The sequence below is a fragment of the Myodes glareolus genome, chromosome 23 (assembly GCF_982192425.1).
Source record: "Myodes glareolus chromosome 23, mMyoGla1.1, whole genome shotgun sequence".
Lineage (NCBI taxonomy): Eukaryota > Metazoa > Chordata > Mammalia > Rodentia > Cricetidae > Myodes > Myodes glareolus.
In genome coordinates this window covers 33138465-33256584 of record NC_142048.1, presented here as the reverse complement: position 1 = coordinate 33256584, position 118120 = coordinate 33138465, and the positions used below count along the sequence as shown (strand labels likewise).

At 41.8% G+C, this 118120-nt stretch overlaps 2 protein-coding genes across 3 annotated transcripts; both read left to right on the top strand.

Annotated features, from left to right (window-relative positions):
* Nucleotides 1–26964: 26964 nt before the first annotated feature.
* Nucleotides 26965–84154, top strand: Zdhhc2 (zDHHC palmitoyltransferase 2). Of its 2 annotated transcripts, XM_087900742.1 has the most exons (13): nt 26965–27161; nt 48935–48961; nt 50207–50301; nt 56976–57096; nt 59503–59572; nt 60269–60301; nt 65836–65956; nt 68051–68183; nt 70590–70716; nt 70907–70999; nt 76316–76428; nt 78766–78839; nt 82282–84154. In XM_087900742.1, the coding sequence occupies exons 1-12, from the start codon at nt 27035–27037 to the stop codon at nt 78804–78806; spliced, it is 1101 nt and encodes a 366-aa protein (XP_087756868.1). In that variant the 5' UTR covers nt 26965–27034; the 3' UTR covers nt 78807–78839; nt 82282–84154. The 2 variants fall into 2 exon arrangements, with proteins under 2 accessions (XP_087756868.1, XP_087756869.1); XM_087900743.1 differs by lacking the exon at nt 26965–27161 and having other exon boundaries at nt 56995–57096.
* A 7440-nt stretch (nt 84155–91594) lies between these two features.
* On the top strand, nt 91595–98991 carry LOC148118336 (glucokinase regulatory protein-like). Its single transcript, XM_087900958.1, has 8 exons — nt 91595–91631; nt 91984–92060; nt 92422–92518; nt 93100–93370; nt 93813–93816; nt 96614–96763; nt 97701–97835; nt 98815–98991. Exons 1-8 carry the CDS (start codon nt 91595–91597, stop codon nt 98989–98991), a joined length of 948 nt encoding a protein of 315 aa, XP_087757084.1.
* The last annotated feature ends 19129 nt before the right edge of the window (nt 98992–118120 follow it).

Sequence of the window (118120 nt, the reverse complement as noted above, 5' to 3'; positions counted from 1 at the left end):
AGCACCAGCTTTGAAGTATTTTGAGAATGTCCTCCCCTCTCGTCTTCTCTGCCTGTTTTTTCCTGAAATACCTGTTATTCAGACACCGCGCCTTCTGTACTCACCCTGTCACCTTCTCTTCCCTACTAGCCGTCTGTCTCCTTGTGATAACTTGTCTTTATCCATTCTTTAATTCTACCATTTAAGATCTAAATTTTTTGTCTTCTGTCTTTGTTTCATATAGTACATTACTTATTTCTAATTGTCTAATTTTACTTTCTTTGACTTTTTCTTCTACATTTATTGCCTCTTTTTTGTGCATCTGTGTGTTAGGCCTCTCATATTACAGGTTTTTGTTCGGTATCTAATAGATCTTCGCTGTATTCTTGTATTTTACAACACATTGGAATCTGTGTGTGGATAGGATGAGGTTTTAACGGATGGGTTTGCCTTTCTGTTCTTCTGGCCAGCCTGTGTGCCTATGAAGCCCTTTACCATCAACTCTGACAGGTCTTTTTTCTGGCAAGGATTCTGCCAGCTAGTTCAAAGCTTCGCGTTGATTTTGTTAGAACTGAATAGAGAGAGAGAGAGAGAGAGAGAGAGAGAGAGAGAGAGAGAGATCTTGAACCCCCCTTTATTCCTTGGAACTTTTCCATCTGTGTACAGAATCCTGAGGGGTTATCTTCTGCTGTATGTTAGGGAGGAGGAGGAAGGAAAAGGAGGACTCTGAAATCTGAATGGTTCCTAAACAGCATTTCAGCCAACCATGTATTTATAAGACAAGCTTTGATGATACCAAGATCCTTCATCTCAAGCTTCGGGGAACAGAACTATGGGAATCTACTCTCTCTGAGTTTGCTGCTGTTATAATAGTGGCATTCTTTTTATCTAATAGTCACTGTCCATTCCTGAAATTAAAATTTACAAAATCCTTTCCCTGTATTACCATTACCATGGACAAGAAAACATTACTTTTAAAAAATCAGTTTTTATTCTGTTATTTTAGTATCATTTCAAGGAATGGCAGAAATGTGTGTCCAAAAGGACATAGACAATTTAAGCTCCATGTTCTGAATGTATCTGGAAATATGCATAAGAAACTTAAAAATCGTTGCCTTTGAAGATTTGAACTTTTGTTTTTATAATTATTGAGTTGCTGCTATTTTTGAATTTTCATTTGTTTTTTTGTTTTTCAAAACAGGATTTCTCTGCAGCTTTGGAGCCTGTGCTGGAACTTGCTCTGTAGACCAGGCTGGCCTCGAACTCACAGAGATCCGCCTGTCTCTGCCACCTGAGTGCTGGGATTAAAGACGTGCGCCACCACCACCCTGCTTCTATTTTTGAATATTTTTAACATGACCACATTTACTTTTTTAAAGATCTATTATTTTTTATTGTGTATGTATGATTGTTTACCTATAAGTATGTATGTCACCGCATGTGTGTCTGGTGCCCTGGAAGTCCAAGAACTGGAATCAGATTCCATGGAACTAGAGGTCCACTTAGTTGTGCGTCACCACGTGGATGCCGAGAGCCAAACCCGGGTCCTCTGCAACAGCACCAACGGCTTGAAAACACTGAGCTCTACCACTCCAGCCTTGTGTTTACTTCACGGGAAGTGAAGGTTTATTTTATGTGTGATTACTACTGAATGTGGGGGAGTACCCACAGGTTCCAGGAAAGGGTAGCAGATCCCCTAAAGCTGGAGCTACGGGTAATTGTGAGCCATCCAACATGAGTGCTGAGAACCGACCCTCAGCCCTCTGGAAGAGCAGTCCATGTGCTCACTCACGTGTGTACATCAAGACAAGCATAGTCTTCAAAGCTTAGCATCTCAACTTGATGAACAGTTTTAATCACATTTATTTGCAAGACACTTACTGGTGACTGTACTTCACGATGGCCCTTCTCTAAGACTATCGCCAGACGAGCAGCTTGAAGCACGCACGTAGACGAAGCAGGTAAAGGTAAACAGATTAATATGAGAGCGGGTTTTAGACCAGGTAAAATGAGAGTCGGGGCAGAGTGGAAGACAATGAAACTAGCCACTCGGTGCTGTATATCGCTCTGGGTGTACTATGCCAGTTAAAAGTTCAAGCTGAAAACCGAAAAATAAGTGCCATGAAATCTATACTTTTTTATGTCATTGCTCTTTGGTCCTGAGAAGTTCTCAAGAAAGCAGGTATCTTATGTACCGTTTGTGCCGTAATATTTAATTACAGCGAGTGTACAGAAGATTAGCTGTCTCAAAGATCCTTTTGAAATCAGATTGCACATCAAAACTGCATTGTGCCTGCTAAGCAAGTGAATTTCAGAAAGAGGAGAAGGTGATGTCAGGGCTTAGTGCAAAAGGAACAAATAAAAGAATAGGATTTGCTAGTTGTTCAGCCTATTAAAGCATAGCCAAATGTCAGCCCCCATTTGTCACGTGTGTGTTTCTAAAATATACAGCCGCTCAGTCCATGCAGCCTGTTCAGCTTGTATTTGGACTGAGAAATAAATTAGGAAACAAACAAATGCTAAATTGCTTATGCTAACAACTCAGTTTCTGCTTCTGATACTCACTCTGCTAGGCAGAAAATGAACGCATGTGTTTTTGCTCCCAAACACATGCAGTTTCAGAAGCGAAGCTGAATTCCTATCCATAGTATGTGGACTCCAAATGCATCATATGTTCTAATAGTTATAGTACACAGGGATATTTTCTCCATAAAAAAAGAAAAAGAAAAAGAAAAATTTTAAAACTCTTGGGAGGTGAGCTTCAGGTAGTCACTGGTGGGAACCAGATAGCTCAAAATTCAACTTTCTATAAGCAAGCAGGAACCAGAATGTACAGAAGAGGGGCCTCAGCCCGAGCAAAGGCATTCAGTGGCAGTTGGAACTTGAACAGTAGTGAGTGAGCCTGCAATCTGGGAAGGGGGGACAATTTGCTTGAACCCACAGTTTTCTACTAATTGTATGGATATAATGTGCTTGAAACAGCAATGAGATTTCTTCAGTGAGTTCGAAACCTTAAGGGATCCTGAGATAAGTATGAACAAGCATGTGTGTGCCTCATGCACAAACACAAGTGACTGAAGCAGAAAATGGGAGTTTCTTATAGATTACAGATGCAACATGTGCATGTACGTGTGTGTGTGTGTGTGTGTGTATGTGTGTTGCTGGGTGTTAAACCTAAGACTTCATGCTTGCTAGGCAAGTACACCTGGGCTACACTCATAGCCACAGCATAACTTCTTTCAAAAAGATTTTATGTTTATTTTATGTATATGAGTATATTGCCTATGCAGCAAGTATATGCAGTTCCTGTAAAAGCTAGAAAGGGGCATAAAAAAAACCTTGGCCCTCTGGAAAAGCAACAAGAACTCTTACTGTTGAGGCACCTCTCCAGCTGCAAGAATAATCTTTTTTAAGAAGATTGACAAATACAAAACAGGTGAGCAACTGTGGATCAGAATTAACAGCAGCCCAGGCCGTGGTGACACACGCCTTTAATCCCAGCACTTGGAAGGCAGAGGCAGGCGGATCTCTGTGAGTTCAAGCCCAGCCTGGTCACAGAGTGAGTTCCAGCACAGGCTCCAAAGCTACACAGAGAAACCTTGTCTTGAAAAAAAAAATTAACAGCACAACAGCATTGAATTTAGACACTGAGAATATAGATGTTAGAACAGAGTACAAAATACAAAAGAGATACATGTAAATGGGGATTGCTTGTTCATTTCCTGGCCATTCCGACCTGAATAATTACACAGAGACTATATTAATTACAACACTGCTTGGCCAATGATTCAGGCACATTCCTAGATAACTCTTACATCTTAAATTAACCCATTTCTGTTAATCTATGTGTAGCCATGAGGCTGTGGCTCACTGCAAAAAGTTCCAGCTGTGTCTCTCTCCTTTAGCAGCTATATGGCATCTCTTTGACTCAGCCTTCTCTCTACCTATATCTTTGTCTGGATTTCCTGCCTTGCTTTATTCTGCCCTGCCATAGGCCGAAGCAGCTTCTCTATTAACCAATAAAAGCAACCCATATGCAGAAGGACATCCCACATCAGATATATGTGAAATAAACCATGTAAATGCAGAGAGTATTTTTTAAAAAATACTAGGAATTACGTAAGTACAGTTAGTAGGTAGAATTTCTAGAAAATAAAAATAGAGCAGAAATTGAAATCACACAGGTGAGTATGCCAAGTAACGGGTATCAAATGGATCTTCCACCGCACATCACTGCAACATCGCACAATACCTAGCTTGGGGTTTTGTTTCTCACTTGAGAGAAAGAAGAACTATATCCACCTCTAGGTTCATTATGGATTTATGCTCTTCTGTACATTGTAGGTAGTAAGAACTCAAAGGAGGAAAAAATGCTGGGGTGGCAGAAAAATGAGGCCAGAATTCAAAGTTACTTAGTAGTTGTGCATGTGGAAGAGCATGAAAAAAATAACCCTACATAGGAAAGCCCCAACACCTTCCGGGTACCAAGTCCTTGGATGGAATGCTAAGATGGAAATCAGCAGGGCAGAATGTGGGGAGCAAGGTAGAAAACAGCTACTGGCAGTCGCGGTGCTCAGAGCTTTCTGACTTCAATTCGGGATGTCCAGGTCTCAGTAAGTATCCCAAATATTAAAGACAAAAACTCCCTACCTTTGGTAAAGTAGTATCAGTCTTAGCTGTGATTTCTATTTCTGTGATAAAAAATACCTTGGTCAAGAGCAACTTGGGAGGAAAGGGATTATTTCAGCTTGTAGCTTGTCAGTCCATCATTCAGGGAGGTCAAGGCAAGAACTTAAGACGGGAACCTGCAGGCAGGAGCTGATGTAGAGGCCATGGAGGAACAGTGCTTACTGACTTGCTTGGCCTGCTTTTGTATACACTCCAGGCCCAACTGCCCAGAAGTGGCCCTGCCCACAGTGGGATGGGCGCTTCTACATCAATCCATAATTAAAATTTCCAACAAACTGGTCTACTGACCAATCATATGGAGGCATTTTCTCAATAGTGTTTTCCTCGTCTTGGGATTGTGTCAAGTTGAAAAATCCCAACCAGCACCATGTCCATTGCACCTACTATGAAGTAAATAGGTATTGTACCTACTAAGAAAAAAAATGACCATAAAGTACAATGAAAATTCAATCCAAAGAAGTACCTTGTATTTGACCCCAGTATTTGAATTAGTAGATAAAAACCTTGCTTGCTACGGTAAACTCTGTTCAAGTGAAAAAATTGAACATAATAGATGAAATGTGAATTATATACTGAAAAATGAAACTGTAAAAGCCAAAGAAAATTATAGGACTAAATAATATTTTTGGCTGGTTGAGGATTATGGAACCCTTTAGAGATAGTGTCTAGTGGGAAGCTCTTACTTAGTTCTCTGTGGGCCCTGCTCTCAGGGGAAGACTGGTATCTTGGAGTGAGTTTTTACAAGAATGTTTAAGAAGGTACTAAACACTGAACCATGTTTTTGCCCCCATCTGATGATGTGGCCTTTTCCTCCCACATATGCTCCTGCTATTAATAACCCCACCAACTCTGAGACCTTACCACCAAGCTGATATTAACACCATGTTTTCTAAAATCCAGAACTGGGAGCCACATAAATCTTTATAGTTACAGAAATTGGGGGCAGAAAATATAGCTCGCTCAGCATGCACGAAGCACTGAGCTTGGTCTTCATTTCAGCACCATATAAACCAGGCAGGACACACACTTGTAATCCCAGTGGAAGTAAGAGATAAGGAGTTCAAGGTCATCCTCAACTATGTAGCAAGTTCAAGGCCAGCCTGGAATGTGTAAGGTCTTGTCTCAAAAGAAATAAATAAAAGCAAAAAGTAAAAGTCACTCAGTTTCAGGTATTTAGCTGTAGCAATGACAGATTAATACATTAACTAGAAGTTGACTCCACATTTCAATAAAATAATGTATTTTTAAAATGGTCTCTTTGTTTATTTTATTTATCTGCATATCTTGTCTGCATACATGTCTGTACATGTTTGAAGAAAAGATCTTCTGGAACTTGACTTACAGATGGTTGTGAGCCACCATATGAGTGCTGGGAATTGTACACAGGTCCTCTGCAAGAGCATCCAGTGCTATTGACTACTGAGTCATCTCTCTAGTCCACTAAACACTGAATTTTAAATAAGTATTATTTACTATCTAGTGGCGAAATTCTTATATGAAGATATGAGTAGTGTATATATAAGATGATAGAGAAAAATAAGAAGAAACTGAAATGGTTATAGTGGCCTCAGACAAAGTAGACATCCAGGCAAGGAACGCCACCAGATACATTTGTTGGGGGTCTTAGGAGGCAGATGTCATGCAACAATTTAAATCGGGAAATGATTTAAACTCTTAGACATGGTAAAAGAGTACGGGAACAATAGAAAGTTGACTAGTGAATGTGGAAGAGAATTCTAACAAAGTAATGAACACCCCACCAAGAACAACTTAATTGCCTACTCTTCTCATCAATGTGACAGATGCCTGACAAAAGCATTTATTCCGGCTCACAATTTAAAGGTACAGTTCCTTAAGGCATGGTGTTGGGAGCAGGGAAGGCCTCTGGGAGCGTGGAGGGAACAAGGCTCAGCTGAAACATTGGCAGTGAGGAGCAACAAGAGATGAATGCTTCCCCCTCCCCCCGCCCATTTTTAAAATTGTATTTTTCCATTTAGTCTTTCCTTTTTTCCCCCATTTATTCAGTCTGGCGCCCCAGTCCTTAGACTGGTGCCACCCACATTCTTGGTGTGTCTTCCCACCTCACTTAATCCTCCCTGGAATCACCATCAGTGCCAATGAGAGGAGTCCAGATCTAGTCCACATGGTAATGAAAACAACCACCGCTGCTAGTATTGAGACGGTAACACACTCCCACTCTCGCAGCTGAGACCCAGAACACTCGCAGCTGAGACCCAGACTTGTTCCCAGGCGTCAGAGAAGTCACGTAGGTGTCTCCTAAATTGGAGCATAGTTGGGATTTTCTGAGCGTCTCCAGGATGCCAGAGAGGCTTTCTATACGAAACAGATTTTGAACCGTCAGAGGCCCAGGCTGTTGGCTCAACTCTTTAAGGCAGCTGCTGGTAGCTAGGCATTGCTGGAGCTATGGAGCTCCAACCTGGAGAAGGCAGCGCTCTGCAGGAGCCTAGAACGTTCGCAGAGTAGCTTTGTCACAATAAGGCTAAAGAGCGAGTGTGGGGAACAGCGGCTTTGGTTTGGCAATTGACGGCATGGTCGTGGAATCTAAGTTACACCACCCTAGTGAAGGAAGCACAGGAGAATGTTGCAACTTGCAGGAACCTGGGCCACACAAGACACACACAGTAGTACCGGCAGTACAGAATGTGCACTCGACAAGACTCCAGAAGCACCAGAATCAAGAAGGGAAAATCCCTCTAGAATCCTGTACCTGCAAGGTTCACACGAGGTTGCACAGCAACAGATATGTTGGCAAAGCCCAGTTTTGTTACTGCAGGGGAAGAGGAAATCGATGTTCATCATACTTTACCCTTCTGACCGCTCCTCTTCCGTATGTACCCTGTACAGTGTGTCGTATTCCACACGACAGCAAAAGGTCCTTTGTTTCCCACAACAGAATGCTCACTGCCTTCTCAAAATGAAATACACGGCCCAATAAAATGCATCATAATCTCTATATTCATTGTCCCTCAAAATCCATCATATTTTCAGTAATTTTGGTCTGGTGAAGCTGATGTCTTCTCTGTAGACTTGCGGAGCTCAGGAAACCTGGTGGTTCAGCCAAAGGCAGTCTTTTAAGGAGGATTCCCTCACACTCAAAAGACCAGTCTTTATGTTCTTTTCCAGAGTTCAAATGACTGGATGTGGTTTACCCATTTAGCAACTAATGCTTTACCCAGACCACTGATTTTAACACAAATCTCATTGAAAACTACCCTCACAGAAGCATCCAGAATAATGCTTGAGCAAATATCTGGCCACCAAATGTCATAATCAAAGTGACACAACATTAAATATCAGAATACCTTTATAGTTGTATCCCATCATCTCAATTATTTATTCTGCTCTCGTAGCATGGTTTATGACTGTCACCACCCAAGACAGACTGCCTTCTCATAGAATCTGTAGTAGATCATAAATACTTACTAGGAAAGGGAATTTTGTTATTGACTTTTCAGCCTGACTATTGTGGGTATGTGGCAGAGAAATTTATATGCTCAACATTCAACCAAACTCATGGTCATTCTGAATCTTTTTTGGCTGATCCCCCCTCAGTTTTGTGGCACTATAGGCAAATGATCTCTGTACATGACATACCAGTTCCTTCACACTGTGCCTGCACAGGTTGGCTTCATGCACCGTGACTCACGCTATTGTACAAAGCCCCAACAAAAGACCAAAACATGTCCATTTTGTTTTCTGTGGCCACCCTCCTGGAATTCTTAATTATAGGTGTGTATGTATGGGGTGTTTATGTGTGGGTACATGTATGTGGTTTGCAGGAATCTGTGGAAGCCAGGGGGCATCAGATCCTTTAGAGGTCCTTTGGAAGAGCACCAAGTGCTGGGTCATTGCTCCTGCCCCCCAAAATGCTTATTAAGTTGATTCTGTGTTTTGTCTGATTCTGTGTTGTCTTTGTGAAGTCGTGGGAGAAAGGAGCTCATGGAGTGACTCACGGCCCCTTCTCCCGGCCCTTCTCACTTCCTCTGCATTTGTATAGAATTCGTCCTTTGCCACCCTCTGCCTTGCCTGACCTGACCCTACCCTTTCCAGGCAATTTATGCCACCCTACAAGCCCCTAGAAGTGCCCTAGTACAGGAGCAGGTTGGGAAGAAATTGGGCATCTAGACTAAACAAAGTCTTGAAATGGAGCCTGTTGAGGTCACCGCGCCCTTAGTTGCCCGCGTCATGTTGTATTAGCTAGTACCCAGAAAAAGACCAAACTGGTAAAGGTAAACCATCTTCATCCCTGATCAACATAACTGGAACCTTGTAGCATGAAGCTTACAGTACCCTCGAAGGTTGGGGCAGCCGGCCATGGAAAAGAGATGGCCGCCTTGACATTTCCTGGAGCATCAGTCCAGCAGCCGGCACCTGACCCGAACCGGCAACTCATCTTTCAGTGACAGTTTCCGGAGAGAACGGACCAGGGAACCTAAAAATAAAGACGATAAGATTTGGAATCACAAGAACTTGCACAAGCTTTGTCTTTTGCCAAGCAAGCATGTTAGGAAATAGAGTATTTTATATAGAATTTGTAAGGAGAGAACGGGACAGAGTCAGGGGAAAGCTGATGAAGCACTGTTGTCAAAGAGAGCATAAGGTACCTCAGACACAGTTGCCCTGATTACCATAGCCCAGGGCTAAGAGTCATGTTCCCAGAAACCACAAACTTAAGTCCCTTGAGGGCTTGGCCACAGCCCCAGACTGGACCTTGCCAAGTCTGCCCATGGGCAAAAACACAGAGCTAACATTTCCTTTGTCCTTTCATTGGGGCCTCTGAGAAAGCCTCAGATTGGCCTGACTCCCAACAGGCACCAGAGGAGAACTGAAGGCAGCCAGTCCTAAGCAGAGGCACAGACATCTTACGTCATGAGATAGAGTCCCAGCACCTGTGATGACATTCACCTTTCCAGTATCCTGTATCAAGGGACTATTTCCTCAGATAGTCACATACTGGTTAAACCTTCTCCTCTCAGTCTTCACGGGCCTGGCACATGTATGTGTTCGGAGCCATTGGATGCAACATCTGGCACTGTGTCATGAGATATGAGTTATGTGATTTCAATGAGTCTACACAGCAGTTAAATATTCTGAAATGTTTTTAAAGTGACATTTTACAATATAAACAGTAAAAGTCATACTAATTATTTAACCTTTTAAAAAGTGAGGGCCTTGTTAGATAGCAATGAGTGATTGAGAACTTAGCATATAGATCAGGCTAGACTTCAACTTGTAACAATCCTCCTGCCTCAACCTCCCAAGTATACTGCCATGCCTGGCTACAATTACTCAACATTTTACAAATTTTATTGACGTAGAATGTTAAGTAGTGAGTCAAGAACATTAAAAATTGAGAGAAACTTAGAAGGGGGAGGTTTTATATAGTAATATCATAACCACACTTTTTTTCTTTCTTTTGTTTTTTTTTAATTGGTTCTACATTTTCATTTTTCTCTGTTCTCTCAAATGTATGTTTTTTTCCTGAGATGAAGAATTGTAATGGTCTCTGTCTTCTGGGAAAAAAAAAAAGAGGCTTCCTTGATTATGGGTGAGAGCTACACTTATCTGTTAGAGGAAAAAATATTTGGGGTTCACTTAAAAAATAAACTGGTTTAGGCCCACTGGCAGTGGTATGTTGTGGGAATTCATTTAGACAATAGCCTTTCAGATACTAGCCCATTAGGACATGGTCTGAGGAACTATAAACACAGACAGGACGTCCCTCTCTTTCCTTTCGCTTGATTAGTGGTCAAAGTGTGATTTGCAACCCCAGCGACTACAGAACAGAGGAACCCAGCAGCTTCTATTGTGAGTGACCCCCAATAAACATTTGTTATCCTTTACTACGGACTCTTATGAACTTCCTTTAATTATGCAACAGTGGTAGGCTCTTCTCTAGCCTCCGTGACCTACCCAAGTCATGGATGGTTGGCAAGGCTTATAGGGCCAGGCATAAATTCCCTTACTGAGGTGATTACTTAGGTGATTGATGGGTACCCCTAAAATATAAATGCTATTATTGAAGATGTCTTGCCAGGCTAGTGTGGCAGTTCACGGACTTTACGGTTGGGCAATACTGTTGGTTGCTTTTCTCCCTTGGCAGCTTGCACAGCCCCCTCAGATACTAAGAGAGCAGTCCTCAGTGATGCTTTCGGGTCACTTCCAGCTTGATTCCGCAAAGTCCTATGTCTCCAACCACAGAGCCCTACCTTCACCTCCTGGGAGGACACCAAAGGCTACAGCAATAACTTATAGTTTGTTACTTTTGTTTTTTGTTGTTGTTGTTGTTGTTGAGTCTCTTGTACTGCCCTGAAAATAACTCAAAAGGAGGTTTCCCACGCCTGGCATTGGGGTCGGGGTGAAGGCGTAAGTCACAAACAATCCCACACCAGTTTAAAATTATGATTAACAGAATGGTTATTTATTTAAAGGGGAAACACTTACAGATCACCATCCCAGACAACAGCCCTCTGAGCGATCAGGAAAGGAGTCTAGGAGCCGGAATTGGAGCCGGAAGCAAGAGAGAGAGCAGAGGACAGCCGTTGCTTTTTTAAAGAGAGAGAGACCACGCCCCAACAGACTGGTATCTCAGTGGCTATTGGCTGAAGGAGCGGAAGAAGCTCCCGCAGCATGGGGGGGAGGTTATCGCCCTAAATGGCATAAGTTTACTCAAGATATATACCTATGTGTATATATGTATAGACATACATTTATAAAAACTATGTATGTATCTCTAAGTAAATATAAAATACTGTGATTACCTAAGGATCTTTTTAAACAATTATAAAAACTATGTATGTATCTCTAAGTAAATATAAAATACTGTGATTACCTAAGGATCTTTTTAAACAATCTTAGTGTTATGTATGCCCCCACCCCCCATGTTGCTCTGCCACCCCCTCCCTAGGTATAACCTACTGCAATCTCTCCATTTTTCTCCTCGTAGCACCTGCGTCCCACCATCCCCTCCTCTACCCTTCCTCCCCTCACCTCCCATGGTCTCTTTTTACTTTCCTGGAAACCATTAAATAAATTCAAAACTGGTCAAAACACAGAGGGCAACAAACAGATGCCCAACACCAATGGTTACGTCTACAGCTCAGGCCCTATACCTAAGGCTCAGAGAACAGAGGGGATGAAAGATTTTAAGAGCCAGAAACCAAGGGCATATGTTGGGAAATGGTGATTTCTATATAGCACGGAGAAGCTGCACCTTATGAATGTCAGACATTCGATCACTTAAGCGAGATTTTCACAGTGACAACATCTATTGCCATGCCAACGTGGACTAGGGCTCACTGGATCTTTCTGACATGAAGAGCTGGAGGCAATTATTAATGGTTGCTAAGAGAGGACGAATCAGTCTTTTACAGGTTGAGCCCTGGGTAGGGCATCCAATCACAGCACTCTGCCCTAAATGCAGGTGCATACCTGCAACACTAAATGGACTAAGCAGGCAATGTGTGTGATCTCTCTCTCTCTCTCTCTCTCTCTCTCTCTCTCTCTCTCTCTCACACACACACACACACACACACACCAATATTATGTAACGGTGAGAATTAAAGAAGAGATCATGAATTTGGGGGTAAACAGAAGTGATGTAAATAAAGTATGCGTTGTAGGAAATTCTGAAAACAAAAAAATTAAAATTAAAGAATTTTTTTTGTGTGAGTCTGAAGATATTGGGAATGCTAAGAAGGAGATAAAGGAAAGGTTCAGATTTTAGGCTTTTCAGAGGTGGATCTTGGATGTTTTGCAAGATGTAAATGTACAACTAATACATAATAGCTAGTTGCTGTGATTTTTTGAATAAGATACAGAGTATGAAAAGATGAAGCTTTCAGAAAATCTCTCTCAGCTGACAGAAGAACTGGGGCTGTCGGGGAAAGACCGTGTGCTATGAGCTGGGATAAAGTATAGGAGGAAGTGATGGGTGATGGCCGGGAGAAAAAGGAAAAGGAAGAGAAAACTGCAGGGACCGACAAATAATGATGACAGATAGGGTGTATTCAATGCCAGGAAGACGCTGGTCACCTCGCCTTGGAGTAATACATACCCACATCATCACCTTCAAGCAGAGTGGAAGAAATGTTCATTTGTTGTGGTGGCGCTTCCCACAGCCCACGCTGCGCAGAGGAAGCGCTGCCAGAGAGGAGCTCCATTCGAGATGGATTTGCAGCTAATTAACGCTTCAAGAAAATTGAGGCTTCCTGGTACCGATTTCTCATTAAGATGATTCATGAAATTTTTCAATTAGGTTCCCGGTATTTTTTAAAAAATGAATTTGGGTTTGTACCTTTCAGCTAAACGAATGAGTCAGTATATCATTTAGACAGCCGTAAGTTTGCATAATTATAAAGTTAAATGATCCTGGGAGAGAACCGAGAAAGTAGGGCAAGTCTAAAATCCGGCAGAGGTAGCTGTGTCAAAGGAGGATTATTAGAACACACGCTAACGGATCTACCTTTGGCCATCCCATCAAGAGCATGGTGAGGAAACCTGGACTTTCCCTGTCACTGTGTCTCTGTCACAAACCACCTCGGTAGGACTGGGACCCAATTCAACGGTGAGGTAAGTGCCTGCCTAGCATGCCCAAGACCTGGGAGTCTGAGTCTCAGCACCAGAAAAGTAAAACCCCGAAATAAAGACAGAAATCCCCGTTGTAACCCAAACCCCGATATTTCAGCTCTAGTGCCACAAGGAACCAATCATTTCCTTAGTGAAGCAAGGTTCTCACAGTTTGCAGCCTTGGTGTTTTCACGTGCAAAGGTGATGGTAGCAGCCATACTCAAAGATGTGAGGAGGGCATGGGAAATTCCCATAAGACAGCAACTGTAGCATAGGCTAAACACTTCATAAATGTTATTCATTATTCTGCAATAAGACAGTTAACTCATTTACAATCAGTGCTAACTTGACCTTGAGGATTACAACAAGATAAACAAGTCATGAGTTATTATAAATACAAAGTAGTACTCATTGTTGACATCGGATTGAATCAGTGAAAAGAAATTAACAATTTCATTGGCAAATATTGCTGCAACACTGTTCTGTGAAGGGAAGTTGGTGAATTTTAATGGATTTGCCACTTTTATTTATGGGAGTCTCTTGGCTTTTAGACCCTTGGGTTTATTGACAGTTTTATGCTGTGCTTGTAAAATATGTAGTTCAAGTATGCAGGACTATTTCTATTTCTGTCTACTAGTTTTCCTTGTTCCTTAAAACAGAAATGAAGAATGCCTATGGAATAAAAAAAAAACCCAAGGAGCGCGTGAGCTGTCTCCTGTCAGCTCTTTCCCATGAAATCCCTAAGGTTTCAAATTATACAGTCACACAATTTGCATTTTCCCACTCTTCGTTTAAAAAAAGAAATTAAGTAATTAAGTCAAAAACTAAACTAAATCCTTTTCATAAGATAAAGTTGATGTTACTATTCAAAGCAAACTTAAAATAAAATTTGATCAATGGAAAACATATATATAAATGTATATGTATCTATATATCATATATTTGTTAATTTGGTTCAGATCCCTCCTCCACACTTACTTTGTAAATTTAATCTCAGGGTTTTCCTTTCAGAAGCAGAAATAAGGCTTTGTTCTTTCTGAAAACCACTATTTGGTTCTGTGCTTAACAAAGCACATGGCGTTTTGAAAGAGTAAATGGATTTAATATAAGACAGAAAGGAAGGAAAGAGAGGAGGGAGTTAGGGAGAAGGAAGGAAGGAAGAAATTAAGCCTTAAGGGCAAGTACTGTTTTAGCCTGACTCTTAATCCCCTTGGCACATTATAAACGTCATCTGTGTTCGACAATATAATTATAAATGCAGTTATTATTCTTGAGATTTTTATAGTAAAAACCATGTCCTAACTCAGGTGTTCCAGCTTTAAGGAGGCAATTTTTCTTCTATGACAGTAAATATTGATATTAGCTAATATTATATCTATAATATTATATATGTATTATATACCTAAGATTCTCAATGTGTACATATATACTATTATGGTAAATATTTTGTATGCTTATTATCAATATCCCCAACAATCCAATTGAGGAGTAGATAGATTGTGTATTATATTCCTTGTATTTGAAGTTTAAGGTAGTCAATTAATCCCCCAAAGGTCATATATCAGTAAATATAAAACAAATACTCAGTCAGGTGGTAGTGGTACACGCCTTTAGTCCCAGCACTCGGGAGGCAGAGGCAGGCAGATCTCCGTGAGTTTGAGACCAGCCTGGTCTACAGAGTGAGTTCCAGGACAGCCAGAGCTGTTCAAATAAAACAACACTTGTCCCAAGTTTGCCTACCTCTCAAGACAGGCTCCTAATATTTGTGAGAGATTGCTATTGTGATGCAAGAGCATGGCCAAGTGACTTGGAGTGAAGAGGAGCTGCTAAGAGGTCATGCTTGGGGAAATTGAAGCTACTGAGCCAGACCTCTGGTGCTGGGTGAGATTTGGCAGAGTCTTAGGAAAGGTAAGGTGTTAAGGCAGAAAACTAGGTTGCACGGAGGAGACAGCTAAATCGGTAAAGTGCTTGCTTTGCAAGCATGGGGAGTTGACTTCAGTCCCCAGAACCTATATTTAAAAAGCTGGGCTGTAATCCTACCTCCAAGAAGGCGGAGAGGAGGATCCCTCCGGCTGGTTGCCCAGGCAGGTCTAACCAAGTCAGTGAGCTGCAGGTTCACCCAGAGGCCTCATCTCAAGATAATATATTGAAGAACAACTGAGGAAGATACCAATGATGACCTTAGCTTGCACACGTGTGCAGAGCCTGCATACACACATGCACACATGCCCCTGTGCCAGGGTTGGAAAAATGCCAAAGTAAAGTCCTCGCAATTTGTCATTCAGATGAAGTCACTTCTGAAAGTGAAAAGGGACACTTAAAATGATATCAGGATAATAACACAAACGAGAAGTACCGAGGGTCAACTAGAATATGGCCACCTTCCCCCATGTTCCTTTCTTGCTACTGTTTGTTTTTATTCAATTTGGTTTTTGTTTCTTTTCTCTCCTTCATTTCCCTGTGTCTCTGGCTGGCTATTCTCTAAGTATCCATCATTCACTGATTGCTTTGAGTCGGGATCTTTGCTCAGTGCCTCATGTTTGAAACCAATGCTAGAAAGTACCAGGTCCTCTGCCACAGTAGCATCCTCTAAAGCTTTTTTTAAAATACCCCAGAAGGCAGTGGAAAACAAGCATCTCCCGCAGGGACTCAGTCAGGAGCGGTTTAGCTTAGCTCTTGAGACTGCATTCAGTGGTTTCTGAAAACCAGGCCCCAAACTACTTATTCAGTGAGCTATAGGCTCATGACATGGCTTCCAGGCTCTTAGGAATCTGTCATTGAGACACAGAGAAGAAAGTCACAGTGACTTTCCCTAGTCCAAAATTACTTTCATTCCAGTGTATTCTAGTAAACAGAGGTGAGACACTGACGGCTGCAGTCTAAATGTGTCAAATGCCTGTGCTCAAATCCTAGCCCCCAGAGCATAGTGGTGGAGCCCTAAGGATGGGGTCAAGACCTTCTCAAATGAAGCCAAAGAAAGCTTGCTTGTCCTTTACACCCTTGGAGAACATGGCCAAAAGATGCCTTCAAGGACCAGAAAGCAGCCAGCACTAGACATCACCTCACTGGCATCTGGGTTCTTGCTTAGATGGTTTTTTTTTTCTTTGTTTTGTTTTGAGACAAGTTCTTGCTACATGGTTCAGAGTAGCCTGCAATTCCATCTCTTGTTCTTGGCCTTTGGGGGCTAGGATTACAAGTGTGCACAACCATGCCCAATTAGCTTCTATAAAGGACGACTGCCAAAGAATTTGTGTGCACATGTTGTCACTCAGCTCTAACAAAATAAGCAAAAGAGACCAAGAGGAAACAAAGTTAATGTGCCAATTCTTGAAATACTGAGACGTTTTTATCCTTTTTCTAAATTTTCTGCTGTATAGCTGTTATGTTTTGTTTCACAATGTAAAATTCTGTTAATTTTTTTTATTTTGGAATAAATAATTAAAGATAATACAAATTCAGTAGAACTCTAAACAAGAATTCAGTAGAAATCTATATATTTTTGTGTGGCAAAACAGACTGTTTAGATTTGCAAATGGGCTTGGTGTGTTATATTAATAATGAAAGAGTCAGAAAAGAGACGGCACAATTAGAACTAACAACTGAGAAAAACTTAATTAACGAAAGCAAGCAGAGTGTGGAGAAGTGGATTAGTGTGGTGGTGATGCTATTTAATACTGATTGTCCAGTTGCCAGGTTCAAGAATTACCTAGGAGACCAACACCTCGGCACGTCTGTGAGGGGGTTTATAGAATGCCTCGAAGAGGAAAATCACACACTAAATGTGAGCAATGCCGTTCCTGGCAGAATCGAAAGGAGAAGGGGAACTGAGCACGGCATTCATTTCTTTGCTTCCTGGCAGTGGACGAGCTGTGAGCAGCACTCATGCCTCCCCCACCATGATAGACTGGACCCTATCATCAGAAACCAAAATGAATCCTTCCCCCATTAAGTTTCCCTTTTCAGCTGTTTTATCACAACATCAAGAAATGTGATATGGGGCCCAAGAGATGATGACTCAGTGGTTAAGAGCACTGACTGCTCATGCAAAGGACCCAGGTTCAGTTCCAAACACCCACATGGTGGCTCACAGTTGTCTGTAACTCCTGTTCCAGGGGATTTGTGTTCTCTTCTGATCTCCACGAGCACCAAGGAGACATACAAGTAGGCAAAGTGTTCATACAATAAAAATAGATGACTTTTATTAAAAAATATTGAAAAGAAAAATAATACAGCAATTGACCTTTGTGCAAAGAGAGGCGGTGGTCATTATCCCCCATGAGTTATGGCTTTGTGTCAAGCTAATGGAGACAGAACCGACACCCTTAGGTTATTTTGGGCCTTCTAATCTTCCTCCTAATGAGTACGCCAACGAGAATCCAGAATGCAAAGAAGTCCATTGACGTGAATTGGAGATGAGCCTCCTATAAACCAGGGTACAGAATAGATCTGGAAGAGCAAGTAGACATACCCGACATGGAGAATTATTCAAGGGAGCTGGAGATCACTCCACTTTGATGAAAAGATTCCAGAGCTATTGCATATAATTCACACCTTTATGCTCAGAATGGACACCAGCAAGTTCTAAGAAATACATGTTGGCACCAAAATGTTCATAGAAATATGCCCAGATTTTGCATGAGTTATGGACAGTTTTATTTTCAGACACAAAATGTCTATGTTTTAGGTCAAGGCAATTCAAAATGATTCTCAAACTCGGATATGTGAATTTTATATAAAGTTTTAGCTACATTTAGAAGTACACAAAGAGGACATTTGTTAATGATAGACGCACATGTGACCATCCCTATACACTTACCTCTGTTCAAATCAATGACATAAACTGGGATGCTTCCTTTGCTGTGCTGGTCCCTTCACTACACCAAACCCCTTAGTCAATTTCCTCACAGCAATGGTTGGAGGGAAATCAAACTCTAATGCTGCTACTTTGGTTTATTTTAAATACCTAGCCTGAAATACAATGCCGCAGGGCATATAAGACAATATTTTCCCTTCTCTTCAATACCTCTAGAAACAGATTTAATGTTCTTCTAAAATGAGAACATCCCATTATATAATTGACACATTTTTTTTCTATATGAAGGAACATTATGGCAAAAAATAATCGCACACACCACTGTCTACTTAAGATGGAACTTCTGTGGCATTCTTTAGTCTACCAGCCATTATCTTGAAGTTAATACTATCTTCCAAACCCTCTGAACCTTCCATCCCTACCCCAGCTGCTACAGGGTAAGTTTGTTTGTCATAAAAACCTATGAAAGATTCAACCATTTAATGTGTGCCAGGCATTGTGAATGACCCATGGTGCTCAGCCAGGTTCAAGAAGAAAAGTAATTATCTTACTGAAAATGCTACAGAATCTTGACCCTCAGCTACTCATCTTTTTTCTTTCCTTCCTCCCTTCTTCTTTTCCTTCCTTCCTTTTGTGGGTGTACTATACACATGGGTATATACGTGTGTGTGTGTGTGTGTGTGTGTGTGTGTGAGTGCACATGCGCATGCACTTGCCCATGTGTGAATGTTGTAGAGGCCATAGGTCAAAGTCCGATATCTTCGTCCATCACTCCTCACCTTATTTTTGGAGCCTGGGTCTTCACTGAATCTTTACTATGCTATTGAACTCGAGAGAAAATCTAGGAGAATGAAAACTCACCCAAATATATTATTTTGTTCAATACATAAAATTCAAAATCTCTAAACATTTGAGTTCAACAGCTATCCTGCATATTGGAAAAAGCCTCAAACCCATGTTCTCTCATATTCCATATACAAAATGTTTTGATTGTTCACTGGCAATGTAGTATTTTATAGCATGGCCTGTTATCAAAAAGTGGATGGAATATAAACAAACAGAAAGGCTCCATCAGTCAGTAAAATAATCCAAAGATACTCAGAATATAGAGTGTCTAGGTAGTAGTTGTAAACAGTTATAGACTCAAGAACTCCCAGCTGTAGGATGTAATTTACACTGGATAAATTCTTGCTGATGGGAAACTTCCTCACAACCATATTTTTTAACTACTAATCCAAAGTAAGCATGCTTTTTTTTTTGGTTAAATGTCATCATTGAATATTTATTCTTTATTTTAACTGGCCTTTTCACAAGCTGGGGTGATGATAGAGGAAAAACTTCTGCTTCGTTTTTTCCAATTCCACAATTGTAAGTTGTATTAGGAACTTTGTCTTCAAATTCCATCTAGGTCCTTGACAATGCTTGGAACAGCCACTCAACTAAACATTATTTTCAAAGTTAAGAGAGGTAAATGTGGTTATTTTTTTTCTTTTCTTTTCTTTTTCCAGAAGAAATGTTCTGGAAGCGGGGTCCATTGGGTTTACACAGATCACTGGGTGTGACTTAGTAGTCCACAGCCTTCCACATCTGCCATAAAGAAACCTTGGTGTCACTAATCCAGCCCGCAACTCCCACTGAACTTAACCAGTATTTTTCCGATGCTTCAGTGGCGACCTCACCAAGCACCCAAACAGAAAGAATTCTGATGTCCCTGAATGAAAGAAGATCATTCTGTGCCCCAAGGCTCCTGCTAGGCAAAACTGAGACCAAGTCTTCCAGCACTGTTGTTTAGAATCGAAACCCAATGTTTACCTTTCAGAGTTTGTCTAGCTAGCTGATTCTTAAAGGTTCTTGAACACTTTCAAAGTAATCATGTGTACACAAGTTTGTTCACGACTATGTTATCTCAAGGATAATCCAACTGGTCTTCGGTCTTCAGATTCATCTTCAGGTAAAAGTCTCTAGTATGATAAACCTAAAAATGTCAACTCTCTGTTACTCTGCATTTTTCATTTTGGGGTGACAGTAGAGTTAAGATTAGATTCAGGGGGTGGGGCCCTTTTCTTTCTTACATGTAGAAGTATTAAGCCAGTCTGGTGTATATTCAGAGAAGATAAAAATGTCAAGTTCTGTCCAACTCTATTGCCTGTGATGATGGAATTGTCCTACATCTGCAGTACCCAATAGAACTGCTGGCCACGTGAGGCCATTGAACATTGGGAGATGGCTTCCCCAGTCAAAGAATTGAGAGTTTTATCTTTTTTTAAGCTTAGGTTTTTATTTTATTTGAATAAGTACATATGTCTGAAGACTGCTGAGCGGATAGCACAGGTTTAGAGACTGTAATGGGGTGGACTTGATTCCTGTATTCCTGTATCTATCTTTCTCAGAGCACCTCAGCCTCTCGGCTGAATGGATCTGAAACAACCTGTAACCATGGCATATGTATGCACACCTTCACCTTCTACTACCGTATGCAGAAGACTTTTTTACCTGCATGTCCTACCCCCCCCACACACACTCCTCGAAAAAATTGTTGTGCCTAGCAACCTCAGAACCCACTTCCAACACTGATCTGCTTTGACACTGTGTCCTTCACATGAACTTTTTGCAAGAACGTACTGTTTACTATCTTATGCCTACGCATAATGGGCCATGCATATGATTAAAATCAAATGCATTACGGGAAGAGACAGGTACATAGGAAAAGATGACATATGACCTAATCTGTCAAAATGGAGAATGACCCAAACTATGGCCTTTAGTAATCAGCCCTTCCTTCATTTACGTGATATAAAAAGACTGCAGCCCAGGGCCCTTCACTCATGTGGCCCCCTGTCAATCTTGAAAGTGTATCCCTATTTAAAAGATCTTTTAAACATATGTAGTGTGGGGGGGGGAGGGAGTGTTCACACACGTGCATATCCTACAATGTGTGTGTAGGACAGAGGACAACTCGAGGGAATCAGTTCCCTGCTCCTCCCATGTAGGTTCTGAGAACTGAACTCAGGTTTTCAGGCTTGTGGGCAAGGTTTGTTACCCAGTGAGCCATCTTACCAATCCTGGGTGCCACTTTCATCTGTACTTTGCCTTGCAAAAGTGGGTTAATGTCATCTGAATATTTTTGCGAAATGACGTGAGCCTTTGTTTTCAGTTCTTTGGATAAAAGGCCAAGAACCTAGAAAATACCCAGCCCAGACCTCAATACTGGCGACAAACCCTTTATTAAATGTAATGCAGAATGAAACTATAACTCTTACAGAGCTGTAAACATAAATAAAATATAATTGGTCACACACACACACACACACACACACACACACACACACACACACACACAAATGTTTTCCTAGATATTTAGGTACCCTGCGGAATCAACTGGAAGACTGGATAGTCCAGCTTGATCTGGAACAGAAGAAGCTGGTACATGGCCAAGATGCTGGCACCAGAAAAAGTCTGCCTAGAATACTACTGCCATCCTTGGCATTGCCGGAATACTTGCTGTCACACTGCAGGGTTCTGTTGCCTTTGGTCAGTTTGCTGGGCTTTGAATGGCCACTCACAGATGGCAAATTCTTTCATGGAACTTGTGCCATTTTTCCCCCTTTAGAAGAAAGTAGTTCTATTTTCTTTCCTATTTGGAGTCTAAATTTGCATATTCACATGCAGTTATGACAAAGGGGGGTCTACCTGGGGGGAAATGGATCATAAGTAGCGAAGAGAAGGTGCAATAGACGGTGCGAGGGGAAGCAAATGCGTGTGTGCACAAAGTACGGTATGTGTGTTGGGAAGATGCCATAGTGAAACTCACTGTCTTGAACTCCAACTACTAAATTAATTTGAGAAATTAAATTATTTATAAACTATCCATGCCAGAGATGCCAGATGAAGGGGGACATTTGCCCACCTCCGGGGTAAATGAGTTCTACCCTTCCCCAATGACAGGTAAGAGAGGGGATCAGTTTAGTCAAGATTAATTATTTAAAATGAAAAATTCTTATTTTTGGATATTACTCTCACTTCACGTTACTCGAAGTGGAAGCAGAATCCTGGTGACTTCCTGTATTAAAAGATTACTTTTGCCTTTTTAATTCCTACTTAATGTTAATATTTTTATTCATTAGTCACTAAATTATAATGTGAAATTTTATAATTATAAGCTGTTATAATTATAGGTAATTGATCATTAAGTCATAATTTATAATTGCTACAGTGAAGTTAATGTTTCGTGCTATTTAATCTATGAAGAAAATGCCAAAGAGAGCGACACTTAGGATGCTCCTGCCATCTAGTGGTCAGACACATTAACAAGTGCACAGGCATTCTAGAGTGCTTCGTAGAGAGGGTTGACCCATTTGCCCCCATTTACAGTTTTCTCAGCGTTTTCACCCAATCAGCCACACCACAAAGCATCCTTAGTGCTTGGAAGTGGTCTTCTATTCTCTGCAATCAATTCCAGAACAACTGAAAACCTAACCTTGGAAAGCCAAGGCGTTTTTTTCTGCTCAGCATCTAAGCATTGTTTCCATTCCTGTGTCCCCTACAGCAAGATCCTTCTCTAAGACACTTTCCTTTTCCATGTGTCCAGGAACATGTTTGATGCATGCATCTTCTCTTCTCACAATGAATATCTCTGTTCTTTTACATCTATGGTCTCTTCTCACAACGAATATCTCTGCCACTGTCTTAGTTAAGCTTAGTATGTCGGTAATGAGACACCATGACCGAAAGCAAGTTGGGGTTATACTTTATCACTGATGGAAGTCAGGATGGGATCTCAAACAGGATCCTGGAAGCAGGAACTGATGAGCAGGCCATGGAGGAGTGCTGCTTGCTGACCTGCTCTTCATGGCTTGCTCAACCTGTTTTCTTCTAGAACCCAGGACCAGCAGCCCTGGGATGGCACCACCTACAGTAGACTCGGCCCTCCCCCATCAGTCACTAATTAAGACAATGTCCTCCAGCCTTGTCTGCAGTCTGATCTTACGGAGGCATGTTCTTAATTGAAGTTCCCGCCTTTCGGATGACGCTAGCTTGTGTCAAGTTGACATCAAACCAGTCAACACAACCACTTATAAACAGCCACATAGCCTGGGGCTCACCAACATCATACATTGCTGGTTCAGCCTCCCACTCTCCAAACTGACACGCTTCGTTTAAGAAAACAACAAACGTGGGGGAGGGGAGGGTTGTGCGGAGCCAAGAAGCTCCTGCAGCAGGAGCGGGAGGTGACATGCACCCCCCTCTGGCGGTGCGGGACCTGGAGGGAGGGGGAGGACCTTGGACTTCCCACAGGGCAGGAAACCCTGACTGCTTTTAGGACTGGAGAGGGATGGGGAGAGGGAGTGGGGGGAGTGGGAGGGTATTGGGAGGAGGGGAGGAGGTGGAAATTTTTAATAAACAAAAAAAATAGAAAAAAAGATTTAAATAAAATATTGTCATTGTGACAAAAATTAAAGAAAAAAGAAAACAACAAACGGTAGTCTTTAAGCACCAGAAAAGTCAATATAAATGAAACTAGATTACATCCCAGCTTCATTTCTTTCGATCATCATAGGAGTTGGGACTTGTCAAGTCTCATAACTTATAGCTAACTATACAACCAAAAACCATCTTTTACACATCTGAGAATCATAAAATTCAGAATATACTTCAAAGATATTCTCCTACTGTAATGTTTATCTCCAAGAATATTTTCAAGAGGAAGTAATAACTATCAAGCAAGGTACCAGATTAAGTCAATAAAAGTGGGCGCATCGACTGGGCAGTGAGATTAGGCCATCAGGGGCATCAGTGGGGTTTGGTACTCTCTAGAGACACCAGGCTCCGTGGTTTCTGGGCTTGGCTGAAGTGTTGGTTTCTTGATACTTGCTATTCAAGAGACTCGGTGAACATTTCGGTCTGCATCTGAGAGCCGAAGCAAGATTTGGAGTCTTAACTACAAAGATGGGGGTTGAGGTTTAGAGACTGAAGGGGGGGGGGCTTGGATTCAGAGGTGATGATAATCAAGATTTTTTAATAGAACCAATGTCTGATTGCAGGAATTCTGCAATTGAAAAAAAGAATGTCTTTTGGAGTGTGTAAATTTCAGAGGCTTCTGAGTGGACGGAAGAACCAGCAGAGACCTCACTGGGATGGGGTCATGGCCATTTGAACCAGGGTGGACAGGCTCTCGATCCTTCTCACCTCCTGCCTGACTTAATTCTCCCACATCTTGTAATTTTTTAAAAAAGCTAACTAAAAATTAGCGGAAACTTACATACCTCTTTGAAGAGTAAGTTTCGGATACATTGTGTATAGGCTTCAAATTTACGTCCCCATCCAAAATGGGAATCAAAGGCGGTCTGGTCCTAAGAATAAAGGTTATCCTTCCAGGCTCATGAAAGCCTGGTGTCTAGCCCCAGCTACTGACCAAAGAGCTTGCGTTTGTACATGCGTGTTTATACCTGCCAAATTAGAGGCCAGGCAGAGATAAATGCTGTCATTGTGCAGCTTCAGACACGAATCTCCCTGTCTTCCTGTGATAGACATTTTCTGAGAGAGCAGTGAGCACTCAGCACCTCCATTAACAGCAGCAAAGGGTTGGAAGTACTTCGCAAATACAGACCTGAACAATGCATGTCCACAGCCAAACCCTAAAAGGCGGTGGAAGATGGCACAGGTGTTCCGGGGTCCCTGAAGACACACAATGGTACTTTCTCCAGGGCTTCCAGGGGGTGAGGTTGATCTCTTTTGAGTCTACAATAATGTCCACTAGGGGGCTGGAGAGATGGCTCAATGGTTAAGAGTTCGTCTGTTCATCCAGAAGTTCTAAATTCAATTCCCAGCAACCACATGGTGGCTCACTACCATCTGTAATAAGATCTGGCACCCTCTTCTGGCCTGCAGGCACACATGCAGACAGAACACTGTATACATAAAAAATTAATAAATCTTTAAATAATAATAATAATAATGTCCACTAACTGTCACCAGCACCTAGCTCATCTTCATGACATTATCTCGGTTCTGATATGGGAACGGCAATTCCTCTTGTTAGTCTCATTATTTCATTTATTGGAGACTGGTGGACCCATACTGAACCCAGGACCTCAAACACACTAGGCATGCACTCACTGTACAGGGGAGCTATACCCGCGACTCCCTTACTCTATTCTGATTGATAATATAAAGTTGATTTCTATGGGAGGCACTAAGAATAACAGGGAAGTTGTGTTTTCATTCTAGTCCACCCTACAGAATACCCAAAAGGAATCGAAACACGGTAAATAAAGTGACTCACTGGGATAGAGCATTTCAATGACTCAAAGTCCCACAGAAGCCTGGCTAGCATTCCCTATGCACTTTTGAATGTCAGTCAGATGAGATTTTGTCTGTCTATTGATACAGGAGCTGTTTCATGGGGATTGGTTATTTATTTTATATTATAATTAAAATATGTTTATGTATATTATGTTTTATTTATATATGTTACATTTAATTTATAGTATAAATAACAAATATTTGTCATTTAACCCAGTCTCAGGAAGATAGTTGCTTCATAGCAGTTCCACAAACCAGGGCCAAACCAGGCTTCATTTGGGATGAATTTCTATACTTCAGTATTCTTATCACGATTATGAAGTAATTGTATTCAATGAGGTTGTGCAGTCTAAACATAGAGTATTCACTAATGTTATCTGGTGCCTCTTACACAAACTAATCTCGTATAGAATAGGCGGGGCCCTCTCGGAAATATGTATCTTTTTCCATTAGCTAACAGTGAACTGTGGGATGTTTGTTTGAACAACTCATAGGATCCCTTCCAGTGGTTTTGGCAACCACTTTAAATCTCCTCTACGCTAAATTTAGAATTGCCACCATAAAAGAATACATTGTCGGACAGGACGGGATGAGAAAGAGTGCAGAGAAGGAGTCACCTACTCTTGGGAGGGGTAGCGGTAAACTTACTCTTACAGTCACTAAATAATTTAACCCAAAAACAGAGAGTCTTCTCCCAGCAAAAAACCATCACGCCTAACTCTACTCAGTACATTCACAGTGCAAAATGCTCACTGCTCACTCCTGCCTCACTTTCCGGCGGCTCCTTTCTGCCAGAAGGCGGCCTCTGGCAACCCTCTTTAGTGGTGTTCTGGGCACCTAGGTAGGCGTCCTTACGCCCAAACACCATTATTTCGCTGGTCTGTTCTGGGAACGGGCCGCCCTTTGGCCTCTCTCTGCCAGTTGACCCGCACCGACAAGTTGTAGTGAGAATTTTCCAGACAGGACGCCTGGGCTTTGAAGGACTTAGTGGCTCAAGTCCTTCCGGGGCCTGGCAGGTGAGGAGTGGGATTGCAGCTAGCCGGAGTCCTGGGGCTGCTCGTCCCCCATCTTGCGCGCTTCTGCACAACTGTCCCCTCTGATCCGGGTCTGCGCCCTGGGAGTGGCTTGCGGCTGGGGAGGGTGACCCAAAGCGAGTGTCGCTTCTCTTAGCAATCCCACGATCCACGGTCACGCGCAGGAGCTGGAGGGCCAAGGTGGGCACCAGGTCGCCACCTCGAGCGCGCCTACGGTGACCCGCGGCCAGGGAGCGAGGGTGGCTGAGTGTCTGGGGCACAGCGGGAGTCCGAGCTCAGAGCCCCCGCACCAACCTGAGGGCGCAGCCCGCCGCGCAGTGGGAGGCGGCAAGGCGGGGACCGGGCGGGGACCAGGCGGGGGCGGAGCGGAGCTTCCCGCCTCCTTGTCGCCTTCATCCTCCCCCTCGGAGCAGCCGCCTCGGCCCGGCTGAGCAGCGGGAGTCCGAGACGCCCGCTCGCAGCCGCGGGATGGGGAGCTAGCGCCACGGCGGCCGCAGTGGCCGCAGCGCAGCCGGCCGCCGCCCTCGGGCCTGTCCCGCCGGGTGATCCGGGAGCCCCAAGCCCGGCCCCGAGCCAGGCCCGCGGGCGGCGGCGGCGGAGGAGCTGGGCAGGTGTGTGCGGCTGGAAGATGGCGCCCTCGGGCCCGGGCGGTGTGCGGCGGCGGTGCCGGCGGGTGCTCTACTGGATCCCGGTGGTTTTCATCAGCCTGCTCCTGGGCTGGTCCTACTACGCCTACGCTATCCAGCTGTGCATAGGTGAGTGGGTGGCGGCGTCCCGAGCCCCGCACACAGCACCCCCGCTGTCCCGGGACTGATGCCCGGCTCCGCGGTTGCTTCCACTTTGCGCATCCTTCGGGCTCCCGGGTACCCTGGGCGCTGCCCACTACCAGCATGTCTGCGGTGTCCGTCCCCCCGTCCCTCCTCACACAGAGCGGAGGTCAGCCAGCTCTACAAAACCTCCTTTCACTCTGTTATTGCCCTGGCCTCCTCTGGCAGCTTTCGGGTTATCAGGTCACCTCCACCCCAGGACGCAAGGCCCTGAGCACTCCTGCTGCCTTTCGCTCCACCACCGCCACCCCAGCCACACCCCCTCGCTGGGCAGGACAGAACCTGGGAGCTCAGTGGTCTCCGCTTGTCTGCAGCCTCAGCGGAGAGCTGAAGCCAGGGAAGCTGCGCTGGAGGCCGGAGGGTTGGAAGCTGGGCCAAGGAATCAGAGCTGCGCCAGACCCACGCGGGGAAATGTTGGCCTTAGGCTCAGGTGGCAGAGCCAGAATCTTTTCTGATGGCCACAGCTCTACTTTAAAAAAAAAAAATCGTGACAGTGCTCACTAGCGTTGTTACTGCCTTTTTGCTTTGAGGGTTGATAATTAGTTTTTAAGTCAAAAAAAAAAAAAAAGGGGGGCTGAAGGGGTAAGCTACTAGAAAGTATTTTTTCGAAGACGTATGAGAAATACAGTACTGTAATTTAGATGCTGGAGTAGTAGACAGTGGAGCGGGGAACCCATCATCTGAGGTTCTTACAGAGAGCCAAGTGGCCCCTTGCCAAGATAAGGCTTCTGAATTGGTGGGTGGGGCACTCTCAACGCTGAAGATTTTTTTTTTTTAGGTTGAGTATGCATACGCAGGGAATGCAGTTATGATGCCTAATGTAAACTTTCTGCCTTCGGAGGTTTCGTAAAAGCCTGCTGTATGTTATCAGCAAGACACGGTCCAACAGGGGATGACTTTTCTGCCGGTGTCTTGTGAACGTTTTGTCTGCTGTTTACCCACTGAACTTACCGTACATTTGCCCTAACCCAGTAGGAGCCTGGAGTGGAAGCAGGAGTAATTAGGGCCCTGTTGAGCGGCTGCAAAGCTCCACGCCTGAAATGCAAAACCTGATCTGAAGCCATCTTATCTCCAAATGTTGGTCCTATGAGAAAATAGTGTCAAAATGACTCGCCAGAATAATTTTGACATAATTTTCAAGATAATTGAGACTATCTTCCCATTTCATATCGTCTTTAAATTTGCTGTTATTACTCTCTTGACTGGCTTCAGTTAAGCCCAAATTGAGTGAATTTATGATGATATTTAAAAAAAAATAAGATTGGTAAATATGACACAAAGGATATAAAATGTGATGTTTAATTATGTAGAATGTACAGGAAGAATGTTAAAGATATTAGAGTTTCTGTATTAACAGTTGATCTGTAAGTACTTTGTTTATTGATATTCAGTGTGTATGATACATAGCTATTGGGAAACTTCGTTGCATTTTATTCCTCCACTTCTGAGAAAGAGTTAACAGTGGCATTTGTAGCAAAAGAAGAATGTTCTAGAAGACCTTCACTATCAAAACAGCCAGCTTGTTGGTTATTATCACATTAAGCTAAGAAGCTTAGCCTGCCATAAAGGCTCATTCATGTCCACGAAGAGGAAGCGTTTGTAGGCACAGTGTTTCTTCCATCATGGATACCAGATGCTCTGTAGGTAGTTTCATTTTATAGAGTAAGACAGGTGATGGTCAAAGAACCTATTATATCTGAACCGTGCTGTTCGTGTGTGTGTGTGTATGTGTGTGTGTGTGTGTGTGTGTGTGTGTGTGTGTGTCGCATTTGCGTATGTGTGTATGTCAGTTCACCCACCCATTCTGGTGGGTATGGAATCCAGAAATCAATATCGAGTGTTTTCCTCGATTAGCCTCCAATTTCCCTTTGGGGACAGGGTTTCCCACTGAAACTGTGGCTCCCCTTTTCCACTAGACTGGCAGGTTAGCAAGCCCCCAGGATTGACCTGTCTCCCCTCCCAGAACTGGGATTACAGGCATGCACCCATCCTGCTGTTATTTGGGTCTGAGGGAGTCTGAACTTGGGACCTTTGGCTTGTACGGCAACCACTGAGACCTCTCCCCAGCCCCTCGGCCATCTTTTTATTTTTTTTTTTATAATTTCAAGATATAGGATCTGTAAAATCTGAGTCACCCTTTTTGTAAGTGGCAATTTGACTTCGAAGGACAATTTCCTAGGTGCCAATGGCCTCTTGTTGATATTTACCTGACAAAGTGTCCTGCCACTCCTTGTCGCTGCCCACCTGTGGTGACCTAAATGCTTCCCACGGAAAAAAAGCCATCAGAAAATGGACTAACACAAAGAAATAAATGGTGCAGAAGTATAGCCCCCCCCCCAAGTTGCTAGAAAATAGTTTTAAATATTTTGATTGTTGCAAAAACAAAGGACAGGGGCGTTGTAAAAAGTCTAGACCCTAAATGCCAGAAGGCAAAATTCAAGACGAAGGTGAGTTTTATATTGGAGACCGTGGCTGTTAATCAGTGGTAGTCTCCAAAAGCCTTGCATTGCCTAACCATGGTTGGCTGAGAAGCTGAGGTTAACTATACCATTCTTTTCTCGGCACAGGGAGAGATGGTGACCAATGTGGCTGATGCACCCAGCCAGCTATTACTGCTTTTCACAAAGAAAAACAAGAGTGTCAGCCCCCACCCCACTCTCACATTAATCAAGTCTTCCTGCCCTGCCCTCTGGGAATTTTTTTCCCCCTCTTGGAAATTGTTATTTACAGTCATTTCCCTCAAATTTCTCCTATGAATATTGGCCAGGGTTGGGACTAAAGGATAGGGGTCAAGGACTGAAAAGTGAAGTAGCTAACAAACAGAATTAAGCAAGACGGGTGACTTACCCTGGTCCTCCTTCCACATCTGCTGTCAGCCAGTGATGACCCTGAATATAAATTACTCTATGCCCTTTGCTGAATGAACCACCATTTAGGAGTAGTGCTTATCCGGGTATCCTTGGAAACAGACGATAATGATTCTCATTACAGTTAGTTTCTATATTTAACAATGTGCATGTATGTGGCTCTCTAGGCACTTCCTCAGTGAGCATAATTTTTGCTTGGTGTTTGTATTTTACAAAAATAACTCATCGCTTTTGGAATGTGTGTATATCAGAAATACATGGGATAGAGGTGTTGTGTAAGCATCAAGTATTTCGGATAAAAATGCTTTCAATTCTGTCAATAAAAGGTCAAACAGGGCTTTTACACAGGTGATCACATAGAATATGTTTATGTGGTTTGCTAGTTAATCAAACTCTTTCATCATAGTCCCCCTCCCTGCTTTCCTTTCTCTCACTTTCCTGGCCCTCATCAATCTGCTTCCCTGTTCCTCCTGCCCTTAACCCCATCCCTGGTTTGTTTGGTCTTACCCATCCTCTATCCACTCAAATATGAGCCATCTTGTTTTCTATGTGCTAACACACATTCCAAGGGTTGAGAAGTATAAGGGATTGTACTGAGGATGCAGAATTAGAGGAGTAAGCGTGTCTGCAGCCTTGGATTTGGTTTGAGGATATGCTGGACCCGGTGTGGGTTTTCTAGAATCACCATGACAATTAGTATGGAAACATCGCTTGTTGGAGGAGGCAATGAAACTTTTTCCTTCCAAGTGCTAACATTTCAAATGGATCTGCATGTTTTTAAACCTTTTGTCTTGTTATAATTCCAAATGTATTAAAAGCTCCTAAGATGATTATAAGAGATGAACACATACCTTTGCTAAGTCAGTTTGTCTTGAACACATGGCTGCCATGGTTTCGCTCTAGGCAAATGACACTGTTACCAACAGTCTGGGCCTGGGCCGGTTTTTTTCTGGGTTTGGGAGCTTTTGAATGAATTGAAAGTCCACACGGATCGTAAAGACGTGAACAAATTTTATTTCAAGAGGAGTGCTCTGCAAGACAGCAAGCAGACAGTAAGAATAAAGATGCTGAAGGACCATGGTTCTTTCCTGGGCTCTTTTCTATGAAGTGTAATGGAAGGAGGCTTTGGTTACAAAGGAGTGCAATTTGGATGGTTCTCTATTTCGATTGATTAATTAGGTTAAATAATCTGTTTTTTTCTACTGCACGTGACCTTCCCATCATGGAAATGACTAAGTTGTATTTCTGCCCTTTTATGCATAGGCAGGAAATGATAAACAGGACATAGAACATAGTCTTGCTTTAGTATTTATTTACCCCAAACCAGTTCTGCCTGAATTGGTCCTTCCAGTCTTCTACTGGGTCAAAATGGGAGAGTGATTGAACAGAGTCTGTGTAAACTAGAGAATTCTTAAGAGGAAGAAAAACTTATTCCATTTTGTAGTGCACTATGCATGCAGCTTGATGTTGCTTAAACACTGCTAAGTCTCACACCAACGAGCTTGAGGGTCTCACACTGGCCCAGGACAAATAGGGTCCCGGGTTTCTATACTACTTCTTGTATCTTCCTGGCTATCTACCAATTACTGTTAGATTTTATTTAAGTCATTTCAAACAATCAAAGCAGTCCCCAAATCTTAGAGGTAGTGTCCTCATTGTACAGGGAGAATTGAATGCTGCAGATCCTAAAAGTTCTCTGGCCTTCCTGAAGTTCCCAGTGGAGGTGTCACCTGTAGATTTCACCAATTTGATTCGGTGTCCCAACCTCTCCCTTCCCACCAAACTGCTCACCAAACATCTTATCTCTTTGCAGTTGCTTACCAAATCGGGAACATTCATGCTGCTGTTTTATGAGTTAGCAGAATTCTGGGAGTCACCCTCGGCACAAGGCTTTCAGAGTCTTAGAAGACGTTATAAGAGAAAATGCTCTGTTTTTCCAAGCCGCGTGTTCCCTGTGGCCATTGCTCAGCTCCGCTATTGTAGTGACAAAATAGTCATAGACAATGCTTGAATGGTTAGGTATGTTCTGATAAGACCTTATTAGAAAAGCACAATCGGAAGGCCAGATGCTAATCTTGTGACAGGCCAGATGCCTGACCTTTAGAGTATGTTAGACGCTAGACCATTAGAATGTTCTGGGGTTGAGGGAGACACTTAGCTGGTAAAGGATTTGCTGTGCATACATGGAGACATGAGTTTGCTCCCCCACACCCATGTAAAAACCTAAATGTGGTAGCACAGTGGTAATCCCAGTGCTGGGGAAATAGAGACAGGTAGTTCTCAGGAGGTCGCTGGCTAGCCTGCCTCGCCTAATTGGTGAACTCCAGGCCTACGAGAGAGACCCTGCCTCAAAAACAAAGTAAAGAGCTAGGGAGGAGTGACTTCTGAATTTATTCTTTGGGTTTCATACACTAGCACACACGTGTACACACATACACACCGACACTCATACACACACCCTTCAGCAATGATTGCAACCTATTATATTTCATAGCATTAATGAAGATGCTTAAGAATTTGAAGACACCAAGTACGGTGGTGCATACCTATCACCCCATCACTAGAGAGGCAGAGGCAAGAGGGCTGTGGGTTTGAGGCCAGCCTGGGATGGCCAGCTAACTCTCTAAACAATCAAGTACATGGATAAAAACAAATAAAAACAAAATTGACTCATATATAGGAATCAGTTTAGGATTATGCTGCTTTGCTTTCTGTTCCTTTAGAAACAAGCAAATATCCCCAATGATAAACTATCTCAGCCCTCATTTTAGACTCTGTAAGTTCTGGTCTTTCATGAACCCAGGACCACTGCAGTGTCAAGGAGAGAGACAGTGTGGGCTCTGAATGACCTTCCAAAATGAAAATAGTTTGAGCCATGCAAAAAAAATAAATAAATAAATTTATCCTTGTCATTGGTAAACTTTCACTTTATAAACCATTTAGGGAACCAAGTTGTCTGTCTTTTAAGATCAGAGAGACAGTTTAGTGATACAGTTGCTGCTGTCCTGAAGTATGAGAATAGATTGGAATGGAGTAGAGGACACATCTGTGGGAAACTAAGGCATAGGAAGCGTTTGATGCCGCTGTACTTTAAAATTCTTCACGTTAAAACAATGCAAGGAGTCCTTTCTTGATATTGTTAAATATTTTGAAAGTTAAAATCTTAACAAGTCTTAATCCAAAATTCAAAAGTTTAAAATAGCTTTCAGATCCTGGATCGGAGCCACCATCTGAGTTTACTATAAATGGTTCTAGGCAGAGTAAGAAAGAGAAAGAAAAGTACTGCCTTTGTCCTTGACTCCATCAATGAATCCGGTACTTCCGATTGGCAGGATAATGAGGTTAATCTTTTGCTAGAAATAGCGCAAATAGGACAGTTAACATTCGTAACATTTAGAGATGACCTGTAAGTGTTAAGTGAACTAATCTATCTGTGGTTTTTTATTTGACTTCCTGTTGTTTGATACAAGGACATCCAGCTAAAATGGCAAATAAATGTGAGAAGATGCACTAGCCATCAGAACTCAACTTTAATTAAGAATCGACTTTAACCGTTGTAGAACGGTTTGCTTCTATCCTCTTCTTGGGATTGCCATTCACATCAGAACAGTTTCACATTTCACAAGTGTGAACCCATTGCCGGTTCCCTAAATGGAGGTAATCCTCTCTGGGGAAAGTTTGCGTATGCGTATACATGTGTGTGTGTGCGTGTATGCGTGCGTGTATGTGTCCATACGCACCACATGAGTGTGAAAAGGTTAGTATAGAGTCTTCACTGTCCAAAGCTGAGGGGGGTTCAGCCGCTGGATCCTGGTTACCTGTCAAGTGTTTTCCTCCTCAGAGATGCTTTGCAGAACTTAATGGAGATATTTCCTAAAAGCGAAGACGTGGACAAACGTACTCAGATAGTCCTCTTCCAGCTTTAACATGAGGAAAGGGTGCTGCCTTTCTCTTGCCAGTCCCACAGTCAGGTGTTGGGGCGACAGAAATGGAACACCACACTGCCAGGAGGTTGTGAATTGATCATTGAACCCACATGAAAGGACAGCCAGAAAGGAGATGAGAAGCTGAGTGGAGAGCTCATCAGTCATAATGCCTCCTCATTAGGATGCTGACTACATCTGCATATCTCACAGCCAGATTATGCCCAGATGTTTTTGCTCCTGCTGTGCTCTGGGTGCTGGTTCTAGCTTCCTTGTTGCTTACCACAGGCATGGACCACTTTGACGCCAACCTCATTTTGTCTGTGAAACTGAGCATGGAGTTTAATGAATGTCATTCATCGAACCTACAGAAAGACTGAAGAAGAATACATCTTAGCAAATTCACAGAAGCCAAGAGGCTGAAGCAGAGTTAACGATATGCCAGAGGAATGTTCTTTAGAAGGAGTCACTGCCTTGGCACCCAGCTCTCACACACAGGAGATGCCATTGTGCCCAGGACACACTTACAGTAAAGATGGTCTCAACACTAAAGGCCTAAGCACAAATAGCAACCGCTGAGATTTTTGTCCCATAGTGGGGAGGGCCCAGGAAACATGGGCATTTTGATTTCCTCATTGTTGCTTTGTTTTGTTTTTTGAGTTTAGGGTTTCTCTGTGTAACAGTCCTGGCTGTCCTGGAGCTCACTAGGTAGACCAGACTGACCTTGAACTCACTGAGATCTGCATGCCTCTGCCTCCCTCCCAAGTGTTAGGATTAAAGGCGTGAACCACATTTGGTGATGGGCATTTGATTTTTTTTCCCATTTATTTTTGGGCTGAAAAATGGCACCACTAAGAGACAGACAAATTTTAAAAGCAGATGAAATTATTCAGATAAATATGTTAGGATGTGTGTGTTAGGGTGAGTTCTCAAAGAAATGTTTGTGACTGGGTTTTGTTTGTTTTATTTTTTATTTTATGGAAATCTTGTGATTTTTCTTCTCTGAAGGATAGATTGAGGGCTGGGGATGTGCTTAATGGTAGAGTATTTGCCTAGCTTGTGCAAAGCCGAATTCAGTCCCCCCCCACCCCACCCCACCTCCACACAGAGACAGAGCGATAGAGAGACAGAGAGACACACACACACACAGAGAACTAGAAGTTACATTTCATAATTTACCCTACTAATTCCATGTGTTTGGGCGGTAGTATCACTTCTCCCAACCTTCTGTGCTTTAGAAAGCGGTGAGCTCGGGGGTCTCCCGAGATTGGAGCACAGGGTTCATGGTGACTGTAGAAATAACTGTCTTCCTTATCACACCCCACTGCTTTAAGTTCTTAGGAGCCACATGATAACAACCAACCAGCTACGTTTCTCGACAATTCCCCTTTCGGAATTACAAGCACATTTTTGAGAGATATCTGCCCTTTCTTGACTTTTCATCTGATGGTAGTAACTCCTAAATTGAATTTAAAATACTAGTGCTTATAAGTGTGACAAACATCCATGTTGTTTTAACTGATTACTTGAAACTGTCACACACATATACAGTATACCTTGATCCCATACATCCCCACCCTGCCTCCCACTTCAGCCCCCAGCCAGGAGTCTCCTCATCACATCTCCCTTCCAACATCCATTTTTGCCTGAGAGACTCTCCGAGCGAGAATCAACACGGGCTGCACTTGTCATCTCTTCTCTGCACACCCGAAGGGAGTTCATGTTAGATATTCTGTTGATTACACTTAAGGATGCAAACCATGTGTCTGCGGATGTGACTGGGCTGTGCTTCTTGCTCGTGTCCTGAGATGCTTTTCCATGTGGACTGCACAATTGATGACCTGTTAATGACCACTGTGTCCTTCTTTATAGTGTCACCAAGAGAAGCAGGATGCCCTCAGGAAGTCTGTCAATAAAAGAACCCTAACCCACAGGCAAAAGCCCCTTGGTCCAAGTCTTTTAAAACAAAATGCTGAAGCATAAAATGGCTTTGAATTGGTTTTAAGTCTCCCAGATCATATCTGAATGAGGTTGAACAAACGTTTATCTTTTGTGATTCAGGGAACCTTAGAAAATGAACATGTTCTCTGTTTTATTCTCCTGTGCGCAGCTAAAATTACATTTTTGTTTCTTGTGCATTTTGTAAAAAAGAAAAAAAATGGGTTTTCATTGCATTTTTGCCGTGTGTTTTGGGAATGACATGACTTAAAACCCAGACTATGGATGAGGAGTTTAGCTTTGTGATAGTGCATGTGCTTAGCATGTCTGAGTCCTGGGGTTTTCCCCAACACTAAAACAAATGAAAATGTCCAGACTGGATTATGTCCCCAATCCCCTGGATTATGTCCCTAATTCCTTCTGGAAACCCATGGGTTATGTCAGTCTCCAAGACATGGGTAGCCTCATCTGCAGAGAGGCTTTTCACAGGATTTTCAGAGATGGTCTGCCAATGCTGTCTGTAAAGGACATAGAATTCATGTCGGCAGTACTTGAGTGGGAGAGGCAGCCTGCCGAAAACAGTTGGCTGAGCTGTAATAGGAGAGGCCTGATATCAGTAATAGAGGAGGAAAAAAAACAATTTCACTTATGAGTCTCCAACTGATAGTCACAAGCTTGCTCTGAATTACAGGGCTAATGTGTGATCCGCTTTATCACTAAGTGGCAACCCCATGTGACATGCATTAGGAAGAAAGGCTGTCAGGGATTTATGTACTTAACCCTGACTGCTAATTATCCAGGGCTTCTCCTGGGAGGCCGGGGAACAGGAAACGATGAAGGGCAGAGACCAGTGGGACTTAATCAACGCTTTCGTTATAGCACGCTCTTCATGAAATACAATTAGTTTCAGAAATGAGTACATTTTCAAAACTAAGAATCACAGAACTGTATGTTAGTCAGGGGAGAGAAAATGGTATCGACCCCACTACAGGTTCTCAGAAACGTATCCATTAATAAGCAGCTTCAAAATCCAATGACTGAATGCATTTCAAGCATCCATAAATTTTGAACAGTTTTAAGATGTCCATTCAGAAAATACCTATTGATTGGTCTTTGTCTGACTTAGGGTCTATTGCTGTTGTAGAACATGATGACCAAACACAACTCGGAGAGGAAAAGGTTTATTCCAATGTATACTTCCCAGGAGCTGTTCATCACTGGTGGAAGTGAAGGGAGGAAGCTGGAGGCAGGAAAGGAAACAGAGGGCACAGAGGGGTGTTGCTTGCTGGCTTACTCCAGTGGCTTTCTCAGCCACTACCTGCGCAGGGATGGGGCCACCCACAGAGATCTTGGCCATCAACCATCAATCATTAATCAACACCCTACCCCCACAGACTTGCGTAAGGCTGATCTAATGAAGGCATTCTCCTCTTTCTAGATATATCTAGGCTCAGTTAAGCTGACAAAAACTGAGCTCCCATTTGAGTTGGGGAGAAGACAGCAACTAAATGATTATGGAATCTGTTAGAGACTCCTAGTGTCATGACAAAACGTGAAAGGGAGAGCAGGAAGGATTGGATGCTGGGCCTATCAGCATATAGGCATATTTGCCTGTAATCCCAGGCGCTGGGATTCCAGGCAGGAAGATTGAAAGTTCAAGGCCAGGCTAGGCCATTTGGCAAGAGCCTTTCTCAAAACCACAGCAACAACACGCCCCACAGTCCCCCACCCAAAATACCTAAACAACAACAAAACCAAGAATGTCAAGAACGCGAGGAGAAAAATGATTTCAGATGAGATGGAAGGGTAAGAGAGGGGCTAACACCAGAAGATATGCATGTCAGGCAGAGGGAAAGATCTGAACCATATTCCAAAGCAGGGCTGTTTGATTCTTAATATCCAGAAATGAGATACAAAGGAACCTCGTGGCAGTGGCCACGTTCCTGCACGTGCATAGTGGTGGTCCTCATTCCTGCGAGAAAAGCTAACACACTGGAATGTTCCGTCTGTTAGCCTTCTGGAGTGAATCAATACATGGTGGGTGCCCTCTGAGCTTGTTTAATTGAGTCTAGCAAGGAAGCAGACATTTAAAGCATAAAGCATAGAGTCCTTCGTGAGACGATTAGCTTTCTATTATTTGACTATTCGTGTTCATAAACAAACTCACGCTATTATTTATTCACATATATTTATACACTTATATTTTTAGGGTAGCAAATAGATAATCTTTTCCTTCTGCACTTTGAATGTAATTATGTATAGTAAAGAATTAGGTGAATCAGTTGTAGATGTGATTTGAGAATTCAAAGGACAGTACAATATAATAATAGCATCTAGCATAATAATAACTATAATTCAGATAGGGTAAATTATTTGAACCAATAGACTTATAAAAAGTAATCACTAAAAAAAAAACAAACTGAAATGGTTTTGCAGGAAGCACTCTGGCCAAGTCAGCATTGTCCAGACACCACCACGTTCATTTTGTAGTTCTCAGACAACTACATCTTTTCTTAAAAGTACTGAAATTGTTACTTGATTTAGATTTTGAGAATGACTTTTAAAACCATGTTGCAATTCCTCCCTCTCCTTGCCCCAGCCCTTTGTAAGAATGTGCTGAACACAATTTGTTTCCTATTGACTGGAAAAGGTCACGGGGGTGGGGAGAGGGGAGCCTCTTTGCCAGGGCATTGTTTTGGTTTTCAGACCCTGAGAACCCGGGCAGACTCATGAATGAGTCTCTTCACCAGCAGAGATGCCTGGCTGTGTTTCTCTGGTTATCACTCTGGGATTATTTCCCAGGGTAAGAGAGAAAGCTGCAGTTAACATTAAATATGAACTTATTTTGTGGTTGCAAATAGACTCTGGAATAGGTGGGTTTTGTTTTTAGTGTGGTTAAGTATAAAGAACATAAAAGCCCACCGCATCAACCATTTATGTTCTCTAAGTGTATAGTTATTTTTTCTAAGTGTGCAGTTCAGCGGTATTCACTACATTCGAACTTTTGTACCCATAACCATCATCCATCTCTAGAATAAACTCCCAAGTTGAATTTCTGCACCTACTAAACAATAATAGCCCCACCCTTCCCAGTCACCATTCAGCTCTCCGGCTTTGATCTGACTGTTCTAGGTGCTTCTTCTGAGGGGAAACATGCGCTATTTGACCTTCTGTTCCTGGCTTACTTCATCAGTGTGATGTCTTCAAAGCTCGTTCATATTGGAGCATGTGGCAGAATTTCATTTTTAAAGACTGGATAATATGCCATTATGTGTAATTACCCCATTCTGTTTGTTAGTAGGCTAAGTTGTTCCCTCCTGTTTTAGCTATTTTGAGTAATGCTGCCTTCAACAGTGTGTACAAACACCTATTTGGATCCTTGGTTTAAGCTCCTTCGAGCTACCTAGGAATGGAATTCCTGAATAATATGGTCACTCTCTGCTGCTTTTTTGAGGGTCATTGTACAGGTTTTCCAAAGAAGGTAATTTTAGTGGAAAATTATTTCAGAGGTGCTTATAATAGGTGTCCAAGTGTAAAAGTCTCTAGGGGCATCCATGAAGTGTGTCCGCATTTTCTTCTCTTGCCGCTTCATAGTTCAGCAGCAGGTTCTTGGGCAGGGAACTGTGAATAGACACACCTCAACTATGGGGAAGCCTTCATGACTGGGTGTGTGCCCTCACGAGACTGCTGGCCACCAGGCTTGATCAGAAATCTTAATTGCTGCCGGCTTACTGTGACCGTGGGTGAACATGAGTTTGGGAGAAAAAAATGTGGGCATCGGTGCGCTTTGAATTAATACTGTGGACATCAGATATGACCTAGGGCCTGATCCACAGTCCAAGGATTCAACAGAAGTCATGAATGAGCGACAAACTTTCTATAGTGCTTGCAGACGGAAGATCTGGGAATGGTTCTAGAAACCCAAAGTGAAGATCTATCTATCCCAGCAGGAAAAGTGAGATGAGCTCTCACAATGAGCAGCAGAAGATTCAGTTCACATATTGCCGGCTGCAATGAAACGAAGCAGTTTCATAGCTCCCCATTTATATTAAGGAATCTATTCAGATCATCGTCTGCGAGTTGCCCGGATGATGCGAGACCTGCTCTGGCTTCAAGTGAATGTTCGTTGTTTACAGCCGTCCCTGCCAGGTAGATTGTGCCATGCTGTGGGGAAATGATTCGTAGGGGAAGGGATCTATCTGCTGTAACTAAGAAGAGACAGACATTGTGTAGTGAAAGCTAGAATAAAAGAAAGATCATATAATGCAAGCTCACACACACACACACCAAAGAAGGGTTGTGTAAGGACTTTGTGGCCATGTGACGGGGGTTTCCAAAGACAATCACTATTCCTAGTGATCCCGAACTGAAGACCAAGCTCGGCCTCAACCCGATTCCCTCAACGTTCTGCAGAAGCTGTGACTCAGTGACCACAGTGACCCAGCGCTATAACTGTGGCAGTTACTAAGGGTGCCAGTGTTGGCTCACATGTCACCGTATCTCTTCAAGTGCAGCCTTGTAAATTCTGCTCCAGTGAGAACCGTGAACACAGCAGTTAGTGTTCTAGCCTTGCATACTTCCTTTCTCTGGGGAGCTGTGAAGTGCCGCCTCGTGTCAGATAGCTTTTACGGACCTAGAAATATTGATGTAATTTTAAAGTAGGTTGTGTGCTTTCTTTGGTCATAAGATAAATGTCCCGCTTTTATTATAGTTTTAGGGAGTTGTGTGTTCCTTTAGAGAAGCATCGTTTGTTCCTCTTAATGTACAAAACGTTAATGTTTGGTAGTGAGAAAGAATAAAAATCTTTTGTCCTCTGTGATAATTGTCACCATAGCAGATAATGAAAAACTGATGTGATGATTTTAAGAAAATTTATGACAAAATTTGTTTCTGCCTGTTCATATATCTTTCAAACATGATAAAGTAATTAAAATACCAGTAGCTTGTTAACAACATAAATGTGTGGTGGTTTAAATGAGAATGGACCCCACAGGCTCATAGGTTTAACTACTTGGTCCCCAGTTGGTAGAACTGTTTAAGGAGAATTAGAGAGTGTGGCCTTTTGGAGGGGGTGTGGATTCGTTGGAGGGGGTGTGGCCTTTTGGGAGGGGGTGTAGTTTTGTTGGAGGAGGTGCATCACTGGCAGCTTTGAGGTTTCCAAAGCCCAGAACCTTTCCCAGTTTGTCTCTTTGCCTTGTGTATGTGTATCAAGATCTAAGCTCTCAGCTACTGCTCAGTCCCATGCCTGATGGCCTGCTGCCATGCTCCCCACCCTGTTGGTCACAGACTCACCCTCTGAAACTGTAAGTCCCCTATAAACTCTTTTTTCTATGAGTTGCCTGGATCATGGTATTTTCTGGCAGCAATAGAAAAGTAGCCAAGACGACATGTACGTGTAAACACGGGTAAGAAGATGATGAGAAGTTACAATGCCAGCAGCATGGTCCTTCTAGTTATAAATGTAGGTTCCAGTAAAGGAAATGTCCTAGGCTATGGATTCCTCCTGACCTCCTTTGACAGTGGACAGCTCATCACCTGGGAACTAGCTAGACCTGGAGAGACTCCAGAATCCCCCGCAGTCCATGGTTCAAAGAAATATCTCACGGCCTTGCTGGTTTTTGCTTAAGGGAAAACATTTGAAATTGAGAAGGAAGAGGGTTGGAACTGAAAAGATTCCATGATTGTTTGAACCTGGAGTTGAGTTGTAGCCGTGTGTCGAAAATGGAGAGCCCCATCAGGGTATGCAGGATGAATAAGTTGCAGTCTCACCGAAGTCTGCACAGCTTGCTGACACTGGGAATCCTGTTTTTGTATGTATTACATTATTTACTCAATGGGTTGGGTGTGCACACACATGTATGTGCATGCATCATAGTGTGTGGGTGTAGCTCACAGGTCAACTTTGGAGAGTGCCCTTCCATGATGTGGGTCCAAGGGATCAAACTTAAATGTTTAGCTCCTGATGCAAGTGCTTTCGTGTACTAAACCATTTTGCCGGCCCCTAATCTTGTCTGTTCTAAGGTACAGATTACTGGATTCCACTGAGTAGACTGAGAATACTGACATCAAGGGACTAGGCAAGCAACCAGATTTTCCCATTTATCTCCACTGCTCATTAGCCAGTAATTGGGATTCATCTTTGTCTTTTGCTAATCAAAAAGTGGCAGTGAGCCATAAGACAGTCTTTGCTTTCCTCTCAGAACAGAGAAACGAAAAGTCATAACCATGCTCAATAATTTAAGTACAATCAAGAAATGAGTTTTTAGCGTTAATTTCGATCTTAATACCATCTGTAGAATGGAGCTAGGCAGATATTTAGAGCGATCAAATGACTATCAAATTGCTGAAGCCCGCATGGTAAATCTGTTATGTGACCTGGAGAACATTGCAGGGGTGACCTGGAGAACATTACACTGAGAGAGATCAGCCAGTCACAAAAGGACCAATATTTATTCCACTGATTCTAGGGATGCAATATAGTCAAGCAGAGAAATGGAGAGCAGAATGTTTAGTAGTTTCCAGAACCTGGTAGAAGAGAGGAATACCGGACTGCACTGGGCAGGGGTGAAGCTCTTCAGGCACACTGGATGCCGAGGCTCCAGAAATCTGCTGTCTGTTATGGCGCTTGTATTTAACACTGCTGATTGTGCCATTAAAATGTTTAAAGGAGGCAGATCTCAAACTGAGTCACTGCTCTGATAAAATGGGGAGAAGTTTTCCTGTCTTTGAGGCAGGGAAGAAACAGTTATAGGTTTTAATATTTTCCCAAATGTAAGAACTGGGAATTCTAAGTCAGGGTGGCCTCCCGCTCTGTACCCCTTATTAGCAGCTATCCAAGCAAGGATGAACCCTTAAACTGTCCCAGGTGACATTACTCTTCCTCGGCATTGGTAGGACACCCCTGTTTTTTGTTTTTTGTTTTTTGTCACCACTGATCAAATCAGCTTTCCTTAACAAAATAGCTTATTCAGTTTTGAAGTGAGAAACTGGGAAGCGTAAACTCAAGCTTTGTTCTTAAATATGGCCACTGGAGTATTTTAACTGGGGCCAAAGTTCATAGTGTCTGTTCCTAGGTAGTTTAAGTAGGCTGTAAGAGGAGGGGTGGTAGAGGATTTTTTTTTAACACTTTGCCTTCCCATGCCTCCTTCAGAAGTACCCACAGCAGTGTGGGTATCAAACGTTGGCAGACTAGTTGAACAAAGGTCACTGAAGTTGGAAACAATCAAAGAAGGGATCTACCCAGGACTGGGAAGCCTAGCAGGGTGCATGGCTAGGAGGCAACAGATGTCACAGGTCCTGGGAGGCCACGGGGCATTCTTGAGAGATTTTTTGGGAGATGTCAGATGGGCCCATAGTTAGATCTCAGTTCCTTATTTTATAATTTGAATAACATTAAGAGTTATCCTATCTCTGGGAGAGAGGCTCAGATTTTGAAACTATAATGTGACCCACCTTAGTGAGCTGAGCATTTAAAGATTTCAGCACAGAATTTCTGCATATAGTAAGCATTCAGCGAATGTTCCTTATCCGGCCCTCTCTCACTAACTGAGATTCCATCTTGCCTCCATCCAGCCTTTGTTCTGCTCAAACCAACCTCAGATTTTGGAGGATATTATAAGCTATAATGTTTCCATTCAAGAGTCTCAGGTTAGCATTTCAAACTTGAGGGCATCAAAATGCGACTGTATTCGGAGATACGGTCTTTTTTTTTTTTTCTTCAAGATTTGTTTATTTATTTTGTGTCTATAGTTGCTCTGTCTCATGTTTGAAGGATGCCAGAAGACAGCATCAGATCTCACTATAGATGGTTGGGAGCCACCATGCTGTTTTGGGGAATTGAACTAAGGACCTCTGGAAGAGCGGCTGGTGCTTTTAACAAAAACACTGTGGTATTTCTCGAGCCTGGAGATATCGTCTTTAAAGAGATTAAATTAAGCTAAAATGAGGTCACTGGAGTAGGGTCTAAACCATTATGTGTGGTGTCCATATAAGAGAAGAAATTCGTGCCCAGCAGTAGTTGCACATGCCTTTAATCCCAGCACTTAGGAGGCAGAGGCAGACAGATTCTCTGAGTGCTTGAGGCCAGCCTGGTCTACAGAGTGAGTTCCAGGACAGCCAGGGCTACATAGGAAAGTTCTGTCTTGAAAAACAGACAAGCAAAAAGAAAACGAGAGAGAGAGAGAGAGAGAGAGAGAGAGAGAGAGAGAGAGAGAGAGAGAGAGGAAATTTGAAAGCAGAGTGTAACAGAGGGAAGACATTGTGAAGACATAGAGAGATGGCGGCCATTGTATCCCAAAGAGAGAAGCTTTAGTGGCCACCAACCTTGTCCAAATGTTACTTTTGATTTTCTTGCCTCCTTTGTTTAAGGACCCCATTGTTTGCTACCTTGTGAGGACATCTCTGATAAAGGAATGGAGTGTGATTGTTGCAGATAAGGAAAGGAGGGCTAGGGTAAGAAATATGGGACACCTCATCATGCTGGACATGTTGGCATCGTCCTGTGACTTCAGCTATTCCGGGAAACGAGTGAGAGGGTGGGACATAACGGGGCAGCACAGTGGGACATTCTCAGAAAAGCCCATCCTATCCCAGCTTAGCTTGTTCTGTGTTGTTGCCCAAGGTGGAGTGTGATGTGATACATTTTCTTTTCAATTTCATCTAATCCTGGGGGGATGGTTTGGATAATTGCTAAAAATCGGTTTTCTTGTAAAACACTGAAGAAACAAACAAAAAAATGACATCATAATGACAGCTAGAGACAGGAAGGAAACGTAAGTAGTGGGGTAATGAGAAACTCGACCTGGACCCCGAACTCCTAGCCTTGCAGTCTAATGGGGTCTAAGGTGCCATGGAGCACTTGGTTTCGCTCTCAGTACACAGGAACAGTTTAGTTACTATGGTGATAATGTGTTGTTTTCTCTCTGTTTCTCTTCCTGCATCCCATCCATGCCAATAAAGGGCTGTGATTCCTGTAACACAATTAGCCAGGGAAGGGTTTTAAGTCTTGGAGGCATAACAGAAGAGTGGAAGTCTCTAGAGAAAGACAGATTATTGCAGGACATGGAGCAGGAAGAAGTTCCACTTAGTTCAGATAAAGTTAGACAAATGCACTTCGAATGTAGCCCGCAGTGGTTGCTATTGCATATGTCTTGATTGTTCCCAGAAGTATAAATAGAAAACATTTTATTGTAATAATAGAAGTGCTGTTATCCCTCCCCCCAAACAAATTATATTTGTCTTATATGAGGAGAATGTAGGTATAGTTGTCTTTGTTTCACATTAAAAGCAAAATGAGTTTGTGTTCATTAGGTTAAAGTGTTAGATCCAAAATAAACCTTCTCACTTTCAAGAAAAGCATCCTCACAAGTGTCATGCTAAGTGCCCCATCAAGACTAAAGTGTGGTTTTGTCTCATTACCTGTGTTAAGGATCAGTACCATTTTGTTGTTATTGATTTCATTGTGTCAGTATCGTCTGGCCTCCACAGTTCTGCATACACACACACACACACACACACACACGCATGCATACACACACACAAGAAAAAGTAAAATAAAAACTTTAATGAATTAAATAGTTGTATTGAGCATACTTATAATACATCTTCCAGAGATAACTATTTGGTTATAATATGGCTTTTGAGTTTTAATGCAATAGTATTTAATTACATTATTAATGTTACAAAGCACAGCCCAACTATGTCCTTAACTTCTATGTGTTCTTAACTTCTATGCCATCTCTCCAGGCATACTGCTTAATTCTTTTGTTGATATAAGTAATCAAATTATACTCAATTACTACTTATATTTTCAAAAATTAATTTGTATTTCTCATATATTTGAGTTGCATAATAAATATTATTAGAAAAGTATCCAAAGTCAAAGAGTGGCTTTTCTTAAATAACTATTAAAAGTAGCTATGGTTGAAAATAACATATTTTACATATCCTTACACAGTGAGAAAAGACATTTTAAAATTTGATAGCTCTGACATTAAACCAAAATTTTCAAGATGAGGCACTAATGTAATAATTGGGAAAATATGCTGGAAAAGGCATTCATTTCTTTCATAAAAATAAATCAGTGTGTTCCTGATATGTGTGGGTAAGTTATGTCCCTAGGTTGGGTACTGGTGTTTAACCAGTGGTGTGAGTTTGTTATGTCCCTAGTCTGGGTGCTGGTGTTTAATTAGTGGTGTTTTCCCTTTGAAGCTGGTTATTCACAGCTTTGCTTGTAATATCTTAGACACATATGGGATCACTTTTCGGAGCATACGAGAGGTCTCAATAAACAAAAGATAAATAGGTCATTGACCATAAGAAAGTCACAATTCCCTACAAATAGATAAAGGAAATCCATGCTTATATTTTTAAAGCAATACTAATCCTCACCTATAATAAGGGAAACTAGTATTACCACATTTCTGTTTTGTTTCCTCGTTTTGGGTGCCGGAGATCGAACCAAGTCCTGTACACGCTAGTCACCTGCCCTATGTAGCAGTGAGCTGCCTCTCAGACAAGGTTTCACTATGCCGCCCAGACTAGCCTTGAACTGCCTAGCCTCCTGCCTCAGCCTCCCTAGAGCTGAGACCCAGTTTTAAGATAATAGTCTTTCCTTTGGCCTTTGATATTGATTAAATTTAAAAATATTCATGGCTGTAAGAAATGTGATAGCGCTATAATATTAATGTAATTGAAAACGGCCTTTGGGGGCTATTACATCTCATTGTATAAACGCTAGCAAATCTGCTCTAAGTGTGGCTCTACATATAACTTGTTTGATTACAAAAGAGTATTTGTAGGTTTTGAAGTACACTTTTTGTGAAATACAAGTCATGGATGGCGAAAAATAGCTTTTAAGAAGATATCCCTAAAACTCTATCTGAGAAGCTAACAAATAATGTAATTAGTGATATTAGATTATCCATTTAATAGACTTCTGTTCCAGGACAGAGCGATTATCGGCTCACCCAAGCTGTGCTGATTTTGCTGAATGTCTCTTTGTTTTACCATTTCCCAATCTGAGTGCAGGAGTCCCGTGCTAGCAAGTAGAACTCTTTATGGCCCCAGTACCTCTGAAATGGTCATTAAGGTCACTCAGAGGTAGACCCACGGGTGGATCCGAATCGCTTTTGTGTGGCCTTGGTCTAGTTCCAAGAGAGAACAGGAAAGGGTTACAATCAGTAGGAGCCTAAGGAAAATGTGTGGCTTCCTGTGCTGAGCAGACACAAAGAACAATCTGACCTTGAATCTTTCCTATGCTGTCAGAGAAGCTCCTCAGGCAGTCTGAGAAGATCAACAGCTGACTAGACTCTCATCTGTAAGCAAACTTAATTGGCAGGTTCGAGAACCTAGGAAACTTGTTTCCACGCATGTGTGCGTGTATTGTGTGGGATATGTATTTGTGTATGTGGCATATGTGTGTGTGTGCGTGGTGTGTGTTGTTATTGCGTAAATGGTGTTGTATGTGTGGATAGGTGTTCATTCATGTGTGTGCAGGTGCATGTGCACATGCGTGCATGGATGTGTCGAGAGGCCAGAGGATAACTTCCCGTGTTATTCTTTATGAGCTGTCTATCTTAAGTTTCCAAACCTGTCTCGGCCTCCCAGGGCTGAATTTACAAGCTCATCCTGGATTTTTTTTCTTTTTTGAATGTGAATGCTGGGTATTGAACTCAAGGGCCCATGCTTCTAAAGCAAGCACTTTCATGACTGAGCTGTGTTTTCTCATCTCCAGTATGAGCCAGACAGGCACATGATATTTGGCTTGCAAATAGCTTACAAAAAAGTCTTACTAGCTTGCCAACAACTTAGACTTTAATTAGAAACTCCACAATTCTTGGTGAAGTCCATTTCCTCACTGAATCTCCAAAGTAGGTGGTTAGATATAGTACGTTTGACCCGAGAGAAATATTTGAAAAAGTGCAATGTTAGATATGTGAGGTCTTATCATTTTGTTTTTTATTTATTATTTTACTTATCAGAAATCTAGATGCCACAGTTCAAAGCCATGCAGGAACACAATTCAGCACACTACGTGCATGAGTTTTTAAATTCTTAGAACCATTCAGTAAGTGGCAGGCTGCTCCCTAAAGCCGTGGGCTCTGCGGTTCTAAAAATACTTGGGAAAGTGGTGGGTCAGATCAGATACCCCTAAAACTCTGTCACATGATCCCAAAATTGCAGCATGTTTTAAGGCAGTGACATTTCATTCTGGAGTAAGGAAAACTGAGTTGGGGGGGGGGAAAGAATAAGAAAAAATACATCCTTCTCTTGGTGCAGCTGAGAAATACCCAAGCTCCAGAAGACATTATTACTAACCCAGGAAAATCACATGGATTTTCATCCAGGGGTAAAGAGATTGTGTGGATTACTGAATGCAGTTCCTGTTCCAGCCTGTTTCAGATTGTCAGTGGCTCGTCCTCACCCAGCTGCTATCTTCAGAGGAAGCCCCTGAGGGCTAGTGGTTGTCCAAGCCTTGCCTGGGCCTCTCAATATTGCATATGGAGCAATGAGAGCCAGGAGCTGTTAGAATGTGGAGCATATGGGCTCCATTCACAGACATTTGGTTCTTTGAAGAGAATTGGCTAGACCGGTGGCTCAGTCATAAAGACCAATAAATACCTCAGGAAACGTAATGGGCCTGGAGAACACAATTTTTGATCTGAACTCTATAGTTGAAGGTCAATAAGCCAATCTACGGAGGCCCACAAGGGTCACACTTGAGGAGCACAGCTTTGCTACTTGAGGTGCACTGTTGAAGCATGACTGACTATAGCTCCCAGCCCCACCTCTCTACCCTCTGTCCACAGCGCTCACCTCTACTCTACATAAAGTTAAACAAATATTTAAAGAATGTTGGTATGAAGGGAAGCCAAGTCATCAATCTATTTTAATGTCTGTTTTGTCTTCAGGGCCCTCGGTTTGGATGAGTTTCGCATAACCTATGACCTTTTTTTCTTTTCTTTTTTTCTAGTGTCCATGGAGAACATTGGTGAACAAGGTAAAATATTGTGATGGTTGCAGAAATAATATCTTAAGAATAGTTTGAAAAAACAAATTGTATCTATTATATTTGGTTGGGCTTAAAAAACTACTCCTTGACAATATAGTAATATGATAGTTAATGGCATAGCATTTTTTTTTAATTTCCCAAACTAAATTCTGTCACAAATACTGTGTAATGGCCATAATTGTTTTGAAGATCCTTAATGCTCCCAGATCCAAGGATATGAACAATCTCCTGTCCCAGCTTGAACTACTTCATAACTAAGCTATCTACCTGCAGAGTTTATGAAATCTTGCCTCTGCTTGTGTTATGCTGATTTAAGTTCCATTTTAGATAATCCAGATTGTAAATGAATCCACAGGTATACATATCACAATTCTTTAGGAAAAAATGAAAATTTCTAGCGAAAATAAAACATAAAACACGTCATATTCTGCTTATTTATTTGTTTAGTTTTTGTTGGGAGTAGAGGCCTGGTGTCATCCGGAAAAGAGGTCTACCTCTGCTATGCAACCTCAGCCCTCAGACATGTCTATATTCTGACTTGACACATTTTCCTGCAATTGTTTACTTCAGAACTATGCTGATGTATTATTCAGATGGAATTGTTTCCAGTAGGATGAAATTATGATTTTCAATTTGTATTAGTACTTCAAGCCTTTAAAAGAACATACAGAGTGTGTTTATATTATTAAACAAATATACTCAGGATGCTTTTCCTAACAGTTGTCCTGTGTACTAAATCAGGCATTAGAACCCCCACAGGCAGAAATCACTTCCTCCAGATGGTCCCTGTTTACACATTGTCATTATAACCAGGAGAGCCACCAGTGTCAACCAGAGCTAAGCAAACAGGCAAGCGGCTTCTCAGATGGGAGCTGCTTTCTCTGCCTCTCCGTAAGCAAAGTTCATAAAGCCTGGAAGTCTGAACATTTGGTTAATATTGGGTTTACTCTTACATAACTGCCCCACTTTTACAGCTTAGAAAAAAATCTGATTAGCCAATTTGCAAAAAGATGGGCCTATGGAGGTTCTAGTCAGTGGATATAGAGGTAATGATACATTTAGAGATGTTAAAATATCTTGACTTCAGGTGATTTATTCAAAGAGTTGCACTTATTTGAATATGATATAAATACTGTTTATAGTATATCATTGTTAGTTTGAATATTTTGTGAATACCATGATCTGAGTAAAATTTCGCACATTACAGTGATGATTCTGTTTCTCTCCTTTCAGTTGTGAGCCTCATGGTTTATCATCTACTCTTTGCAATGTTTGTCTGGTCATACTGGAAAACCATTTTTACACTGCCCATGAATCCTTCAAAAGAAGTAAGTTAAAGCAATAGCAAAGTTATCTTGAAGAAAGCAATCATTAATGCTGACTTCTGAAAATGAATTGCCTTCTTTTCATTAGTTGTTACAAACTATTGAATATGGTCATATTTTTGGATTTTAAAAAAAATCTGTATATGTTAATAAACACTTGGGATTTTCACTAAGTACTTACTTTTACATATGGTTGAGTTATTCTATCAAATTTTTTATGCATTCTTTTCTTTTATACACACTTTAGAGTTGTGTATCCAGATAGATCAATAAGAGATAGATGATATATATATATATATATACACATACATACATAGATGATAGACAATTTATTGTCATTCCATACTAATTATTATACTAAATACATATTAGTTGTCTGGCAATCACCAGGAATAGCAACAATAAACTACTTAACTCATTTTCTCTGTGTTCAAGAGATCTATAGCTAGTCCACAACTTTTACACACACAGACTCCCTCTTTCTTATTGCTCTGTCTGTTTTGATTCCATGGACCACTACTTGGCTGAAGATGTAGCTCTAATTCCAGACATTGAGAATACATTATAGCCAGCAGGCCATAGACAGTAGGACAGAGGTGCCCTCTCCCTCGGTGACATTTTCTTCAAGTTATTGATTCCATTTCCACTTGCATTTAGATGGCTTCATTATGGCACACCTCACATGGATGTCTGGGAATGTTATTCTCAACAATCACGTCAGCCGCTGAAGAGAGGAGTGGTTATTGGGGGACCACTAGCAATCTTTAATACAGAGGCTTTTAAGTAGTAGCATATGACTAAATTAAAAGTGCATTTTTGAATATATCATGTTGCTCGTTTCTGGGTCTCTCGTTTGGGTAAGAGCAAAGGCATGGTATCTTCCGCGGCCTTTGCTCTTGGCATTTGCTGCAGTATATGTTTGCTGAATTTCAATAAACATTGTTGTTCATAGCATATTTTTAGTAGGCCAAGATAAAAACAAACCACAGCACTGTAAATTGTTCCCTAAAGCAATCAGTTTGACTTGAACCTGTGACCATAGAGGCCAATAACCATACTGTCGGCCCAGAAAAGGTGTTTGCGCAGAAATAATGGTATGTGTAGACTACAGTGCTTCGTGGACCATCTTTCTTTGTCTTTCTACTTCTTTCTCCTTTTCTATGTATTTTTCCTCCCTCATAGAGTGTTCACTTCTTGCTCATAATCTCTCTCACATGTCTTGGCCTTTGTGTAGGTCTGAAAAAAAATGCTGACTTCTATCAGTCGAGTGAGTGATGTCATCCACTCAGGTGGATACCAACCACCTCTCCGTTGATAACTCTCTCATCTTTTCCCAGCTCTGATTTCTTCTGAGAGCTTAATGGATGCGTCGCTCGGTCAGACATTCCACTTTGGGCAGGCCAGTGACACTTCATATACAGAGATCACTACTTTGTCATTCCCTAAACCGTAGCATGTCTGTTTCTTAAATGTAAGCGTCGTGCAGGCCTGAAGCCTGGGGTCTGTCTGTCTATGTCTCTGTCTCTGTCTCCCACTCTGTCTATCTCTTATTCACTCTTTCTATCTCTGCATGTCTCTCTGTCTGTCTGTCTGTCTCTGCCTCTGTGTGTGTCTCTGTCTCTCTGTCTCTGCCTCTCTCTGTGTCTGTCTCTTTGTCTCTCTGTCTTTGCCTCTCTCTCTCTCTCTCTCTCTCTCTCTCTCTGTGTGTGTGTGTGTGTGTGTGTGTGTATGTGTCCTCAATTCCTCCCTACCTACTTTTCTTTCTTTATCTTTCCCTCTTACCATCTCAGTCATCTCCATCATCAGACATGCTATACATCTTCATGGTTTTAAGTCTTACTGATGCCCCCTTCCCAGAGCCCTGCAAAAGTTTATCTTCCACCTTGAAGCTAGAGTGTTCCATCTAAAGAGAAATTTAACATTTAATCCACTGCACATGTCTGTTCTGTGACTGTATATTCTCCCACATGGTGAAGTCTGGTCTCCCTTGACTGGCAACAATAATCCTTGTCTGGGTCTCTGACTTCCTGTGTTATGTTCTTGTAACTCTTAACTCATGCAGCTTCCTGAATGTACCATTTCAGTATATTTTTCTATACTATTATTTCCATTTTCTTGTTAAAAAATTATTGTTTGTATTTGTACCAGCAACAGTTATCTCTCTTGAAATTCTCAGTTTAGTTTCTGGACCTCTTTTTCTTTATATCTGCGTTGGCGATCCTGTTTAATTTTATAATTTCATATAGTCTGCCATTGGTATAACTCTCATTAATACACTAGCCCAGACCTCTCTCCAGAACTCCAGACACATCTAAAACTATCCCTCTGACATCTGACAAAAATTTCAAATTCAGCATATGTGAAAACATTTGGATCTCCTACTCACTTTTCTAATCATATTTTTAAAGCGGTCCCATCTCACAAATGGCAGTTACATCTTCCATTCTCCAGACCAAAAGCTTTAGAGTTATCCTTGACTCTTCTTCCTCCTCGATCCCAGATACAGTTAGTAACTTAGCTTCAGGCTATAACTTTAGCAGATGCCTTCAGTGTGAGCGCATGCCCTCTCCTGCTGCCACTCTGAGTCAAGACGGTATAATCTCTCATTTACATATTTGCAGTATCACGTGAAGGGTTTCTCTAACTACACCATATAAAGCAGCAAACCTCTTAGGACAAGTGTAGAAATGAACCACAGTGAATTTAAAACTGGATGGGACTTTGCTGGGCAATTGTTTTACACAAAACCATATTTGTGGGTGTATGTGTGTGTGTGTGCGCGCACATGTGTGTGCAGTTACCCTCAGAGACCAGAAGAGGGTGTCAGGAACTGGAGTTAGAGGTGCTTCTGAGCCAGTTGGCATGGGTGCTAAGAATTGAACTTGGGTCCTCCGAAAGAGCAGAAAGTGCTCTTAACCACTGAGCCATCCCTCCAGCTCATATTGCTAATTTTCACAGCAGCGTAATATTCTCCTTGAATTATGTAATGACTGTTGTAAAGATACCCCGATTTTAAATTTAAATTCTATGGCTGACCCCAATCATATATAATCATATTATATATGGTACTGATATTAGCGAGTATGTATGTAAACTTTACCTATATTTTAAATTATTCCTTAATAAAAAATTCTTTGATGTAGAATTACTAGATCAAGAAAATTTCAGTTGCTTACCAAATTGCTACCCAGAAGGGACTGAAGTAATTTTCAATACTACTAGTTGTATTAGACTCTTGGCATTTTTGTTATTATGAAAACTCTGTTAGCAACTTAGTGGACAAACTGGGGGGTGTGTGTGTGTGTGTGTGCATGTGTTACACAAATTCTAATTGATATTAGTAATAAAAACCCAGAGTCAGATAGAATCGTTAATGCTGAAGATCAGAGAAGCAGAGCGGCCAGTCACTAGAGAGACCTTTGACCTCTACTGAATCTTCCTACTGAAGGGGCAATCCTGTCTCTATGAATACTCAGACTCAACTCCAGATTGCATACTCAGCCTGTGTCCTCAGACTGACTGCTGCTCAGACTGCCTTCTCAGACTGCTTGTTCAGACTACTCCTCAGACTGCCTCAGACTGCAATGAGCTCTTGTCTCCTCCCACTTATATTTCTTTTACTCCACCCAGCCATATCACTCCTGTCTGCACAACTGTAGCTTGAATTCTAGTTGATCTTAATAATAAAAACCAGGAGTCAGATATTAGGGGGTGAAAGCTGAGAGATCAGAGAAGTAGAGCGACCAGCCACTAGAGTTCTTACCTCTACCAGTGCTCAGATCAAAGGGGCGATCCCATCCTCAGACAGCATCCTCAGACTGTGTCAGACTGCACTGAGCCCCTGTCCCCTCCTGCCTTATATTCCTCTTTCTGCCCAGGGACCATGGTGCCATTCTCCAACCTCTGGGAGCACCAGACAGACACGTGCTGCATGTGCATGCCTGCAGCGGAAACTCCCATCCATACAAAGTAAATCTTAAACAAACAAACACAAATTTATATCCTCCCTTAACTATGTGATTGGGGCCAGCTTGATAGGTCCATCGATGGCAATGTCAGTTTTCCGCCTAACGATCCATAACCCTCAGTCTTATCAGGAGACAAATATCAGAAACGTTGCAATTAAATGGCCCTCTATACAACACCAGTACTACTCACAGCTACGTGGGAATAAGAAGGAACAAGAAAAGGAAAACATGAACGATGAAGGAAAATCTGAGACACTCCCAAGGCTAAAATGAACCTGAGGGCATATGGCGATTGAAAATACTTTGGGATTTCCATAATCCCATATTATGCAGATGTATGGAGTAGAAATACCAGAGTAGGAAAAGATATTCCAAAACAGAAAATCTGAATATCTATGCTGAACTTTATGCTAGGCACTTCAGTTAATAGTGTGTCAATATTACTTTTATTAAAGTGCCTAAAGTGCCGTGCTATTGTAAGATATTAATATGGGAAACGGTGATGGGCTATATAGAAACGTTAGAAACTTTACAGTATTTTCTCAATTTGTTAAGGAAATGTACTATATTCTTTAAAAATAAGATAAAATTAGTCTAACAGAAGCAAAACCAGGATTATGAAGAACTGTGACATCTGGAGGTTGGAGAATAGATCAGGAGTTAGCGGCTCTGCTTTCCAAATTGCTCAGTACCTTCAGATACGTACAGTTAGCATCTTCTAATCTGTGGACTGGCAGGACTTTGCCTACCATAATGTTCTGGAAGAGGTAGAAATCTATTTTTGACCTCTATATTATGTGAGTAAGATTATGCATTTGATTTCTTGGAGCTGGTCCAGGGTGTTCTGATTTAATTTATTAATTTAAGCATTAAACATGCGAGGGTCTTCCATGCCTAACACACCCTAGAAGTTACCCATAAGGTGAAAAAGACCCGGAAACTCGGTGAAAAGTCATAAAATGTTGAAGATATCAATGCATGTGACAGTTCTTAAAAGTCGTTTACTAAGCCAATTCACTGAAAATTTACAGCACCTGGTTTTAAGTCAGTTTCAGGAATGGTAATAAGAGGAGCTAGGGAAATGGCTCCGATGAGGATGCTTGCTTGGGATGTAAGCACGAGGCCCTGAGTGTGAATATGAAGCATCTAAGTAGGAAGCCAGGAGTGGCTTTTACATTAATGGACCTGCAGTTTTAGGATCAAGGCAAGCAGAATATCATGCACACAAGAATATTATGCCAACGTAAAAGTTATCTACACTTGAAAGCTGAAGTTTTGTTTTGTTGTGGTTTTAGTTTATTTCTGGGAGGGCAAAGACTTAGGCCCAGTGTCATGAGCAAATTTTTATTGAATAATCTGTCATGACATAAATGACATTTGTGTCACCTTAATTTCTTTTTTAGAGACAGAAACTCTCTGGGTAGCCAAGGCTGGTCTTGAACTCACAATCCTCCTGCCTCAGCCTCTTGAGTGTTAAGATTACATGCGGAGCCATGCCCAGCCCCAGGTTGATTTTCTTTTAAAAATCTCTATTCTGTGAGAGCTTCATTAGCAGCTCCTCCTGGAATACAGCTCAAAATTGCAGCGAACTTCCCTTTCATATATGCTGGCCTAGGTTCAATCCCTGGTCCTGGCAAATAAAGTATATAATGTACAATTTAAAGAATAATCAAATGAAAATGCCCAAACATTCAGCCGATACATAGAATAGTCTTAAGTTTCCCACCTGCTATACAGTTCACAGTTGCATGCCCCTACCCTCCCCAAGAAGAAACAACTGTTCTGTGTTTTGTTTTAATTATTCCCTTCTTTATAATTTTAACACATATGACTGCCCTTATTGGTAAGATAGAGGCTCCTTAGCTTCTTGATTGTGAAACTTTGTAGAGAATGTGTTCTGTAAGATAATTTGTGGTTGCTCTTTTCAGCAAGATACTGAGATAAGGTCCTTTATTGTTCAGTCATTATAGCTCATGGTGAAGCACCAGGAATGGGTTTAGATGTGTCCTGTCCTGATTCATTTACCCACTACCCTTTGATAGGTGTTGGACTGAGCACTGTGGCTGATCTGGCACACACCTTCTGGACCTATTTATAGGAATTCATACAGTACCAACTTTGGGACTTTTGTATGTATGTGTGATTATCTTGTAGGAGCCTAAACAAATTTTTGTTTTTCTCAAATAAATATGGTCAATTGGTTGAGTCAAAATGTCAATATAAGCAACAAATGAATACTTAGATATTTGAGTACCAAATGGGATCCTGTGTGACAGTTACACTTAAGTTCAAAAATGAGAATGTATATCTAATTGTTTTTCTTCTACTTCTGTTCCTGATTATATCCAAGTGAAAAATTCATCTGCTAAGCCTTGCATTTTTACTGTGCCATCTTATCAATTACATAACTAATATTTTGACAGAATTATTCATTTTATAAACTATTTCCTACATTCTGTTCCATTTAAGCTTAAAAACATTTATGGAAATAGGTATAATTACTATTATTATCATCATATTCTTTTTCAATATTCATAAAGTAGTTATTTGAGAGGTTAAGAGACATGCCCAGATTGGGAACTCTATCAGCTTCTCTGAATATACTATATATCATTAATATTTTATAACTACCTTTGAGTGTAATAGAGCAGACAAACGGGTTGTCATTCCTTTGGAAAATACTGATTAAAATTTAAATTTATTCCTCAGTTCCATCTCTCTTATGCAGAGAAAGAACTGCTGGAGAGAGAGCCAAGAGGAGAAGCCCATCAGGAAGTTCTGAGGCGAGCAGCCAAAGACCTTCCCATCTATACCCGGACCATGTCCGGAGGTAAGTACTGGTAATCCAGAAAAGCCCGCAAATGAGTAATGGCTGTTGGAAAGCATGCTTATATTCATAAGCCGTCAAGTGCTCGTTGGAGTGTGCTGTGCTCTTTCCTGGGTTGCTATTAAGTCTTCCTATTCAGTTCCATAAAACAGAACAGAAACGTGAGTCACACTGCGGCAGCGAGAGCTCAGAACTGACTCTAATTCCATCCCTCCTACTTTGTCGTGACTTGGTGATGATGTAAGGACCGCTCCAGTCTTTATCTGTAGTAGAAAAATTTTGCTTTTAAAGTTTTAATTATAAACCTTCCTATTTGTATTTAAGGAAGCAGTGTCTACAATGGATGTAAAGCTAATAATTTTGCGAGCATTTTTTTAAAAAAATAAGACTAAAGTAGTAATTGTGTGAATTATGTAAAACATAATTAAGGTACTGCTATCTTTTTTATTTTAGATGTTATTTGATGTTATTTACTCGTCTCTCATACAATATACCCCTGACCGTAGCTTCCCCTCCATCTGTTCTTCCCAGTTCCCCCCTCCCCTCTCCTCTAGATCAACTCCTCCACCCGCTTCCCCCAGAAAAGAGCAGACCTCCCAGTGACGTCAACAGAACACTGCACAACAAAATACAATGAGATCAGGCACATGCCCTTATACCAAGAGTGGGCAAGGCAGCCCAGAGGAGAAAAATGTTCCCAAGAACATACAAAAGAGTCAAAGACACCCCCACTCCCACTGTCAGGAGTTCCCCCAAACCTATAGCCATTATATATACATACATACATACATACATAGGACCTATCACAGACCCATGAAAGCTCTGGATTGCTGCTTTGGTCTCTGTGAGGCCCCAGGAGCCTTGCGTAGTTGATTACCCAGCTGTTCTCACTCAGCATTCCCAACCCCTCTGACTTCCACAATTCATAATCCCTGTCTTCAAAGAGTTCCCCAAACTCTGAAGGGAGGGACTGATGTTGAGACCTCCAACCTGGGCTCTCTCTTTGCCTAAGGTTTGGCTGTGGATCTCTATCTGCTCCCATCAGTTGCTGGAGGAAACCTCTCTGATGATGACTGAACTAGGCACCAATCTGAGTAGAGCAGAATATCATTAGGAATCATTTCATCGACTTATTTTTTTCTTTGCCAGTCAAGTTTGGTTCTATGGAAACTGTTATATAAATAACTTAAATTAATAGGAAGCCTACTTCACTTACATTTTAAAGTAATTTAACATCTAATTAAGTCACTGTCTTAAAAAACCAACACACAGCTAGGATATGGTGACTCACGCCTTTAATTCCAGCTCTCTGGAGTCAGAGGCAGGCAGATCTTTGAGTTCAAAGCTAGCCTGGTCTACAAAGTGAGTTCTAGGAAAGTCAGAGCTGTTACATAGAGAAATCCTGTCTCAAAAAAAAAAAAAAAACAAAAAACAAAACAAAAAACACACCACCACCAACAACAACAACAAAATCCCAAAACAACAACAAAAAAAACTACATGAAGTACAGGTAATTACTGCCAAGACTTAACCCAGATATGTTTTGTGACTTTAAACTTCTGCTTACCCATTATGGCCCATTAGCCCATTTGTCTGTTGAGTACTTAAAACATGGCTAGACCAAGGTGAGAATTCTTAAATATAAGATACACAAATGCTTTCAAAGATTTAGCATACAAGAAATATAAAATGCCTCATTAATATTCCTATGCAATTTGCATTTGCTTTGAGCTCACATTAGAATCGAATTGAATCTACGTCTAACACAGTTGTCACTGTTTCCTACAATCTAGTGCATCCTGTGAGGTGTGTGTAGAGAAATAGCATCTCAAATTCAGCCTTCCAGATAGATTGTGCTCTCTGGACTATTGAAGAAAAGGTGTCATCGTTACGTGCAAGAACCAAAATCCTGTATTGAAATGCTTCTTACAGTACTTGCTTCTAACCTTGTATCAGAATCAACAGAGATGTGAGCCCTTTTCTAATTTATGGAACCTCTAGGGTGTGATTGCACATTCTAGACGACATCTTTGTGCTGTGTTCCTGCTCAGTTATGCACAGGAATAAATTGACTTAGCTGAGGAAGACTTTCTGTTGACCAGTAGAAATGATCACACCTTCCCCTTGAGAGCCATACCGCAACTACTGATGACAGAGAACGAACTCCTAGAGAGATTTTCCAGGAGGTCCAAGAGGTCTTTTGTTCTTGGACAATCTCTCCAGGGAAGCCTGTCTCTAGGCAAGTGTTTTCATTCTCTGTCGTTAAACTGAGTTGAATATCATTTCTTAAGTCAAATTTAAATTTAGTGTCCTTTTCAGAGTTTAAATCCTGAGTGAAGATAAAAAGTCATTTAGCTGTATTTTCAGTGACTTGTTAAGGTTAAGACTAAGTGAACTTTTTGTTCCTAGCAATCCGATATTGTGACAGATGCCAACTTATAAAACCCGACCGCTGCCATCACTGTTCCGTCTGTGATAAGTAAGGAAACCTTTGCTTCTCAAACGTCTACACGCTTGGGGTTGTGTTTTCAGTGTTGTGTTACTGCTTTCCCGATTGTCATACAGCCCATGTGCATACTGTTTAGGGCACTGTTTTGATACACGAGTGGAATTAGTTCTTGCATTAACTGCAGTGTAGCTTATGGCTGTACTTAATGCCGTTTCCCCCGGGCTCACGGTGACGTAACAGGCACATTTTTAGCAAGTCTTACATGGCAAGTTCAACTTTAGCAAATGTTACTTCTGTGGGTGTTTTCCGTCTTTAGAAAGACACCTTGATTGACTTCTCAGACTTAGATGTTGTTGTCTACTTAATATGTGACAGACACAGAAAGACTTGTCCTAAAGATTGATACTAAGGAGCAAATTTATATAAAGTTTGTGTAAATCTGTGAATATTTTCCACATTTTAATGCAAAGTAGTCTTGGACCAATAACAGTCTTTAAAAAGAAGTTGTATCTTAAGGAATGTACATTTTGGTATTTTATTATTCTGATACAACTAGAATCAGCTATAGTATCTGTTTTAGATGAGAATGTCTGCTCTTACTGGTTTTTATTTTTAAATAAGTAATTTTGTAATATTTTGCATATCACAACTGTTAGAAATGTTTTTGATTTTCTTTTTATAATGAACATCATAAGGTGTCGTGTTTTATTTTTTGGATATTTTTAGATGTATTTTGAAGATGGATCATCATTGCCCATGGTGAGTATGAACTTGAAGCAAGTTTGAATCAATTATTAACGTTAACTTAGCATAAACTGAATCACTTTTTCCAAATCTTTACATTGATCAGTCACCTAGTCCTAGAGACGCTTCCGGGTTTAGTTCTAGTCTTTACTGAACTTCAAGGAGCCTTCATTTGGCAGCGTTTCCATTAACTAATTTTAAAACGAGTGCATTAATAACCTGAAAGTTAATTTTACATGTTTTCCCTATACAAAGAGTATTCTTTTATGCACATATATAAACATAGATGCACTAAAATGCTTTCCAGAAATGTAAATATTTATACATTAATTATATATTACATTAATTAATAATTCCTCAATAAATGTTTATGGTAAACTTTTTAAAATTGATTTTTATTGAGCTCTACCTTTTTCCCCGCCTCTCCCCTCCCCTTCTACCCTCTCCCAAGGCCCCCATGCTCCCGATTCACTCAGGAGATCTTGTCTATTTCTACTTCCCATGTAGATTAGATCCATGTATGTCTCTCTTAGGGTCCTCATTGTTGTCTAGGTTCTCTGGGATTGTGATTTGTGGGCTGGTTTTCTTTGCTTTATGTTTAAAAACCACCTATGAGTGAGTACATGTGATAATTGTCCTTCTGTGTCTGGTTACCTCATTCAAAATGTTTTCTAGCTCCATCCATTTTTTCTGCAAAATTCAAGATGTTGTTTTTTTTTTCCTGCTGTATAGTACTTCATTGTGTAAATGTACCACATTTTCCTTACTTATTCTTTGGAATGGGGCATTTAAGTTGTTTCCAGGTTCTGGTTATGACAAACAATGACGATATGAACATAGTTGAGAGCATGTCCTTGTGGCACGATTGAGCATCATTGGGATATATATCTAGAAGTGGTATTACTGGATCTTGAGGAAGGTTGTTTCCTAATTTTCTGAGAAATCACCACACTGACATCTAAAGGGGCTGTACCAAGTTGCATTCCTACCAGCAATGCAGGAGTGTTCCCTTTAAACTTTTAACAATTTATTTTAAATGAAACGACATTGAGGGGTAGAATCGTAAGCACACAAATAAACAGATATGTTTAAACAAGATTTTCTACTTAGAACTCACTCAATTTTTTTTTTACTATTTTTAAATCATTAATGTAAGTGACTTTATAGAAGGCTGTCTGAAAGACCCACAAATGAAACTCGATTTCTCTACTCTTGTTACCATTTCTGTATACATGTTAATCATGTTGAGGTTGCTATGGCTGAATTCAAGCTTTAATCATATTTACTGCACAAGCTTTACTTCTTCCAGGGATGACACTCAGAAGAAATAGGAGTGCTCACAAGTTTACACTATACTTTTTTTTTTCTGTATGCATTGGAAATGATTTTCCTAGGAGCAGGGAGTATAGAGGAAGACTTAGGATTTATACCTTCTCATCTCTTACCATTATCCCTCTCCCTTTTCTTCAGCAATTTTTTGAAAATGTTAAGAGTAACCAACTCCTATCATAATGGTGGTCTTTTAAACATCGGTATGAATGACCCATTTTGTATTAATTTACACTTGCATTTGTGGTGTGGGAGAATTGTCTATATTCTGTCAATCATGTTTTAAATAAAACGCTGATTGGCCAGGCAGGAGGTGAAGGCCAGACAGGACATGGAAATGATGCAAAGAGAGCAGGAGAATTCTGGGGAGGAGGAAGTTGATTCCTCCCACTCCTGCCCAGATCACCAAAGCAGCAGGATGTGAGCTGCCCCACTGTAAAAGGTGCTGAGCCACATGGCTAACATAGATCAGAAAAATGGGTTAATCAAGATGTGAGAGTTAGCCAGTAAGAAGCCTGACCTAATGGACCAATCAGCATTATAACTTACAGAGTCCTCTGTGTGATTGATTTTCATTGGGGCTAAACAGCTGGGGGAGCTGGGCAGGACAAAAACACAAACAAGCAGGCCCAGCCTTTTCATGTTACACATTTGTTCTTTTGTTCCCCATTCTTTTCCCACCAAACCAATATCCTCAACTATAAGTCTTCCTAATTTTCACTCCCCCCCCTTGTCCCATTCCCCCAGTGCTCCCCACACACAGCGCCATTTAAGTTTTCTGGTAGTGAGCAGCTTCTCTGTTTGATAACATCCCTCAGTCTTAGGAACCTGTGTGTGCTTCCTTACTTCCTCATCAGGACTTCCATTTACCTGAACAAGTTTGCTCAGCTCACAACACTGTCGGTCCAGAAGGACCAGGACTTTACCACCCAAGATCCTTTCAGCCAGGGAGAGACTGACTAATAATTCCATTTCTCTCTCTCTTGCTACATCTCCAGCTCTTTTTACCTTCGTTGTGTAAAAACAAGCACGCAAACCTACCTACCGCTACCAAAGCTGTGCTTGTCTCAGAGTCTGCTTTGAGAACTCAGATCGCGCCATCTCACTCCGAATCTCTCTAGATTCCTGTGCAACCTAAGCATGATTAGCAGTGATAAAATCGTCAGGACAGAGAGTTGATGCTAATTTTTCCATCTTAATGAAAGAGCGTGGCACAAAAGCATGAAGGTGGCGATGGTGGTGGCGGGGGAGAATCCGATTTGTTCCTGGTCAGCGAATCCCACAGCTCTTGCCCTCCACTGATACAAACATAGAGAATTATGGCATCTGCTCAGGGCAGTCTTCCTAAACCAGCAGAATAAGAAACCTACTGATAAGTTTTAATGGTCTTTCGAACTTTGACAGGCTAAACAGACTAGCTGGAAGACTGCAGTATTTAACCAAGTTAAGCTCCCACAGCATAACTTCTTTGATCTCAGAAGTTTAACTGTTTCCTGCCCGGGCATTTCCCAGGCTCTACCTCTGTTCCCACCACCATCTTCCCTGCAGCCCCCTACAGAGAGCAGCAGCCTTATCAGTCCGTGAATGACTGGCTGCCAAGTGCCTCATATTTACAGGTCTGGCTGGGCATTTTAAATTACCTAATAGGATTTAGGAGATCAGACTCACCCTTGTCGTTTTAACTAGGTAAGAGCTTCTGTAGTGTTTATTTTTGGGGATTTTTCTTTTGGAGGAACGATTTGACCTTTAGTAGAAAATTTTAATTAATTATATTTATAATACTTTGGTATGCTTATCCAATATCTTCTTCAAATAAATCCAAATAATTTTAGCTTAATATGTTAAATTCTCCAAGTGTTTTAAAGACCATACGTAAAAAAAAAAAAAATAATGTTATCTTTCTATACCGGGGACAGATAAAAGTAGAAATCATTTGTCATGAAGCTCAGCAAGGTTGAAAACTGATCTAAGTCACACAGTTTTGTTTGGGGACCTGAAAATCAACTTTCTTCCCAATGTATTGCATTCCCTTTCTAGTTTAGATCCAGAAAGTAGCTTTTGTGAAACAGCCCACAGCTATGATTTGCACCAAACTAAAATGACGTAACCCAAAATGTGATGTTTCTGCATAAAGTTGATTGCTGTCCTTTCTGGCGGATGCTCGGGTGCAGTGGGATGCTGACCACAGGGAGTCTACACTAGGCGGTTACAATGTCTCAGCAAGAGCAGTTGTGAAAAGAGTACACTGTTATTGCTCAAGATGAATACTCTTCCTCTGCTTCCTCTTGAAAGACACCTTCCAGAATTTTCTATGAATATGTAGCAAATGGTGAAGTACTTGGTTTTGATTTCACATTCTGTATTCATGGTTTTTGCACAGCAAATCACCCCAGCAATCTTAAGCATGACTTTCAGTAAGCTAAATTAGGTGTAAAAAAAAAAAAAACTGATCAAAATCATCTTCTTTCTGTAAAACGTTCTTCACCGTTTCACAAAAGCCTTTTTGCATTCCTGCAGAAAGGAGCCAGGGGTGCTAGTCTCTGTGACTCAGATCACAAGGGCCCTTGTTTACACACCCTGCACGGGGTCTCCCAGCCTACCACCCCAAGTTATCTACTTTGCCTCTTGAAAACAGCACAAACAAGCAAAGGCAATGTCCTGCATTCTTTGAAGAGGGATCGCATTAGAGGAACCCTGTACAGACTGTTTCCAGTATTCTTTCTTGCCATTATTCCATCCCGGTGCCATAAAAAACAATCTCAGAGTTCTGTTCGCGTCCTCACAGGGCCCTCTGAAGCTGCAGACATAACCGTTAACAAGTAATATGCGATTTTGCTTATTTACGAATCACTTCTCATGAACAAGACCTTTAAGTTCAAGATTACTAAATCTCCTGTTGTTTCCTCTACATTCTGCTCTTTGAGGTACAGAATCATAGTTCATGACAGTATAGCTTTTTTTAAAAAAAGAAAGAAATAAAGAAAGAAAGGAAGGGAGGAAGAAAAGAAAAGAAAAGAAAGAAAAGAAAAGAAAAGAAAAGAAGAAACAGTAAAGTGTTCTGTTTCTTTACCAAGGTCAGTGGGGGTGGGGTGAGGTCAAGGAAGGAAACAAAGAAGGGCTCAAGAGGGGACAAGAGCAGGACCGAGAGGAAGCAGTAGGCTGGTCATCCCACTTAACTGCCAGTTAACTCCATCACCTGTAGCTGCCGCTTTAGCCACGGAGGATCACAGAGTCACGCCCTGATTTGTGGAAAATAGGAAAACTGAGAAAGTGACTACAAAATAATATGTACTACGTTTTGTGTCGTCGATATTGGTAGTTGTGAGTCCGCTCTCCCCCCCCCCCTCAACCCATCCTATAATGATTTTAGAAAAGGAACTTAGGATTCATGAATTTTCATATTTGGAATCGTAGAGTGTGGGGCTGGAATTCAGAAATTACTGAGCACGTATTTTGCAGTAAAGAAGATGAAATTCTAATAGGCTACTTCACACCCCCAGAATCATATAATTATATAATTGTAATTATCAAGTGATTGCTAAACTCTATCTAGCTCCCATTCCTTTTCTTAATTATTCCATTTAATACACTTGGATAATTTATTTGCCTCCATGATGGTATGCAATGAGGAGGGTCAAAGAGACTTGATCCAGTTTTGGAAAACCTAAAAGACTAATTTATTTAATCCCAGTTAGAAATGGAATTGAGAGATACCTGTTCCTCCAAATTTCTTTGACTTTGTTGGGTCTGTCACAACGTCTCTGTCTTGAGATGTGTGTTCTTTTTTAAATATTTATTTATTTATTATGTATACAATATTCTGTCTACATGCATGCCTAAAGAGGGCACCAGGCCTCATTACAGATGGTTGTGAGCCACCATGTGGTTGCTGGGAATTGAACTCAGGACCTTTGGAAGAGCAGGCAATGCTCTTAACTGCTGAGCCATCTCTCCAGCCCCAAGGTGTGTGTTCTTTATGCAATTCATTGTATATGAGGCACAGTGACATTAATTGTAATTTATTAAAGCAATATTAAATATCATATGTTGATTATTTAAGCACAAAAGTTCCTTTTAAATGTTTTAGAAAGTGTAATGCTCCTTATGAATGAAATGCTAATGAACTTTAATTGAACATAAACAAAAAACTATGCTATGCTTAAGTATATTTATCCCTAGACTGGATCTGTAACTCACTCAGACTTTTGCTTTATTGGCAGGGTGAACAATTGCGTTGGATTTTCAAATTACAAATTCTTCCTCCTTTTCCTGGCGTATTCTCTGCTGTACTGCCTTTTCATTGCTGCTACAGATTTACAGTATTTTATCAGGTTTTGGACAGTAAGTCATGACTTTAGTGCCTTTGCTATACATAAATGTTCCACAGTGAGTTATTTCAGACCCTGACTTCCCAGGGTTAGTCTGTGAACCGCCAGTCCTCATGAATTGCTTTCTGTGTTTGTGCATCCATCAGCTTCCCAGCCAATGTGCTCGGAGCTTTCTCAGTAGTCTCTAGACACATCCAGATCTGCACAGTGCACATGGATATTTTTAGTTTGTAACCAAGGCATCGCTGTGCCCTTTCCATCTCAGGGTCCGGCAAACAAGTTCTGGTCTCCCATGGTCTGTTTGCCTCCGTGCCTTGTTGTCAGTTTCTTATTTATTTGCTTTGTTTTGTTTTACTTTTTGTTGATTTTGCAGTATAAAATGATCTTTAAACACGCTGATGAAACCTACTGTGTCTCGATGAGACTGGTGTGTCTTGTGGAAAAAAATACATGCTTCATCCAGGCATTAATTATAGAACAAATAAGGGGCATTCAGGCAAAACCCCACATCTAATAAGGTTGTGACTTGGTCAGTGGATGCCAAAGGCTTTATGAGAAGAGAAAATCAACCCTGTGCTTCCTCCAGATCCAGTTCTCATGGATCCATTATTCAAGACAATCTTGTGAACCATAACTACAGTGAAGAATGCGAACCGACTACATAAGCAGATTGTTTTTTCAGTATTTAAAAATTAAAGTGTTTCCTCCTTGGGTGTTGAGTGTCTTAACAACTGTTATGTGGGCAATGTTCTGTATTTTTATTGCGCTTTCCATTGATAATCTTTAGGTAGTTCTTTTTATATATACTATATGCTCTAAAGAAAGACAAAGCAAAACTGTGGAGTGTACACACGATCCAGAAACATTCCTGGCAAACACGAAATGATAGTAAAAAAGCATTTTACTCCTTGCCAGGATTTCTTTCTCATAGGATTTTATTTGATTTTCATCAAACTATCTTTCATTATGGCAAGAATTTCTGAATTGCTAGGTAATTTGTATGAGATTGAAAGCAAATGTAATGCTAAAGAGCTCCGGAATGCTCGCTGTGTGCTAGTCTCATTGTTAAGAAGAAGAAAGACACATGTGGGCTCCTAGCATTCAAAGATACCACCACCATTTCCAGTTAATGACTGATCCCCATTGAATGTCTCCCAGACTGTAATCTCAACGCCCTCCGTTCTCATGGGTGGTTATCATTCCAAACCTCAAATATATCTAAGCAGGAAGGACCAAAGTTCCTGTTGTTCAGACTTTACTGTCAAAAGCTGCCAGTTAAGGTCTTGTCTTTTCCATCAATGGCGAGTATGGCAGGGAAGTGAAACACTGTGTTCACGTCAGAATGGGAGCTTCTGGCATCTCCAGTGCCTCTCTGAATGCCAGGCCCCCAGGCCTTCACTCTCAACCAGCCCATCTTCTTGGATGTGCAAACAGTGAGGGGCAAGCAGGTTTTGCCCTGTTGGCTGCTTTCAACCCGTGATTGAAATATTTGTTTCAGACAGGTGTTACAAATGCTATCATATCTGTGATGCTACAAACAGAGCCTGAAGCGTTATTTTCGGGCAGGTCTCCTGTGTTCTTTTAGGTTGATGCTGCTGTTTATAGCAAAATAAAGTATCAAAAAGACTAGGAACTAAATTATGCCAACTAGCCCTCATTTTTCTGACATTATAATTAAAATCATTTAAGCGTTTGTGAATATGAGGTATGCTAATAACACGTTCAGGCAGTAAATGTAAAACTCCATTTTATAGTTTCTTTTTATCTTGTTTCCTACTGGTGTAGTTTATGCTGTCATGTTTGTTTGCTGTTTGTTTCTAGGATTTGATTTGGTTTGTGAGTCTAAATAAATATTCTAACTTTAATCTTTTCTAAATATGTATTCATACTCTAGTAAGCATTTAATTTAATATGAATTGATATTTACTTTTGATATTTACATTTGAATATGATATTTACTTTTCTCCTTAAGTTTTAGTATAGAACTGAGTGTTGTCATTTTCCATTTCTAAATTATTTAAAAAAAACATGCTAACTGATTCATAAATGTAGAGGAATATTCATTCATTCCTTTGACAAAGGTTTTGTTTTCTGCCTTTCCTTGTAGAATGGTCTGCCTGATACTCAAGCCAAGTTCCATATTATGTTTTTATTCTTTGCCGCGGCTATGTTTTCTGTCAGCTTGTCTTCTCTGTTTGGTTATCATTGTTGGCTAGTCAGCAAAAATAAATCTACGTTAGGTGAGTACCCAGTCATTAGAGCAAAGAGAACTTTAAATACACATGCTGTCATTCACTAAAAGTTGCCATGTGAATAAATGTCATCAACGTGTCTTGAAATAGTCAAATAAAATCTTTCTTATTTCCCACGTGTTTTGTAATGTCATATAGACACCAGTCCATTCTCTGCGTGTATTAATTGACTGTGTGTGGTTTGAAAACAGTTTTCATGCCAGGTGGAGAGCAAAGGAAAGCAATTTCTTGAGGGACACAAAGGCAAAAATTAAACATAATAGTAATTATAAAATCAGAATACTTTGAAGGATGCAAACAAGTCATGAAGTATGAGCTGGAGATGGTGGAAGGGAAGCCATTTTGAATGAGTTGTCAGGGATCGTCTCACCACACTAAGACATACACAATCTGAAAAGTTAACTGTAGAAAGATCCAGAACATTGTAGGCACAGAACAGAGTCTGTTCAAAAGCTCTACAGACGAGAAGTGATGAATAGTGTTCATTGTTAAACAAGATCTAGAATCGCCAGGGAGATGGACCTCTGAGCATGCCTATGGGGGGGGGATAATCTTGGTTACCATCATTGAGGTGGGAAGACCCACCTACTGCAGGCTACAGCATTCCCTGGCTGGGCTCCTGAACTGTATCAATGGAGAAAGGGACTGAGAAACAGCATGCATTCATTGTTCTCTCCTCCAGTGCAATTTCCTGCCTTGATGGTCTGTAGCCAGGGGCTGGGAGCCAAACAAGCTCTTTTTCCCTTAAGTTGCTTTCATCACAATATTTATCACAGCACCAGGAAGAGAAGCTAAGACCCAAGGGATGTAGCCGTGCTCAGAGAGAAAGATGCAACTGCAGATGTTCATATTAAAAATGAATAAGGGTTTTAGCCAATAGCTGTGCAGAGTGATGAGCCAGAAAAAGGAGAGAAGAGAGAGCCCAAAGCAAGCAGAAAGGACCTAATGAATGTGGGAGCTCATAGAAAGAAGTTACAGGAGAGTAAATGAAACAGATAACTTATTTTTAATATAACAAATTTGATGAGGCTTATATGAGAAGAAAAAGTAAAAGAGTTATTACCAAAATTAGTAGCGTTATGACTGATTTCCCAGAGGTGAAGGGTTTTGCGAGGACTGGGAAATGTACGATGGGAAATGACCAGAAACAAAGCCCCAACCTGCTTGAGAAATAGCAAGGTTGCATAGGGAAGCTCTTGTCTAATAAAGAAAGGGTTTTTGTTGTTGTTGTTGTTGATGGTGTTGCTTTTTTGGGGGGAGGGTGGTCTTAAAGCTGAACATCCCAGAGCAACAAAGGTTAAAACTCTCATAACTTCCCGTTTCCCTCAGTATCTGACCCTGTCAGTTAGATTTTTGTCTCCAAAATGATGGACAGAATCTTTATGCTTCTAAATGTGTTTCTATCCTAAAATGGAGAGTTTAGAATTTGCTTTGTGGGGTTATATAAGAGGAAACCGTGGCGTTGTAAAGAATGCTGATGATCTCACTACAGCGCCACATCCATATTCACTTGCTGTGTGACTGTGGGCAACTCTAATGTCTTTTTGACCACAAAAGGGGCATAACTGGACATGACTGGGGATTAGAGTTGTGTTTCGACAAGCTGGCTACAAAGTATATTTTTAGGTCAACTCGAAAAATTATGAGGAGTTTTTTTTTTCTTGGTTTTTTCGAGGCAAGGTTTCTCTGTAGCTTTGGAGCCTGTCTTTGAACTGACTCTTGTAGACCAGGTTGGCCTTGAACTCACAGAGATCCAGCTGCCTCTGCCTCCCAGGGGCTGGGATTAGAGGCCTGTGCCACCACCACCCGGCTGATATAAAAATTTTAGTGTTCTCTCTCTCTCTCTCTCTCTCTCTCTCTCTCTCTCTCTCTCTCTCTCTTTCTCTCTCTCTCTGTCTTTGGCCAGAAGATCTAGAAGGTGGGCTAGTGGGGTATATCAGTGGTGGTGGGGAGGAGTGCCACAGAGTCTGACAATCTGAGTTCAATCCCCACATCCCACATAAAGGTGGAAGGGGACCACTCTCTCTATAAAGTTGTCCTCTGACCCCCGCGTGCACACCATGGCACATGTGTTCCCACCACACCCACCTACACACACACTAATGATAGGTAAAGCAAAGATCTGGGAGGTGTCGATTTTAATTTATTGGCTCCTTTGAACTTTCTAATTTTCTCTAGTTCACATGTGTTCTTATAATAGTGAAAAATGAAAACAGACCTACTCATTTCTTAATAGTTTAAAACCGAAAAGACAACCTGGTTGTCTCTACGTAGGGCTATGTCTAGGTCCGTGAGGACTCTCGGGAGGCTAGCGTCACGTCGCTCCTTCCAGGATTAGGGGTCGCTAGTATATACTTTCTGTACTCACGGTAACTGCTTCTCTGTTTCTTTTAGAGGCATTCAGAAATCCAGTATTTAGACACGGAACAGATAAGAATGGATTCAGCTTGGGTTTCAGTAAAAACATGCTGCAAGTGTTTGGTGATGAGAAGAAGTACTGGCTGCTACCAATATTTTCAAGGTATTTTTCTGAAAACTTTCTAGGTGAACTAATGAAAGTTAGCAAACAATGATGACCTTGAGTTAAACCTGTTGCTTTTCTGCACAGGGCTTTCTAGAGTATCATTCAGCAATTCACGGTTGGGAGTGGAAAGCCAATAGTTCACTGACCCATGTCTTCTTACTGTTTTCTCCTTGTTTTTTAATTACAGTCAAGGTGATGGCTGTTCTTTTCCAACTTGCCTTGTTAACCAGGATCCCGAACAACCGTCCACTCCCGCAGGACTAAATTCGACAGCAAAAAAGTAATGCTACATTTTTTTTTCTGATTCATTTGCAAGTGATGTTTTTTTTGTTGTGTTCTTTGGTTATGTGCTTCTTGGAGGAGAAGATGTCAGAGATGTAGGAAAAAAAAATGACCTCCACCTGCTGGGATAGAGGGAGACAGTGGGAAAGGAGCGAGGACACATAGTTTCAATTGCATTCATGCAATTCTGTTTATAAGGGTTGGAGTAAGGAAACAGGCGGGCTAGAGAGGGAGCTCGGCAATTAAGAGCACTGACTGCTATTCTAGAGGTTCTGTCAATTCCCAGCAGCCACACAGAGACTCATGTCATCTATAACTGTCATCCCAATTCTAGATCCAATGCCCTCTGTTTGTGTGCAGGTATACATGCAGACATAACACCCATGTACATAAAATACAAAATAAATAAGACTCTTTAAAAAAAAGAAAACAGGTATGTATTCTCTAAACATTTTATTTGAATGAAATATATTTTCATTTTTGACTGTGAGCCTAGCGTTTAATGGCTGAGCCAGTTCTCCAACCCAAAATATATTATGATTTTTGAAAGGTAGGATTTAAAAATACTGTAAGTCAAAAGTAGTTCCCCTCTGCTCCAACTAGATGTCAAGGTAGGATTCCTGTATCCAATCTTGGTGTCTCTCCTCCGCGGTAATGTTTATAAAGGTTAAAGAAAATTCCTTCAATTGGGCCTTTGGAGATCAAAAGGACCTCCGGGCATCTACTTGATACAGAAGGATACAACTATGTACACTGTATCCTTCTGGCTCTGAAAGGTCTCGAAGCCTTGCCCCAGTCAGTGTGCCTGTGCATGTGTGTGTGTGCGTGCTTGTGTATCTGTGTGTGTAATGTGTGTGTGTGTGTGTGTGTGTGTGTGTGTGTTATGTGTTTTCCCAAAAGAAATGGAAAGGGATTTGAAAATACACTGTAAGCAGACCTTTGCTGTAGCTTTAAATCTGTTTGAATTCTAGTCTATCTAGGATCTGAGGATTGGAACATAAAGACAGAAGTTTAATTCTGGCTTTCCACTAATTGGATAAAGGGAAAAGTACAAAACCATTAAAGTTGCTATATGAGAATTTTCTTATTTTTTTTAAGAAACAAAACCAAATTTTTCTTTTTTGGAAGACGGATGCATATGCTTTACTGTGAAAATTTTAAGAGATTTATTTCTTTCATTTGTGTGCACGGTGTTCTGTCGGCATGTGTGTGTGTGTGCACCACATGCTGCCTGGTACCTCCAAGTCCCCAAAGGAAGTCAGATCCCCTGGAATTGGAGTCACAGACAGTTGTGAGCCACCTTGTGCATGCTGGGAACTGAACTCGGGTCCACTGCAAAAGCTGAAAGTGTTTCTGAGTTCTGAGCCATCTCTCCAACTCCCTATATAAATTTCCCAGTATTGAAGAATTACTTTTTATATATTTATTTGAGTTCCAACATGCTCTAATTTTAAATGAAAGTCAGTAACAAAAGAATAAGCATGATATTATTTAAAAATTTTAGAGGTTTTCTTCATTGCTATAACTTCAGAAGCAAACAGTCACTTAACCTGTGAATATTTCTTGATTACAGGACTTTTTCCTATGATTTCTGGAGTGTTTCCAGAATTATTTTCAAGGCTGTGACTCTGGCAAACCTTCCAAAATCACATTAAGGTTTTAAGATGTATTTGTCTCTCCGTCTTTGGTGTGAGCTGTGTGCAGGCCAAACTTTACCCATTTGTGAGAAGGTTGTTCTTCTACATCTCAGTGAGACATCAGTCATTTCCTGGGTCAAATTTTAAGTGGTTTTGGCTTGAAAATTATATAGGGTTAAACGTTAATGGCTTTTTCCTATACGTCAATGTAAAATAACTGAGTTCTAATAAATTATTGAGAATATGTTTTTAAAGTTTTGCAAAATGTAATAGTAGATTACTTTAATATTATTGACCCCTGTTAAGTGGTTTTTCTACTTTAAGAATCAGCAGGTTTTAGAAGCAACATTTTTTTCTCTATCTTCTAGGTACTATAGGGTCGGGAGGGGAAATCTGACTTCTGACATATTTACTCAGCTAAGTGAATTTGAAGTAATGTGTCCTCAACATCCATTTTTTATCTTTCACTTAGAGTTGAGGTTCAATTTGAGCAACTAAGGGGGGGGGATCTTGAATTTAAGATCAGCTTGGGCTATAAAGAAAGTTCAGGACTCGACTGACCCCCAAATCAAAGAGACTGCTTCAAAATCAAAGGCCAGAGCTATAGTTCAGAGGTAGCACTGAGGTCTACTGTGTATGTGCAAGGTCCTAGGTTTGATTCTTTAACACTGCAGCAATAATATAGATTTAAATTTTTCCTCTATATATCCGTAAGTCTTTCTTACTACTTGCAGTTACATGTGCACGTGAGCGCACGCGCGCGCGCGCAAAGAAACACACACACACAGCGCGCGCGCACACACACACACACACACACACACACACACACACATCCTTACTTACCACCTCCATGGCTGTTTCCTAAGCTAGCACACTATTGATTGTCCCATAAATGACTTCAACAGGTTTCTATCTGGTCTTCCCAGGCCGTCTTTCTCTCTTTGGATTGGGTCTAGTTCTCCCGTGGTCTGTTATGTATATAGCAGCTAATGGATGTGCTTGCCTGGCCTACTAGACTGCCCTTTGATGTCATCTCTCTTTACTTCCTCATCATTACCAATCCCCAGACACACACATCTTCTTCTCTTTCTGAACTCTACCGAGCACACTTTGTATTTGGTGCCTTTGGGTTTGCCAACTCCCCTTTGCTCAAGAGCTACTGCCCTGAGAACCATTGCCTGCGGGTGAGGTAAGGGCGTCAGTTAGGGTATCGTGTTACTACATAACCGATGGTGACCTTAAACTCCTGATCCTCTTGGCGTCACTTCTCCATTGCTAGAATTATAGGTGTCTGTTACCCCTGACCTGTACATGAGAGGCCATGTTCAGTCACATTTGGACAACACAATTTCATCGCAAAGGGGAGCGCAGAAAGTCACTGAGTTTATTATCTCCTGATTATGTGTATATTATTCTTCCGTATTTAATGATAAAGTTTCCATGAATACAAAGTCTTCATTCTTTGATGTAAGGGATATATAATTATCTTAGTTTTAGGGCTTCTAACTAAGTTAGGGCTTCTTTGCTGTGACAAAATACCATGACCAAAGAGCAAGTTGGGGAGGAAAGGGTTTATTTGGCTTAAACTTCCATATTCCTGTTAATTACTGAAAAAAAAAAATCAGGACAGGAACTTAAACAGGGCAGGATCCTGGAGGCAGGCGCTAATGCAGAGGCCTTGAAGGAGCTTTCACTGGCTTGCTTCCCCTAGCATCACCCCACCCTCTTATAGGACCCAGGACCAGCAGCCTAAAGATGGCACTACCTAATGGGCTAGGTCCTCTCCCATTGATCACTAAATGAAAAAATGACTTACAGCTGGATCTCTAGGAGGTATTTCCTCGAATGAGGATCCTTCCTCTTAATGACTCTAATTTGTGTTAAGATGATGGTCAAAACCAGCCAGTACAATAAGACGTAGCATACTAATTAACTGCTGGTTGAGATTTCATTACTGCTAATATGATTATAACAAATGACAAAGATCTACTCTTGTAACAATATTTATTATTACTATAATAATATATAACATATTACATGTTGTATATACTGTATACATTATATATACTGTGTATATAATTTAAGCCATATATACAGGTGTGTATATATTGTTGTATATATAGCTGTATATGTGATATATATTGTTATATTATTATATAACCTGAATGGCCATGCTTTTTTTTAAAGATTTGCTTCTTTTTAATAAATTTGATTTATTAATTTATTTGTGTTAAAGCCACAAAAAGGAAATTAAAATACTCAGAAATTTTAGTTGTGAGGCAGTTATCACGTTGCAAAAGCTTATCCTTGTAGCCTTAAAACATAATCATTATAATCAGCTGAAATGTGGGAAATTGTTCTTGGAAAGATTTTAAGAGGTTCTTTTGAAAAACAATGTTACTATTATTTGAGGGAGTTTCTGTGCTAACACACGTCCCCAAGTTAAGTAGTATTTTATGTGCCATCAAATATGTTAATCCATAGCAGGTCTAACTAATTTTTTAAACAAAGTTCTTTTTTCAAGCTTCTATTAGTTCCTAAATTGTATACCAGGTTTCTGAGACCTGATAATATCATATGTTTGGAAAGTTCCTACAAAATATGACTCAGTTTTGCTTATCAGACAAAAGGACAGAAGTTCCTTGCTCAAGCCGACTTAAGTCACTTGCCAAACACAAAGCCAATTTTTTTCTTTAACTTTTCTTCTTACCGTGTGCTTTATATTTCCTCCACGCACACATATCACTTAATAAAGTCAATACATATTTCCTTAACTTGGTACTTAGTGTTATGTGTAGACCTGTGTGGTGGCCTTGCATATGTATGTATATGCATGTCCACATGTATGTGGATACACATATGTGGGTGTACATATTCATGAGTATGTATGCAGTAGTATGTGCAAAAGCATGTGGAGGCCCTAGTGACATCTAGAGTCTTCCTTGATCCCTTGCCATCTTATTCATCAGTACAAGGATCTATCTCAGTTGATTCCATAGCTCACCATTTTGGCTAGCCTAGCTAGCTTGTTTGCTCCAAGGAGCCCCCTTTTCAGCTGCCACATTCACCCAGCATTTACATAGTCAGTAGATCTGAACTCTGGTCCTCATGTTTTACCCACTAAGTCATATCCATGGCCTTTAATCTTACTTTACAAGCAAATTTCAGTCAGGTGGGATGCACGCCTTTAATCCCAGCACTCGGGAGTCAGAGGAAGATGGATCTCTGAGTTCGAGGCCACCCTGGTCTTGACAGGGCAGCCAGAGCTACACAGAGAAACCCTTTCTTGAAAAACCAAAGAAAAAAGAAAGTAAATTTCATTTGATTGTCATAGTGAGAAACTGGTATAATTTGGCATAAATAAAACAATAAATGGTCATCCAATAACTGCTATTACATACTAACAAAATTCCCTTACATGCTAAAGTTTGACTCTGAGAACATTTTCTGTATTCAAAGTGGAAATTTCCCAGAGTTGGGGACTGCATAATCGGGGATGTAAGAAGGGTAAACAGAATGATTCTCTCACGGAGAACCAGATTTACTCAGTCTGTCTTGCATCCCCCCCCCCCCCCCTCTGCAAACAGCCTATATTGCAAGAGGGCTGCATTTCATTTTGGGAAATATCTAACAATGTTATGAAGAGTTAATTTGTGATTGTGATTACTTCTTGTCAGTCCTGAAAACCATCAGTTTCCTGCAAAGCCATTGAGAGAGTCCCAGAGCCACCTCCTGACGGAGTCTCAGACCTGGACGGAGAGCAGCTCGAACCCTGGAAAAGGCAAAGCCGGTGAGGATGCATTTGTTTCGGTTTTGATAATCTCTGTTCTCAACGGGTAGAAGAGGTGGGAAAATCCATTGCACGGAGATTTATATTTTATTTTTGAGTCAGACTCCCACCATACACATTGGGTTATTGTCAAAGAATTTCCCTGTTTGCCACCAAATCTTTATGCGGCATATTGTAAGGATGGCAAGTGACTCACAATATAAAGCATAGAAAATGAGATAATATAACCAATTCAGAAATTTGAACAATATCTCCAGGAAAGGATCTTAAATTCTACAATCATGTCTTTTACTTTAAAGATTCCATCTAGCTTCAGAGTATTAAAGTGATTACATAATTACTGTAACTTCAGCTGCTCTCATTTTTTTTCACATCTCCCAATTTATCTCATTGCTGTTGGCTTTCTTTTTTTTATTTATAAAAGTTTATTAATTTATAAAAGTTTCCATTTCTGCCCCTCCTCCCAACACCCTCCCACTCCCCCCACTCCCTCTCCTCCTCCCTCTCCATACCCCAGAGCAGTCAGGGTTTCCTGCCCTGTGGAAAGTTCAAGTTCCTCTCCCTTCCCTCCAGGTCCAGGAAGGTGAGCATCCAAACAGACTGGATCCCAAAAATCCAGTATATGCAGAGGAAACAAGTCCCAGTGTCATTGTCAATGGCTTCTCAGAAAGTCCCCATGCCAGCCACATTCAGAGAATCCGGCCACATTCAGAGAAATGTTGGCTTTCTTTTTATTTCAAAGAATAAGCAACATTTTGAACTCAAACCTGATTACAAATCTCACTTTCATGTGATTTTTAGGTCTCCTAATGGCATTTAGATTTTGTTTCTTTATATTCATAGTGCTGGTGCTTGTAAGGGTTAAATGCAATAGTGTGGTCGTAATGCAGTGGGGTGTGTGTGTGTGTGTGTGTGTGTGTGTGTACATGTCTGCACACATGTTTGGTGTCCCAACAAATGAGTACAGAAGATCTCCAGATCAATTTTAGTCAACCTCATGTAGACCTTTACTTATTTTTACCTTACAACCCTTTCATTTTCATAATTCACATGCAGGTTCGTTGTACTTTAAAGTATTTATTTAGTGATTTATTTAGAATCTCTTTGGTATTTAGTGATAGTCCGAACAAAACTAGATGTCCTTGAGTAAAAGTTCTATTTATTATTAGCATCTAATCAGCCATATTCTCTTAATATGCAAGGTTTCATTAGTAAAACTTAGTGGGTTTTTTTTTCAAAAATACATTTGCCTCATGATTTAAGTATTATAATTTGGTCTCTCTGACTTCTAGACAGAGTATTTCACTTCTCAGGCTATGGTAAGGATGAGACTCTACCTAGACAATAGTTGATGGTACTGATTTGGCTTCTGAACACTAGTTTCCATAGAAACAAAGCAGTGATGGAGGGGCAGTTGTCAGGGAGGCTCACTAATCTTTCTTCCAGAAGGGTTTATATTTCATATTACAGTACACACTAACACACTGCTGATTTCTTCCTTTTTAATATGCAATTAATTATTTGGCAGTTAAATTGATTTTTATGTTTCTTTGGTTGCTAAATTGAGAAGCTAAAGTTTAAACATGAGAAGGATGGGATGGCAAAAGGACTCCCTCTCTTGGAGGAGAGGGAGGGAGTCAGGAAACCAGGTGGATGCGGGTGCCTGCTATAGCACATCTTTCCTTACTGTGAACCCCTGCTTCCTCCAAAGTCCTGTCTCCCTTCACTACCCCTGTGTGCCTGCGCTCTCTCTCTCTCTCTCTCCCTCTCTCTCTCTCTCTCTTTCTGTGTGTGTGTGTGTGTGTCTCCCCTCTCTGTCCCTCTCTCTCCCTTCCCCCCCCTCTCTCTATGTCTCTCTCTCCTTCTCTCTCTCTCTCTCTCTCTCTCTCTCTCTCTCTCTTTTGTGTGTGTGTGTCTCTCTCTCCCCTCTCTGACCCTCTCTCTCTCTCCCCCCTCTCTTCTTCTCTCTCTCTCTCTCTCTCTCTCTCTCTTTCTTTTTGTGTGTGTGTGTGTGTCTGTGTGTGTGTGTGTCTCTCTTTCCTCTCTGTCCCTCTCTCTCCCTCCCCCCTCTGTCTCTGTCTCTCTCTCTGTGTCTCTTTCTCTCTTTGTGTGTGTGTGTGTGTGTGTGTGTGTGTGTGTGTGTGTGTGTGTGTTTGATACTGGAGTGATTTAACTAGTGTCGTGTGGTGAGTGAATTTCTATGTGTTTCTGTGAACCAAATATCAATACAGTATACAAGACTCTTCTGTTAGTATTTTAGAGGGTGGCTTATAGGTAAATAGAGGTGTTTTGCCATTTGTTCAAATTAGTCAAAAGTCTTCATTTATGTTCTTTAAGGTATGAGCAACCCTGCACTAACTATGGAGAATGAAACTTAACTCTACAACCGAACATGAAATCACTTTTATGAAGTAAGATGTTTTGCCTTTATTGTTACGTTTTATATTTTTAACAGGTTTCCAGTTCCAAACAGTTCACAGTTTCCATGAACAATATTTATTTTGAATGACTCGGAAGCAATCTTACTTGACCTATAGAATCGCACAAATCATGATGGACGTGGAAATGGTCCTGGCTTCAGGATTAGCCCGCATACAGGTTAACTTGACAGGCTGTGGAAATCACTTGATGGAAAAGCTTCTATTATAGTAATAATTACAGTAATACATTAAGTCATGGGGATGGATCCTAAGATGAACATTATTTTATAGGATCATAGAATTAAATTTTCCTCTGGTTTAGGATTATTGTCACCATATCTTTGATCATCCATCTATCAGCAGACTCTTAACTTAGTCTAAGTATTAGATGATTAAATCTTATCAGCACAACCTCTGTATCCCCATTTTGGGTCACTCACAGTAGGACTTCATTATAGATCATCTTGAGGAGCTGTTCCCGATCATTTTTTTATATTATAATTAACACAAAAAAACCTGTGTTTCCAAATCAGTCATCTTAAAAGCTATTCTATTGTTAAGCCTGTAGTTATCACAAAGGTATAAGAAAGAATGCCTCTGATAAACAAGTCAACTATACATGCAATATTAAAATAAATGCAGTATATACCACAGATGGTATTCAGGCCTGTAATGCCAGCTCTCAACAAACAAAAGCGGGGCGGGGGGGGCTACTGCAAGGGCGAGGACAGCTTGGTCTACGTAAGGAATTCCAGGCCAACCAAGGCTGCATGGAAAGAGCCTGTCTGAAAAGCAAGTAAACTGACACCTTGAGGTCTCTCATTCTCAATTATGAGTCTGCAGTCATCGGTACCACTACAGAAGAAGCTTCCTTGCCCCTAACAGCCAGTGGAAGCATGAATCATGGTCAGGGTGCATTTTAAGAAATTCTCAAATAATCAATAAAAATACTATTTTGGAAGGGAAAAAAAGCAAGTAAATAAAAATAAGCACAATATAACCAAGTTCAACATTAATGGTTATAAACATAACTTTCTATTTTAAAATCTCCAATCTAAAATCCCCAATTGTAAGGGAGATAAGAAACTGCTATCTCAAATAAATCATTTATATTATCATGCATATTGAATTTTTAAATTTGCTTTGTTTGGTTTTGATGAATAACAATGTAATTAAGAACGAAACACAGTAGGGTACAGAGGCATGTTCATTAGATCCCCAAATTCATGAGGGAGGAAGAGAGGGAGGGAGGGAGGGAGGGAGGGAGGGAGGGAGGGAGGGAGGGAGGGAGGGAGGGAGGAAGGATAAAATATAAATTATATTATAAATTGTTAGTTGAGTAATGTTTACTATTGGGAAGCCATGTGTCACCTCTGAATACATGATGGTACAGTAGGTCAGAGTGACCGCAGTTAGGGTTAGGAAGGTAAAAATGGAATATGCTGAATTTAGTTAAATACCAAGTAGACAATTTCTGGAAGAGATCCTGAGAAAGGACCTATGAGCGCAAAACTATGAACTACATGTTAATACTGCAAATAAAATATTTTATAGAAGTTGTGTAAGACGGAAAATTCACAGGATTTGCTTTCAGTATTTCAGATCATAAGTTATCATTACCATTATCAATGAGGTTATTATTAGTATTAATAGTTCACTTATTTTATTTAGCAATACTGTGTCTAGCTCTCCTTGGCAGTCTAACGTTCTGATACTGACCAGCTTTGCATTTGTTGATAACCAACCCTGGCACCTTTTACACTGACAGCAATCATAGGCTTTCAATAAATACTTGAGATTGAAAAATATGGAAATTAACCCACAGAAGCTTGATTTTAGTACATTTGGACATGTGTAATTGGTATTCATAACCAAATGGCACTAAATAAACTACACCCAATAAAAAAATACCAAGTGATTTTCCTGAATACTTCTCATTTAAGTGACATAACCATCACCAGAAAAAAATAATTTTAAATTAAATTTCTTCTAATATAGTAGGAGAGACTATACTGTTTGTTTTGAGCCAGGTCCCATCTGGCTGGCTTGGAACTCACTGTATGGACTAGGATGGCCTGAAACTTACAGAGATCTGCCTGCCACTGCCTCCCCTGTGGTAGGATTAAAAGTGTGCATCACCATGCTGAATATCACACTTTAAAAAAAATAATTTTTTTCTTGCACTTGTGTCTCACATTTGCAAACCACTTAATATGCACTTTTATGAAACTCTGTCTAGAGGTCCTAGAGAGATGGCTCGGCAACTTAGAGCACTGATTGTTCTTCCTGAAGACCTGCCTTCAATCCCAGCACCCACATGGCAGCTCACAACTGTCTGTAATGTAACTCCAGCTCCGGGGATCTGACATCCTCACATAGACACACAAATGCAGGCCAAACAGTAATGCACATAAAATTAACAAATTTTTATGGGACCATGTCTAATGTTGCTGAATATAATTCAGATTACCGAATGGTATTTTCCGTTCTTGTCCTTCTGAACTACATTAGTAAATGTTCTGTGGCTTTGGGGGTGAGATGCTGAAGATAGAATCCAGGGCTTGTGCGTTCTAAATAAGCCCCATACCATACCATACCATACCATACCATACCATACCACCATGCCATATGATACCATACCATACCATACCATACCATACCATACCATACCATACCATACCACCATGCCATATGATACCATACCATACCATACCATACTACTATACCATATGATACCATACCATATCATCATACTACCATACTATACCACCATACCATACCATACCACCATACCAATATACCATACCATACTACTATACCATATGATACCATACCATACCATCATACCATACCATACCAGACCAGACCAGACCATACCATTGTGTTAAGTCCCATGCCTAGCCTGTGACCTTTTTACAGCTTCTCTCAGTGCAACATAATTTAAAGGTAGCTATATTTTTCCTGAAATGCATCATGATTCTAAAAAGATTAACTTTAGTGCACCCAACCTTCCTACAGTACAACAGAACCTAGAAAAGCACTGTGATATCGTGCGTCTAAGTTTTCTTAAATTTCCTTTAACACTTTAGCCATTCCTAATCTCTGACTGGTCTCGGGGGGATGAACAAACAGATGAAGGACAGCAAGCATCGCCACTCAAATTGTGGATTTAAAGTAGAAAAATGAGCATCTCCTGGGCCGAGATAGTCATGCAGACCCTTGCTCGTTATCCTAGACCTACCCAATCAGAATCTTCATTGACGGTCCATTTAGTAAGAGCATCTCTCATGGGTTACGTTAGACTTGGGGATCTGTATTCAAGATCTACCAAGCCTTGCAGCATAGGAAACAGTGTTGAATAGGGGCTGTGTGATAAATAGTGGTTAAGTTTATAGGTATGTTTAACATTTCATGGTTTTTGTTTGCTTTTAAGGTACCAAGGCTGTGGAAGGATGGAACAGGCTTCCCACAGAAAGGCACTGTTGACCAATTATCCCTATATCCCTTTGGCTAAATATGCAATTTTCTTCATCAGTGATGTGAATCCAACCCAGCGGTATGAAGAATTTTGAGGAGTCATTACCAAACTGACACTTAGAGCAGAACACAGTTTAGTCCAATATAAACAGCTATAACTAAAAAAATTTCTTTAAAAGCAACTAAAAAGAAACTACTTTCTGCTGAAAACTAAGAAAAAGTTAAAGGACCAGTTTTCATTCAGGGTTGTACAATTTAACACATAATCCCATTAGTCATTCAATACTCTCTTTCAGAAAATGTAGATTACTCTTCAAATTTTAAATTTTTCAAGTCACGGTATAATGCTAAGTTGTATTCAGAAGTGGTAAGGAGTTTCCCTCTGATGTGAATCTGGCCTCAGACGCGGCAACTGCAGTGAATATGAATTCATCACGAAGGTCAAGTAACCCACGAGTGAAGGTTTCCATCCATTTGTGGAAGGTTCAACTCTAATTCTAGACTTTGTCTCCCATTGGAAAATTGGTATGAACAATGAAGCTTGGGTTCACTGTTCAAAGCAATTGGATAAAACCTTTTGTCACAGCTAATACAGTGTTTTGACAAAGAACTTATATCAGAAATTTATTTTCATGTCTTTTAATTTGAAGTCAGAGGGAATTTCGGCTAATTATTATGAAGATCGCTTAGTAACACTATTATTGGTCTCGATGTTATAAAACTTGTTTTTTTTTAACTGCTTGCCCTATTTTATGGTGACTTTACTGAGTTCTAAGCATTTCTGATGGATCAGCAGATTATTCATCTAATGCATCTCTATCATCTCTGCGTCTTTTCATCAAAACTGTGATCATTGGGATATATTTTTCCTCAAATAACTATCAGAATTAAATTATGCAAATCATTTAAAAATCATATACTTTTGGAAGTTTAGTTTACCATAAACTAAACAGTGTGCTTTTTGGAAATGTAGCTTAAGGTAAACTAAACTGTGTTTAATGACGCCAAAATATTTGGCCTCAGTAAATAAACTCAGACGCTTTGTGCCTTGTATGCACTATTTACACAGAGAAAAAAAGTCTCATTAAATAAAAATCTTGGAAGTTTTATAAATTAGTCATTAGAATAGTGAACTGTGTGGTTTCTTTGGTACTAATTTTGAGGATTTCAAGTAGATTAGCTTTTTAAAAAACTAAGTAATTGGCGTAAGCCAGAATTCACTATAAACAAAAGCCAAGGAGGTAATAGTAAAATGAGAGATCCTTGCAATTCCTCCTCCTAGAGTTCTATGTTGAATGAGCTTACGGAAGAACGGACGTCACCCCGTTCCGTCCATTCCGTGCTTCACGTGGGTGCCGCCCTTCCATGAAGGAGGGTGATGGCTGCATTCACATAGTTCAAGCTGGAGAGTTGAATCTGACAATCCACTCTGAAAGTCTCAGAGCATAAGATACGCTTTCCCCACTGTCTTCAAGCATGTTTTGGTCATTTGTCATTACCTGAAGTGCCAGACTGGAGCACAGAGCTCCTGTAAGCAGTCTTTTGGGCAGCAGCATGTGGCGTAGTAGAACTATGCAGCAGGTTTTCCTCATAGCACAGTGCCCCCTTCTCCATTTCCCACGACAGGATTCTGTTAGGCATTTCCTTCCGTCAAACCGGAAGCTGGTGGGGATGGGTGTGGGTTTACATTTTACCCTGCTAGAATACTGTTATGTCTCCTCTCTGTAGGTCGTTTCTGTGCTTATTTAAATACCTGAGTCCGTATACCTTAGAGCCAAATTGGAAAATAATTTGAAAAATAAATTTTTTTCATTATGTTGTAATGGTTACTTCTGTTTCCACCTAGTCATTTGACCTCGGAAGTTGGTTGGTCATTTTGTTCTTACTCTCGAGATGAATGACTTGATTGCCTGCATATCTCATGAGAAGTACACTGCCATCTTGCTTGAGTGGGCAAGCTCAAATAAACACACCTATCTATATTCTGTGCAACATCTTAAGCAGTTCTGTTTAAAAGATGTAATGGCTTAAATTACATTGGTGCAGACACATGCGCCAGCGATCCTGACCACAGCTAAACTGATAATTTCCAGTTTACTTGTTGAAAGAACTCTTTCCATGTTTTAGGAAATCTTTCCAAAATTTAGGAAATTGTTCTCTTAAAAATATTGAGCAAATGTTTTGTTTACCTGAACTCTATATAGAGAAGGACTGGTTTGTTCAGAGATAACACTTGCATCTGAATACAACAACAAAGTCTTCCCAAGTTCATGGGCTTTGCTCTGAGAGCCTCTAAGGAATGAAGTATCTGTTCGTCTTCCTTGGCTGTCTAGATGAAACTGCCTCGGCACTGTCAGGACCATCCAACACAGGCTTTTTATAACAGTCTCCCAAAGCTACTACTGGCTGAATTCATGTCAACAATTTAGCTATAACATGAGTCTCTGGAGGAGATAAGACGATGGAGAACTACTTGTTCATAGTTAGGTAATTCTGGGAACAAATGGAAAAAAGACTATAAAACTCAAGCACATTATAACCCGTACGTATCTATTGAGAAATACAGCAAAGGTTTAACAACAAACTGCCCTCTCCAAGGAAATCAGGTGCAAAGAACATATTAACCAAGTTTATAAAAGTAGCCTATTAACCAAACTTATAAAAGTAGCCTATCGTGTGATTTATGTTTTAGGAAAATATGAAGAAAATGTTGTGCCATAATGTTATGAACTAGTGATTTTTCCCACTTCTAAACACAAGTGGGTGCTTCTGTAGGCATGTATAAATATTTACTGATGAAACTAATGGTTTTGACGCCTCCACGAGTATACATAAGCGTACACACAGATCAGTAAGGCAGCTTACGTTGTAAACCCTGACAGTTTTCCTGGTGCAACTGCGACTTCTTCCCACTCAGATTGTACACTGATGTGCCAACATTTTGTACAAAGCGATGGGACTGGACAGCGATTCTACCACCCCCGCCCTCCCCCAGGTAATGCTTCTGTACATAAGATCCTCTTGTGGAATCTTGTTCTTCCTAAACAGAACCAGTTGCCTCGATCTGACATTTTAGCAATCTGCCTTCCTTCTCCACATATTTTAGCTGATTCCTTAAGTATTAGAGTGGGAACCAAAGATACCACTAGAAGGGTTTGAACCTTATCCTAGGAAAAGTTCATCTAACATCAGGAGAGGACCAAATGAATGCCAACATTAGATAATTCTTATTTTAAAATGGAGTAATGTGTTCCCCACCAGATTCCCTTTAAGACTTCTCAGCAAAAGCAAACTTACTTTGTTTTAGAACACTGGAAACTTTTATAGTAGGTCAAATCATGGGCCCTTTCTTTCCAGTGGCGGATGTGTTATTTTATAGTAGTGTCCTGGCTTGCAAACCCTGGGTATCACTGAAAGGATGAACTCAGGTATTTCAATGTCATCCCTGTGGATACAGATACAATCAGGAAGCACTTCTCAGCACAATGTCAGTGTATCGGGAGGTTCTGGATTAGAAGTCTATAGTATGAATTCTAATTGGTCTTACTAATGAAAACCCAGAGTCAGATATAGGGGTTAAAGGTGAAAGATCAGAGAAGCAGAGGAGCCAGCCACAGAGAGTTCTTACCTATACCAACGCTCAGACCAAAGGGGGCAATCCAGTGTCTACGACTCCTCAGAGTGCTGCTGTCTCTACAAAACCTCACACAGCCTATCAGACTGAATCAAGTGTGTGCCACCACTGCCTGGCCTCTATGTTAACTAGTGGCTTAGCTCTGCACTCTGATCTTCAGGCAAGCTTTATTTGTTACCACACAAGCAAAATATCACTACAGGCGTCTCTTTGAAATGTGTGTAGAGGATGCTTGAAAATCTCAGAGCCTACACCATAATCGCTCAATTTCTAAGACTCTCTAATTGTCTTGATACTAGCAGGGAGTTCATATGTGGTACCTTAGGTACTTCCAACATAGGCATTCTCTTTGCAAAAGGGTCAAAGTAAAAGCAGAACAGGTGAGAGTTGCTCAGACCCTTGATGCTCGTGTTCCACGGCTGGCATTAACATTTCTATGTTGCAGCTGTGAGAAAGTCTGTCTGCTCATATGATCTTCTGATGTGGCTTACTTCTACCGGTACCAGTCAAACCAAAAAGGACACTTATTAAGCAATTTTAAGCTCTGGCTTGCACTCCATAAATGAGCTTCTCATATCAATGAAGGGATCATACTATTTTATGACATATGAAATAAACATGGTTTGTATTGCCTTATCAGGAAGCATAACAATCAACTAAGGCTCATGCACGGAGCACACGAACGTTTACTGTTTTTATATGTAAGTATGCCAGCAATACCAGAGCTGATGATAGCTAGCAATGTTAATTTCTTGTTTTGGAAGCAACAATAACAACACAAGTTCAGCTAATGAAAGTGATCCCCATCAAAAACACTTAAAAGAGATGGCTTAGTGGTTAAGAGCATTGCCTACTCTTCCAAAGGTCCTGAGTTCAATTCCCAGCAACCACATGGTGGCTCACAACCATCTGTAATGAGGCCTGGTGCCCTCTTCTGGTCTGCAGACATACATGGAGACAGACTATTGTATACATAATAAATAAATATTTTCTTAAAAAAAAACACTTAGACTGTGATCAATTGTGATATAAAATACTGTGTCACTGGGTTCTTCCACGGGAAGTTCTTAAATCGGAAGCCAAATGATGACAGCCAAGCTGAAATGGAGGGAAGTCCCATTTCTTGGTGTGATACTGGAAAAGAGAGAAGGACCCAGAAGGTATGCCTTTCCCCTCCTGATGCAACACAGCCTGAGATTATAGTCTCCAAATTCCTGCCCACTGACTGGGGATCTTTACAAAGTGAATAAGCAGTAATTACAGAGAAAGGCACATGGTCCTTTCTGCTGCAAAGTACAACTATGGAGAAAAAAGATGTATGCCTACCATTTAATGGAGGACAACTTATTGTTTACCTTTATGATATATGTTACATATAATCAAACAACTAACACCATAGATGGTTATTAAACACAAATCAGGACAAATGGAAGCTCAGAGTGAATGCATATGAAAGTCCTCTCATTATCGCCTAAGCTAATTTCTAACTCTTAAAAGAAATCAAAAGCCTGAAATGATGCAAATTCTGCAGGACTTGATTTGCTACAGTCTGTCATATGCAAATGTCACTCTCATATAAATTATAAACATATAAAAGGCATAACACGAAGTACCTCCATTCAGAAAAAAAATCCGCTCTTTTCCAACTTAATAAATTCTAAACTCCAATATATTCATCCAATGAAAGTGAGGTGTCTATTGTTTCTATTTATAATTTGATTTCACTTCAGGCTGATGACTTCAAAGGAAGATTGCATTTGGTTCTGCAGATAAAATAGACAACAGTACATTTTGGAACCTCAGAGTTTTCTCTAGCGGGGCACACTTTTTTTTTTGTAAAAGACTAGATAATATTAGAGGGTTTGTGAGCTAAAAGATGAAATCAAAAATATTTCTCTTGAGCTTACATAAAATTTTTTTCTCTTTCTTTCTTTCTTTCTTTCTTTCCTTCCTTTTTTTTTTTTTTTTTTGGCTTTTGGAGACAGGGTTTTTCTGTGTAACAGTCCTGAATGTCCTGACTGGAACTCACTCTGTAGACCAGGCTGGCCTTGTACTCAAGAGATTCACCTGCCTCTGCCTCCCAAATGTTGAGATTAAAGGCATGTGCTGCCACACCCAGTGCAAGAAGATTTTTTAAAAGGGGTTTAATAGATGACTCAGCAGCTAAAATCATGTGCTACTCAATCATGAGGACCAGAAACTGGATCCCAACACCCATGGTGGGGATTTAGTGCTTGTAACTGGAGCACCAAAGGGTCTGACACATTCTCCTGATCTCAGTTGTACCCACATGCATGTGCATATGCTCACATGCAGACAGATAGACATAGATAAATGCTGTGGGACAATGGTCTTTTATCCTGTCACTTGTATTATTTTTAATAGAATGGTGATTGGCCAGTAGCCAGGCAGGAAATATAGGTGGGGTGACCAGGCAGGAAGTAGAGGTGGGGCAACCAGAACAGGAGAATTCTGGGAAAAGGAAAAGTCAGTCTGCAGCCATCATCTAGATGTGCAAGATGTGACTGCCTTGCCGGAAAAGGTACCAAGCCACGTGGATAACACAGACAAAAATTATAGGTTAATATAAGTATAAGAGTTAATAAGAAGTCTGAGCTAATAGGCCAACCAGTTTATAATTAATGTAGACCTCTGTGTGTTTATTTGGGACTAAAGTATTATGGGACCTGGTGGAACAGAAACCCCAGTTAACAGATAAATTTCTAAGAATAAGTAAAAATGAAACATTTAACACATTCAAAACATAATAAGATAGGGTTTGAGGGTAAGCACAGTTTGGTCATCTTGGGCTTGTTAGTGTTTCCTGTCATCAAAATTACTTCAAAATGCTCATCTAGAATGAGATTTTTCTTATTTTTGAATTGTTTCCCCCCTCAAATAGATCAGGGTACTACTAAACATGTCTGCCCCCAGCATGGTTTTACTTATGTATTCATCATTTTTAAAGTCATTTATGGGATCCCACAAATCTTTCCTTGGTTTCTCTTTTAGCATGCCTTTCCTATATCATTTCTAATAGATTGAGAAGAACATCTTGGATGGTTAACTGCTCAGCCCTACACAAGGCATGTAGACCACTCCCAAGGCTCAGGGGACTATCACAGAAGAAGGGGTTGAAAGAACGTAAGCTGGAAAAGAGGAGAAGAGTTGTGAAATACTTCCGGGCATGACACAGCCATTCCCATCATGACCATCCAGCAGCTGCCTGCACTGGGCCTCCACAAGACTGTAAATGTCAGTGGTTAATCATGGCTCAGTAAAAGGTGCCCTGCAGACCTCTTGCCACTGATGGATTCTAGCAGGAGGGGTTATCGCTGTCTTCGGCTGAACTCGGTGGTGAACCTCTCAGGATCCAGCGGATAGTTCTTAACACGTGGTGACAGAGACAGTCCTGATTACACTTGGTAGGCCATTAAACAAAACAACATGAGTGAGGAAAGGGGACTGATTTGTAGGAAGGAACAGGGGAGAAGAGAGGGTAGGAAGTGAGAAAAATCAGAACGCGATATATCTGTATTAAGTTGTCAAAGAAGAGTTTTAAAAGAGCTACTTATGTTTTCCTGCATGCCTGTATGCACACCATGCATGTGCTTGAGGTCTGGAGAAGTCAGAATAGGGATTCTATTGGATCCCCAGGGAACCGGACTTTCTAACAGTGGTGAACGTGCCTGGTGGGAACAAAACCCAGGAGCTCAGTGAGAGCAACAAGTGCTCTTAACCATGGCACCATCTCTCTAGCCCCAGTCAAAGAACAAATTCAATAACAGTTGTAAAAAAATAAAATCTATGAAAATTCAGTTCAAAAATGGATTTTGAAATAGTTTTCGTTGCACTTGCATCAAAACAAATAAAAAGAAAAGGCCTGTTGAAAAACATATTCAGTGAGAATTTATGGAGAATGGAGAGTTCGTTTTCTGCTTTAAATTTTTAGGTGTCTATGTGTTGGGGGTGGAGGTAGGTATGTAACTTTTAGGAGCTGTGGAGCTGTGTAGTATGAGGGGGCCTGCTTGTTGGGGTTTCTGTCCCGCCCAGTACCCCACAACCGGCAAGCCCCAATAAAAACCACGCACAGGACTCCATAAGATTATAAACTGATTGGTTCATTAGCTCAGGCTTCTTATTAGCTATTATGACTTATATTAACCCATTATTCTGATCTATTTTAGCCATACGGCTTGGTACTTTTTCAGTTGTCAGCTCACATGCTGCTGCTTCAGTGATCTGCGCAGGAGTAACAGAGGAAGCTTCCTGCTTTCCAGAATTCTCTTGTTCTCATTGCATCACCTCTACTTCCTGTCTGGTATTTCCGCCTATACTTCCTGCCTGGCCAGTCAGCATTTTATTAAAATACATGATTGACAGAATACAGATAATTCTCCCGCACCACTTTCCTCTTTCTTTTTTTTTTTTTAACAAAGGAAAATACCATAGTCCATTTGTTGGGAATGTGGGCGTAGTATTTCAGGCTACTTCCTGCTGGTTGGGGGCGGTGATAATCTTATGGGGACGGTGATAATCTTATGGGGACCTAAAGAAAATTTAGAGTTATAATCAAGTCTTGACTGACGTATCCTGTGAGTTTTGATCATCTCAGGCAGCAGTCTTGAATCTGTTCTGGATGTAGAACTCAGACATCTGGGCCATCTGTTCCTGTCGGAGATTTCTCAGGTGGCCTTCCTTGTTCAAAGCTGATTTTTCTTAACTCAGAATGAATCCATAGCCTCTCATTTTCTGTGGAAACAAAAGCAAAATCTCTTCTCCAAAGTAATACACTTTTTGACTTCAGTTTTGAAGCCAAGGTATTTTCAAAATACCTATCTTGGGTTAGTTCTCAGCATTTATAGACAAAAGTCTTTTAGCAGCTGTTGCTTCTTCCTCAGCATTCAAACAATCCAAAGAGAGCATAATAGCATACAGTATCAAGATTCTCTGTATATTTTCCTTCTTTGTGTGGCTTTACTTTAACCTCTATTTCTTTTATTTTTACTTTTACTTTTAGATACAGGTTCTCTGTATATCTTTGTCCTGGAATAACTCTGTAGACCAGGCTGTCCTTGAACTCACAGAGATCCCTCTGTCTCTGCCTCCCCAGTGCTGGGATTAAAGGCATGTGCTACCACACCTTGAAGTCACAGAGGTCAATGTACCTCTACCCCTTGAAGTCACAGAGGTCAATGTACCTCTGCCTCCCAGGCATTGGGATTAAAGGTGTGTACCACCAAACCCAACTTCTCCCTTTCTTTCTTCTTAACTTTAAGAACTTTAACTTTTAGCCTGCATATATTTTTAACACACTGTAAACCATTTAGAGGTGTTTTTTTTTCCTTTGAATTTCTCTTTACTGTATATCTCTCTTTTTCTGACTACATGAGTGTTTAAGGAGAGAATGAAAGCCATGTTTGCAGAGGGCATCTTGAGAGCAGGGGACACTCTGTGAGATGTGCTAGCGTTGCAAGGGTGATGGGTCCACACGTTGGAAGGTCTTGGGTGTGTTTACTTTCGTGTTATTCTGCGGCCTCTTTTCACGGTGGTCATTCGTGTCCTGGCCTCTGGCTCATTCTCAGCCTGGAGAAGAAGGGCCGAGTGTACTTAGTTGACTGGCAGACCCTCGGCCATGGATGGAGTAGAGTGCATTCACACCTTCGGTGCCGGTAGGCTCTAGTCCTGATGCTCTTCCAGAGCCAACGCATCCCCGCCAATTGGGATACATTAGCAAAGCATTTTCTTGCAACCCCCGCCCTCACTGAGGTTCTCCAGTGCCGGCCCATTCTGTCCTACATAAACAGGCATTTCAGTCAAATGCTTTCTTCACTTGAAGCTCCAAATGCCACCTCGGTCCTTGATCTCTCGGGTCCCACCCCAGTGCTTTAACTATAGCTTCCCACACGGGTTACTACTGCTCACCCCACATCCCACTTCCTGACCCCATGACAGCCCTTGGAGTAGAACCTTCCTATCCTCCAAAGCCCACCGTTCTTTTCTCTCTCATCTTAAATTTCCCAGATTTCCAAGACGTCCGTGGCTTTCTCATGGGTGACAACAATGACATGTTTAACCAGAAGGCAGAGCTCACCAACCAGGTCGGAAGAGGATATGACTTGGGAAGCTGTAGAACTCATGGGTGTGCAGAGGGCAGTAGAGGAGTGGGGGCTGGGATGGAGGGAGGACGTGGGGGGGGGGGGCAGGCGGTGTAAACAGTCCCGAGACTGAATGTAGGTCAGAGGTCCTGGAGCCTCAAAGTGCTGCAGTATGGAAGGCTCTGAATTTACCCTCGAAAACTTGACTTTAGTCTATTGACCTGCTACATCACCTTTGGTAAAATGCTACCATTTTGAACACTGGTTCTTTTCAAGTAAAATCCAAAGGGCTGTAATAGATGTCCTCTTATGATCCCCTTCAGTCTTTAAGTCTGTGCTCTTGAGCATCCTTCTTCTGCCCCAGGGTCCCCAGTTCACTTTCTCCCAGGAGGACTTCCTGATGGCCATTCTGCCATTCCTCGTGGAAACTGACACCATGGTCTTCATTTTCAACCTGGATGGTGAAAGAGAAGATGGGACCAGTGGACTGAAAGCAGCAGCGGTTTAGAGGGGCTGCCACTTTGAGTCTCAGGGTGCCTTGTCAGAGGGAGGGTGTCTTAGTTAGAGTTGCTATTGTGATAAACACCATGACCAAAACCAACTTGGATGGGGAAGGTTTTTTGTTTTTGTTTTTTTAGCCTTACAGTTTATAAGTTTATCACTGAGGGAAGGCAGGGCAGGATCCCAGAGACCAGACCCAGAGCAGAATCCACGGATGAGTGCTACTTACTGTCTGCTCCTCATGACTTACCCAGTCTGATTTCTTCTTGCCCTCAGGACCACCAGCTCAGGGATAGCACCATCCATAGTGAGCTGGGCCCATCAATAATCAATCAAGAAAATGTGCCACAGGCTTGCCCGCAGGCCATTCTGGTGGGGGCACTTTCTCAGTAGAAGTTCCCTTTTTGCCAAATGATTCCATCTTGGGTCAGGTTGACATAAAACAGAGGGGCAGAGGGAGTGTCCTGGCAGGCCCCAGAGTGGCAGGAAGAACAGCCTCATGGGTCATCCTTTTAACTTGGATGCCTCCTGTCCCATCCAGATAACCTCACAGAGGTTCAGGCATTGGTGGAGCAGGTGAGAGAGAAGACCACGAACATCCAGGCCCTGGTGCACGGCACCGTGGGGCAGTCCTTGCCGGAGAGTGTCCAGCACTGGGGAGAAGAACTGGGTGTGATACAGCCCAGGCTTTCTAGAACACAGCACCCCTGTTTATCTCTTTCCCCTCAGGCCCCTCTAAAGAGGCTGTTTCCCTCCGTCATCATCATCACATGGCCACTTTTTTCTTTGAATATGAAGAAAGCTACGTCCAGGTAGGCGAGGATGAGAAGGCAATGCTTGCAGGAGAGGAGCCCCCCACACACACAAAAAAACCCTCAAAGCTAGATGGGAAAAAGCCTGAATATCTGTTTGTCTTCTTTCCTCCCCAAACTGGGAAAATTCTCAAATTATCAGGTCTCTAAACAGAGTTGCCAAGGCAACGGGGTTCATTTCTTCCCAGGAACCTACAGAAAGGGCGAGACAGGCCACCAATCACCACGCGCTCATTTGTTCTCTGGGACAGGTTAATTGTTGATACTGAAGTCGTTATCACCACCCTAAAGCGTCTAAGGCTCTTTCTTTTGCACAGCACCCTACGCTGAACAAAATACAGCTCTGACTACGATGGAGCCCTTGTGCAATAGTAAAATTATCATCAGGAGACACACCGAGAGGCATCATAGACATCGTAAGACGTTTGTGTGCATTTTGCAGTTTGGTTTGGGGCGGGCACCAGGAAATCTGGATGCCAGTTCAGCTCTACTGTGTGTCCCAAGAGAGAAGACAAATTTATTTCTCTGGGCTTAACTTTTCTCACAGTTGACCTTACATGGGTCAGAACCAGCGCCCTGAAGCGAAACCATGAAGGCTCTTTCCTTTATTTGGATACTTTCCTATGCCAGGCTGAGGATGAGTATCAAAGTCCAGCAATCAAAAGCCCCCTTTGGTTTACCTAATTAACATGCCCAGTCAAAATATCCCACTATGTCCTAACCCACCCTAACACAGACTTTCCCTTTTCCTCCTCTTAAAACTTACACCTGCAAGGTCAAACAGGTGTTTGGATGTGGCTTGGGCCTAATCTGGGGTCCCGGAGGAAGACCCTACTGTCCAGTCTCCTTCAAAGAGCACTTGTCTGCTCTTCCAGAGGACCCAGGTTCATTGGCAGCACCCACATGGCAGATAACAACTGTCAGCCCCAGTTACAGAGGATCGGATGCCCTCTGCTGGCCCCCGAGTACACGGCATGCATGTGGTACACGGCATACATGTGGTACACGGCATACATGTGGTACACAGACACACATACCATCAAAGTACCCATACATGTTAAAAATACAAGTAAAAAAAAATAAAGTAGACTGTTATACCTGAAAATTGCAAGGAGAAAGGCCAAATCCACGATTATCTAATTAAAGCAAACTTTAATAAATATTGGCCAGAAAGATGGACACTGGCCAGGTCCATAACCAGGATTCCCAGAGAATGGTGCTGAATTAGGTTAATCAGGTGCTCAAAAAGACAAAATCCACAAGGCTACTTCATCCAATCAGGGGCAAGAACACATCCTGAGCACTTCCTGCAGGTGTACCTCCTGCCGGCCTTGTGATCAAGCACATCCTGTCCAGTTGGGGCAACCAGTTTTGTTTACTGAAGTGAAAACACTTGGCTTAATATATTGCATGAACAACAGCCCCCAGCATTCTAGAAAGTTATCTGTCCTTGGGCAAGTGAAGCTTACAGGTTAGCATTAGCTCTCTCAATAACATGATCAAAGACAAAAAAGATTATTAAACACTGTTTTCGTCAAACAAATGATCTATCCAGTGTCGGGTTTTTTTTTCTTTTTCTTTTTCCGTGATATTTATTGAGCTCTCCATTTTTCTCCGCTCCCCTCCCCCAAGGTCCCCATGCTCCCAATTTACTTAGGAGATCTTGTCTTTTTCTACTTTCTACTTCCCATGTAGATTAGATCTCTGTAAGTCTCTCTTAGTGTCCATATTGTTGTCTAAGTTCTCTGGGATTGTGGTTTGTAGGTTGGCTTTCTTTGCTTTATGTACTATGAGTGAGTACATGTGATAATTGTCTTTCTGTGTCTGGGTTACTTCACTCAAAGCAATGTTTTCTAGCTCCATCCATTTTCCTGCAAAATTCAAGCTGTCGTTAATTTTTCTGCTGTATATAGTACTCCATTGTATAAATGTACCATTTTTTTTTTATTCATTCTTCGATTGAGGGGCATTTAGGTTGTTTCCAGGTTCTGGCTATGACAAACAAAGCTACTATTAACATAATTGAGCACATGTCCTTGTGGCACGATTGAGCATTGTTTGGATATATACCTAAAAGTGGTATTATTGGGTCTTGAGGAAGGTTGTTTTCTAATTTTCTGAGAAATCGCCACACTGACATCCAAAGGGGTTATACCAGCTTGCATTCCCACCAGCAATGCAGAAGTGTTCCCTTTTCCCCACAACCTCTCCAGCATAAGTTGTCATCAGTGTTTTTGATCTTGGCCATTCTTACAGGTGTAAGATGGAATCTCAGAGTTGTTTTGATTTGCATTTCTCTGATGACTAAGGATGTTGAACATTTCCTTAAGTGTCTTTCGGCCATTTTAGATTCCTCTGTGGAGAGTTCTCTGTTTAGGTCTGTACTCAATTTTTTTTATTGGATTATGTGATCTTTTGGTGTCCAATTTCTTGAATTCTTTGTATATTTTGGAGATCAGACCTCTGTCTGATGTGGGGTTAGTGAAGATCTCTTCCCATTCTTTAGGCTGTTGTTTTGTCTTGTTGACCGTGTTGTTTGCTTTACGGAAGCTTTTCAGTTTCAGGAGGTCCCATTTATTAATTGTTTCTCTCAATGTCTGTGCTGCTGGGATTATATTTAGGAAGTGGTTCCCTGTCCCAGTGCATTCAAGTGTACTTCCCATTTTCTCTTCTATAAGGTTCAGTGTGGCTGCATTTATGTTGAGGTCTTTGATCCATTTGGACTTGAGTTTTGTGCATGGTGATAGATATGGGTCTATTTTCATTTTTCTACATGTTGATATTCAGTTATGCCAGCACCACTTGTTAAATATGCTTTCTTTTTTCCATTTGATATTTTTTGCTTCTTTAACAAATATTAGGTGTTCGAAGATGTGTGGATTGATATCCGGGTCTTCTATTCGGTTCCATTGGTCCTCCTGTCTGTTCTTACGCCAGTATCAGGCTGTTTTCAGTACTGTAGCTTCGTTTTTTTAAATTTTATTTATTCATATTTTAATGATGAGTACATCATTAAATGTCATACAATGTTAGAAGAGGGCATCAGATTATGAGCCACTACGTAGTTGCTGGGAATTGAACTCTGGACCTTGGAAGAGCAGCCAGTGCTCTTCCCCTGGGCCATCTCTTCAGCCACGAGGTGGCTGCTGCCTTAGCCCAGGTTTTCTGTGTTATAATACGGCTCTCTCACCCGGCTTCTCTCCCAGCCCCTAATTCCCACACTCCCGTGTGTCTGTATTTCAGAAGTTCCAGCGTGAACTAAGCACCAAGTGGGTGTTGAATATAGTGAGTACCGGGGCCCACGTGCTGCTGGGGAAGATCCTAGAGAACCACATGCTGGACCTCCGCATCGCCAACTCCAAGCTCTTTTGGAGGGCACTGGCCATGTTGCAGGTGGGAGTGTGACAGGAACCTAGACTGCCGCAGAAGGTGGTTTTTGCAGTGTTGCGGAGGGGTGTGTGCTAGGTTTTCACAGGCGTGTCTTTCTTGGGAGTATCCTCCAGTTGGCCTTGCATGCACACAACGTGCCTGAGTGTGAAACTGTAACTCCCAGTCGGCAGTCTTTAGGTTTTAAGGATGCAATAGAAACCCAACTGGTAGTAGGGCGCTGGTGGTGCACGCCTTTAATCCCAGCACTCAGGAGGCAGAGACAGGCGGTGTCTGTGAGTTCGAGGCCAACCTGGTCTACAAAAGTGAGTTCCAGGATAGTTCATGTAATTGAACAGTTCTAAGACAGTAACCTCGGTGGGAAGCAGTCTTTCTGTTCCTCATGACACCGCCAGCGTCTGGTGGAGGGCTCTTGTTGGCTTGCCTTGGGTCATGTGCACAACTTTGAACCAATCACTGTCCTCCAGGGAAAAAAGGTGCCTGCTCATCTGCTTTGTGGGTACTTTCAAAAAGCTGGTAGGGCAGGATGGCTTGATTATATCTACTGTCTCAGAATGGAGACCAGCAGCTATCCAGGAAAAGAAAGGGGCTAATGCCCAGATGGAGAGAGGATGGATGCTCGGCAGAGAGCATGATGGACGGCCTTGAAGGTTGCTATCCTTTATCATCCATCTATGGGGTTGTTGGATCACAGTTGTAACTCTCACCAACTTCCCATTCATCATGGGCCAGTGATGGTCCACCATCAACTCCTTAACCCAGTTTTCCTTTATACCTTGTGGTTATGGGATTGCCAGGAGGGATAAACTCTCCACAGTGTCTTCAGCCAGTCTTCAGGATCCTAGCTGTCCTGCCCCCCTTCTCCGATTGCTTTCTTCTGTGACACTATTCTCAGTTCTCCTTGCCCTCTACCCCAACACTGACCTTACTACTACTCCCACAGCGGTTCTCTGGACAATCCAAGGCTCGCTGCATCGAGAGCCTCCTCCAAGCAATCCATTTTCCTCAACCACTGTCAGATGATGTCCAGGCTGCTCCCATCTCCCATCACGTCCAGGTTGCCCACGAGAAGGAAAAGGTATCCTTTCCCCCTTGCTGGTCGTTCCACAAACACTTTCTTCTCCTTTCTTTCCTTCTTTCTTTCTTTCTTATATTTATTTATTTTAATTTTTATTTTTCCATTCAATTATTTACACTTCCTTCCCTCCTCCCAATCCCCTCCCGCTCCTCCACACTCCCTCCTCCCTCTCCCACCCTGCTTGAGAGAGGGCTGGGAACCCTGCCTGTGGGAAGTCCAAGGCCCTCCCCCCTACATCCAGGCCTAGGGAGCTGTGCATCCATATAGACTAGGGTCCCAAAAAAAACAGAACATGCCGTAAAAACAAGTCCCAGTGCCTTTATCAATGGCCTCTCAGTCAGCCCCCATTGTCAGTCACAATCAGAGAGTCCGGTTTGATCACATGCTCATTCAGACCCGGTTCAGCTGTCCACAAACACTTTCTGAGGATCTTAAACATCTTAGGAACTTGGTGTGACTCTAGATTTACAAAGCTCAGAGATCCGTGCCACGTGGAGCTCCCATCTGGAGGGGTAGGTGGATGGGGGTGGGGGTGGGATGAGGAGACATAACAGTGGCAGAAATTATAGAGGCAAAAAGGATACCAACAAAATGGCTTCTGTTCTACCTTGAAGGGGCATCAAGAAGGACTAAGAGAAGGGTCTTGGCACAGGAATTTTCCTGCTTAAGTGAAGGTTTTTCTCTGTTTTTGCCCACTTCCTATTCTTTTTTTGGGGTTTTTGTTTGTTTGTTTTTGGTTTTTTGAGACAGGGCTTCTCTGTAGCTTTGGAGCCTGTCCTGGCACTTGCTATGTAGACCAGGCTGGCCTCCAACTCAGAGATCCACCTGCCTCTGCTTCCCAAGTGCTGAGATTAAAGGCATGTGCCACCTTCCTATTCTTTCACCCAACCAAACTCCTGTGCCCAATTCTTTGCCCCCTCCAGGGTTCCTTCTCAAATGACCTTACCTTTTCTCCAACTCGCCCTGCTCCTTCCCACAGGTGATCCCCACAGCCTTGCTGAGCCTTTTACAACGCTGCTCCATCACAGAGACCAAGGCACGCCTGGCCGCAGCTCCTTGGGGCTGCAAGGTTGTCAGGAGCGCCCTCTCTGGGCCGGGTCAGAAGCGCACCACCCGAACCCTTGGGGACCCAACAGCCTATAGTGCAGTAAATTGATGTTTCTGGGACCGTGAAGGGGCAGAGCCTTGGTCCAGTCCCACGAAGACTTGTGCCAGAGATACACTTGGTGGTGGGACAAACCCAATTTTGGGGGGTGGGGGTGGGGCATTAACAGCCCGGGACCGGGGAAGAGCCACTGGCATCTTCTAATCTCAGAAATAAAACTGATTGTCTTGTTTTGGAACCTAATCTTGCCAAAAGTCAGTTATCAGACACAAACAAGAAAATGGTGGCACCAGGTAATTCCAGGCAAGGAGAAGCTGTGTTTCAGATATTATCCACTAGAGAAAGACAATCCCGAGGTCCTTCTGACTAGAGTGAATGCCATACCCGCTTAGAGACCAGAGAGCAGAGGGTTTTGACAGCACCCTCTCCCTGTGTTTGCAAGAAAGAGCAAAGGAACTCTGGCTGTGTAGTGAGGAGCTGCGGGCAGGCCTGCTTTTCATCCTGCCCAGTTCCCGCACGGCTAGCTTAGCCCCAGAAATAATAACACATAAGTTGTATTCATTTAAACACTGCCTGACCCATTATCTTTAGAGAGTTAGTTACTGACTAACTCTCACATCTTAACCCATTTCTAATAATTTGTGTAGCACCACGAGGCAGTGGCTTACCGGAAAAGATTCAGCATGTCTGACCTGGGGGCTGGCTCCATGGTGTCTGCCTCATTGCCCTCTTCCCAGCATTCTGTTCTGTTTACTCCACCTATCTAATTTTCTGTCCTATCAGAGGGTCAAGGCAGTCTCTTTATTAACCAATGAAAATAACACATAACAGAAGACCCACCTACATCATGGCTGTGCTAGGGACCCTTTGGTGGTGGGACCCTACAAACACTAGAAACTTGTCTGCGCAGTTTTAGACCTTAGCAATCACGGTTTTGATAAATCAAAGACACCTGGACTCATACCAGGTGTGGTCTATAGTACCTGCAGCCAAGGCTCATACTGAAGAGATCTGGCTCCCCCTTGTGGTAGAGAAATAGCCAATTAAGAGATCATATATCCCCCCCTCCCACCTTGCTCCCAGGACCTCCCCTTTGGAGGGAATTATTTTGGGGTATTACTGGGGAAGTTAAGAATCAAGGAAACTTTTGAAACAAATAAGATTAGAGTGAGGCAAATAAAACCTGAGAATATTTTGAAGGCTTACAGTGTTACATTGCTAGGGTTTAGCCTCGACTTGAGTTCAGGTCCTGAGGCAGGGAAGGGACATTGGCCAAGGAAAACTTCTGACCACCAAGTGAGCTGTGCTCAAGAGGCCCCGAATAGCTCAGGCCGTCTTTATTTATACCTACCAGAAATTTTCTTACCAGGGTTACGTGAACAACTTTATTATTGGCTTCTATTTTGGACTTTAAGAAATACACCACAAACGAAAGAATACAGTATGAAAACCCCCATTGTTCCCCTTTATGCTTCCCCAAATACACCGTCCCACCTGCTACAATACCTTACTATAGACGTAGAGTTCAGCATTTTTGCAGGCCTTAACTAAATATCGAGCCAGACACAGCCTGCTCTCCTGGAGCTTGTCAGCTGACAGCTGCTTGCTGTTACAAAGTTAAAAGTAACAGACATGGGAACAATGCTTTAAGGACAGTATTCAAACTCAGACATTGGTTCATGTATGCAAGGTGTATTTTATACAGCTCTTTTTCCTACAAGAGGGCCCTGTCTCGATCTCTCTGTAGAAGGCAGACTTTGATAAGCACTCTTCCCATCTCACTGTACCATGCGTCTCCCACCAACACAAGCTCCTGCGTATGGTAAAGATGGATCTCTCCATCCCATATTTTGCATTGCCTGTTTCCTCTTGGCACATACCAGATCCTACCAATGATTCTATGCTTGGTGTCCAGGGACCTTACTATCAACAGTTGGCACTGTGTGAATCCCTAAGACTTTTCCCCTATTCTGTGTACGCATGCCTTACTCTCCTTTCTAGAACCGTGAGACAGAGTGAGTGTTCGAAGTGTTGTTCTCTCATGCGTACCTGTCTCTATCGAGTCAGAAAAGTTCCCAGGATTGGGAGTTGTAGTTAGCAATTCCAGAGAAGAGATTTGAGAAGCATTAGCCCCCTGTTGAATATTAGGGGAAAATATTTAAAAAGGAGCAGAATTTCCAGGGGCAATTACAGCTGTTGCACATGTGGCTGACAGGGTAAAACTAAAAACCACGAAAAGAATCACCAAAATAATGAGAGAGAAAAGAACCTGCAAGCCGCATGAATTTTGCAAATTCCTACACTGGTCTTGCCAAGTGAGAGTCTGTTTCCACAGGTGCCTTGCCCTGAGGAAGCCCATAGAACATGTAAGTCTTCTGCTGATCTGAGACTAGGCTGCACAGCTCCCAGCGTGCGGCGTGAACGACAGAGTTGGGTCCTTCTTAGGGGATTCTGGGCTCTAGGCAGAGCTAAAACAGTTCAGAGATAGGTTAGAACTGAGTAAGGCATGGTGCTGCATTGTGTAATCCCTTCATCTGAGAGGAGCAGTAGGAGATTGTGAATTGGAGGCTTCATATCAAGAGTGCTCTCTCCCTCCCTCCCTCCCTCTCTCCTTCTCTCTCTCTCTCTCTCTCTCTCTCTCTCTCTCTCTCTCTCTCTCTCCCCCCCCCCAAAGAATTATCCAAAGATGGATGGGCTACAACTTGTCTCCAAATAACTAGCACTCTTTGGAGAAAGCAAACATCTGAGGAGAGGAAAACAACCAGAGAAGGCAGCAGTGATCCCGAAATGTTGACAGAAAGCTAATCACTGGATTGAAGAAGGGAAAAGCAAATGATCTCTTGGGTATCCATTTGCTGGATCAAAGCCAAGAGGATTTGGCTTAGGAGGCAGTTGGATACTGACTGTACACGAAGTCTAATACACTAAAAAGGGAACTCCATTCTTCCAGGTCAGCTAGCTGTTATTTTCACAACGTAGGTGGTGCTGGGAGGTTGAGGCAGGCTTGTATAGATCTTGAATATGTTAAAGAGTCTGTAAGGTCAAAGAAGGAAATTTGATCCAGGTAGGGGATGAAAGTACCAACCTGGTTCCAGATATGGGCTCATAAACACAGCAAAATGCCCAGTATCCCATCTAAATTCAAGGCAGATTAGATCCTGGATCTAATCCTAGATCCATTTTGAATTAAACACATGGATTAGATCCTAGTGTTGTGAGGACAGACATTGTATATAGAATCTAGATGGTAAAGCATTCCCTTCATGGGAGAGGGAAGAACTGGGTCTGTTTTTTAGCTGGTGGCTGAGGGTTACAGAGTGAGAGAAAGACACAGGAAGATGAGCTATGGTTTATAGGGCCCCCAAACTCCAGAATGATGGGACGTATTGAAGACAAACAAGCAGAAGAGCTCCTCACAGCTAAAGCTAGAAAAATTGAGCAACAAAATGAATAACAATGGTATTGAGCCATAATACAAAGTACAAAAGAAATATACACGCATCCATACCAATAAACACAAATGAGCAAATAGAATATGGGGAGAGGGAGACACATCTTTCTTACTCACGAATTTCAAATACTATGTGTTGTGTTATAATATTCCTCCAGGAGATGGAACTTAATCATGCCAGCTCCTCTACTTCCAATAGGAGTTAGATTTATAGATTTGCCCCTTCCAGAAGCAAAGTAGAAGCGAAAGAAAATAATAGCTTCAAATGGAGAAATGTGGCATGCACTACCCTACAAAGTACTTGAGACCAGTACCACAAGTTAATCACATGTCCCTCTTGGCGTGCTGGAATAAGAAGGACATGCCACAGCTGTGTGTTGTCCATTTCCACCCCACCCCACCAACACAATCTCAGTCTAAGCATACAGGGAACATCACAGAGACACAAATTTAGGGCTCTTCTTTTTCTATTATTGGCACGGTGGGTGAGTGCACCCACAGGCAGCTCACAAGCATCTCTAACTCCAGTTCCAAGAAATTCGATGCCCCTTTCGACCTCCTTGGGCACCAGGCACACATGTGGTACAGACATATACAGGCAGACAAGACACATAAAAAGAACTAAATCTAAAAATATATATATTTGAAAAGAAGGAGAAAGTTGACTTTATCAAGTTGTCCCCTGACAAGGCCTGCTCTTTCTGAATGGAGAAGGAGTGGTTAGAAAGGGGGTAGAAGGGAGTTGCAGGAGAGGGGCTGGGAGGGGAGGAGAGAAGGGAAGGGAAACTGGTTAATATGTAAAATAAATTTTAAGAAATTTTAAATAAAATTTAAAAAAGGAAGAAGTTCAAGGCCAGCATTGGCTACATAGAGAATTTGAGGCCCAACTGGGTCCTGTATCAAAAATGTTAAGTAAAAATATTAGATAAAATAGTAAACATTATTTTATTCAATAATTAACAGCTATTTATGTAGTTGAATTAAGTTCCTACTCTCTTAATGCCTCACTATGGGATAAAATCCCCCCCCCATGAACCCTTAAGGGACACGCTGACATCATAATCTGAATGACAGGGCCTAAAAGCTCCTTGTTAGGGCTGGAGGTGGCCCAGAGGTGGGGAATGAAGACTGATCTTGCAGAGACTCAAGTTCAGTACCCAGCACCCATATTGTGTGGTTCTCACACACCTGACCCTGCAGACACCCTCTGGGCCCCTCTCCACAGCACCCGCACTCATACGTGCGTACGCATACACACATGATTTAAAATAGAAAAGTAAATCTTTAGGGTTCCTGTTGAACTGCACACAAATGTTTTAAGAACCCGAAGGGATAGTTCACTGCTAATTACTTCCCAGAGCTCCAGGCTGGTGTACCCTGGTGTACGTACATACATGCTATGTGACTAGTACCTGCCCGCTGTTCAGGGTACAAGCCAGAGTTCTTTATAATTAAAATCCTTGTAGAAGTTGAACTACATAAGTTCAACTATACAAGCTGAAGTGCTTCATAAAGCATGCACACCATATTTATTCTTTTTTTTAGTGGGATTCCCAAGAATATGAATTGCTCTGCCCCTATAGACAGAAGACCCTGTGGGGAAAAGACCTAGTCTGTCTTCTAAAATGGTGCCTACTAGGCAGTAGTCCGTTAGTGTTCCTAGATGGAAAAAAGCATTTTTCTTTATCAGTGTTCACATCAATATTGTTTGCATTGCATTGACTCTAGGGAAGATGGAGTGATGGGTGGCGTAATGACCGAACTGGGCAATGAGACCGTTGGTCCTCTCTTAAGGTCACTGCTCAGTGTGATGTGTGTCAGGGCAACAGCAACTAGGAAATATGGAGACTTGTAAACCTAGAAAACCAAGCACCTCCAGGTCCCTGAGGGATTCCACTTGATTTATCCCAGCTCTCTTAGATTCCACCTGGTTCTGTGTTCTAACCTGCAGTTTGCAAGTTGTGGCCATAGACCCAGTCCAAACTTGATAGTGACCAGTGACCAGCTCCAAAGAAAATGTGAGTCAGAACAAGTCATTTGGGAAGACCTTTGAAAGTCTGCCTCATCATGCCCCCCCTTAATGACAAATCTGTCTAGCTGAACCCTAGGAGATTCACAGATAGATTCTTTCCTGGGCTTTAGATACCAGAGCTTTCAGAGCCACAGGCAGACACAAGGAAGGGCAGCAACTGGTACCTGAGCGCACCCCCAGACTGGCTTTCCCTGACAGTGCCTATTGTGATGTCATGGAGTCTCAGTATAAAGGCAGGAACTGTAGCTGAGAGGAGCATAGGCTTGAGGAATGGCGCTAATGTGGGGCCTCGCTGCTCCACTGCCAGTGTATCTCAGCCTTACGTTACTTGGTTTTTTAGTCTATGGCACATGGGTACTCTTTTCTAGGTATCAGAACCAGGGCCAGGTGGCAGCCAAGACACAGGTACGTGATAACCACTCTTTCTCGGGTCACTTCTCCCCATGCTGACAGCCTACAGGTTTGTCTAAATGCCTGTCCTCTGGGCCATAGGAGGACCTGGATGGAGGGCAGAGGGGAGTTGAGACAGAACTGATAGATGCTTCCTCTTTTTTTTTTCTTCTTGTTTTGGTTTTTCAAGACAAGGTTTCTCTGTGTAGCCCTGGCTCTTCTGATTCCTGTAGACCAGGTCGGCCTTGAACTCACAGAGATTCTTTTGCCTCTGCCTCCCAAGTGCTGGGACTAAAGGCATGAACCACCACTACCCACCTTGTCTTTCTCTTAATTCACTTCAAGAAGTCTTAAGGTGGGTTTGGTGGTGCATACCTTTAATCCCAACTTCGGAGGGAGAGGCAGGAGGATCCCTGATTTCAAGACCTGCCTGGTCTACATAGTGAGTTCCAGGACAACCAGGACTAAGTACAGAGATTCTGTCTCAAAAAATGAAGTGAAGAAGAAGAGGAGGAGGAGAAAGAGGAGGGGGTGGGCTGGAAAAGGAGGGGGTGGGATGGAGGAGGAGGTTGTGGGATGGAGGAGGAGGGAAGTGAGGAGAGGGAGGGGGAAAAGAGGAGGAGGGGGAGGGGGAAGAGAAAGAAGAAGGAGGAGGAGAAGGAAGAAGAAGAAGAAGAAGAAGAAGAAGAAGAAGAAGAAGAAGAAGAAGAAGAAGAAAGAGAAGAAGAAGAAGAAAAAGAAAAAGAAGAAGAAGAAGAAGAGGAGGAGAAGGAGGGGAAAAGGAGGAGGGTGAAGGGGAAGAGGAAGAGGAAGAAGAAGAAGAAGAAGAAGAAGAAGAAGAAGAAGAAGAAGAAGAAGAAGAAGAAGAAGAAGAAGAAAAGAAGAAGAAGAAGAAGAAGAGGAGGAGGAGGAGGAAGAGGAGGAGGAGAGGGTGGGGGAGGAGGAGAAGGTGGAGGTGGGGGAAGGAGAAGGGGGAGGAGGAGGAGGAGGGGGGAGGAGGAGGGGGGAGGGGAAGGAGGAGGGGGAGAAGGAAGAAGAAGAAGAAGAAGAAGAAGAAGAAGAAGAAGAAGAAGAAGAAGAAGAAGAAGAAGAAAAGAAGACGACAACAAAAAGGAGAGAAGGAGAAGAAGAAGAAAGAAGTAGCTTCAGTAGCTTTAGGATCTATTATCAAATAGACACTGAGGAAGAATTACTAGATATAGAGGAAGTGCTGTCTAGGACTTCCAGCTGAAATGGAACATTCATATGACTTAACTCTGGGGAAGTTATGGAAAAGAATGTGGTAAGTAAGAGTGGTGTGGATATTGTCCATTGCGTGGATGGGAGGCAGATGGTAGAGAGAGCTTGTCTTACAAAGAAAGATTTATAACCATATGACAAAACAAAGAAGGTCTCAGAAAGTGAATTGCAAGTGTCGCTTGGTTGGGGAGTTTCTATTTCCAGTGGGAGAGGGGTTGTCTGAGTACATGGTTCACGTGTTTGAAACATCAGTAGATCACGTCTCTTCTGAGTCTTCAGTCCTTTGAGCAGACCTTGAGTGGCTGGCTCTCCCACAGTCCTGCCATCTTGCCCAGACTTGAGACGCCTATCTCTTTATCGAGTCGTTCCAGTGAGTGTGTGGCATCTCACTGTGGTTTCACGTGCACCCCCCACCCTGCCCCCCCGATGAATGACATTGAGCAACGCCTCAGGTTTATTAGTCGTTTGGAAATTCTCCTTTGTAAACTGCCTATTCAAGTCATTTGTGCATTTTTTGTTTGTGTGAATTTGTGTGCGAGTGTGTGTGGACGTGAGTGTGTGAGTGTGTGTGAGCATGTGTGTGAGTGTGTGAGTATCTGGGTGCCTGTGTGTATGTTAGTGAGGATCAAATTCAGGTCATTGCTCCTTCTGGGCAAAGCAACGACTTTACATTTCTGGTGCATTTTTTCCTTTATTTATTTATTTTTGTTGTTGTTGTTGTTTGTCTGTTTTAGTTTTTTTGTTTCTTTTGGTTTATCAAGACACAGTTTGTCTGTGTAATCCTGGATGTCCTGGAGATCTTTCTGTTGATCAGGCTGGCCTCAAACTCACAGAAATCTTTCTGCCTCTCTCTCAAGTGCTGGGACTAAAGGTGCAAGTCACCACCGCCTGGCAAGCAGTATGTTTCTATTTATTTATTTATTTAGTAAAAATTTTTGTTTCTCATTTTACATAACAATCCCAGTTCTCACTCGCTCCCCTCCTCCCTTTCCCTCTACCTCCCCACATCCACTCCTCAGAAAGGAGCCCACAAAGTGTAGAACATTGCTTTGAGTCAGGACCAAGGCCCTCCCCACTATATCTAGGCTGAGCAAGGTATCCCTCCAAAGAGAATGGGTCCCAAAAAGCCAGTACAAGCAGTAGGAATAAATCCTGGTCTCACTGTCAGTGGCCCCACAGTCTGCCCCAGTCATACAACTGTTACCCACATTCAGAGGGCCTAGTTCAGTCCTATGCTGGTTCCCTCACTGCCAGGTCAAAGTTGGTGGGTTCCCATTAGCTCAGGCAAGCTGTTTCAGTGGGTGAATCCATCATGGTCTTGATCTCTCTGCTCATATTCTCACTCCTCCCACCCTTCAACTGGACTTTGGAAGCTCGGCCCAGTGCTCCGCTGTGGGTCTCTGCCTCTGCTTCCATCAATTGCTGGATGAAGGTACTAAGGTGATATTTAAGATGGTCATCAATCTGACTACAGGACAAGGCCAGTTCAGGCCCCCTCTCCACTATTGCTTAGGGTCTTAGATGGGGTCATCCTTGCGGATTCCTGGGAATTTCTCTAGAGCCAGGTTTCTTGCCAGAATGCTTCTTTATTCTAATCTACAAAGTCTCTCTTTTCTTTAATAATGTTATTTAAATATTGGATAAAAGGGACATTTCTCTAGATTTTACAGTCAACATTTTGTTGATCAAATACCCATGCTTTGTAGCCATGCACATAAGGACAATGCTAATTGGATTTAGTGGGTTATAAAAAAAAGGCAAACTTGAGGCTGGGAGTTGGATACATTGTGGGATATGTGGGGGAAGTTGGAGTGGGGAGGGGTGGGTATCATTAAGGTTTATTGTATGCGTGTATAAAATATTTTGTTTTGGGCGGGCCCTTTGTCTCCCGGGTCCTGGGAAGACCAGCTAGCCCTGTTGCACTGCTTAGGAGTTCTTCCCAGAGAGATCCTTCATCTGGCGTTGGGACTGCGATACAGACGGAGACCCACATTGGAGCACCGGACTGAGCCCCCCAAGATCCAAATGAGGAGCAGAAGGACGAAGAAAATGACGAAGGACTGCGAGGGATGCTATCACCCACTGATACAAGGGGTCGGATCTAATGAGAGTTTACCAAGGCCAGTTGGACTGCGACTGAACGAGCACGTGATCCAACCAGATTCTCTGAATGTGGCCGGATTCTCTGAATGTGGCTGGCCTGGAGTCTTTCTGAGAAGACATTGACAATGACACTGGGACTAGTTTCCTCTGCATATACTGGATTTTTGGGATCCAGTCTGTTTGGATACTCACCTTCCTGGACCTGGAGGGAGGGGGGAGGAACTTGAACTTCCCACAGGGCAGGAAATCCTGACTACCCTTAGGGACAAAGAGGGAGGAGGAGAGGGAGGGGGGAGTGGGAGGGTGTTGGGAAGAGGGGCGTAAATGGAAACTTTTATAATTTAATAAAATTACTTTCAAAAAAAATAAAAAATAAAAAAATAAATAAAAACTAAGCAGATACAATATCTTATAATAAAATCCATCATTCACACATTTTGAATTTTGTTGCCCCTTGCACTTTCTGTGAGTTGGGATTTTTCCAAAACTCATGTAGAAATATATGCATTTTCCAGGGAACAGGGTTGCAAAGTGTGACCTTCAGGCGGGATTACTTTGCAGACTGGGTAAGGTCTCCCAGGCATGGCCCCTTACTCTCTGAGGACTTAGCCGCCACAGGAGTCGGAACCCTTTTGTCTTCCACACGCACCCCCTAGCTCCTCCACTTCTTCTGTGAGTTGAAGCTGTACAAAGTCGTCAGGCAAAGCTAAGGACATGGTAGCACTAGGCTCTTAGACTTCTGGAACCATGAAACCAACTAAACCCTTTCCTTCAAAGATGAGCTGATGACAAATATTCTACTTTTTGCAACTCAACATAAACTAGAACCAGGAGGAATTTGTTTTCTGTTGAGAAGAGAGGACATACTTAATATGTCATGATAATCATTATGAGGCACATATTGTCTGCTCTGGTATGGCATTTTATCTATCTATCTATCTATCTATCTATCTATCTATCTATCTATCTATCTATCTATCCATCATCTCCCATTACCTATATCTATCTTTTTATGTATTTTTAGTGCTAGGAATCAAATTCGGGGTCTGGTGAGCTAGGCAAGCAGTCTGCTACTGAATTACATCCTCAGGCCTGGTATACTGGTTTAATACTGTAAATAATGTTTCTTCCCCTCCCTCCCTCCCCCTCCCGCCCTCCCTCCCTCCCTCCCTCCCTCCCTCCCTCCTTTCTTCCTTCCTTCCTTCCTTCCTTCCTTCCTTCCTTTCTTTCTTTCTTTCTTTCTTTCTTTCTTTCTTTCTTTCTTTCTTTCTTTCAGGGGAGGGGGTTAAGACAGTGTTTCTCAGAGTAGCCCAGGCTGCCCTGGAACTCACTTTGTCACTCTGTAGACCAGGCTGGCCTACTCACAGAGATCCACCTTCTCCTGTTTCCTGAGAGCTTGCATTAAAAATATGTGCCACTGCTGCCCCTTGTAAATACCATTGTATAAATGATGCTGAAGCCCACAAATACAACATCTTTCCAAATGATCTGCTTAGAGGACCCTACTAAGTTTATCACTTTGAATCTATTCTCCTGTAGGAATATTCTCTAAATCATGTTATGTGTAAATAACAACAGTTTTATTACTTATTTTTCAGTTCTTATTTATGACTTTGTTCTCCTTGCCTTCATTTATGAATATGACTTCAGTACAATATTCAGGAGCAGTGTGTTGTGAGCATCTGTCTCTTTTATTAAGTCAGGGAACGTTTTCAATAATTCACCAGTTATGTATAATGTTTTCTGTAGCTTTTCAAATATTCTTTAGCAAATCAAGGAAATTTTAGCAAGAATTGATGTTAATTTTTTAAAAGATGTCCTAAAATTTTAAATTTAATCTTTTTGTACTGGGTGCTAAGCATTAAGTATATTTTCTGCCTCTATTTAGATGGTCATTTTTTTTCTTGTTTGTTCAATCAATGTACCGAGTTGCATGAGAATGTAAGATAATAAATCAACCGTGAATTCCTAGGAAATGTATAATTCATTTGTAATGTTGGCTCCAATACTTTAATTAGATTTATTAGATTCAGTTTTCTAATATTTTGTTTGATACCTATGCAACTTTGCATAAATATATTGAGTGGACAGGTCTTAATTAGATTTTAGAATGGTGATTGTTCCAGCTTCCTCAATTAAAACAGAAGCAAATCCACATTTCCATCTCATTAATGGAACAGACTCCCTCAATGCTCATGGAGTTACAGGGGTCTTGGGAGTTCATACTAAATGTGGACAGCATGGGTCCAGGGACTTTGGTGTCGACGAGCTGAACACCACCACTCACCCCTCTCTGACTAGGGCTGGAATGTGACCAGCTAAGGCCCGCCTTCCCCACCATGATGGTTTGACCCACAGACGGGAAGTCAAAATACAAAATACACCATTCCTTCCTCTTTCCTCAGTCTGCTTTAGTGCGGCTGACACAGCAATAGAAGTAACTAATAGAAACTGTGAATCACCCCATCGGTCTGCAGTGACTTTTCAGTGTGAAGCCAAATCCGCGGCAGTTTCCAGGGCCTAGGGATATGTGGTAAATTTGTCATTGAGCACTTCTAAATGAGCATGTGGGGTGTCTTCTGCTGGATTAAAAATGATATTATTTGGTGAGATTGCTTAGTGATTAAGAGCACTTGCTGCTCTTGCAGAGGACCTAGGTTCAGTTCCCAGAGTCCATATAGTTGTCACAACCATCTGTAACTCTAGTTCCAGGGGACCTGATACCAACTTCTGGACTCAGAGGAGCACCAGGCATGCATGTGGTTCACATGCATACAAGTAAACACTCATAAACATAAAAATAAATGTTGTTTGCAAGTACATATTTATGAAGCATCATGTTTTGCTTCATGCATTGCTTAATAATTAATCAAGCTAATTAACACGCTTTTCAGATTTTTTTTATGTATATGATAAGAAATTTAAGATTTATCCTTTTAGCAATTACAGTTTTTAAAAAAGTTTTCTTTCAGCCGGGAGGTGATGGTGCACGCCCTTAATCCCAGCACTTGGGAGGCAGAGGCAAGTGGATCTTTATGAGTTTGAGGCTAGCCTGATCTACAAAGCAAGTTCCAGGACAGCCAAGACTGTTGTACAGATAAATCCTGTCTCAAAAAACAAACAAAAAAGTTTTTTTAATTAGTTCATTGCCCAAGGTGGTAGGGCTTTTTAAACAAACACACACACACACACACACACACACACACACACACATTTATTTTCTCTGTTCCAGTCTTTCACATCTGAATTCTTTAAAATTCCCATTACTATCCGAGAGGGAGGTTGGAGGCCTGCCTTTAATCCCAGCACTCAGAGGCAGAGGCAGACAGATCTCTGAGTTTGAGGCCAGCCTGGTCTACAGAGTGAGTTCCAGGACAGTCAGAGACCCTTCTGTCTCGAAAAAGAAAGAAAGAAAGAAAGAAAGAAAGAAAGAGAAGAAAGCAACAACAAAAAATTCACATTGTTTTTCACATTTGATTTTTTAAAAAAATTAAGAATTGTTTTTATTTTCCATGTATGAGATTTTTGCCTGCCTGTGTACATGGCAACACGTGTTGCCTGGTGTTCAGGGGTCATAAGACAGCATCAGGTCCCCTGAAACTGGAATTACAGTTAGAAGACACTGTGGGTGCTGGGAACCAAACCTGGGTCCTCTCCAAGAGCAACCAGTGCTCTTAACGGTTGAGCCTCCTCTCCAGCACCCCACATTTGAATTCGCAATCCTCTTAGAGTCCGCCTCTGAATCCCTTATTGAGAAATGTACACTTTTATTTTTCTCTTTGTTATTTGCCACTGTCTTAGCTCCTTTCCCGTCGCCGTGAGAGACTGCTCTAACAAAAGTGACTTAATTGGGGGAAAGGTTCAGTTCAGGTCAATCACCCAAGGTTATGGTCCGCTGGGGAAATCGTGGCCAGGGGAGCTTAGGGTAGCTGTAACATTGCTTCTGCAGTAACGAAATCAGCCAGGAGTCCAGACTGCAGCTCGCTTCTCTTTCCCCACAGACACAGTCTGGGTTCCCAGAGAAGGGCGCCACCCACAGTGGCACCCCAGGTACAAGACGGTTCCCCATGGGCGAGCGTGCTCCAGAGTCTCATCTTCCCGTGAGTCTAGATTTTTCTCAAGTTGATGACGTTTCTCATCACAGTTATGGAATCGTTTCTTGTCACTGTGTGGGGCTCTCTTCAATTAAGCTGCCACACGTACGTGAATTTATTTCAGAGCTGGGTTTTGGGGTTTTGTTGGTTTATTTTGAGACAGGTCTCTCTATGTAGTCCTGCCTGTCTTAGAATTTAGATCAGGCTGGCCTCAAATGTACAGAAATCCTTCTGCCTCTTGATTGTTTCAGAGATTTTTTTTTTTTAAATTCAAATCCCACCTGCCTGCTCCCGTGCTTATGAACTGGTTTTGTAGGATGTCTTAATTTTTAGCTCAGCAAGTTGCTTCCTTACACTTCTGTTTCTGGTTACTTTTGGCAATGAGCAGGCCTTTATATTGCCACATAAGGGTTAGAGTTTACAAGTCTTGTAACATTCCAAGAGATACATGGATTAAGAATGCCCTAAAGTAGAATTTAAATTGGGGAGGACTGACATTTTTGAAAGTAAAATCATCCCAGTTAAGAGCCTGGAATACCTCTCTAATTATTCAGATCTTTATTTATGTCCCGTGTTAAATGTTTATAGTTTTATATAAGAAAATCTTCTGTATTGGTTGTTAATTAACTACTTTTTAAATTAATTAAAATTTTTATTAATGTAAAGAATATAGTTTGTTACTTTAAACGTTATAGAGTTTTTACTCAAATAAAAATGCTCCTTCTTAGTCCCAAATACTGGTATTACAGGCATGTGCTGCTATATGCAGCTGCAATAAATATTTATAAATTGTTTTGGATTAGGGAAATTAGGGAATTTGGTGACTTGTACTATATGCACTATATATAGCTTGGTCTGGTAGATACATAGTAAATTCAAGGATAGCCTGGGCTACATGAGACTGTCTCAAATTTAAAAAAAACAAACAACACAATATATGTATTGTATAAATATATTAGATTTGTTGGAGATTATCTATTATTGCCATTGCTTACTGATCCTACTCAAGTGATCTATAGTTTTGTAAATTTTGGTGCAAAAATATTTTTCTAAGAATTTAACGATTTTAATCAGGTTTCAATATGTAGTTATTCAAACTATTTTTTCTTTCCTCTTCTAGTTTTCTGTTTCTAAGACTTACAGTTCCACCTGCAGAACATTACCACCTAGGGTATCTGTCAGTACGGTGAACATCAGTTAGAATTCCAAACCGATGTGAAGATAGACTCACTGTGAAATTCTCAGACAAGGTCCTTTTACAACCTTGCTTTAGTTTCTCACAAAACTGTAAGGAAAACTTACAGGGAGAGAGTGGTTTAGACACTCGCAGTTTCAGTCCTGTGTTGGCTGGTTCTGAGCCAAGGTGGAGCCATCATGGTGAAGCCATCTAATGGCCAAGGGAAATAGAAAAGAGGGTAGGGAAAAGGGACCAGGGACAAGGTATACTCTCAAGGGTAAGGTTCTAATAACCTAACGGGTTCCCCTCCTACTGCTTTCCAATAATGCTACCTTGGCACCCTCGTGACCTGGTCACTTCTGGATCACTTCGCTGTAGTCCCATCTCTGAACGCAGCATTGAGGATGAAGATTCCAGCAAGAAGCCCTTTTAAAGGTTACTTTTGTGGAAACACCCAGAGCTCACTCCTCCTCACCTCGTGAACAGGCATTTTCTAGTCACTATTGACCCGAATAACCATCCGAGAGGGGAGACTGGGAACAACAGCACTGTAGTGGGAATAAGTCTAATATAGTACAGTATGGCTGGAAGGAAGACACCGAGACAAAGGAAAGCTCTTAAAGGCAACGAGTGAGAAATGTATGCAGTCCGTTCGGCAGGGGTTGGCATCAGCTCATTGGTGGAAGGGTTGTCACTAGGCAAATGTTGTGTTGGGAATATCTTGACTGAAAGTCTGCAGTTTTAAAGACCGTTAAAGATAAACCTGTGGAATCGTGGAATCCGTGGGTACATATGGAGGCATACGGCACACAGGGTTCATGTAGAACAGTGGTTCTCTGCTACATCCACGGCTGTCACGCCAGTGTAGCAGAAATGCTGACTGGACGGACTGTTGCAGTAGGATTGGGGCCTGCACTTCACGGAGTTATGTCCCTGGCTGTCCCTTGGCAATTAGTTGTGGTCATAATGCTACCTGAGTCGCCATTTGCACTGACTCGACCTCGCTATCCTTGGCGCCAATATGGCTGTCTTTTCCTTATTTTTCTGTTCTGTGTGATTCTTGCATCTTGCCAACAAATCAGACTATTCCAGAAAGTTGCTGATACAAACAAGACTGCTGAGGACATTTTGAACTCTGCCCCACCATTCATTAAAGCCTTTAAAGAAGTAGCCAGTTCTGGGAATTGGGAGTCATCGTTAGAATAATTCCTTAATGATGTGGAGCAAAAGGAGTTAATCTTACTAGGAGAAACCTTAGAAGCCTTCTGCAGAAAAACAATTGCAGCAGTCCCCACTAGGCATCTGCCTGGGGAGATACATGCAGTTGCAAACAGGAGGCCTATGAAGCCTTCCTTATGGCCAGAAAAAACCTAGGCTGATAGCAACATCTGAGCCTGAGAGTCGGGGAGGGAGGAGAGTTGAGATTAATGGTGTAAGATGAGTTTCAGAGAAGTTTGAGATCATGAAATTTCCTAGCAGAAAGTTTTCCCAGGAAGACAGTGGCCTTTCCTTCTCACACCCAGGATATTCTGAGCACAAAGTCACTTAGCCCAGCCAGCCACCTGGTACAGACTGAGCAAAAGTCCTTGTACCCAAGTCAAAGCATTTTCAAAGATTCTCTTGTAAACTGTTTTATGCTGTTCTTTTTTATTTTATGAGCTGATGGTGTATGCCTTTGCCAAGTTTTTTGATTGTAAAAGAATATAAACCTTGCGCTGACTGAAGTAAAGTTGCAGCAGCATATTCAACCACATTGAATGTGTCTGTCTGTCATTTCCTGGCCGATTCCTGAATTCTCTTGAGCCTTCTCCCTGATTCTCCCACGGTCTGAGTGGCTCCCCTGAGCCGGTCTGTGGCACCTGTGCTGCGTTTTTTTTTTTTTAATTTTTAATTGAATTTTATTTTGTTTTGGTTTTTCGGGACAGGGTTTCTCTGTGTAGCCCTGACTGTCCTAGAACTCACTCTGTAGACCAGACTGGCCTTGAACTCAGAGATCTACCCGCCTCTGTCTCCAAAGTGCTGGGATTACAGGTGTGTGCCACCATGCCCAGCTACATTTTCTTAATTGATGATATGGGAAGGTCCAGCTCACTGTGGGTGATGCCACCCATGGACTGGTGGTTTCAAGTGGTACAAGAAGGCAGGATGAGCAAGCCATGGAAGCAAGGCAGTAAGCAGGGTTCCTCCACGACATTTGCATTAGCTGCTGCCTCCTGGATCCATCTTGCCCTGAGGTCCTGCCATGACTTCCCTTAGCAATGGAGTGTAACCTGAGAACTGTAAGCTGAAACAAACCCTGTCGCCATAAGTTTGTGGTCACCATGTTTCAGCACAAAAGTGGAAATCCTAGCTGCGACACCATCTTAACCGTAAATGTTATATGTAAAATCCTGGGACTTTTACTTCGTTTACTGTGATAGCAATTGCCTCCTTCCTAAATAAAGAACTTCCTATTCTTATTGGCTGACTTACTGGTACTTTATTAATATCACTTCAGTTCCACTGACATCCCCTTTTGTGTTCAGTGTTTCAGGACTTCCTATGGGCTGGAACCAGGACTATGTATTCTGGTCAATAGACAGGAGTCTTCAACGGATCTTCCAACATCTGGAAAATGCAAGGTCAGGAAACAGAGTTTCTTGGTAGGGGAGAGAGAGGGAGTAAAAGGAGGGAGGTAAAAGAAAAGTGAGTTTGAGCAATGGAGAACAATATTTTGAGCTTTATTTATTCCATGTTTTATATGGGTATTTTACTTACATGTGTGTTTGTGCACCACATGAATGCCTGATACCCACAGAGGCCAGAAGAGGGCATTGGATCCCCTGGCACTGGAGTTACAAATGTTTGTAGACTACCATGTGGGTGTTGGTAGGCAAACTTGGGTCCTCTAGAAGAACAAACACTACTCTTAACTGCTGAGACATCTCTCTAGGCCCCACAGTGTATGTACATATGTGTGTGTGTGTATACTTTTTGTGCGTATGTGCACATGTGTACCACATGTACATGGTGGTCAGCAGACAAGCCACAGGAGTCAGTGCTTTCCGTCTAACATGTGGTTCTTAGGGATCGAACACAGGTCTTCTGGCTTAATGGCAAGCACAGGTTGTGTGTACATGTGTATGTGTGTGTGTCTGCGTGTCTGCAAAACTTGGGTGTCATTTTTGTGGAGTCATCCACATGGATTTTTGAGATAATGCCTCTTACTTGGACTCACTAATTAGCCTTGGCTGTCCAGTGAGCCCCAGGGGACCCACTTTTCTCTGCTTCCCCAGCACTGGGGCACTATGAACCTTTATTTTCATGTGGGTCCTGGGGATGGAACTCAGCTTCTCTCTTTGAATAGCATGTACTTTACTGACTGACTCATACATTTTGCTCTTGGTGGAGGGATTCTTTACACAAACAACTGATGTTTGTGAATGCAAGCCCTCCTTTCATCTCTCCCTTAGACCAAAAGTGTTTTGGAATTGAAACAACCACTCTCTCTCTTCTTACTGATTTTGTGCCTACTGATTCCAAAGAAAATGAAAACATTTCTTTTTGTCAGGTCAACACTTATTGAAATTTTACAAGAGTCCCAAGATTTATTTTCCTCCTCCGTCTCTGACATTGTGGATCGGGAGGCTATCCCACCTTCTTGCTACTGTAAGATGGGAAACAGTTCTTCTGACTCCAGTATGTCTGTATCATCCAACGACAGCTAGAACCTGTCTTATCTTCCAACGTAGAAATTCCGGAGCCATAGTTTACCTGCTTTCTCCCGAAAGGAACCGTCCACATCCACTCCCAGAAGCCAGGACTCATCCCTGCCTACTTTTCAGCTCTCTCCTTTAGTCAGAGGAGAACTGGAAGGACACATATGTCAGAAGGTTTCTACTTTGCGGTCACAAGTGGTGCCTCTGCCCGTGAAGAAATCCTGGGAAATACTCAATCATTTGATGGATGTACAAGGAGTCCCTGAACAAGGGCTCCCCAAAACTCAGTTACCTAAACTCATCCCTCAGAGTGCTGAGCAAAATACCAACCGATCTCCAGATGTTCCATCGTTTCATGTACATGTGAACATTGGGGTGAATTCTGATTTAAGCAGGACAGAAGTGGCACAGCCACTTACCTCAAACAAGCAGTTATAGTCTGAGAATGACTGCCAGGTTCTTAGATACAACCTTTTAGTTATATCAGTGGGCACTCCATCTCCCATTAACATAGTTCGGGAAGAAAACACTTTACTGAAAAAGGATCCAAAGCATGTGTTAGAGCTGAATATAGATCAGAGGGTCCTAGATCTTTCAGAAAAAAGGATTCAGCCACAAAGGGCACAAGTAACTGATATGGAACTGACAGCCCAGGTACCATGCTCAGCCACGGACAGTGTAAAGGTCACTCCGGTGGCATTGCTTCAGGTTATGGGCTTGATGGGAATGGTCCCAGAATCACACTTCAGATAATTGAACCCAAAACAGTAACAAGTCTTCCGCATCCAGCTACGGAATCAAAGAGTATGGCCTCAAGACTGAGTCAAGTTACAGATAATATGAAGGTAACTCCTGTGACCTTGCTTCACATCATGGATTTCATGGGGATGGTGAATGAATTACACCCACATGTCATAGAACCCGCAGGAATAGCCCCAAAGCCACAATACCAAGTCGTGGAATCGGCGAAGGTGGATACATTGCATGGCCACCAAG

Coding starts and splice junctions, on each gene's coding strand:
- LOC148118336 (XM_087900958.1), top strand. CDS start 91,595: ATGGATGGAGTAGAGTGCATTCACACCTTCGGTGCCG. Junction 91,632..91,983: donor CATTCACACCTTCGGTGCCG/GTAGGCTCTAGT, acceptor TAAATTTCCCAG/ATTTCCAAGACGTCCGTGGC. Junction 96,764..97,700: donor GGGCACTGGCCATGTTGCAG/GTGGGAGTGTGA, acceptor CTACTCCCACAG/CGGTTCTCTGGACAATCCAA.
- Zdhhc2 (XM_087900742.1), top strand. CDS start 27,035: ATGGCGCCCTCGGGCCCGGGCGGTGTGCGGCGGCGGTGCCGGCGGGTG. Junction 65,957..68,050: donor ATTTTATCAGGTTTTGGACA/GTAAGTCATGAC, acceptor CTTTCCTTGTAG/AATGGTCTGCCTGATACTCA. Junction 70,717..70,906: donor CTGCTACCAATATTTTCAAG/GTATTTTTCTGA, acceptor TTTTAATTACAG/TCAAGGTGATGGCTGTTCTT.